Source organism: Anomaloglossus baeobatrachus, chromosome 7 (assembly GCF_048569485.1).
Source record: "Anomaloglossus baeobatrachus isolate aAnoBae1 chromosome 7, aAnoBae1.hap1, whole genome shotgun sequence".
NCBI classification, from domain to species: domain Eukaryota; kingdom Metazoa; phylum Chordata; class Amphibia; order Anura; family Aromobatidae; genus Anomaloglossus; species Anomaloglossus baeobatrachus.
In genome coordinates this window covers 54739148-54883326 of record NC_134359.1, presented here as the reverse complement: position 1 = coordinate 54883326, position 144179 = coordinate 54739148, and the positions used below count along the sequence as shown (strand labels likewise).

Sequence of the window (144179 nt, the reverse complement as noted above, 5' to 3'; positions counted from 1 at the left end):
CCTCTGTCAAGAGTATTAGAGGCACCCTGTGAGGAGGGCTGATGCATATTCATCAAAGTCCTGGACAAAAGTCCCATGGACTCAGCAAATGACTGGGATATGGACCTAGAAAAGGACTCTACCCAGGCCGGGGGTTCAGTCACAGGTGCAGCAGCAGCCTGAGAGACCACTGGGGTGAGACTCCAGGCTGTGGCACCGCCAAGTTAGAGCAACCATCACAGTGTGGATAAATGCTCGGCTCAGGCAGCAGGAGCTTACATGCAGTGCATGCAGAATCAAGCTTTGGAGCCTTGCTCCTTGTGTGAGACATGCTGCTGGAGTGGGGGCTTTGCAGAGAATGAACCCCAGGGAGAATATACAGAGGTCCACAACCGGAGACCGGCTGTGGCTTACCAGACCGCTGAGCGCGGTGCTGTGTGCCCTCCAGATCCCGAAGCCCGGTCCCCCAGTCGCAGCACCTCAGCAGAGATGCAGAATGCAGGATGTCCCAGAGCAGAGTGAACTCTGCCTGAGAAACTAGGGGGCGTTCCTATAAAAGAGCGGGAACTGGAGGGCTATAGAGAAGTGCAGGGAAGGAGGGACGCCCCAGCAGTGGGGAGTGTCCCTCTTCAGTGTAGAACGGCCACCGGGAGGAGCCGAACCTGTCCCTCTGCATGAGTGACATGCGAGGGCAGGAAAATGAAACTAGGCCTCCGGCGAAGCCGGGGCCTAAATTTAAGCGGTGAGGCCGACAAGCAGGCACCATCGGCGCGGTTCTCAGGCAAAAGCTAGAGAACCTGCCGGAAAAGTTAAAACAATCACATACAGCATACTCTCCCCTTACAATAAAGAACCGGGACCCCCAACATAAACGTCTCAGGTACTTAGCTGCTGAGACGCAGGGCCATGTCCCTGGGGATGAGTGCTCCGGTCCAACAGAATCCTCAAGGGGCTGTGGATGGAGACCGGACTCCTGCCAGGCATGGAGACCGTGCTGGCTCCCACTTCAAGCCAGAGCCCAGAAGGGATGGTGAAGGAGCGCGGCATGTAAGGCTGCAGCCTTGTAAATCAACTTTAACAACACCGCCGACACAGTGGGGTGAGAAGGGACATGCCGGGAGTCCAGACATGGACCCGCTTTTCTTCAAACTCTTTCCAAAAGTCAAACAAATCAGATGAGAATGCATGTGTGGATGTATGCCTCCTGACACAAAGCAATAAACTGGCTAGGACTGGCTACCAGGGGGTGTATAAGCTCAGAGGGAGGAGCTACACTTTTAAATGTAGTACTTTGTGTGTCCTCCGGAGGCAGAAGCTAAACACCCATGGTCTGGGTCTCCCAAAGGAACGATAAAGAAAATTAAACCGTTATGGCTCTTAAAAGAGGTGGAAGAAAAAAAAAATGAAAGCGCAAAAATGGGAAATACAGCTTTTGAATGAACTGTCCAAATACATTGACAGTAGCAAGTAATACATACCAAGGTTGACTCTGGGCAGTGCTATTGAATGCCAGATGATTCTCAGATTGGACACTAAAAGTCTCCCTGCAAAAAAAAATCAACAGTTATAACAAGGTTAATGGTGTGTAAATACAACAAAAAAAAATATTTCCTACATTTTAATTATGAATGAAACATACCTCTGTCTCCGTTGTTCCCCTTGGTGTCTTCAATGGAGTCTAAGCAGTCTATCAGCACTTCTCCTGGTCTCATCTTCATCTGTCTAAAATACAAGAACATAAATATTACTATACAAAGATAAAAAGGAAAATAGAACTGAGCAGTAAATGATAATTATAAAATATATATGAAATTAACGTTGTCACTTTCAGTACAGGGAACGCAGTTCTTTGCACTCTTTGGTGGCTGCTCTCAGAGCTGATCTGCAGTATCCTGGACGTCCACAAGGTGGTGCACAGAGCTATGGTGGAGCGAGTAACAGCTGATCGGAGTGGGTACAGGGTGTCAGACCCCACTGATCTTATACTGATGACCTATCCTTGGGATAAACCATCAATATTATTGTTGTAGAAAACCCCTTTAACTAAGGCTCCTTTCACAAATTAACAAAGTTCGTGGAGCCTCTGTTAGGAGTCTCTACACAGAAACTAGCCAGATATACCTCCCGTAAGGACCTAGACAAGGAGTGGCTCCTCCACACTGATGAGGGGCAATACAGCTGTCTGTTGATGGATACCTGGCCTTGGTGATTCCCTTGTCGTATCTTTAAACTTGACAAAGAGTTGGATATTGACTAAAAGGGCCACTTAATATGGTGGTTATGGTGGTCTCCTAAAAAGAGCCACTCCTTGGCTAGGTCCTTCCCGGAGGGATATCTGGCTAGTTTCTGTGTCGAGACTCCTAACAGAGGCTCCACGGACTTTGTTTATTTGCATATTTCCCAGGGGGCAATGCACCTAGGATTTCACTGTGTTGAGCGCCCTCGTTGGCTGCCGGCAGTGTTTTCTCTGGCTGGTCTCCCCGAGATCAGTGATTGTTTTGTCCACTACCGGAGAACGGAGACACCCAGTCGACCAGTCTGCACTTCACCGCCCTTTAGGTGAGTATTATAAAGTGATTTTTATGTCATACACAGCGGCCTGGGCTCTTATATACAGCATGTTAGAATGCTGTATATAAGAACCCACTGGTGGTGGCCACATCTTATAGGCCCCAAACCTGGTGACAGGTTCCCTTTAATCTGCATATAAAGCGAAGCATTTTAATATTTAATTTTGGTGTTTTGATTTAATCAGACTTGGCATACAGAGCCAATAAGAAACACTGTAAAGTTCATACAATAAGGTATGAGTTGGTTTAGGGCCCCAAAACAACCAGACAAGTATTGTTTAACAAACCCCCCATAAACGTCCTGTCTGACACCACACTGCTTGATAAGCTCTTCTAACCATGTCAGGGGATTTCACCGGCTGCTCGAAGCTTCTTATTTTCTAGACATCTAATAAGATTATCTACGAGGACAGAGGCTGCTGGTTTGGAAAAACCGAAGTATTATAATGTAGCAGATATACCATATACGCAGGAATGGTGCGCTTTCTCTTGTGGAAATTATTATTATTCCAACATCTATTGATTACAATCAACTTTAAAGGGTAAGGTCACACAAGCGCATGGCATGCTATGCCAGAGAATCGGAATGCGATATGCTATTGACAGTCGGCTCAGGCTCTGCTGCGAGTGTCAGGCAACTATGATCCGATCTTGCCATCGGATCACAGCTGCGGAGGAGAGGGAGAAAGTAATCTCTCCATCTCCTCCATTGTGTATATATATTTTTATCACTGTGTCCTAGGCCTAAAATTAACTTTGTTTGTGGGAAATCTACTTTAATAGTTATGGGCACACAATGCCTTTTAAAAGCCGGTGTACTGGTATCCTCTTTACTATATGAAGACGCTTCAGGAAACGGCGGGTTTTTCCTTAAGCATCTTTTTTTAACGTCTCTTGAATCATTTTTTCAGCAGTTTTTCTTTTCCCCCATTACAAGCGAATGCAGCCAGAAGAGTGGACCGGTCACTTCTTTTAGCACTTTCACAGCTTTCAAACTACGAAACGGTTAATAGAGGTTGCAACGAATGGAACATGTGCACGGCAAGTGGTTTTGATTTGATTATTTTTTTTATGTTTTTTAGCGCTTTTTTAGCCAAGTTCCAGGCAGAACACCAGAACAACACCTATAACCAAGTGAACAGTGCACAGGTTTTGCGTTTATTTTATTTCTGCTATTCCCTTTAATATTCCACTCTTTGGGTTTGTTATACAGGTTCAGAGACATGGGCCTTTACTTATTAGTAATATCAATTACCAAGGTGGCATGCCTCACAGGGTATTAATGCAGAGCAGCCTAAAGACATGTCCACAATCACTCCTGTGAGCCATGCCCCTTTGTAAAACCCATAAAAAGGCCACTATCTCTGTGACTGTATGGACTATAATATTTGATATACAGGATGTATGGGATATAATAACAAAAAAGCAAAATGAATACTCAGCAGCAGGAATAAAATAAAGAGTAAAAAACATTTCTGACCTAATGACAGGTCGTCTTTAAAGGGAATCTGTCACCAGGTTTTTTCCACCTAATCTGAGAGCAGCATAATGTAGAGACAGAGACCCTGATTCCAGCGATGTGTCACTTAGTTTACTGGGTGCAGTGGTTGTGACCCAATCAGAGTTCTTAGATGTAGAATGAAGCACAGCTGAGAAAGTTTAACTGCCCACATCAGGCTCACCATGTACAAAGTCTATAGACAGTAAGCTGATTATGGTCGGACACAGGCTCCTCCTGCATTGTAGTCCGGGCAATGATAATCACCTGGTGATAAAACCTTCACTGTTAGTAAACAACAGCACACAGTCTGATAAGTGACACATTGCTGAATTCAGAGTGTTAACTCCTACATCAAACTGCCCTCAGTTTAGATAGCAAAAACTTGTTGACATATTCCCTTTAAGCATACAAAAACTTATGAACGAGGGGGGGTATTTACCATGTTTTTTTGGAGTAAGAACTACTGCACCACAATTGTGAAAAAAGTATACAGTTTTTATTATTACAAAAAATACAAAATACTGGAAATCACATATGATTGCAGTTAGTGGTTAGACATACATAGTTAAAATCCAATTAAATGAGACAGAGAAAAGAAGGTCACAGGGAGGGAGACAGGCTACCCCTTAATTTCTGTACGGGGACCAGGATACTTTGATTATATCCCAGATGGCCATATAAATAACCAGAGAAACATAGGTATATCCCCTAAGATAGTAGAGTAATGGAGTGCTTATACATGAAAAGTAACCAACAGGATAAGGTCCAAATCAGGGCCTGAACATAATAGTATGTAACGTCACCAGCGAGTACATAGCATAATCTCAAATAAAAAACAAACAAAAAACAAATCATACAATGGTGGAAATTGGCACCTGAAGGACCTACCTGTGGTATGTATAGCACCCAAGGAGGGGAGTCTGTCAGCCTCACATGTGGGAATTAGCTGTGATAAACACAGCGGTGATTATCACAGCTAATTCCCGCCCCTTATCCCTATTTATATATCGCTGGTACACTGCTGGTCACGGTCTCCCGTTGAAGCACCTGCGAAACACGTGTTGGGACCGGGTCCACATGTGAGGCTGACAGACTCCCCCCTCCTTGGGTGCTATACATACCACAGGTAGGTCCTTCAGGTGCCAATCTCCACTATTGTATGATTTTTTTTTTTATTTGAGATTATGCTATGTACTCGCTGGTGACGTTACATACTATTGTGTTCAGGCCCTGATTTGGACCTTATCCTGTTGGTTACTTTTCATGTATAAGCACTCCATTACTCTACTATCTTAGGGGATATACCTATGTTTCTCTGGTTATTTATATGGCCATCTGGGATATAATCAAAGTATCCTGGTCCCCGTACAGAAATTAAGGGGTAGTCTGTCTCCCTCCCTGTGACCTTCTTTTCTCTGTCTCATTTAATTGGATTTTAACTATGTATGTCTAACCACTAACTGCAATCACATGTGATTTCCAGCATTTTGTATTTTTTGTAGTAATAAAAACTGTATACTTTTTTCACAATTGTGGTGCAGTAATTCTTACTCCAAAAAAACATGGTAAATACCCCTCCTCGTTCACAAGTTTTTGTATGTATTCTATGGGATTCATGTACACTACCATCATTATGAGGTTCACTGTACTTGGTCTTTGTTTTTCTAATATTCCCTTTAAGGCTGCGTGCTCAAGATCACGGTTCACAGCGTGTTGGAGGCAGCATGTTTTTGCTGTGTCCAAATCGCTGCATTGTACAGTACAAGCACAGTGGATGGGATCTAGGCTATGTTCACACACGGCATCTTTTTTGTTAGTGCATCTTGAGTGTATCTAAAAAAAAAAAACAAAAACACACCACGGCAAAAACGCATCAAAAACACAATGCGTTTTTTCCGCGTTTTACCCAATGCGTTTTAAGTTAAAACTATTGACTAGAAGGGCTCAAAAACGCGGTAAAAAGGCAAAAAGAATTGTCTTGCTGCATCTTGAAAAACGCAGCCAAGATGCAGCAAACAAAAGATGCGCAGTGTGTACAGCAAAATCGAAATCTCAGACTTTGCTGGGAGAAGGAAATGCATGCATTTTGGTGCATCTTTGTGACCTCAAAAACACAGCAAAAGATGCCCTGTGTGAACTTAGCCTTACAGAAATCCCATGCCCACTGTGCTTATCTTTCCCACAGTGTAAACTGACCTGCGGTGCGACTTCCCAAGCAAGGAGAACAGAGAGGAAGTCTGTAGCTTCTCGGGCCCTGAATGTGGGCATGGGCAGCTGTGGTCTCCTGCAGAGGAGAATTGCGGCCCCGCAGGGGAGGACATGCTGCGACTTGGATCATGGGCACATACCCTAGCGAGGTGCTGCATGATGGAGGTAAGTATGAACACCCGATCGCTGCAGCACTTGTTCTGCATTGAGGATGCAGTGCCGAAGCCATGGTACTGTATCCTCAATGCAGAATACCGCACCATATCCGCAGGACATTCCGCAGCATGGAAACAGACAAAAGTTGTGGTGCGGTTTCCTGGGAGCTCCTGCGGAATGTCCAGAGGATATATCCGCAGGACACTGTCCCTGTGGGCACATAGCCTAAGAGGCTGGAAATAAGACATTGACGGCATGGATATTGCAGCCCGGACCCTACTACTCCTCTGGAGCCCACTGTGTCTACCATGTTAGTACATATCTGAAGAATATTATATTACAATATTGCAGTGTATTATACAAGCCATTGCAGGTTTAAGTCACATAGGTAAACTAATAAACAATGTAAAAGACACACATATATATATATATATATATATATATATATATATATATATATATATATATATATACACATTTACTTATTTCTATAGCGCCATTAATTCCACAGCACCACTTTACATTATATATATATATATATATATATATATATATATATACACACACACATACATACATACATACACACATATATATATATATATACACACTTCAAAGACATACAGATTCGGGGACTTTAGATTGTGAGCCCAAATGGGGACAGTGTGCCTGATGTATGTAAAGCACTGCGGAATATGTTGGCGCTATGTAAAAATAAAGATTTGATTATATATATATATATATATATATATATATATATATATATATATATATATATATATATATATATATATATATATATATATATCTCTGTTCCAACATATATATGTAAGTTATTAAAATGTAAAAAAAATTGAAAAAAAGTTATTTGATATTGTCGTGTGCATAACTGTCAGAACTATTAAAATGTAATTCTTATCCCATATGATTGATTGCTCTCAGAGAGAAAAACAAAAATAATAAAATTTTGTAGTTCTGATACCTTTTAATGGCTAACTAACTTAGTTAGCCATTAAAAGGTATCAGAACTACAAAATTTTATTATTTTTGTGTCTCTCACTGAGAGCAATCAATCATTTTTCAACTGGCTAACACGGTACCAAAACCTTTTTCTTTTACCTATCCCATATGCGGCATGTGAAAGAAACAAAAGGTAAAAATAGCAGTGTTTTTTGGTCACTTTGCCTTAATAAAAAAAATAAATAAAACAAAAATAAAAATAAATCATAAAGTTGTATAGATCGATAATGTACATGGTGGTAGGTACCAATAAAAACTACTCAACCCACAAATACAGCTGCCCACCTCCCCCCCTCCCCCCATACAGCTTTATGTAGAGAAAAAAAAAAGTAAAAAGAAATGTTATGGTTCCTGGAAGGAAAATAGGAAAAAAAAAAAAAATCAAAGGAGAAAGAGGCCCCAGGAACCTGTGTCTTGTTCAGGTGCAAACAGGAGGACAAAGAAGTTTACATGGGCTCCACAGGAGATACAAGCAGGTCACGTGACCTCAGCCCGAAGGCATGCTGCGACTTCTGGTGCTAACACTACCAATGTTGTCCGTCACTTGGAAGTCTCTGTACTCACTGAGGGGATATATCAAAGCGGACATCCCGGTCCTCCCACAGGGCGTCCAGAACGGACAACATGCTGCGCTCCGGCCTGGACGGACAGTCAGCGAACACAGAGAAGCCAGTTCCGGTTACCAAGACGACCAGACTGACGTGACGGAGCCAGGGAAGACGACTTCCGTACGGCGCATGCGCTGTCTGACGCATGCGGAATAGAAGTTTTCAGGCGCATGCGTAGTCAAACCTAGCTGCTTCAAGAATTATTTTTTTTGTAGCAACTCCAAATTAAGATTTCTTACACAAAAATCCGATGCCAAAGCTAGTCATTGGTGAATGAAGTGTATTATGTATTAATTTGAACGTATTTTGTTAAAATATTGCTGCCAAGTAAAATCCGATGTTTACATATGCAAAAAAGTAACCAAAACTCTGCTTTTGTTGTCAACAGCAACCAATTCAGGGACAAGCTTTTATTTCCCTTTTGCTATGTGCACACAGTGCGTATTTACTTGCGCTTTTAATGCATTTTTTTAGTGCAGTTTTGTCACAAAACTCCATGCAAATCCTGAATCCTGCAAAGTGAATGAGAAAGCTCAAGTTTTGTGCACTTGTTACTTTCTTTCTTTTCTTCTTGCAGATGTAGTACAGAAATAAAATCGGCAGCATGTCCATTCTTACAGCGGATTTCCACCCCAAATTCATAGCAAACGCATTGGAAAGAATGCATGCAAAATACCACGCAAAATCGCAGCAACAATATGCGTTTTTTTTCTGCCTAGAGATGCAGATTTGGCGCAGAAAGAAATTTGTACAGCCAAATACTTATGTGTGCACATAGCCTTATGTCACAGGCGGGAAGGATGCCGCCGCTGCTGCGCTAACGCTCGGGTCCGGCACTGCTGCGGCTGCTGCTGCTCGGTGGCTCGAGCGGTGGGCCGTATCCAGGGACTCGAGCAGCGCTCCTCGCCCGTGAGTGAAAGGGGTGGTTGGTTTGGGGGATTTAGTCCGTGACGCCACCCACGGGTTGTGGTGAACATGGGTGTCGCAGGTGGGGAGGACGCCGCCACTGCTGCGCGCTCGCTAACGCTCGGGTTTGGCGCTGCTGCGGCTGCTGCTGCTCGGTGGCTCGAGCGGTGGGCCGAATCCGGGGACTTGAGCGGCGCTCCTCGCCCATGAGTGAAAGGGGTGGTTGGTTTGGGGGATTTAGTCCGTGACGCCACCCACGGGTTGTGGTGAAGATGGGCACCACCGCTGCTGGTGACGGGGATCCTGGGAGCGATGGTGAGGAGCAGCTGGGATGTTGTTTTCCCCCTCCGTGGGTAGGGGTCGGTGGTCCCGGGGCCCGATGATGTGACGGGGAGGCAGGATGGCTGGGATGTAGGGTTGCAGGGGCAGCGCGGCGCGGTGCCGGATGGCACTGGTGTAACTCACTCAGGCAGTCAATGACAGAGTCTCTGGTAAACCAAACGGCTGGATGGACGGGTCCCGCAGCCGGCTGCAGGGTCTCTCCCCGGACAGGTGATGGCGGCTGTCTTTCCCTGCACCTTGATGTTCTCAGTTGACTACTATGGATCCCCAACGGTAGTCGACTCCCCGATGGATGGATGCCGGAGGAGCCCGTTTGCCCGCAGGCGCTGGCCCTTGGGTCTCTAGCCTTAGGCGGTAGCTGTATACCCTCACGGTGTGGGCGGTTGCCTTCTATCGGGTCTTTGGTTTTTAGGAAACCCCTGGGGTTCCGGTCACATTTGGATTTGACTATTGTCGGCGGCTCCAAGCCTGGTCGGGGTCCGATGGCCCTGCCTGTGTGTGCTGGCTTCACTTCGCTCCCCGGTCGGTACCGGCGGGCCAACGTCCGACCCCGGTCCTACGGTTCTGTGTTGCTTCACCACTCCTGCAGACGGCCACCACCGTCTGCCAACCTTGCTATCAGTGCCTGAGCCACAAACCCAGACACCCAAGTGTTTACTCCTCTCACTTCTACCTCCTGGACTAAACTGAAACTTTTCCCGCCTCCAGGCCTGTGAACTCCTTGGTGGGTGGGGCCAACCGCTTGGCTCCGCCCCACCTGGTGTGGACATCAGACACTGGAGAGAGGCAACAAGGGTTTTATGTTTGGCTGGTGTCCCTGTCTAATGGGGGTGGGGGTGTTTTGTGTGTTATCTGTGACGACCTGGCTAGTCCAGGGCGCCACATTTATACTGTTCTTTAACCCCTTCAGCCCTTTTTTTTGTTTTTAATTTTCATGTTTTCCTCCTCTTCTTTCAAGAGCTATAACTTTTTTATTTTTTCCATCAGTATAGCCATATGAAGGCTTGTTTCTTGTGGGATGAGTTGTACTTTTGAATGACACCATTCATTCTGCCCTTTATGATACTGGACAACAGGAAAAAAATTCCAAGTGCGGTGAAATTGTAAAAAAAGTGTAATTCCACGATTGTTTTCTAAGGCTTTTATTTACAATTTTCACTATATGGTAAAACTGACCTGATATTATGATTCCCCCAGTCAGTACGAGTTCATAGACACCAAACATGTGTAGTTTAGTTTTATTTTAAGGGGTGAAAAAAAGTCAGAAGTTTGTCCAAAATAAGAATAGCGCTTTTGTCACGCTATTCCAAGACCTGTAGTGTTCTCATTTTTCAGGATCAGGGCTCAGTGATGGCTTATATTTTGCATCTTGAGATGACGTTTTTAATTATACCATTATGGCATAGATGTGATGTTTTGATCGCCTACTATTGTATTTTAATGCAATGTTGTGGTGACCAAAAAAAACGTAATTCTACCATTTTGATTTTTTTCTAGCTATGCCGTGTACCGACCACATTCATTGATTTTATATTTTGATAGATCGGGCATTTCTGAAGGCGGTGATACCAAATGTGTGTATATCTTTTATTTTTTTATTGTTTTATTTTCAATGTGGGGAAAAGGGCGAGTGATTTGAACTTTTTTTTTTTATTTTTTCATATGTTTTAAAACTTTTTTTTAACTTTTAGTATTCATTTTACTAGTCCCCCTGGCAGACTTTATCACTGCACACTGCGATCACGTGTGCTCATCAGAGTGATGCTGCACCATGGCTCCCGTGATTGCATCACAGAGCCACCAATGGCGGCAGGGAACAGCGCAATTCCCACCGCGGCCATTTAAATTGTGGTGTCAGATTTTGACAGTATGATCTAAGTGGTTAGCAGGCACGGGTGGATCTCTGATCCACCTGCGCCTGTTAGCGTCAAATCAGACGGATCAGCAGACTGGTGCGAGGATTACAGCAGGCTTGCTGCCAGAGCCCTTGGTAAACAGGGGACACGACCTAAAACATAAATATACGTCCAAGGTCGTGAAGGAGTTAAAGGTTTTTTTATATTTTTACTTTTTATTAATTTTACTAGTGCCCATAGGGAACTTTATTCCTACTCCGTCAGATCACTTTTGCAGAAATACTGATCCCTGTGAGTGCTGGCGCTCTGCTGACATTCACAGGAAGTGAGTCATGACAGCGACAGGGGTCATCATCTGACTCCACGCTGTAATGACAACCTATTGATGCCCCGTGATCACGTTACGGAACCGCTGATGGTGGCTGGAAATGGCATGATCCCTGCTATAGCACCTTAGATTGCGCTGTCAGAGCCCGCATTAAAGGGACAGATACGACCAATGACATATAGGTACGTCCTAGGTCGTAAAGGGGGTGCGTTATTCTGATGGTACTATAAGGCTATGTTCCCACAATTAGAATCAGTTGAGTTTTGATACTGCAGAATTTCTGCACCATTTCCTCACCTTAGTTTACTTGCGGTTTTTCATTGCATTTTTGTGTGTTTAACGTGTTTTTATTGCATTTTTGACAGTTTTTTTCTCTGTTTGGTGTATCATCCTTTAAATAAAGCTGCGCAAATTTTTCGCATCTAATACAAGTCTATGGGGAAAATCTGCACAGAAAACTCAGCATATCCGCAAGAGAAATTGACATGCTGCAGCTTGGAAAACCGCACCACAGGTCAGATTACGCCGCGTAAAAAAGAAGCGCAGTGGGCAGGAGACTTCTATTAATCCAATCCACTGTGCTTGTACTGGAAAATGCAGTGTTTTGGATGCAGCGAAAATGCACTGCATCCAGAATGTGAGTAACCCAGATCATGGGAACGTACCCTAAGGGGTATTTTGGGGCAATAAATAAGTTTGTGTAGCCACTTTCAATGTTTAAAGGGAACACATTTTAGGCTCTGTGCGCACGTTGCGTCCAGAAACTTGCAGAAATGAACGCATCCTCTGGCAGAATTTGTCATTGTCAAATTTGGTTTTGACCGAATAAACGCAGGAAATACGCAAGCATTTTTATAGCGTTTTTGCCGCGTTATGACCGCGTTTTACATGCATTTTCATTGCTTAAATTGAGATGCATTTTCAATACAAATACACAACTAAATAAAGTTTGAACATTCAAACAGTAGGAAAAAAATGAAAAAAAAAAATAATAACCTTTAAATCATACACTATAATGATAATTTACAGAAAATGATTAATGAGATTTAATAATTACGTTCAAAATAACATAAAAGTATAGTTTGACTCATTTTTTAAAGTCGGGCTGGATGTGAGGGCAAATGGAAACCTCTTGACCTCACTATAATGGCAAAAACGCATGCTTTGATTTTGACAAAAAAGCATGCGTTTAGCATCAAAAAAGCATGTAAAACGCCAGAAATTTCTTTTAGGATGCGTTTTGATAATTCTCATTGACTTCAATGTTAGCAAAACGCTGCCAAAATGGCAAAAACAATTGACATGTTGCTTCTTCAAACGCAGAGATTTTGACAAATTTTTTACACCAAAAACGCTGCGTTTTTAAAAGCATCGTGTGCACAAGAAAGCCCTATTTCCCATAGACTTTGCCTGGAAATCAAAACGCATGCAATTTTGCATTAAAACGCTGCAGCTCAAAACGCTGCGGAAACACATGAAAAAACGCAACGTGCGCATACAGCCTTATAATACCTGCGGGCAGTCCAGTCCGATGGGTGTTGCTGCTCTCAGTCCGGCGTCTCCTGCATCTTGTGCGATCATCATCCTCCTGCCCAGCCCCGTGTGGATGACGCAGGATACGTCATCCACACACAGTCCTCTGTTGTGCTTCTGTGCATGCGTACTCTGATCTGCTCTTCTGAGGGAAAGGTCAAAGGCCACCTATGCATGTGAACTACAGCACTTTAATCTGCCCTCAGCTTGAGAGATCAAAGTGTGCATGCGCAGGAGTGCAATGGCCACCTCTGTGTGAATGACGCAGGACATGTCATGGGCTGGGGAGAAGGACGGTGATCGCACAAGATGGAGCAGGTGCCGGACCGAAAGCAGCGACATCCATTAGACCGGACCACCCCTTAGGTGAATATAATAAAGGTGGTTTTTTATGTTCTACACAGCGGCCTGGGCTCTTAGGCCTCCAACACACATCTGTGAAACACGTGCGTGTTTGTTCCGTTTCCGTATATACCGGAGACATGGACAAACGTGCACCAATGTTAATCTATGTTTGAGGTCACACGTTCGTTATTCCATAATGTCCGTGATCCGTATGTGTTTCCATTTTGCACGGAAGTGTAACGCCCCTGTAAACGGGTCGTTACAGGGTATTAAATGTTACCCCATTTTTCCCGGGCAGGAGGAAGAAGGGTCCCCACAACACACACTAACATCACACTGGCAGGAAGGAGTTAACAGCATTTGCAGCATGAAGTTTGTTCTGAGTCCATGACTCATCCTGTCTCCTTAATGAGCAGGTGGCTGGACATAGGCAGGTCCCCATGACAACCAAGGGGAGGGGAGCCTGAAGGAGTGAGTATAGTGCAGAGCACACAGAAGTTTAGGGAGAACGTCAGAGGCTGCAAGGGAGTGCAGACGTCCAGAGAACAGCTCCTGCTGAGGAGATGCCACGAGACCAGGGCTGATAACACCTAGAAGAGGGGAATGGAGCTGAGGACTGGGGTTCCCTGGAGAAAGTTGAACCCGGTGGCGGTTGTGTTAGGTCCACTACCGGGGATGAGAGAGACTGAGAGGCGGCGAGTTCCCAAGATGCTCTATGCCACGGGGACGGCACTAACGCACCGAAAGGGAGAGACCCCCAGAACACCTCACCGGACACCCCTTCTTCCTACCTGCCCGGGACCAACCAAAGGCTACAGGCGGCGAGGACCAGCACCCGGGTGCGATGTGAAACGGACTTTAAGTAAAGAACAACTGGAACCGCACACCGTGACTGCTGTGAGTAATGCCGCCGCCCTGTGCCCCCGGTGTCCCTGAGGACTGTCGCCCTGGGTCTCATTAACCTCCCGGGGCTCCCCCGCTCCACCCGTGGGGAGCGATTCCATCCGGCTGCCCGTAACACCTGCCCCGGAGAGAGACCGCGCAGCGGCGGCTTAACACCTGGCCGCAAACCACGGGTGGCGCTGCAAGCACTTCCCGTCCCCGTCCCGTACCATTTCCTGGGGGAGAGCGATGGCAAGCCCCCCCCCCAGGGACCCCGTTACCCTCCTTCCGTCCCCCTTGTAATACCGGACTGACGGTCGGACTTTCCTTTTATTGAAACCCGCCGGGGGTCACGGAAGCCGGGTCGGGCCACTCACAGCCTGACCCCGAATACCACCGGCCCGGTGACCGTGCGAGCCCTGCAAGCCCCGGCGTGGGCGTTTCAGAAGCATGTCCGTTTTATGCACAGAACACGCACACACGGACCCAATGAAATTCTATGGGTATTTGCGCACACGTTAGTAAACACGTATGTATCTCCGTATGGTCCGTGTCCGTTTGGTGCTTTTTTCTAGCAATGTCGGTCATTCTTTCTTTTTCTGTGTATGTCGGTCAATCTCCCTCAGTCCGTCGGTCGGTCTCTCTCTGTCTGTCTGTCTGTCTCTCTCTGTCTTGTCTGTCCTTCTCTAAGTCTGTCGGTCAATCTCCCCCCTCTCTTATACTTACTAATCCCCGATCACCGGCGCGGCACTGCACAGCTGTTAAAAAAAACTCCGGCGGCTTTTACTATTTTGAAAAAGCCAGCCGCTCATTAATCAATCTCGTATTCCCTGCTTTCCCCGCCCACCGGCGCCTATGATTGGTTGCAGTGAGACACGCCCCCACGCTGAGTGACGGCAGTCTCACTGCAACCAATCACAGCCGCTGGTGGGCGTGTCAATATCGAGCAGTAAAATAAATAAATTAATTTAAAAAAAACGACGTGCGGTTCCCCTCATTTTGATACCAGCCAGGGTAAAGTCAAACGGCTGAAGGCTGGTATTCTCAGGATGGGGAGCCCCACATTATGGGGAGCCCCCCAGCCTAACAATATCAGCCAGTAGCCGCCCAGAATAGCCTCATCCATTAGATGCGACAGTTCTGGGACTCTACCCGGCTCTTCCCGATTTACCCTGGTGCGTTGGCAATTGGGGGTAATAAGGAGTTAATGGCAGCAGCCCATAGCTGCCACTAAGTCCAAGATTAATCATGCCAGGCGTCTCCCCGAGATACCTTCCATTATTAATCTGTAAGTTACAATAAATAAACACACCCAAAGAAATCCTTTATTTGGAATAATAAACACTAACAAATACCCTCGTTCACCACTTTATTAAGCCCGAAAAAGCCATCCATGTCCAGCGTAATCCACGGAGGTCCCGCATCGCTTCCAGCTCTGCTACATGAAGGTGACAAAAGCTGCAGAAGAACACCGCCGCTCCTGTCAGCTCCACACAGCAACTGAGGTGAGCCACGCGATCAGCTGTGCCGTCACTCAGGTTACTCGCGGCCACCGCTGGATCCTCCAACTGTGACAGCAAGTCGCCCGAGTGACAGCGATGAAGTCACAGTTGAGTTGCGGTGACGGGTGGAGGATCCAGCTAGCCGCGGGTAACCTGAGTGACAGCAGCGCTAATCGTGCTGCTCACTTCAGTGACTCAGGGGATTAGCGGTCACCGGTGAGTCCTGCACGGGTGACCGCTAATCAGTACGCGACACAGACAGAGCCGTGGTATGACAATGAAGTCGGGTGAAGTTCACCCGAGTTCATTCTCATAGCGCGTCGCTGTCTGCTGTCAGCCGACATGTATGAATGACATTGTGCATCACACACGGAACATTTCACACGGACAACACACGGACATGTCACTTACGTATCTCACACACACACGGACATTCAACACGCACACACGGCTAGCATACGCAATTCACACGGATGCCAAACGTACCTTAAAAACGGACTTAAAAATGGAAAATGGACCTGAAAAACGGACTGTATGACACGTGCGTGCTTTTCACGGATGTGTGTTGGAGGCCTTATATACAGCATTCTATGCTGTATATAAGAGCTCAGTGGTGATGGCCGCAGCTTATAGTGCCAAATCTGGTGACAGGTCCTCTTTAATTGAGACAAACAGATGAGAATCTAGTCTGTACTAGATCCCACAATATTGATCTTCCTACAGATTGTTCATCCATCAAGTCACTATGGTTCGAGACCAAGCCAAAGACCATTAAAGAAAACAAGACTCCACCTATTCAAATACATGCATTGGTCACACGACTGCCCACCCACACTGGGCATGCAGGGAAATCGTGACAGTGAGCCCATCGCACATGGTGATGATTCAGCAGTCTGCAGTCACATACATACTACATACATACTACAGACTTTTAATTTTAGCATGAACAACTGTGTCGCCCGGGGACCAGGGGGTACTCAGATCCGGGCCACTTCTGTGGGTATCACGGTGGCGTGACCCGGTCTGTGATCCCAGGCTCCACAGTAAAAAGGGGTTAGGTAAGGGAGATTGTCCGTGACGCCACCCACGGTTGTGGTGAGGTTGTGACACCACCGCTGCTCTGGACGGGGATCCCGGGAGCGATGGTATGGAGCAGCTAGGATGTTGTTTCCCCTCCGTGGTTAGGGGGTTGGTGGTCCCGGGGCCCGGTGATGGGGTGGGGATGGATGGCAGGCAGGTTACGGGGCCTAGTGAGGTGCAGGGTCGCAGGGGCAGCGCTGTGCCGCACGGCACGGTGGTACTCACTCAGCCCAATGATGCACACAGAGTCTCTGCTGAAACAAACGGCTGGATGGACGGGTCCCACAGGCGGCTGCGGTGTTTTTCCCCTGACCCCAGGTTGGTAATGTAAGTCCTTTCCTGCACCTTCCGTACGCTCCTCCTGCGCTCCGGTTTCCAGCTGGCTCCCCGATTCAGTACCGGTGGGCCACCGCCCAGCCCCGGCTACCTACGGTTCCACCAACTGTCTGCCCGACTCCCTGCAGACGGCCACTTAGTGATGGGTAGTTCGTGAGTGAGTAGTTCAAAATGAACTAATCTTCAGAGCGAACTAGTTCATCTAGTTCACCATCCTGACAGAGATTAGTTCATTATGAACTAGAGTGGGAGGAGACAGACAGTGATCCTCATACAGCTCCAGGAGGCTCCTGCTCTCACACTTGAAGGTAGTAAAACACTAGCACACATCAAATACAAATATAATAGTAATAATAATATTAATAAAAACTGAAATTGCACAGTAGACAGACACAGCTCATATGTGTGTATGAGAGAGTTTTTCTGTGTGTGGTTTATGCCCCTCACCTGTCTGTATGATAGGATCAGCCTCCTGTAGAGGATCAGCCTCCTGTAGAGGATCAGCCTCCTGTAGTCTAGAAGATCAGTCTTGCTAAAAACGTTACCACTGTCTCCTGTTCTGTTCTCAAAATGGTGAATGCTGAACTGCTCCTCAGCTCCCTCATCCACATTCATTATGGGTCAGTACTCTACACTACCACATGGGGCGCTGCTGGGCTCAGTGAGATGCATCAGATTGAACTAGACTGTCCTGAGTCATTCTCAGTAGAACATTTAGTTCAGCAGCTCATCTAGTTCATCTAGTTCACAGGTCACATGATGCATTTCCTGTCAGCTCATAGGACAGGGTGGAGAGAAATACTGAACTAAACAGCAGTGTGAGGAGACAGAGAGTGATTCCTCTACAGCTCCAGGAGGCTCCTGCCCTCACACTGGCTCTTTATAGCTCCTGATGCTGGAAAAGAAGGGAGTAACACTATACCACACATCAAATATAAATATAATAGTAATAATAATATTAATAAATACTGAAATTGCACAGTAGACAGACACAGCTCATATGTGTGTATGAGAGAGAGTTTTTCTGTGTGTGGTTCATGCCCCTCACCTGTCTGTGTGATAGGATCAGCCTCCTGTAGAGGATCACCCTCCTGTAGCCTAGATCAGTCTTGCTAAAATCTTTACCATTGGCTCCTGTTCTGTTCTCAAAATGGTGGCTGCTGAACTGCTTCTCAGCTCCCTCATACACATTCATTATGGGTCAGTACTCTACACTCTACACAGGGGGCGCTGCTGGGCTGAGTGAGATGCATCAGACTGAACTAGACTGTCCTGATTCATTCTCAGTAGAACATTCAGTTCAGCAGCTCATATAGTTCATTTAGTTCACAGGTCACATGATGCATTTCCTATCAGCTCCTCAGGATAGAGTGGAGAGAAATACTGAACTAGATGAACTAAATGAGCTAATCTTTTGAACTAATCTTTTCAGTGAACTAGTTCATGGTGAACTAATCACCAAAATGAACTAGATTTCCCATCACTACGGCCACTACCGTCTGCCTCACTCTGCACGAGGGCCCTAGGCTCCAACCTAGGCCCCAGTCTGCGTCTGCCTCTCTGCAGACCTCCTCTCTCTTCCTCTCCTAGGACTTGACTGGGCTTGTTTCCTGCCTCAGGCCAGCTAAACTCCTGGGTGGGCGTCTCCATCTCCTGACTCCGCCCACCTGGTGTGTCAGTCTGAGCCCGAAGAAAGGAATCAAGTTTCACTGGGCATGTCTGCTGTGAAACTGCTGGGGGTGGGGGTGTGTTGTTACCTGTGGCCCCTGGCTTGTCCAGGGCACCACACAACCCCTTTAAGGGCTCATACGCACGTAACTGCTGAATATTCTGCAACACTTTGACAGCACATGTGCTCGTCAAATCGCTGCAGAAACACTGCATAATGGATGCAGTTTTTTTGTAGAAAAAAAGTCGTTTTCATGCGCTATGGCTGCTGCCCCCCACCATAGACAGAGTGGGAGCTGCATCCATAGCACACGGAATACTTGACATGCTCATTTTATGAACGCACGGATTTGGGTCAAAATTTTAGCACCCAAATCGCTGCGTTCATAAAAGCAACGTGCACATGTGTCATGCACAATCTTCTTAGATTGTGCAGGGGACGCAGGAGACATGCATTTACATTGCAGTGCAATACAAAGTGTAAATGCATGCAATTATGCAATGTGCGCATGAGCCCTAATTGTAGTATGAGTCTCCTAGTAAGTGTATGTAGGACTTTCTATATTTTTTCCAATCTTGTTCTTTTTTTTATAACACTTTCTTTTGTAGCTGATGTAGGATCGGTGTAGAATGACATGATCAATCATATTTTGTTTTAAACCAACCCAACTGGGATTCTTATTCATGAAGACTCAGTTGACTTTGTCATTTGCCAAGTGAAAAGAGCATGAGAGGCTGCGTATAATGAAATGTGACAGTCTTTATAGCTAATTGTCATATCGTAGGATGGGTCTGATGAGGTTTTGTTTTCTAGAAGACTGGCAAGGATTTGTTGAATCCTCAAAGCTCAACTGTGTTCCCAAAATTCGTATCCGTAAAGCAATGGATCCCTGACGATATCACCAAGCGTATTCATGGATCCTAATTAACAAGTCAGATAGAGGCTGTAAATTGCACAATATGTAAAAAAAAACACAATACAACCACAGACAATTTTATTAATTTATCATTTTAATGGACTTTAAAGGGTGGCACAAAACAAAAACAACATTTCTACGCTATAAAAAAAATAGTCTTGATATGTACAGATATTAAAAGGTTACATTCATGTGTGCAGCAGTGTGGATGTCTGTGGGACAGTCCTATGTGATATGAACTGGGCTCAGTTTTACACAAGCGTAATTACTAGGGATTCTGCTTCGCGAATATTTGCCGAATTGGTCGCCGCTATTCGACTATTCGCGAATATTTGATGCGCTATGTAAGTCTATGGGAAACCCGAATAACAACTATTCGGAACTATTTGGGCTTCCCATGACTTACATTGCGCATCGAATATTCACATAGCGGCGGCCTATTCATCAGATATTCGCGAAGCCGAATATTTGAGGTATTCGATCATCCCTAGTAATTACGTAAATTAAAGGGAACCTGTCAAAACACTATTAACCTGCAGATGTGGGGTTAATCTGCAGGTTAACAGCATTTGAAGCCTGATCGACACCTGCACCTAGAACCTCATTACCGGGAGGAAAGAAATCTTAATCCTCCCAGCAACAGTCCCGTTTCAGTCACGGGGGCAGTGCTGGCGTCTTCAGTCACTGCTCTGTGTATAGTGAGTGGTAGATGTAATCGTGCCCCCTGCACTGACTGACAGCCGTTCAGTATTAGAACAGGCTGTCGGCCAATGTGTGGGCTGCGGTTACAGCTGCCACTCTCTATACACAGAGCAGTGACTGAACCCGCGCCACTGCCGACCCCATGACTGAAACTAGAACGCTGCCAGAAGGATGAAAGTTTATTTCCTCCCGGCAACAGGGTTCAATGTGCAGGCGCCAGTCATGTTTCAAACACTATTAACTTGCAGATTAATCCTGTATTTGCAGGTTTATAGTGAGTGTTTTTTCACTTGACATGTTCCCTTTATTAAAGGTAATCTGTCACCAGGTTTTTGCGCCCCCATCTGAGAGCAGCATAATGTAGAGATAGAGACCCTGATTCCAGTGATGTTTCACTTACTGAGCTGTTTGCTGTCATTTTGATAAAATCAATGTTTTCTCTGTTGCACATCTAGCAGTTAGGCCCCGGTACGTATGACGTCCTTTTTCATACGTACCAGAGACACAGACATACATAGACCCATTAAAATCAATGGGTCTGCGTACACATCAGTGTTTTCACAAGGACCATGTGTCCGTATGGCGCACACGCATGTCTGTGTTCCGCACGGAAGCAAGTCTGTTTTTCTCTGGCAGCACTGATGTCACATGGATTATGAGGTAACGTGATCCATGTGACATCAGTCTGACACGTACCAGAGAAAACCCGTGTCTTTGAAATAAAGTGATTTTCTATTCTCACCTGTATCCAGCCCTGCTGTCTTTGGCACTGCTGTCACTTGATTCTGGGTCCCGTTCATTATGCTCAGTGCATATTCATTGCACCGCGGACCCGGAAGCAGTAGCAGCGCCGAAGACAGCAGCACCATGGCCAGGTAAGTATAGAGGTTCATGCTGTCCGTGTGCTATCTGGATGTCACACGGATAGCACAGCGACAGCACACATGTGCCAAAAAAAACGGCACATGGATGGACCATATGCACCTTCAACACTGCTGTGCAAAACATGGACGTTTTAAGGGGCCCTTATACAGAGCTCATGAATATGTTGGACTACCTGCAGCATGCCAAGTAGTCCTGTAATGATAATTTACTGCTGATTAAACAGTGATTTTATCAAAACTAAACTAAGCAGCCCAGTAAGTGACACAACACTGGAATCAGGATCTCTGCCCCTATATTATGTTGCTCTCAGATTAGGTGGCAAAAACCTGGTGACAGATTCCCTTTTTAAGTTCCCCTCTTAGCAACGGTTCTAATGACTCCAACTGACAGCATCAAATAAATCTATGATGCTGTCATTGGAGCCATGGTTCACCTGGACTTGCAACCATAATATGGTCTTTTTTTTTTGCACAAGTGTGAAACTGACCTAAGAGACAATAAAAATAACTTATGTTTGATAATTAGAAGTATAAAACACATTCAGTGCATCTGTAACAGCCTAGGAAAACTACTATGTATGACTACATTGTGTTGCTACAGTAATAGTGTACAGCTCATTGGAAGAATAATATACATAAGATATTCAGCACCAAAAAAACATAAATTCACAAGACGTCATTAAAGGGAATCTGTCACGTTGTACATCTGTGGACAGCATCGTATAAAGAAGGTGAAGCTGAGCAGAATGATATATTAGCTTGTTGGAAAAGATTCAGTAGAACTTGTATCTTAAGCCTGCTTTACACGCTGCAATGTATCTTACGATGTGTTGGCGGGGTCACGTCGTAAGTGACGCACATCCGGCATCGTAAGGTACATTGCAGTGTGTGACAGCTACGTGCAATTGCGAATGAACGGTAAAACGTTCATCGCACGCACGTCGTACATTCCTCATAAATTTAACGTCAGATTGTTCATCGTACCCGGGGTAGCACACATCGCAGTGTATGACACCCCGGGAACGATGAACAGATCTTACCTGCGTCCTGCGGCTCCCGCCCAGCAATGCGGAAGTAAGGAGGTGGGCGGGATGTTTACGTCCCGCTCAGTTCCGCCCCTCCGCTTCTATTGGCCGGCTGCCGCGTGACGTCGCTGTGACGCCGAACGTCCCTCCCACTCCAGGAAGTGGATGTTCGCCGCCCACATCGAGGTCGTATGGAAGGTAAGTACGTGTGACGGGGGTTAATCGTTTGTGTGACACATTCAACAAAATTGAACGTGCCGCACATACGATGGGGGCGATTACGGTCGCATACGATATCGGATGCGAAATCGTGACATGTAAAGCAGGCTTTATTCATTGAGATCCTTGTTGTTTATATGCATATGAGTCCAGTGGGCGGCCCTACTTGTGATTGACAGCTATCTCTGCATGCACAATCATACAGGGAAGACTGTCAATCACTGAATAGGACCACCCACTGGACTCCTATGCATATCAGGGATTTCAATGAATAAAATGCAAGTTTTACAGATGCTTTTCCTACTAAACTGTATATCGATCTGATCAGCTCCTCCTGCTCTATAACATTCTGCCTGCATGACAAGATGTGTCTCCATATCTTTAGTACACATGGAAAAGGAACCTTGGCACTGAGGTAGGAATGCCCACATGACAAGCTACATGTGTTCTGAAATCTCATGAATTATTGCTGAATAAGGGAGCTCACTAATTTTTGGAACTCCCATAAAAAATGAATGGAGAGAGCCATACACGCTTGTCCACCTCTTCTCGGCAGAGAAGCAACAGAGTAAATAGATTTAAAGAAGACCCTTTACTGGGTTCTTGAAATCTAAACTGATTATCTCATCCAATTGGCACCGCTCCACTGGTTCTGGAACAGTTTTTCTTTTTATTCTGTGCCCATCCGTTCCGAAGTTATGTCCCATGGTAATAATGGTGCAAATTTTGCTTTCACCCAACTGGGCGTTTACCAAAGATCTACTCAGTGGGTATGGCCTTGTTTTGAGTGGCCGGCATTAGAGGAGAGAATGCAAACGCCTGCAAAGAAGTTTTACGGTATACACCCACTTGATTGTTGGGAATATGTGCACCTTTACCACTGGGGGGCACCAATTGGAACAGAGGGGCACAGAATCAGTGGAGAAGAGGCAACTGGAAGAGTTTCATGCTTGAGCATGGCATGTGCGTTCAGACCTATGGGCATCCGACGCACAACAAAAACACAACAAACAAAGGGGACACAGGGGACACGATAACAGTGGAGGTCCCTAGAGCTAGTGAGAGGTGTAGATGGGATTTCTCCTATCCTCACCTGCAGCTGTCTCTTACTCTACTCGCCAGTCCCTATACAGTCTCCACAACTGTCGCCGAGCAGGAACCTGAGACCCTGAGAAGCTCTATACAGTGCTGGCCAAAAGTATTGGCACCCCTGAAATTCTGTCAGAGAATACTCAGTTTCTTCTTGAAAATGATTGCAATCACAAATTCTTTGGTGTTATCATCTTCATTTATTTTGCTTGCAATGAAAAAACACAAAAGAGAATGAAACAAAAATCAAACCATTGATCATTTCACACAAAACTCCAAAAATGGGCCAGACAAAAGTATTGGCACCCTTAGCCTAATACTTGGTTGCACAACCGTTAGCCAAAATAACTGCAAACAACCGCTTCCGGTAACCATCAATGAGTTTCTTACAATGCTCTGCTGGAATTTTAGACCATTCTTCTTTGGCATTTCTGCTCCAGGTCCCTGAGATTTGAAGGTGCCTTCTCCAAACTGTCATTTTGAGATCTCTCCACAGGTGTTCTATGGGATTCAGGTCTGGACTCATTGCTGGCCACTTTAGTAGTCTCCAGTGCTTTCTATCAAACCATTTTCTAGTGCTTTTTGAAGTGAGTTTTGGGTCATTGTCCTGCTGGAAGACCCATAACCTCTGAGAGAGACCCAGCTTTCTCACACTGGGCCCTACATTATGCTGCAAACTTTGTTGGTAGTCGTCAGAGTTCATAATCCCATGCACACGGTCAAGCAGTCCAGTGCCAGAGGCAGAAAATGAACCCCAAAACATCAGGGAACCTCGGCCATGTTTGATTGTAGGGACCGTGTTCTTTTCTTTGAATGCCTCTTTTTTTTTTCCTGTAAACTCTATGTTGATGGCTTTTACCAAAAAGCTCTACTTTTGTCTCATCTGACCAGAGAACATTCTTCCAAAACGTTTTAGGCTTTCTCAGGTAAGTTTTGGCAAACTCCAGCCTGGCTTTTTTATTTCTCGGGGTAAGAAGTGGGGTCTTCCTGGGTATCCTACCATACAGTCCCTTTTCATTCAGACATCGACGGATAGTACGGGTTGACACTGTTGTACCCTCGGACTGCAGGGCAGCTTAAACTTGTTTGTATGTTAGACTAGGTTCTTTATCCACCATCCGCACAATCTTGCGTTGAAATCTCTCGTCAATTTTTCTTTTCTTTCCACATCTAGGGAGGTTACCCACAGTGCCATGGGCTTTAAACTTCTTGAGGACACTGCACACCGTAGACACAGGAACTTTCAGGTCTTTGGAGATGGACTTATAGCCTTGAGATTGCTCATGCTTCCTCACAATTTGGATTCTCAAGTCCTCAGACAGTTCTTTGGTCTTCTTTCTTTTCTCCATGCTCAATGTGGTACACACAAGGACAGAGGACAGAGGTTGAGTCAACTTTAATCCATGTCAACTGGCTGCAAGTGTGATTTATTATTGCCAACACCTGTTAGGTGCCACAGGTAAGTTACAGGTGCTGTTAATTACACAAATTAGAGAAGCATCACATGATTTTTCAAACAGTGCCAATACTTTTGTCCACCCCCTTTTATATGTTTGGTGTGGAATTATATCCAATTTGGCTTTATGACAATTTTTTTTTTTTTTCATTGAAGACAAATTAAATGAAGATAATAATACCAAAGAATTCGTGATTGCAATCATTTTCAGGAAGAAACTGAGTATTATCTGACAGAATTGCAGGGATGCCAATACTTTTGGCCAGCACTGTAGATGCCCTGGCTAGCGAGAGGTAGGTAAAGTTCACTAGACCCATCACTGCACTAATAATACACAAGGGAAGGAAAGACAAAACAGGGAAACAGCAACAAAAAATGATAAAGCCCGAGTTCAGGACAACTCATCAGCAGGATCTGAATAATGAGTTTGTGTCTTCAGCAAGGATTGCAGAAAACACCAACTACTTAATCCTGAAGGGGCGTGGCTGCAAAGCAGCTGCAGATGAAACATTCAGCTAGGAACTGCTGGACAACAAAACTGACATTAACTCATAAGGCACTGAAAGAAATGAAACCACATTTAAATGTAGAGTCCCAGATGGAAATGAGGGATTCGAACCCTGAATCCGTCACTGGTCTCCACAAATAGAGAGACGACTGTGACATTTTTATTTAGGTGCTCAACCTAAATAAAAAAAAAAATATTAAGTGAAAATCTCTTTTTAAGTCCTAGTGGCAGGGCCCGCATCTTTCCAACATTTATGGTTTATCCTTTTGATATGCCATGAATGTAAAAGATGGGAATATGAAAAAAAAATCTATTCTGTGATTTCAGTTGAAGGGAGTAAAATATTTCATAGTGCTGGCCATACACCTTAGATATCTTTCAGCCAACTATTCCTGATGACCCACCATCTTCATGGCTTATCTTTCGGGAGAAAAAAAGGATGGGGCATGTTGACACTCAACATGCCCAATACTTTTTTCCTATGACATTTGCTGTCTTAATATGTCCAGACCAGAGTGTACGTCCAAAATTAGTCAACATTCATCTACTATGTGTGGCCATGTTAAGATCCTGACCCTGAGACATGGAAGTCAACCTAATATTGAGATGAAGGTACAAGTAAAAATAAAAAATTCTTGACATCATAAACAGCACTGATGGTGAATTGGCACATTTGTGGAAATGTTTAATTGAATCCTTCAGTTGCAAGAGTTGCATCATTCACTTTATTCCACGTTATTTTTCTGTGAAAGAAAAAGAAAACGCATCATAACATGAATGAACATAATACTATTCACTTTCTAACATTACTATACAGTTTCTAAATAGATAGCATATACAAGTGCATCTCAATAAATAAGAATATCATCAAAACGTTAATTAATTCAATACAAAAAGGGAAATTAATATATTATATAGAGTCATTACACACAGAGGGATCTATTCCTATATATTATATAGAGTCATTACACACAGAGGGATCTATTCCTATATATTATATAGAGTCATTACACACAGAGGGATCTATTCCTATATATTATATAGTCATTACACACAGAGGGATCTATTCCTATATATTATATAGTCATTACACACAGAGGGATCTATTTCAACTGTTTATTTCTGTTAATGTTGATGATTATGTCTTACAGCCAATGAAAACCCAAAATTCATTATCTCAGAAAATTAGAATAATTACCACAAAACATCTGCAAAGGCTTCCTAAGCGTTTAAAATGGTCCCTTAGTCTGGTTCAGTAGGCTACACAATCATGAGGAAGAATGTTAACTTGACAGATGTCCAGAAGGCAGTCATTGACACACTCCACAAGGAGAATAAGCCACAAAAGTTCATTGCTAAAGAAGCTGGCTGTTCAGAGAGGGCTGTATCCAAGCATAAATAATGGAAAGTTGAGTGGAAGGAAAAAGTGTGGTAGAAAAAGGTGCACAAGCAACCGGGATAACCGCAGCTTTGATAGGATTGTTAAGAAAAGGCCATTCAAAAATTTGGGAGAGATTCACAAGGAGTGGACTGCAGCTGGAGTCAGTGCTTCAAGAGCCACCACACACAGACGTATCCAGGACATGGGCTACAAGTGTCACATTCCTTGTGTCAAACCACTCATGACCAATAGACAACGCCAGAAGCGTCATACCCATATCCTGGATACGGCTGTGTGTAATGGCTCTTGAAGCACTGACTCCAGCAGCAGTGTCCACTCCTTGTGAATTTCCCCCAAATTTTTGAATGGCCTTTTCTTAACAATCCTATCAAGGCTGCGATTATCCTGGTTGCTTGTGCACCTTTTTCTACCTCACTTTTTCCTGGGCCAAGGAGAAAAAGAACTGGACTGTTCTCAGTGGTCAAAGGTGTTGTTTTCAGATGAAAGTAACTTTTGCATTTCATTTGGAAATCGCGATCCCAGAGTCTGAAGGAAGAGTGGAGAGGCCACATTCCAAGCTGCTTGAGGTCTAGTGTGAAGTCTCCACAATCAGTGATGGTTTGGGCAGCCATGTCATCTGCTGGTGTAGCTCCACTGTGTTTTATCAAGACCAAAGTCAGCGCAGCTGTCTACCAGGAAATTTTACAGCACTTCATGCTTCCCTCTGCTGACAAGCTTTTTAGAGATGGAAATGTCATTTTCCAGCAGGACTTGGCACCTGTCCACACTGCCAAAAGTACCAATACCTGGTTTACTAACCACAGTACCACTGGGCTTGATTGGCCGGCAAACTCGCCTGACCTAAACCCCATAGAGAATCTATGGGATATTGTCAAGAGGAAGATGAGACACCAGACCCAACAATGCAGACGAGCTGAAGGCTTCTATCAAAGCAACCTGGGCTTCCATAACACCTCAGCAGTGCCACAGGCTGATCGCCTCCATGCCACACCGCATTGATGCAGTAATTCATGCAAAAGGAGCTGCAACCAAGTATTGAGGGCATTTACTGTGCAGACTTTTCAGTAGGCACCAACATTTCTGAGTGTAAAATCATTTTTTCAGTTGGTCTTATATATTATTCTAATTTTCTGAGATAAGGACTTTTGGGTTTTCATTAGCTGTAAGCCATAATCATCAACATTAACAAATAGATCACTAATGACTCTATATAATATATGTGTTTTCATTTTTGTATTGAATTACTGAAGTAAACATTTTGATGATATTTTAATTTATTGAGATTCACTTGCATATAAAGTTGAGTAATTTTGCATATTCTTTTTTTTTCCTTCCCATTTTCCAAGAGCCATATGTGATGGTGGGATATTGTGGGTCATGTACCATTTTGTGTGGGTTCATGTTTAGGCATGGTTCACTATCCATTATTTGTACTGCTTATGTGTACATTCTATTGTCTGTAGATAATCACCCCCTACAGTGTTTCTGTCCCTAGGTCTGGGGGAGGGGTCCAGTGATTCAACTAAACTATCTGTTTAACTTGGAGATAAGCAGTCTGTTGGAGAACTTCAAGAATGAAGCAAGAAGATTGATCCTCTGGTAGAAGCTGAGACTTCTCAGAGAGAGAGCTGGACATTTATTGCTTACCGGACTATATTTGTGTTACTGGATTAATTTTACCCTCTGTTTTGTGGATTATCTTATGGACCGTTTTGATTTGCTTGGAATAAATGCTCTTTGGATTGTACCGCCATCTCTCGCTCTGTTGATTGTGTGATATGGGAGAAGAACCCCGTGACACATACATTTTTCATTTTTCCATTAAAATAAACACAAGCTTGTTGTTTTATGGGATGAGTTTTATTTTTGAATAACACCTTTCATTTTACCATATAATGTAATGGAATACAGAGGAAAAATATCTGAAGTCATTGAATGTTGAAAAAATGTAATTCCTCAAACTTTTTTTGCATTTTGTTTTTACAGCCTTCATTGTAAAAATTACATGATTCTTTAGGCAATCACAATTCAAGAAATACCAAACTTGTATTATTATTATTATTATTATTATCATTTTAATTAATAGTTAACAAAAATTCTAAACTTTTTATAAAAAAGACCCATAACTGAATGAAGATTTGATTTTTGTATGCCGAGATGTTGTTTTTCTTGGTAACTCTTTGGGGTATATAGGATGATTTTATTGCTTTTGATTCCATTATCTTTTAAATATATCGATATTTTGATAGATTGGACTCTTAAGTAAGCGTCAATATTTTTTTTATTTTTAGCTTAGTTATTTTTAAACTAGGAAAAGGGGATGATTTGAATCTTAAAGTATTTTTTCTATATTTTTTTTAATTTTTTTTTTGTTAGTTGTATTAGGGAAACTGAATGTGCGATCACTTTTTCTATTTATTGCAATATCATAGTATCGCTAACCATAAAAAAAAAACATAGCTCTGCATAGAAGAAGTAGAAACAAAATAAAATAGTTTGATACAACTAATTTTTAGAAAGCTATTTTTTATTTAGATGCCTAAAAAAGCAACTAAAAAGTGGTTTAAAGGGTGGTCTTATATTTCATGTACTGATAGTTACAGACTGTATCTCAATCCAGAGAGTTAATTCTTTTTTTTATCAATAATTTATAAAAGTAGGTTAATGTGGCTAAAGGGGTTTTTCTCTTTAAGAAAAGTGGACCCCAAATGCTATAAAATACTAAAAATAACAAAGACAGCTATAGTTCCATCTCCTCACCGCTGCTCGTATCTCGATTTTTTTGGCTGCATTGTTGGCGTCATGTTTGGCTGCAGTGCTTACGCCATGTTAAAAACAAGCATTGCTGCTGCAATCAATCTCTGAGCTCAACCGAGTGACTGGTTACAACCAGCGTCAGGTTGGAGTACCCTGGGCCCACCAGAGAAAATTGTTCTTGGGGCCCACTATGTAGCTACATAACAATAAATATAACACCACCAATTATGTGTTAAAACATGCTAATATCAGGGTATAATACAAGGTAATACACTTTTTAAAGCACCTCTCTAGGTTTTTTTCCTGGAGTGGGGGTTCTCATCTAAGGTCCCTGACATTACTCTTACTCTTATATGACTCCCAACCCTGTCTTCAGCTCATGGAACTCTTACCTTCCCTGCTGTGTCCTCATCACCTCCGCGGCTATGCGTTGCCTGCAGCAGCGTGATGAGGTTGCAGCTTGATTACCTCATCATGCTGCTGCACGCTGGAACGTGGGAAGCCGCATCTGCTCTGCTCCTCAGACCCTGGTGCCAGCACATGGATAATATCATATGCAAATTAGCCGTATTGGAGTGCGGCTGTGGAGGGGGCCTGGCTGGGGCTTAATAAATCGAAGTACACCAACTGGGCCCAGTCCCTCCTCTTCACTGGGCCCCCCTCTTCACCAAGCCCCATCAGTAAAGGCATTGGCGGCCATGCCAGCAGGTGCCAGTGACTGGGCCCCTGGTTCTCTGGTGGGCCAGTCAGACCCTGGTTACAACAGTGACACATACTGTCAACTTGACATAACCTCTGTAGGCAAAAGTGAGTGCCTGATTTTTAATTTTTTGCTTTAATTTTAGGTCATTTAGACCATTTGGGATTAATTTTCCTGAAAGTGGATAACCCCTTTATTTTGTCATGTTGAAACCTTATGCAAATTTAACCTTTTTTTTTTCAACTACAAATTTACTTCTGGTGCCAACTTTGCTTTCTTTTTTTATTGCACTATTTTTTCTTTTTTATTTTTGTACTAAAACCTCAAACTATCTTGAGCAGGTTTATCTAAAGTCTTCTGGACGTTTTTTGTACAACTTACCTCCCTCACTCAATAGGGTAGACACAGAATTTCTTACATTCATCTTCAGCATCAAAACGATTGCCGTTTCCACTGCAGCCGCCATACCAGAACTGGGCACAAGAGTTGGCTTGTTTATCGTAATACCATTTTATGATATAAGTCCGACACGGACCCTGATCTAATGGCAGCTTGCAACGTGCATCTTGGATGTAGTCTACAAAACAAGAAAAGTGATTTAAGGATATCATTACTGGTTAACTATTATTGCTCCAATTATGACTATTATTTTCATTGGGGCACTGGTGTAGGCCACTTTGTGTGGCAGGAGAAACTGAATACGGTACTTTTCTTACTTTTATTTTAAAGGTGGGAAAATCTAAGTAAATCTTACCTATTTTTGGTATTATTGGTTCAACTTTCTCTGATGAACCTGGCGATAATATGACAGTCCTAGATGAAGATGATGAAGGACCACCGATCTCAGTTGATGACGAAACTATTACCCAAGGCAGAAAACAGGAATTAATATCTTAGCCACACTTTTCTACATACCCAGTGTCATTTTGTTAATTTTTTTCATTCTCCATATTATTATATATCGGAACCTTAAATTATGAACAGAATATATAAGTTAGGATTTAAAGTAAAAACCAAAGCATTAACGACCTCTATTAGATGAAGGTTGTTCTATATCCTCATCCTCTTCATCATAATCTTCTTCTTCATCTTCTTCCTTTACGTTTGGAATCAAGGTAATTTCTTTTTGCTGCGAGAGACAAACAAAAATGTTGAAGAATACAAAAGACCATTTTTGGAACAATCGAGAATGAACTAAAGTTGAATTTTAGATTTGCTAATTTAATTTTCTATCATAATTTATCACTTACGTCTTAGTGAAACCTTCCTGAATCTTTACATGAATCTTTACAATCAGCTATGGAGTCAATTTGCGAGGAAGGGTAAAGACAGGGTGGTCTTCAAGATGGTATAGCAAGACGCAATAAGAATATTTACAGCAAATGTAATAAAGTTACTGTAACGCTGGCGGCCAGTGTAGGGGTAGTGAGTGGGGTTGGTGGACCCACTGGACCACAGGGTGGACCTGGGCTTACCCTTTAGTGGGAGAGGCTTAACTAAGCGCCTATCACGAGGCGAACGCCAAGTGCTACTCCCAGGGCAGTGACCGGGACAGTGACAGCTGACCCCCAAGACAGGAGACGGACTCAGGTATAGATACAGGTGTAGGCAGGTACAGGCGGGATGGCTGGGGCAGACAGGCAGGTGGGTACGGACAGATATGGTGGGCATGATAGGAACAGATAGATATTGGAAGCTATGTACAGAGGACATACACAGGGATAACGGGACAGGAGCACAGGAACCTGACAACTAGCTAGCAGCAGACTGGTATACTAATTAACTAAGGTCATTGCGCAGGTACCTCCCCTAATGGGAGGGTACCTGAAATACATAGTGCTTCTCAGCCATAGGCTGAGAGGCATTTCCTCTTTAACAGGAGGGCCGGTGTGCGCGCGCGTGCCTTAAGAACACTCCTGGGAGACCTAGGCTGTGTGCACAGGGCAATAGCTGTTTTAGAAGACAAAGCCTTAAATGGGTGGTCTGAAGGCAAAAGGAAATTTTAGTTAAATCCCTATCTATTTGCTGCTATAATCTAAGCTACTTTCTAATATACTTGTATTAAAATTTCCCTACAGTTCCCTAACTATACTATCTAACTACTATTTTATTTGTTTCTATTTCCTCTCTGGTGACAATTCATTTGAGAATACCTGTGCATGTGCAAACAAAGTGAAATCAGGGGTCAGAGTCAATGGCACTGAGCATAGCCTCTGCCCCCTCCCTGAAAGAAAGTATCATCATGAAGCTCATTTCAGGGGCTGGTCTGTCTCTCTGTGTCCCTCCCTGCAGTGTCCCTTTCTGCGCTGTGCTATCTGCACAGTGATGCTCTGTTATCTGCTCGGATCTGTAATGATCAGCTGGTAACAGAACGGTGTCTATAACTGGCATGCAGGAGGCTAGTGCAGCCCCCTAGTGACATCACTGGTCTTCTGAATGCCGGGTATAGACACCAGTCTGTTACTGGCTGATCATTACATATCTGAGTCGACAACAGAGGGGGCGCTGTCACTGTGGAGATCACATAGTGCATAGCATAGGGAGGGACAGAGCAGAGAGGAACAGAGCAGGGAGGTATACAGAGGGACAGACCAGCCCCTGAAACTATGTCATGATGATGCTACGTCTCAGGGAGGGGACAGAGGCTGCAGTCACTGATAGAGACCCTTCCCTCTGATTGAACTTTGCTTGAGTATCCAGCATGCACTGCGATTCTGAAATGACTATTAATCAGACAGGAACTATGAAAAAAATAGCAGTTAGATAGTGTAGTTAGGGGATTATAGGGATTTTTTTCTACAACTATATCAGATTACGGTATAGCATCAAATAGATAGGGATTTAAATGGAATAATCTTTTGCCTTTGGACCACCCCTTTAACACATGCTAAATCAGACACCATTTTCAAAGTATGTTTTTTTTGTTAAAACCAGATTGCTTTAACAGATGTTATGCATATTTTGAACCTACCATTTATAATATCCCCTCAGTGAGAAAACCCCCCAAAGCATAATATTTGTAATCAGCTCATTTATGCATCATGATTTGAGAACTTTTATACCGGAACTTGCTCTCGGGAAATAATCAAAGTCTCCTCTTTTCTTCGTCTTTCTTCTTCTTGACGAATCCTTTCCTCTTGCCGAATCCTTTCTTGTCTAAGTCTTTCTTCTTCTTGACGAGTTCTTTCTTGTTGCCTAAGTCTTTCTTCTCGAATCCTTTCTTCTTCTAACCTAATTCTTTCTTCCAATCTACGTTTTTCTTCTAATTTAAGACTTTCTTCTGTGTTGACTTTGTCATTGCTGCCATGAAATGTTGTAAAGGTAGAACTGGAAGACCCTTTCTGTGCGTACATTGTACTGATTTTGTTTCCAACTCGGTTATAGATAAGAGCACCATTTTCATCTTCGCAGAACTGGTTAACCAATTTTGACTCCAAAGCTGAAAAATATTATGTAATATGATTTTAATAGTACTAATAATGTTAGTGGCACTAAAAATAAAGGTAGTACAATTTTTTTATAAAGTTACTTAATTTTATTTTTTTTCCTCTTACCTGGTAAAGTGTTGAAATCATCGATTAAGTACATGTGCTCAGCATCAGGATCAGAAGCAATAAGATTTAGTTCCCTTAGGAATTCTTGTTGAGTTGGATCCGAGGAATTCACAATCCCGATTGCGTACATTTGTATGTTGGCTGCTTGAGCCTCCCGGACAGCTATGTCCAGTTTCACAGCTTCCCTCTTGTCTGCCTGACCATCTGTCAGAACAATAGCTACTTTTCTGACCCCATTCCTTGCTCCATAAAAACCTTCCTGAGTAGCTTTTCGTATGGCAGTTCCAGTGTAGGTACCTTCTCCCATGTACATCATCTTTCTTATGGCTTGCTTTACATCTTGTTGAGTGGTGAACCTGTTCAGGCCAAATTCTAGCCGCACTTCTAAACTATAGAGAACAAGTCCAATGCGAGTGGCGTTTCGTCCTACTGTTACACGGTCAACAAGGGCCGTCACAAAGTCTTTAATAATTTCAAAGTTTTCGGGTCCAACACTCTCAGAGCTGTCAATGACGAAGACAAGTTCCATGGGTATCTCCTTACATTTAACACCACATCCTATGGGGCACAAATAAAAGTTTAGAAGAAGTCACCTAACTCTAGTTCAGTCTTTTATGCAATGCACCAAATTCTTTATATCAAACGTAGACCACAAGTACTAAATTTTGGGTGCCAACATTTATATAGTACTTTAAGTTGGAGTAACATAATGCTATTGACTCGCCCCAGGGCTATGGGGTACTTGGTCCCGGGCCGTATATTTACGGGGACAGTTCACTGGGTGGCCGTTGCCCGGTTCCGTGACTCTGGGGGTCGCTTGAAGGGAGTTATGTACAGGGGAGTATTTATAAAGTTTGTATCGTGACGCCACTTGCGGGTTGTGGCTATGGTGATGGAAATGCCGCTGCACAGTTTCTCACCGCTGGGGCTGATGTTGGTGGCAACCTGGATGTTGGGCCTTCCGCAAGTAGGGCCGGGGCCCCAGGGGGTAGGTGATAGAATTAGCAGCGGAAAGAAGGTAGGCCACACAAGGGATTGCAGTGTAACTGGGTTCTTTACTCATGGCAGCTTGATAACCTGAAGGAAGGCTGGTGTTCACCGCTGGTTCCCTTAGTCCCAGTGCCGGTTTAGTGACCAGGTAGCTTCTTTCCTCTGCACCCTTCTCAAGTTGGTGGGTCCCCGTGGCTTGGAGCGTCTGGGGGGTCCCCTCCTAGTTGTATCTCAGTCTTTTAGTCCGTACAGCGGCAGTTTGAACCCTGTAGGGTCGGTGTTCTGTTCTGGTCCCTGGTTTTCCCGTCACTGCTGGTGCCCCCGGACTTTACGGTCAGTGAGGTCCTGGATGGTCCCCTCACTGTGCAGATTTCATCAGGTCTGCCTACAGCGTTTGCCTGACCTAGGGCTCTTTACCCCATCTGTGCTATGGTTCCGGGAGTACTCTACCGTACTCCACCATCAACCACATGCCTGGGCCATCAGGTCACCATCACACACTCCCGTTAGTGCGGTTACATCCATTTCCTTTATCTCCCACTTACTGACTCCACTCACTCTACTGACTGTCTGCCCCCTCCTACCTGGTTGTCGTCTAGTGGACTGGATCGGCTCCACCCCTGGGTGGCCATCCATTGGGTCCATCTCTAGTCTGTCACCAGTTCTTGGGGATGGGGAAAAACTGGGATTATAGTGTGTTTTGCTGTTACCGGCACTGGTCTTCCAGGTTCCTGGGGGTAGGCCCTGCATCTTTTGACAGGATGTAGTACCTTGTAGCTCCTGATGGGTTCAGGGGCGCTACACTATCATTTAAAGAAATTGAAAGCAGAACAGTTAACTGTATTATAGCTTACCGCAAATCTCTTTAATCATTTTAATGATATCTTCTCTCTGTGAGATTGAAAAATAAAATTTGTTCATATAGAAAGAAAAATACATGAACATGTTATGTAAATTAAATTTAAAATTAAATAATGTAAACAAGTTAAATTGACATACATGATGAATTTGTATGCTTAAGTTACAATGACTATAGGGATAGAAGGAAACCAGGGCTCCTAAGCTGGTCCTCCAGCTAGGGAGACCTATGCTAGTCTCTGGGATACTCCTAAAGGTGGGGATGCCTGAGTCTCCTTCTTTAGCAAAGAGCACATACTTGGCAATCAAATAGTTGAAGAAACTTGTATTTTATTGAGCAAGCTTGACCAGATACACCACAGACGTTTTGGTCTAACATAGACCTTCATCAGTGTGCAGTGTAGATGGTCTGCTCAGCTTTGTAGCTCACGGTCTACTGTTCCTGGGCAGCCCTAACCTGATACCCCTCCCCCAGGGGGGATCGGGACAGGAGTGAGGTTAAACCGACAAAATTAGACAGACAGGGGAAACCAAAACTATGTCACACAGCACGCACTCACAAAAGTATGAGACAATAAAAGATAAGGAAGAAAGCAAGAGCAGGGAGGAAGCAACAAGACGACAAGTAAACTCCACAACCACTCCAGACAAAAAGCAACACTTTCCAGATAGTCTGGGACACCAAAATGCACTGAGCAACACAATATAACCTATAGCTGGTATTGATAGAAGATTTCATCCAGCTTAAGTAACAGAGGAGCAGATGTGATTGACTTTCTCAGAACATGTGATCAAAGGAGTCTAACAAGCAGGCTAGCAGAGGAAAATTCTTGCTAGTCTGACAAAGACTGAACACACAGCAGGTTGACGCCTGAGTCTGCCTGTATCAGAACTAGCATTGTGACTGATGCCACCATGGCAGTCAGCGAACATATCTTTTTTATTATCTATTTTGTGACAATAAAGATAGATGCAGTTAACTTACTGTTAGTCCGGGGTCTCCTTTAGTTCCAGTTCTTCCCTGTGATAAAATAAAAATTAATATTTGTTGACAGCTTTGAGGAGCGATGTTTTTGCTTTTTATAGGCAGTGAAATTAATTACTAATACCCAATGCATAAAATGTGCGAAAATTGAAAGTTATACATAAGTACTTACAGGGCAGATGATATTGAGAGATTGAGTTGGAGACCTTTGAGGGCTATTGTCAATAAGATGTGACAACTAAAGTTGGAAATCACGCATTTCACATATTTCAATGCATGAGGGGTACCCAAGAGAAACCGGAATAGTCTTCTGTAGGGTGTGGTGCTTTTAGTATGGGCTTTTACTGCTAAGTCAATATTCTGAGTCAGTATGCCAAACAACAGTGTTGGGAAAGATTACAGTTGACGCTAGTGATATTTTTTGTAAGAAGTTTTCAATGCTTTTCCTATTTTGTGGTGGTTGATTCACACACAACATGCGGCTATGAAGTTTATTTTCTTTTTGGGAAAAAAACATCAAAAATGGTTGTTGCAAGGGGGTACCAAAAAGAAAAATGGAATTTATTTCTAAAAAAATAAATTGTGTATTTATTTGTACTTTTTAAAACTTCAGTCTTTTTTTAAAGTTCTCTCAATTTTCAGTCTGGTGGCTGGTTATTTTTTCTTTGGTCAAGGGTGAGAAGGCTAGAAATGAATTTTGCTTCAACTGATTTCATACCCAATTCTTCCACTACTGATAGTAAAGCGGGCTTTAAGCGCTACGATATCGTTAATGAATTATCGTCGGGGTCACGGTGTTTGTAACACACATCCGGCGTCATTAACGATATCGCAGCGTGTGACACTTACCAGCGACCTTAAACGATCGCAAAAGTGGTCAAAATCATTTGCCGCGGAGAGGTCGTCCTGAATCAAAAAATCGTTCTCTGCTTATTAACGATGTTGTTCCTCGTTCCTGTGGCATCACACATCGCTATGTGTGATACCACAGGAGAGACGAACATCTCCTTACCTGCCTCCACCGGCAATGAGCAAGGAAGGAGGTGGGCGGGATATTACATCCTGCTCATCTCCGCCCCTCCGCTTCAATTGGACGCCTGCCGCGTGACGTCGCTGTGACGCCGCACGAACCGCCCCCTTAGAAAGGAGGCGGTTCGCCAGCCAGAGCGACGTCGCAGGGCAGGTAAGTCCGTGTGATGGGGCTAAGCGAGGTTGTGCGCCACGGGCAGCGATTTGCCGAGATCGCAGCGTGTAAAGCGCGCTTAACTCCATGAAATCCCAGTCAACTCTACGAGTTCATGAAAGGTCTGACGGTGATCGTCCAGAATAGCTTGATGAATTTTCAGCATATTCTAAAGTGTTTGATTCGGATAACAATTAAAAAATGTCAAAATAGGCAGAATATTGAACAACTAAGAAAAAATTCTGAAACCAAATGCAAATGTGATGTTAGTCACTACTTATGATTAGTATAGACGGAAGGGTAGTCAGACAAGCCGGGGTCAGGAAACAGGAGGACACGACAGGACACAGGGAGTAAGCAGAGATGCAGTCAAGTCACAAGCCAAGGGTCAGAATTCCAGGAGAGTACGTATTAGATTCAGGGAGCAGACAGAGACATGGTCAGGTGGCGGTCCGAGGTCAAAAGCCAGGAGGAAACAACAAGAACATGGAGCAGGCAGAGAGGAGTCAAACAACATTCCGGGAGTCAAGAAACTTAGATCAGAACACGAGCACAAACACGAGCCAAGAGCACAATTGCAGAACCAGAGACTGCGACTGGCGAGGCCTGAGAGCATGCTCAGTAATGAAACAGAGCAATTATCAGGAAGGTGGAACACCTGAGAAAAAGCACCTCCCAGAACCTGCATGGAATCCTGCGCTGTCAAACAACCTGTCAGCTAGTGGTCAAAGAAACACAGCAGAGCATCTCCAAATGCAAAATGCTCTCCACAAAGGAAACAAGTCACTGTAGTCACCGGCTCTGTAGTTCAGGAAGGCATGGCAGAGCATCACCTGTGTGCAAGATGGTCCGCACAGAGGAATCGTAATAGCAACCATCTCCAAAAATATCAGCTGGCATACTGATTCAGAAAGGTTCAGGGACTATTCACTTAGCAGTGTTAGCTGTACTAAAAGTGCCCCACCCCTATAAGATGATCAATGTTTTTTTTCTGGTACATCCTCATATGTTTGTGTACAGAAACGTTTACTTGGTTGAAAGAGCCAATAGCTTATTGGTGACTTTTGGCACTCAAAGCACATGCACCACCAGCCCCTTAGTAATGACAATGTGTCAGGGAAGATTACTGATTGCTTTTTATGTATACACCAGGATTGTCTTAAAATGACCACCTTACCGTATCACCAGGGTTTCCAGCTTCACCACTGTCACCTTTATCCCCCTTTCTTCCTCTTTCACCAACAGAGCCACGATCTCCCTAGAATTTTAAAATGAAATTGATATTAGAGAAGGTCCTCACCCAGAACTTCTTTCTTTTTAAGTACAGTTTACTTTTTTTTGGCCATCAAAATTTATTATCCTTAGTTTCAAGGCATTCTAAATTTTTAAAGATGGATGTCCTAATCTAATTATCACCTATTAATGTGTAAGTTATAGGTAAAGGTCCGCTGGGAAAATATGACGTTGCACATTTTTAGGATTGTTGTGAGTCTCATCTGTCAAACCTGGGCTGACCACTGATTTAAAGACCTATCACCTCGAAGTAAAAATATAAAACCTTTCTCATACATCATAAGGAAAAGTAAAAAGGGACTCTCTAGTCTGGTATTTAATGCTCTCGCTATTTAAGAAAAGCAGGCTGGAGTCAGCTGAAGTCAGGCTCTCCAATGCTTCACTAATTTTACAGCTCTGTGAGACTTCCTGTTTCTGACATACATATACCTTGAGGGGAAACACAGGAGAAATGTGTGACTGTCTTCTTGGTTGATGTATTTACAGAAGCAGCAATATAAAATGTGTTCCTGAAAATTATGATACTGCAAAAGGAGGAGCTAGAAGCAGCCATAGATGTAAATCCTGCAAGTCTTTGTATACTGCAGTTGCTGAGCATGTAGTGGAAGACTCAATCCTTTAGAAGCAGCGTTGTTCTCCTCTAAATTAACCAATTAGAAGAAAATATATCCTTCTTTAGTAGATTAAGCCTTTAGAAGCAGCTATGTCCTCCTCTAGTAGATTAACCCTTTAGAAGCAGCTACGTCTTCCTCTAATATATTAATGGTATGGAAGCAGTTCACTCCTCCTTTCTCTGGGATGTATAATTCACAGGGACATCTTATTACATGATAGTATTATATACTTAGAAAAATTTAAACTACTAGCAAAATATGAGGAAACATTTAGCCTGATTTGTTTTTAATTGTGTTAAGTCACCACCGGAGTCCGCTCCAGCGACTTCTGCTCCGATCGCCAGGCGACGCCGTGTTCCTGCCGTGGATGGTGCTGGTCATGGGAGAGGAGTCGATGCCAGCGGCACCGGTGGGCGCAGGCTCTGATCATCCACTGGGCTGGGTTATCTTGGGATCTGCAGTACCACTGGCTGACTGTGGGTAGCGTGTGTCTTCCAGCTCAAGTTGCCAGCGTTCAGCTACAATCAATGGGAAGACACCACACCCTTCTTAGTTCCCCTCCTGTCTGCTGACCTCTGCCAGAGATAGTTCTGATTTCCTGGCTCCTGGTCCGCCCTATTCTGTTTTGTGATTCCTGTGTGCTGACTTCTGCGTGTTTTCTGATTATCCTTCTGCCTGCTGTTTTTGTACCTCGCTGCCCGATCAGGATTTGACCTCTGCTACGTTTCAGATTCTGTCCCTGTTCTGCTATTCCTGGTTTGACCTTGCCTGACGACTACTCTCATTAGACTGCAGCCTTCCACAGCTAGTGATCTCCAGGGCCCTGTGTAATTCCAAATCCCTGTATAGGGGTTAAAGGGTTTCAGGGTTCTGGGGGTCCTGCTTGGTGAGTGGCTTCCCTCCAGTCTGTTCATTACATCCCACCTGAGTCTGTTGATCCAGGCAGGCGTTACATATTGATTCGCTCTTTGGAATGCAATAACTAATTTACTATGTTTGCACTTTATTTTGCTCAACAATTTGCCAATGACAGAAAATTGGGCTTTTCTATTACATTCTTTGGACCAGCAACAAAACAGCAAAGCAGGGGAATTAATGAGTTCTTCATAAATCCTGACAGATTCAGATGCCATATAGATTCACATCTTCCCCCCTCCTCACAGCTGGTATCTCTCAGAGAAGACAATCGTATCAGATTTACTAATGACATACTCGATATTTGAGAAAAGTCTTATAATTACATCTGTCACTTGTGGTTTTTTTGCTGATGTATGTGGTACATACCGTACACTTTACGTACTGAACAATGTTAATTCAGAAGTTGCTTATTTCAATTTGCGATAACTTTATGATCTCCAATTCCTGACTTGTCATCATATCCACAATTTATTACTGAGATTTTGAATTATTCCATTTTAAATGTGAATTACAATTTGTCCTAACCTTTGGCCCTAGAAGTCCCTCGCCTGGAAGTCCTCGTGATCCAGGCAAACCTGGACCTCCTTGCTCTCCCTAGAAAGAAAATAAAAGCATAGAATAAAAAAAATGAGTGTATATATTTATTTAGGGAGAAAAAAAAGGAAAAGAAACAGGTAGAAAGTTTTTAGAGTTATGTAGCAAAATATAAATCATTAGTGGTTGATAATTGCTTTCAAAGCAGAAACCAAAGACAAAAAGAGAACATTGAATTAAGTTTATTCCTTACCTTTGGACCCTGTATCCCTTCACCTGCGGGACCCTGGGCACCTGGTAATCCTGACTTTCCTATATTACCCTAAAAACAATGAAATATCCAGAAAAGAAATATTAAAAAAACACTGTAGGAAGTTGTTATCATTTTCTGATGATTTGTTGATATTATTTTTAAAATATACATTTGTTTCCTTCCTTAAAGAGGATTCTCCACTAAATAGATTTATTATATTATCACATCAGACCCCCGGAAGAAGGATCAACACGAAACCTATAGGTCGGGGCTCATCCCTCATCCCACACTCAGGTATGCTAGTTTGCTTGGTATTGTGACCTTACAAATCGTTTGTACACTGTTACATGGCTAATTGAACTTACTATATGGTCACGGTGGGACATTGTGTGTTTATCAGCACATTTCTATCTCTGGAACACATCTGTCTTTTCACGGGCAGCTGTCAGCTGGGCTGTCATAGTGTCGGCTTATTTCAGAGCGGACTTACATGCCTATGTGGTATGAGGGCGCCATCTGCTGGTGTTTACCGTTTATTTCACGACTTTTACATTTCTATGTATTTTTTGTATTTGCTATAATGCCTTTATAATATCTAATAAAACTATTTGTACCTTTTGTAATCAAGCTGTTGTACAGAATTTTCTTTTTTTTTCATCTTCATTTCTGTATATGGCTTTTTCCATATTGAAAAAATGACACGGTTATGTCCGTGTCTGTTGGTATCATTCACTTATAAGTGATATATACTGTATACATGATTGTTGGGGTCTGATCACTGGGACCCCCACATTATCTGGGCTTAGAAGTTGAGTCACCTCCATACAATGCAGGTGGCTGTCACAGTCGTCACTCTTTGACAGGCTCAGGCCCAGGCCCCGAGTCTCATATTACCATTTGAGACTCTTCACATTAAATGTATTTTTTCCTTTTGCATGCACGGGGTAATGTCAGTTTTCCTTGCCAGCAGCAAGCTTTTTACCTCTGCTCAGGTGTTTCCGCTGATAACCACTCCCAACTCGGATAACACCCTCTGCTCCCTACAGAGGGCGCCGGTCATTCAGAATTGATTCTGGAGCTAGGCCAGGAGCGTGAGGGTTGTGATTGAGCTGATGTCTGTTGTATTTTGTGTGAAATTTACCTGGTCATTTGTAACTTTCTCCCTTTCTTTATTTACCTCCTGAGTACTGTTTGTATCTTTCCTTGTGTGTTTGGTAGTGGTGTGCTTTGGTTGGATTGCGCCCCCTTTTTGTATGTGTCCGTTGTGGGGTTGTGACAACTGTTCCAGTCCGTCCCTTGGGTGGTGGGTGTGGAGGGAGTTACACCAGGACCTAGACAGAAGACAGGGAGACGCTGGTGGCTCAGACCTCACTACCATCAAATCTACCTCTGGGTTGAGGGTCAGCTCAGGGTGTACCTAGTCTGAGGGCCAGCTTAGGAACCTCTATCCAGTCACTTCCTAGTACCCGGCGTGACAGTAGCACCTGTGTTATAAGTTTAATCTCTTTTTTTTTTTTAATAAGTTTTTTTTTTTTATAAGTTTAATCTCGTTTTGATCTGTTACCGATCATGGTTGTCATATTTGTTCTCCTATGAAGCCCAGGCTGTGATAGTGCTTCATTAGGATTGTCAATTTTACAATGTACTGCAAAAACCACAATTTTGCATTGTTCTGTGGAAGTGGACACTTGGTTGGAAATCCCATTAATTGAGATATTTATGGGTTTCATTGGTGGGATCCGCATCTGCATGGATACATTCTTTGGATATGACATAAATGTACAATATGGGAATACTATATTTTAATGCCCACTCAAATCTGTTTTGAAAATGGTTTTCTAGAGGGTGATCCTCCTTAAGAAGGTGGCCTGCATAGCATAAATGGAATTAAAATCTCTGATAGGCTGAATAAAAATTTAGACTTCTTAAGAAGGTGTTTTTTTAAGGGAATTAATGGGAGTCAGTTTGCACAAAATGACTGTTCAAACCAAGCACATCATCTTCTAGGAAACTCATGTCTTAATTGACTAAGTCAATTGTAGTGTTTTCTAGAAATAGTTTTTTATTGAAATATGGTAATGAGGTGTTTGGTGCACCCATGGAGTGGCCAAGTAGTTCAGTGCGCATTTCCATCAACTTGTTTTTGATGTAACTCAGCCATATCTTCTTCCAATAAATCCAGAGCTGTCAATCAAGGGACAGGGAGCAGAAGCAGATGGAAAACAAATGTTGGGAAGGTGCACTAAACTGCTTGGCCATGTCCAAGGTGCACTGAGCATCTAATTAACATATTTGAATAAAGAAAGACCCTATGTGGATGATTTAATCTTCTTCATTACCAATCAATGCCAAATCTCAGAGCAGAATTCCGCTTATACATTGGACTATCTAACATCAAAATTGACTTTTTCCAAATCAGAAGCCCTGAATATTAACATGCCTCCATCAACCTTAACGTCTTTGAAAGCCAATTTCATCTTCAAATGGGCTAACTCAGCGTTAAAATATCTGGGGATTCTTTTACCGAGAGACGTAAATCTAATATAATCACTCAACTTCCCTAAACTATTCCAATTTGTACAAGAGAACCGCTCAAGATGGACGAGGAATGCTTTTGTATGGTTTGGTAGAAGCACCATTTCTGAAATTAACTTTCTTCCTCGGATCCTATATGTTATATAAGTAATCCCTATTGGGGGTCCCCTTGTCCTTCTTCAGGGGCTTGCATCAGTTCAATCCAAGATTATACGGTCTGAAAATCCTCCTCCCCTATATCAGAAGAGTCATATTGTACTGTTGTAAGTCCTCAGGAGGTATAGCTTTGCCCGATTTCAGGTAATATATAGTTTCCCACATATCTACAGTCTTGGACTGGTGTAGGAATGGTACCGGAAAGGCTTGGGTCGGGATTGAGCAAAATTTTACAAATATTCCTTTCGCTGTGACTCCTTAGTTGGATTCGTCCATAATTAACCCTAGAACGCATACCTGGGGCCCTGAAGGCCTGCTAGCCCAGGTATGTGAAAGTGTGGATTTCTATGGTTGCGCGTTCTAGGGTGTAAACCACTTAAAGCACATGCCACAATTGGAGCTACCCTTGACTGCTGTGCCATTCCTGCAGTAGGTTCACATATTATACCGGAATCTTCCTTTATGTATCCCCATTTGGGTAATCCACTTTTTTCCCTGGGCCTAGATAACAATGTTTTCCGCATCTGGCTAAATAGTGGATGCTTCAGAATATGCCACTTTGGAGATGGACAAACTTGGCCTTCAATGGATTACCTCCTTGGTTTATCATCTCCATCACCTCTAGGGGTTTGGAGAGTTTGCCAGGTGTCTTATTTTTTTCATTCACTCACATCCTGATCTTTTTACAAGGACGACTTTCAAAGTGGCTTGTTCGGGCATGGGACCTCTAAGACACACTCTATCCTTTTCATACTCCTAATTGATTGATCCTCAAGAAAAACTGGCCACCTATTTCCAAACCCAATGGCAGGTTGATTTGGGACTCTCCCTATCAAAAATAGCATCAATTTGCTATAGTTTCCATGTGGACAGTTCTGGATTACTATCTCGGGAGTATAGACTCCTAACTCGCTTACATGCAATTTTTCCTGACGACAATTCCATGTGTTAGAGATGTGGAGATGAGGAAGGTGACCTGTTACATATTTTTTTGGTCCTGCTGACTTCTCACCCCTTTTTGGGAAAAAGTGCAAGAAGTGTTAAGTAATATCACAAATCTCGCATTTGATCTGAATCTTGCATTTGTCCTTCTCCATCACTACGACATTCTGCTAAAACTATACAGGCATTCCCCACTGAGGTATTTGACCACAACTGGTTGGAATTTAGATCTGCTGAATACGGGGCTGTTATATTGTATGTTACTATTCTTCATCCTAAAGGCCCCGTCACACACAGAGATAAATCTTTGGTAGATCTGTGGTTGCAGTGAAATCATGGACATATTGTTCTATTTGTACACAGCCACAAACCTGGCACTGATTGTCCACAATTTCACTGCAACCACAGATCTACCACAGATCTACCACAGATCTACCACAGATCTACCACAGATCTACCACAGATCTACCACAGATCTACCACAGATTTTTCTGTGTGTGTGACAGGGCCTTAAGGCTATGTGCGTTTTTTGCGACGTTTTTGCACGTTTTTTGGGTGCGTTTTTGGGCTCAAACCTGCATGAGTTTGCTTCCCCAGCAAAGTCTATGAGTTTTCATTTTTGTTCTCCGCACACAACTTTTTTTTTAAGCTGCGTTTTTGAGCTTAAAAAAAAAAAAGGACATGTCAATTCTTTCCTGCGTTTTTCTGCGTTCCCCCCATGCAATGCATTGGAAAAATGCAGAGATCAAAAACGCAGCAAAACGCAGCCAAAAACGCACCAAAACGCGCTTTTTTTGCGCGTTTTTGCCGCGGGTGTTTGTATGCTTTTTCATGTGCACAAAAGCGCAGCGTAAAAAAAACCACAGCATGCGCACATAGCCTAAAGGCCACTTTACACACAGCGACATCGCTAGCGATGTCGCTGGTGAAAGCACCCGCCCCCATCGGTTGTGCATCACGGGCAAATCGCTGCCCGTGGCGCACAACATCGCTAACACCCATCACACATACTTACCTGCCTAGCAACGTCGCGTCAAAGATCAACGATAAGGTGAGTAATTCTGATCGTTAACGGTCGTTCCTTTCCCAAATATCATTGCTGTTGCAGGACGCAGGTTGTTCGTTGTTCCTGCGGCAGCACACATCGCTATGTGTGACACCGTAGGAACGAGGAACTACATCGTACCTGCGGCTGCCGGTAATGAGGAAGGAAGGAGGTGGGCGGGATATTCCGCCCCCTCATCTCCGCCCCTCCGCTTCTATTGGACGGCTGCCGTGTGACGTCCCTGTGACGCCGAACGAACTTTCCCCTTAGAAAGGAGGCAGTTCGCCGGCCACAGTGACGTCGCTAGGCAGTTAAGTCCGTGTGACGGGTGTTAGCGATGTTGTGCGCCACGGGCAGCGATTTGCCCGTGACGCACAACCGACTGGGGCGGGTGCTTTCACCAGCGACATCGCTAGCGATGTCGCTGCGTGTAAAGCAGCCTTTAGTCATCTTACAGATAAGTTGTTTGTTTGGTTCCCCTGTTTGTTTTCCCTGTGTGTTCTTTAGGACTTGGTGGGGTTGACTAGTGCTCATCCCGCCGTTCACTAGCTCGGGACCAGTTCAGGGTCAGCAAGGGCCAGTTATCCTGCTCGGCGGACAGGTGGGGAACCTGTCTAGGGAGGTCAGGGGAGCCATGGGCCAGCGATTGGTTTAATCAAGGGTCACCATTTCACCCTCCCCTAGACACAGGGTTTCCCTCTTTCCTCCCCTCCCTTTTCGCCGTTCACTCGGTATTTCCCTATACTTAATGTGACAGGCGTATGCCTCTTCATGAATTAGGAGTGCCAGATAAGTGCTGTGCCCCACTGTGTGCACCTCACCACAAATCCTCCTCCCATCCCTGCTGCTCATCATGAATGTTGTCGCCACGCCCCTGTCCCGCTTCCGCACTGCCACATTCTTAAAGTTGTCCGAAAATGCCATGAAAACAGCAAAGCTTACATAATTTTAGCATAGCCTCCAGTTGGACCAAAATTATGCAACTTTTCAAAGCTTTTTATGCCAGAATATTCTCGCAAAAGCTTACATTAATCGGGCCCCATAGTGCACAGAGAACTTTCTAAAATCTCGTTCATCAGAACATGATGTAAAAGAAATGACTTTAAACACAGTAAATTTTCCAACGTTTTCTTACCTTAGGTCCTTGCAATCCTTCACCAGGGGGACCAGGTAGACCAATTGGACCTCTGAATCCCGGGTCTCCCTGGAAATAGAAAAATTGGTAAAGGTATAAAATAGCATAATTTAAGGGGCGATCCCAAACTTTTGGTAAACTTCCCTCTTTTTGTTTGTTTTCCATAATTGTTCAATCTGATGGTGTGAACCCCCACCTGCCCATTGTTAAGTTTATATATATATATATATATATATATATATATATATATATATATATATATACACACATATATACATGTAATATATATATATACATGAAATATATATATATATTTCATCTTGACACTTGAACATTGATGCACAGTCCGTCCCTTATACTCATGTCAACATGGAATTTTTGTTATTTATATTTGAAAAATATTAATGAAAAAGTTTGTTTAAAGAAAAATGATAGCGTAGTGCTAGGATTTTCCATCTTAATGACTGGTGGGGATCTCAACTGGAATTAGCATTACGGCACCTACCCATTTTTTTCCTACACAATACTGCTCCTAGCTGTGCCGAGGTGGCTGAGAGCAGTTGGGACAATCGGATGCTACTGCATTCCCCTCCCCTCATCATAAATTGATAGCAATTTGCCTTTACTTTATATAATTGTAATACATTTTTAGGTCTTCTAGATATTTTTGATTTATTTTTATTTTGTTCCTGCACATTTCCATTCCTGAGATATGGCTCCATCTTCCTTGTATATAAATCTAGTCTTTTTAGCCAACTGGGTGTGGTCTACAGCTCTTCTCTATGTGATCACATCCAGTTAGTTAACAAGACAAGATCTATATACAGGGAGGAGGGAGCCATATCTCAGGCATAAGAGATGTGCAGGATCAAAAGAAATATAAGGCCAGATTCAGGCAATCCTAACAGGTAAAAAAAAATTACATATTTTTGATAACTGACAGGTCTTCTTTCCATTACAGCGTTGCTGCGTCTCACATTCCCAGGGCTCATGTGACGTTGTGACGTCACATGAGCCCTGTGTCCAATCAGCGTCGGCTTTTGTGTCCTCGCTTACGGACAAAACAAGTTAATCAACAGGAAGTGAGTATTGCGGTCCGTTCACTTCCTGTTGATTGCTCGTTTGGTCCGAAGGTGGGGACACAGAAGCCAGCACTGATTGGATGCTGGGATCATGGGACGTCAGAATGTCAACGTGAGCCCCGGGAATGAAAAAGGTGGCACCGCTGGAACGGTGCCAGGATGGGAGGTGAGTATAGGCTTTATTAGATTATCTGAGGGAAACATGTGGAATCAGAAGGATTGTCCTAGTAGTGGACATCTCCTTTAAAGACATGGTCTTCCTCTAATGAGTAAAGATCTCAACTTTTCAGATGAGAAACCATACTACTGTTTAACAAGCAATATTATTCTGGGTAATATTTAAAACCCCACTTCACTTCACAGTAGTTTTACATTTGGCAACACTCTGTTTAGTTGATGTGGACATACCTCTATCCCTAGGGTAATTTATATTCTTAGTTAATAGTCATCTCCTGGGAAATGGAGGTGTTTTTGGAACCTAACCAACTACTTTACATTACTTTTACAGTATATCTAACTGAGATTCTACCTTTGGTCCTGGAAGTCCAAAGCCTTCAGATCCTGGTTCACCTGGAAGTCCTGGAAGTCCTGGCATACCCTGATTTCAAATAGAATCATTTCTTAGTAAGTAGCCTTCAGATTTGGAAAGGCTTCACATGGCAATTTAAGTACTAAAAAGCAGTAAAATGCATTATTTTACTCACTTGAGGTCCCGCAAATCCATCTCCTTTAGGCCCATATGGCCCTGGTGGTCCTGGATTGCCTCTGTCACCCTATAGCAGAATATAGTAGTAAAAATTATACATCATTCATCCTGATTAAATTATTATATAACCTATAAAATATCATGAAAATATTGTGAATTAAAATTGTCTTTTTCTCAATTTATCAGTGTAACACGGGACGGTAGCCTCATACACCCATGCTTGCCTGTCGGCGGTCGTTCAATAACCTGTTTACACAGGTCGACCCGGCCTTGGATGTGCACTAAATGATCTCTAATTGATTCAGTGTGCATAGGCTGCCATTTTTCTCGACAGCACTTTTTATATAAAAAGATGAGCTCCTAAGAATGATGATCTTCTATGTAGCACAAAGGATCATGCCACATGACGAACAAGCGTTTCATGCCTCTTTAGACTGCAGGATTATTGGAAACTTACCTATGACTAAGGACTGTTTTTAATATTTTGTCTGTGGTCTGAAACGCGTTAGATACCCTAATGCACACGATTTAAATATTTTTTTGTAATTTCTCTTTTAATATAGTTCAATAAATACTTAATTTTTTACTATTTTGTTGGTGCTGTATCCAACCCAACCCGTTTTCCTTCCTACGCCTGCACGATTATCGGAAAACGGGCATTACTAAGAAAACTGAATCACAAAATTGTGCAGAATAAATGGACCTTAAGGAATTCTATATTCTTCGCCCTTATCCATCGAGAAGTAAGCCGGCATAATGTTTTAAACAGAAAGGATATAAAGTGTATAGCATACTTCTTTAATTTCAAGTACCCAATATACATGCTAATCAAGGCTGATAATTAGAGATGAGGGAACCCGTAGCAATTCGGGAGCTTCAGCCGGACTTTAAAGTTTGGTTTGGGACCCGGACTTGACCTGAATCCCAATGGAAGTCACTAATGGGGCAGTTCGGATCTCCGCCTATACACAGCCAACCATAAACAGATCACGTCCGAGGGCAGATGAGCGAGGTTTTTCCTTTTTTTTGGTGCACACTACATCCGATCACGTTGTTGTTACCCCCAGTGTGAGCCAATCAAACAGTGCAAGCGGCTCACAATGGGCTGAAAACCCGTGCGTACCCGAGCACAGCGATGCTCGCATGAGTGATGTTCATACGTAAAGTACCCGAACTCCGAATCCAAACTATTTTTTTTGTAAAGTGTTGGTTTGGTATGAACACCAAATCTCAAGTTTGCTCATCTCTACTGATAATTGCAACATTACCTTTGGACCGGCAATGCCAACTCCTGGTTCTCCTATAAGACCTTGTGGACCTAGTGGGCCAATGTCTCCCTGAAATAAAATATAAAAAAATTATATTATGTAAAATAAGCATAGAGAAAAAAACTTTATTAGAAATTCTCTATCTCAGCTTTAGTTATACATTACGGAACCATTAATGGCTGGAACCACAATAACATCTAAGAAAGTCTTTGGATTTGGAATCTACTAGACAACAATAATGAAACAATATTTTTCAGGTATTTAAGCACAGTTGCCAATGCAAAAGGGCATTATTATTTGTGTGTCACACTTAAGTGGCTGAATTAACTCTAACAACAAAGCTTACCTTAGGACCCACTATTGCCCTACCAGGAGGTCCTGGCAAGCCTATCCGTCCTGCAGCACCAGGTTCTCCCTGAAAAACAAGAAGAAATTTGCTTTGTAAAAAGGAGTGCATTACAAATTTGCTTATACGCTGCCATATGAAGGAATGAAACTGTATCCTAGAAAGTGATATTATTCAACGCGTTTCGGAGTGAAACTCCTTCATCAGGACAATCACATTGTATTGTATGATGAAATAGTTTCACACCGAAACGCGTTCAATAAAATAATTTTTTAGGATACGGTTTCATACTGTCTCCCGGCGGTGGGGATGTTTAACACCTATCGTCCATTGTTAGCTATTGAATTCTAGGGTCTGTACCAGCCGTGTCCACGCTCTTCAACCCCACCATGTGAGCAACTCCCTGTGTGTATTACCACTATCACACAGTTAAGACCCTATTGCCTTATTCTCTTTCTCACATTCAGTTTTTATTAACAATGGCTTTTGATTACTTTTGGTCCTGATGGTCCTGCTGGTCCTGGGGGGCCTGTTAACCCACGGATGCCACGTTGTCCTTGGTCGCCCTAAAAAAAAACACAACTTGTGATCATGCTACAACAGTATTTTTAACAAGGCAATCATTTTTATATAGTTTTATCTTCTTTCCTCTTTCCCTTTTATTTAGCATTTAACTCAAAAAGACAATAAACCAACAAAACAACACAATTTGCACAAAGAGACCAATTAATGTATTACTACTAAGTAATAATATTTAATTAGACCCATCCCTATCAGTTTAATTCCAGCAGATAATTAAACCATCTATCTATAAATTGAAATGTTTGGGACTTACTTTTTCTCCTTGTATGCCAATACCAGGAGACCCTTCTGGCCCCCTGAGACCTGGAAGTCCTGGCTCACCCTAAAATAAAAAAAGAAATAAAGAAAAATAGAAAAAAATAAAATTGTGTATATATATAATATATATATATATCTACAATATACAATATGTATATATATATATATATATATATATATACACAATATGCAATATATATATTGCTGAAAAAAATAAGGGGGAAAACTAAAATAACGTTGTGTTGGTTAAGTGTTCCCTTTATTTTTTTGAGCAGTTTAGATTATAAATATATATATATATATATATATATATATATATATATATATATATATATATATATATATATATACCGTGTATATATATATATATATATATCTATATATATATATCTGTCTGTCTATCTATATATATCTATATCTATATCTATGTTTTTGCGGCCTATAGTAATAAGAACAATTTTTCACTAAATGCAAAATTATTTTATAGCATTGTAATATTAGTTAAGCAACCAGCATCATCATTAGACATTTACAGTTTATTTTCTGTTTATTAATTATAAAAATATAAGCTAAAAATCTAACATTTCAAACAGAAATATGCTCAAATTAGCATTAAAATGTATGCAGAAATATATTATTTCTAGGCATTTAAACCTTTTGTCCGGGGGCACCATCTTCTCCTGGCAAACCAGGTAATCCGGCTAATCCTGAAGACCCAGGTTCCCCCTAAAATATAAAGAGACAGTGTACAACTGCACATTAGCATATATCAATACACTTAACTGTTAACTAATTTTACTGCTAGATTAGATGTATTTTAACTCTGGTCTTCTTTTAATTAAAGATGTGTATATTTTAATACTTTCCATATTTTAATAGTTTATTTATAAATGCTGCTTTATTATGAGCTTGTTTGTGTTATGAGTCCTGATTAGTGATGAGCGAGCATGCTTGTAACTACTCGGTACTCGCACGAGTATCGCTGTACTCGGGCTGCTCGGCGGGGACCGAGTAATCTCGCGATACTCGTGCTGTACTCGTGGTCTTCATTTCTGCATGTTGGCGCTCTTTTGAGAGCCAGCCCTCATGCAGGGATTGGCTGGCAGACCACTGCAATGCCACAGCCCTGTTAGTTGTGGAATTGCAGTGATTGGCCGGCCTGCACAGCGTGACCGAGCCTTTATATCGGCCGGCGCGCTGTGCTCTGCTCACAGCTATCCAGACAGTCAGTGCAGGGAGAGTGTCGCTGATTCAGGGAAAGCTTTGCGGCCCTTTATAGCTTTTTCAGTTGCAGGGCTGCAAACAGTGTGACCAAAAGTCCTTCTCAGGACTATTCTAGTTGTATACAGGCAGGCAGGGTATAGCCAGGTCGGAGTACAGTAGCAGAGTCCTTCTCAGGACTATTGTTGCTATATACAGGCAGGGTATAGCGAGGTCTGAATACAGGCTAGTGACCAAAAGAGTCCTTGTCAGGACTATTGTACCAGTATACAGGCAGGCAGGCAGGCAGGGTAGTGGTGACCGTATACCAGCCTTCATCATATCTGGGGCTGGTGTACACAGTGTAAAACAGTCCAGATAGTGTCTGACTTGTCTGTAATTGTCGCTCCCCAAAAAAACCTGTTAGGTTCTTATTGCGTCCGTGCTTGGTTTTTAAAACCGCACGTGTGTGCCTGTTGGTGGCAGCGTACAGGTGCACTTGTGTGCAATTTCCAGAAACTTTGATATAACGCACAAGTAGTGAATATACACGTCAGCAGTGCACAGCATTGCAAAATGCGCAAGGGCATTGGCAAGGAACAAGGAAGTGGACGTGATGGTGGTGCAGGCAGAGGCCGAGGTCGTGGGCAAGCTCTAATTTCGCCACAACAAAGGGCCACATCTAGTCGCTCGCACGTCCTGTCCCAAATTCTTGGGGACCGCAGCAGTACACCGCTCTTGAACCAAGACCAGTGTCAACAGGTTGTTAGTTGGATAGCAGATAATGCTTCCAGTCAGATTGGCACCACCACAAACACTCTGTCTTCCACACGGTCAAGTGTCAGTAGCCGTGATACTGCACCGCACATTTCTGAACCTGATCCTCCTTCCTACCACCAGGCTGAGTACACGTCCTCCTCGGACATTAATGATCCCACACTTGGACACTCGGAAGAGCTGTTCACGTTTCCATTCACACATTCTGGCCTCTCGCCAGCTCATATTGAAGTGGGTCATGAGGAAATCGTCTGTACAGATGGCCAAATATTTGAGCAGCCACGTTCTCACGAAGTTGGCAACGTGTCTCAACAAGTGGTGGACGATGATGAGACACAATTGTCAGGAAGTCAGGAGGAGGAGCAGGGTGCGGAAGAGGAAGACGACGTGGTGGATGATCCAGTAACTGACCCAACCTGGCAGGAGGATATGCAGAGCGAGGACAGCAGTGCACAGGGGGAGGGAGGCGTAGCATCACAACAGGCAGTAAGAAGCAGGGTGGTGGCCCCAGGCAGAAGTCAGGCAACCGTTCCCCGGAACAACACGACGACACAAGGTGCCTGTACAAATGTTAGGTCTTCCCGAGTCTGGCAGTTTTTTAAGTTGGATCCAGATGATTCAAAAAAGGCCATTTGCAACACCTGCCGTGCCAGCATCAGCAGGGGTACCAAAACTAGCAGCCTGACCACCACCAGCATGATCAGGCACATGTCAGCCAAGCACCTGACTTTGTGGGAAGTACAACAGAGTCGAGGAGCAGTGCTTGCTGATGTCACTGCTACGTCTTCGCTGGTTGTGCATGCGAGCCAATCCCCTGTCCATGCTGCCTGCGAACAAGCCTCCTCCACTCCTGCACCTGCAGTTGCCTACGCAGAAAGAACACCATCATCAAGCACGTCCTTGTCCCAGCGCAGCGTTCAGTTATCCATTCAGCAAACCTTTGAACGCAGGCGCAAATACACTGCCAACACCCCACATGCCACAGTTCTAAATGCTAACATTTCGCGACTGCTTGCGCTGGAAATGTTGCCTTTTAGGCTGGTGGAGACAGAAGCATTCCGTGACCTGATGGCGGCAGCTGTCCCACGTTACTCGGTCCCCAGCCGCCACTATTTCTCCCGGTGTGCCGTCCCCGCGTTGCATAACCACGTGTCACAAAACATCACACGTGCCCTGAACAACGCTGTTTCACCCAAGGTCCACCTAACCACAGACACGTGGACAAGTGCTTGTGGGCAAGGCCGCTACATCTCGTTGACGGCACACTGGGTTAATATTGTGGAAGCTGGGACCCAGTCTGAGCGAGGGACGGAACACGTCCTTCCCACACCAAGGTTTGCAGGCCCTACCTCAGTCAGTGTTTCACCCACACTCTACAGCTCTGGAATGTCATGCTCTTCAGCCTCCTCCTCCTCCTGCGCATCCTCATCCACTGTACCCTCCACACCAGTCACAAGCTGGAAGCACTGCAGCACTGCCTCGGCGAAGCGGCAACAGGCTGTGCTGAAGCTAATCTGCATAGGTGACAAACCCCACAATGCAGAAGAGCTGTGGACAGCTCTGAAACAGCAGGCAGATCACTGGCTCACACCTCTGAACCTAAAGCCAGGAAAGGTCGTGTGTGACAATGGCCGGAACCTGGTGGCGGCTTTGAGGCGAGGCCAGCTGACACATGTTCCATGCGTGGCCCATGTGCTCAACCTCGTGGTTCAGCGGTTTCTAAAGTCATACCCAGAGCTGTCTGATCTGCTGGTAAAAGTTCGCCGCCTGTCTGCACATTTTCGAAAGTCACCTACTGCTTCAGCCGGCCTTGCCGGCTTTCAGCGCCGTTTGCATCTTCCGGCTCACAGACTGGTGTGTGATGTCCCCACGCGTTGCAATTCAACTCTGCACATGTTGGTCAGGATATGTGAGCAGAAGAGGGCAGTTGTTGAGTACCTGCATCACCTAAGCCGTCGGGAAATGGGTCAAACTCCACACATAACACCTGAGGAGTGGAGATGGATGTCAGACCTATGTACCATCCTCCAAAACTTTGAGGACTCCACCAAGATGGTGAGTGGTGATGACGCCATTATTAGCGTCACCATACCGCTACTCTGCCTTCTAAAACGGTCTCTGCTGAAAAACAAACATGATGCATTGCAGGCGGAGCGCGATGAGTTGCAGCAAGAAACAGTAGTGGGTGTGGGTGATAACACACAGCCCAGCCTCGTCTCATCACAACGTGCAGTGGAGGACTATGACGAGGAGGAGGATGAAGACATGGAGCAACTCTCCGGCCAAATTGAGGATATGACATGCACACCAGTCATATCCTCGGTTCAGCGTGGCTGGCCAGAGGACAGGGTAGATGAGGAGGAGGAGGAGGAGGAGGAGGAGGAGGAGGACAGCATGTTCAGTCATCTTGTTGGTCAGGCTACTGAAGTCCTGGCTGTTAAGAGTCTGGCGCACATGGCTGACTTTATGGTAAGCTGCCTGTCTCGTGACCCTCGCGTTAAGAACATCTTGGCCGACAATCATTACTGGTTGGTAACACTGTTAGACCCACGCTACAAGGAGAACTTTTTGTCTCTTATTCCCGTGGAGGAGAGGTCAACCAAAATGCAGCAGTTCCGGAAGGCCATAGTCACGGAAGTAGGCAAAGCATTCCCCTCACAAAACGCTAGCGGCATAGGTCAGGAATCAGTGGACAACCGAGGCGTACAGCCGAGAGAGGCACAAGTCCAATCCGCCAGAGGTAGGGGAACAGTCTTTAAGATGTGGGACAGTTTTCTCAGCCCCTCACGTACCACAGCCCCTGAGGTGCGGGGTAGTGCCACAAGAAATCCTAAGTTTGCCCAGATGCTGAAGGAGTACCTTGCAGATCGAACAACTGTACTCCGACATTCCTCTGTGCCTTACAATTATTGGGTATCCAAGCTGGACACGTGGCATGAATTGGCTCTCTACGCCTTGGAAGTCCTGGCCTGCCCTGCTGCTAGCGTTTTGTCAGAGCGTGTTTTTAGTGCCGCAGGTGGAATCATTACAGATAAACGCACCCGCCTGTCAACTGAAAATGCTGACAGGCTGACTCTGATCAAGATGAACAAGGGTTGGATTGGGCCAGACTTCACCACACCATCAGCAAATGAGAGCGGAATTTAAAGTTTGCCATGTACCTCCACTCACCCATGGGTACACACTTCTGGACTTTGGATAATCGCTGGACTGCTCCTCCTTCTCCTCATGCGCCACCATGATGATGACCGTTACAAATTGCAATACTTAGGCCTTTGTTTCAGGTATACCCCCAGTGGTAAATTTTTTCGCCCATTCTTTGCAGAATGGACATTACAACGACAGGAGACCCGCTCCTTTGCAATGGGAACAATGTTTTGAGGCCCTCATGCACGTCTCTACCCAGGGACAACGTGGAGCCTCCCAATTTTTGGCTGCCCTGCCTAAGGGCTATACTATAATACACCCACTTCCTGACAATGGACACTTAATGTTTTGAGGCCCTCATGCACGTCTCTACCCAGGGACAATGTGGAGCCTCCCAATTTTTGGCTGCCCTGCCTAAGGGCTATACTATAATACACCCACTTCCTGACAATGGACACTTAATGTTTTGAGGCCCTCATGCACGTCTCTACCCAGGGACAACGTGGAGCCTCCCAATTTTTGGCTGCCCTGCCTAAGGGCTATACTATAATACACCCACTTCCTGACAATGGACACTTAATGTTTTGAGGCCCTCATGCACGTCTCTACCCAGGGACAATGTGGAGCCTCCCAATTTTTGGCTGCCCTGCCTAAGGGCTATACTATAATACACCCACTTCCTGACAATGGACACTTAATGTTTTGAGGCCCTCATGCACGTCTCTACCCAGGGACAACATGGAGCCTCCCAATTTTTGGCTGCCCTGCCTAAGGGCTATACTATAATACACCCACTTCCTGACAATGGACACTTAATGTTTTGAGGCCCTCATGCACGTCTCTACCCAGGGACAATGTGGAGCCTCCCAATTTTTGGCTGCCCTGCCTAAGGGCTATACTATAATACACCCACTTCCTGACAATGGACACTTAATGTTTTGAGGCCCTCATGCACGTCTCTACCCAGGGACAACGTGGAGCCTCCCAATTTTTGGCTGCCCTGCCTAAGGGCTATACTACAATAGACCCACTTCCTTACAATGGGCACTTCAGGTTTACAGGCCATCATGCACGTCTCTATCCAGGGACAATGTGGAGCCTCCAAATTTTTGGCTGCCCTGCCTAAGGGCTATACTACAATAGACCCACTTCCTTACAATGGGCACTTCAGGTTTACAGGCCATCATGCACGTCTCTATCCAGGGACAACGTGGAGCCTCCCAATTTTTGGCTGCCCTGGCAAAGGGCTATACTAAAATAGACCCACTTCCTTACAATGGGCACTTCAGGTTTACAGGCCATCATGCACGTCTCTATCCAGGGACAACGTGGAGCCTCCCAATTTTTGGCTGCCCTGGCAAAGGGCTATACTAAAATAGACCCACTTCCTTACAATGGGCACTTCAGGTTTACAGGCCATCATGCACGTCTCTATCCAGGGACAACGTGGAGCCTCCCAATTTTTGGCTGCCCTGCCTAAGGGCTATACTACAATAGACCCACTTCCTTACAATGGGCACTTCAGGTTTACAGGCCATCATGCACGTCTCTATCCAGGGACAACGTGGAGCCTCCCAATTTTTGGCTGCCCTGGCAAAGGGCTATACTAAAATAAACCCACTTCCTTACAATGGGCACTTCAGGTTTACAGGCCATCATGCACGTCTCTATCCAGGGACAACGTGGAGCCTCCCAATTTTTGGCTGCCCTGCCTAAGGGCTATACTACAATAGACCCACTTCCTTACAATGGGCACTTCAGGTTTACAGGCCATCATGCACGTCTCTATCCAGGGACAACGTGGAGCCTCCTAATTTTTGGCTGCCCTGGCAAAGGGCTATACTAAAATAGACCCACTTCCTTACAATGGGCACTTCAGGTTTACAGGCCATCATGCACGTCTCTATCCAGGGACAACGTGGAGCCTCCCAATTTTTGGCTGCCCTGCCTAAGGGCTATACTACAATAGACCCACTTCCTTACAATGGGCACTTCAGGTTTACAGGCCATCATGCACGTCTCTATCCAGGGACAACGTGGAGCCTCCCAATTTTTGGCTGCCCTGGCAAAGGGCTATACTAAAATAGACCCACTTCCTTACAATGGGCACTTCAGGTTTACAGGCCATCATGCACGTCTCTATCCAGGGACAACGTGGAGCCTCCCAATTTTTGGCTGCCCTGCCTAAGGGCTATACTACAATAGACCCACTTCCTTACAATGGGCACTTCAGGTTTACAGGCCATCATGCACGTCTCTATCCAGGGACAACGTGGAGCCTCCCAATTTTTGGCTGCCCTGGCAAAGGGCTATACTAAAATAGACCCACTTCCTTACAATGGGCACTTCAGGTTTACAGGCCATCATGCACGTCTCTATCCAGGGACAATGTGGAGCCTCCCAATTTTTGGCTGCCCTGCCTAAGGGCTATACTACAATAGACCCACTTCCTTACAATGGGCACTTCAGGTTTACAGGCCATCATGCACGTCTCTATCCAGGGACAACGTGGAGCCTCCCAATTTTTGGGTGCCCTGGCAAAGGGCTATACTACAATAGACCCACTTCCTTACAATGGGCACTTCAGGTTTACAGGCCATCATGCACGTCTCTATCCAGGGACAACGTGGAGCCTCCCAATTTTTGGCTGCCCTGCCTAAGGGCTATACTAAAATAGACCCACTTCCTTACAATGGGCACTTCAGGTTTACAGGCCATCATGCACGTCTCTACCCAGGGACAACGTGGAGCCTCCCAATTTTTGGCTGCCCTGCCTAAGGGCTATACTACAATAGACCCACTTCCTTACAATGGGCACTTCAGGTTTACAGGCCATCATGCACGTCTCTATCCAGGGACAACGTGGAGCCTCCCAATTTTTGGCTGCCCTGGCAAAGGGCTATACTAAAATAGACCCACTTCCTTACAATGGGCACTTCAGGTTTACAGGCCATCATGCACGTCTCTATCCAGGGACAATGTGGAGCCTCCCAATTTTTGGCTGCCCTGCCTAAGGGCTATACTACAATAGACCCACTTCCTTACAATGGGCACTTCAGGTTTACAGGCCCTCATGCACGTCTGTATGCAGGGGCATTGGTGAACCTCACAATTTTGGACTGCCCTGGCAAAGGAAAATACTACAAAGACTCACTTCCTCAAAATGGGCACATTAGACTCAAGAGGCCTTCATGTACGTCTCTTCTCAGGGACATCGGAGTGCCACACAATGTTTTCACGTAAAATCTTTCATGTATTAATCTCAAAAAGTAACATACACCAGCTCTGTCTCACTATTGGGTATGTGCCCTTAACATTTCTGCCATGAAAAATCATTTTGGGGTCATTTTGGAAGGTTTTCTGGTGAGTCCGTAAAAATGGCGTGAAACGCGGACAAAATTGTTCACAGCTGTGACTTTTGAGTGATAAATGCTTCAAGGGGTCTTCCCCATGCTGTTGCCATGTCATTTGAGCACTCTTCTGAGACTTTTGTGACATTTTTAGGGTTTCTACATGCTGCCGGGGGGTCATTTCACAAAAATACTCGGGTCTCCCATAGGATAACATTGGGCTCGTTGCTCGGCCCGAGTACACGAGTATCTTGGGAGGCTCGGCCCGAGCTTAGAGCACCCGAGCTTTTTAGTACTCGCTCATCACTAGTCCTGATAAATTTAGGGTGCGTGCTTGAATGCTCCTCTATATACAAATATTAGCTGAAGATCTTTCAATTGTAACGTACTGTATGTATATAGCATTTACGTTAGCATTAAAGCAGCTGTACAAATTCTCAGTTTAGTGGTTTAGTAACTCTACTTTATGTTAGTTCTGTCTTTGCACTGACTTCCTGGTGTTTATACACAGCGGCCAATCCGAGAAGGCAGAGCTACATTTGAACCAATAATGATGCAGTGGGCGTGTCTCAGGCTCCCTGTAGGCAATGTAGCTAAACTGTGGTCTCAAATCATAAATGTGCCTTAATGTAGCTGAAACACAGCCAAAAACCAACACCTGAGGATAATAAATTGCAGCTAATCGGTAATCATTCCCCCAAGGCCCTGATGTAGACATCACTTTCGAGTTATTGACTCCTTAAAATGTACTTGTCATTTTAGGTAACTTGAAGATTATCACTATTATTGGCCATTATATGCCTTGTGTCCTGTATTTTCCCCCAAATTTCTCCTATGCAGACTTTTTAGTTTTCAATATATATATATATATATACAGTGCCTACAAGTAGTATTCAACCCCCTGCAGATTTAGCAGGTTTACACATTCGGAATTAACTTGGCATTGTGACATTTGGACTGTAGATCAGCCTGGAAGTGTGAAATGCACTGCAGCAAAAAAGAATGTTATTTCTTCTTTTTTAAATTGTGAAAAGTTTATTCAGAGGGTCATTTATTATTCAACCCCTCAAACCACAAGAATTCTGTTTGGTTCCCCTAAAGTATTAAGAAGTATTTCAGGCACAAAGAACAATGAGCTTCACATGTTTGGATTAATTATCTCTTTTTCCAGCCTTTTCTGACTAATTAAGACCCTCCCCAAACTTGTGAACAGCACTCATACATGGTCAACATGGGAAAGACAAAGGAGCATTCCAAGGCCATCAGAGACAAGATCGTGGAGGGTCACAAGGCTGGCAAGGGGTACAAAACCCTTTCCAAGGAGTTGGGCCTACCTGTCTCCACTGTTGGGAGAATCATCCGGAACTGGAAGGCTTATGGAACTACTGTTAGCCTTCCACGGCCTGGACAGCCTTTGAAAGTTTCCTCCCGTGCCAAGGCCAGTTTTGTCCGAAGAGTCAAGGCTAACCCAAGGACAACAAGGAAGGAGCTCCGGGAAGATCTCATGGCAGTGGGGACATTGGTTTCAGTCAATACCATAAGTAACGTACTCCACCGCAATGGTCTCCGTTCCAGACGAGCCCGTAAGGTACCTTTACTTTCAAAGCATCATGTCAAGGCTCGTCTACAGTTTGCTCATGATCACTTGGAGAACTCTGAGACAGACTGGTTCAAGGTTCTTTGGTCTGATGAAACCAAGATCGAGATCTTTGGTGCCAACCACACACGTGACGTTTGGAGACTGGATGGCACTGCATACGACCCCAAGAATACCATCCCTACAGTCAAGCATGGTGGTGGCAGCATCATGCTGTGGGGCTGTTTCTCAGCCAAGGGGCCTGGCAATCTGGTCCGCATCCTTGGGAAGATGGATAGCACGGCCTACCTGGAGATTTTGGCCAAGAACCTCCGCTCCTCCATCAAGAATCTTAAGATGGGTCGTCATTTCATCTTCCAACAAGACAACGACCCAAAGCACACAGCCAAGAAAACCAAGGCCTGGTTCAAGAGGGAAAAAATCAAGGTGTTGCAGTGGCCTAGTCAGTCTCCTGACCTTAACCCAATTGAAAACTTGTGGAAGGAGCTCAAGATTAAAGTCCATATGAGACACCCAAAGAACCTAGATAACTTGGAGAAGATCTGCATGGAGGAGTGGGCCAAGATAACTCCAGAGACCTGTGCCGGCCTGATCAGGTCTTATAAAAGACGATTATTAGCTGTAATTGCAAACAAGGGTTATTCCACAAAATATTAAACCTAGGGGTTGAATAATAATTGACCCACACTTTTATGTTGAAAATTTATTAAAATTTAACTGAGCAACATAACTTATTGGTTTGTAAGATTTATGCATCTGTTAATAAATCCTGCTCTTGTTTGAAGTTTGTAGGCTCTAACTTATTTGCATCTTATCAAACCTGCTAAATCTGCAGGGGGTTGAATACTACTTGTAGGCACTGTATATATATATACAATTAAAATTCCTTCCTCACCCCCTGTGGGTGGTTATTTTGTCCTTTCTCATTCTGGGGTCCTCTACCAGAGGCCTGGGAGTTTGAGGGTTCTGCGCAGGATCTTAGTTGTTCGTAGCTGTTATTATTGTAGCTGTTTTATTGTTGTTTTATTGTAGTATAATTGCTACTACACTACAACATGTATGTATATATCACACAAACACAAGGAACAACAGCGGCATAAAAGGTATGTTCCCGAAATACTGAGCTGTGTGGCTGTGAATCCAGCACTCGATTGGGGAAACATTTGCTAAAGGCTGCAGCACAGTCTACCCACTTGTGTCTACCAGGTCTCTCATTATGCTGAGTGCTCCTCATTCCTCCCCCCCTTTTTTCAGTATAACAGGAGGTGTAACCTGACAACTCAGTGTGCTAAAAAGTGGGGAGACAAAGAGCGCAATAGGGTCTTACCCGATATAACAAGTGATGATAGGAAAGGAACAGTAACACTCACCTGATAGGGTTGTGCCAGTCACAACTCCTTCAAAAGCATGTGAGTGTCCGTGTGATTCAAGCAGCGGCCCCGTATAACAATATAGAATGTTAATTATATATAGAGAGGGAACCACGGGTATACGCCGCGTTTAAAAACCACTGAAGTGGAAATGATGTGAAAATTTCTCTTTTATTTACAGCATTCCTACGCGTTTCAGAGACAAAGACCGTCTCCTTCTTCAGGGAAAAAAGAAATCATCAAATTTCTTTGAATTGATTGATTTCTTTTTTCCCTGAAGAAGGAGACGGTCTTTGTCTCTGAAACGCGTAGGAATGCTGTAAATAAAAGAGAAATTTTCACATCATTTCCACTTCGTGGTTTTTAAGCGCGGCATATACCCGTGGTTCCCTCTCTATATATAATTAACTCAGTGTGCTGGCAGTCTGTGTTATTTTTATCAAGATGGATTTGAGCTGTTTTCCATAATGGATGGTGAGTTCAGAAGGTAGGTAAGAAGTGTTTTATAAGTGGGGAGAGAAGCAGAATTCTCTGATAAGATACTTTACAGAGTTGCTTATATGCATGTGTACTATTGATGTATGTAAAGTTTGTTGAAATGAGAGTGATCATTTGTCACGGCCAGGGATAGATGCTATGCCAGCCGTATAGGACAACACAAAGGGAATGGGAAAGGAATTCCCTATAGCTAGTGAATGGGCGAAAGTGGTGACCCCTGATACCAACCTGCAGCTCACCCATCTCTGCCCTCACCAGCCCTATACAGGTTCCGCACCTGTCGCTGAGCAGGAATACCTCAACCCTAGGCAAATCCTGATCTGTGACCTAAGTAAGGATGGAAGGTATGAATTCTTCATCAACACCACTAAAGGAAGAAACTAGGTGAAGAATACAGGGGAAACAGAACTACAATCACCTGAGCCCTGGTAGATATTAAAAGACAACACTTATCTGAGCTGCAGCAACCACAGAATTCTGGAGCAACAGAAGATGACCTTTCCAGAGCTCAGTAACAAAGAAACTGAAAACCGCACCCAAATTACTCCAGGGTGAGGCTTATAAAGGAAGTCAGAGGCTGGTAACTGAAAAGAAATACGACAGTCTCCCAGGGTCCTAGAGTCCGCTGCTGGAGTAACAGGGAACTGTCAGATAACAGCAGATGCTGCTAAACTCTGGGATTTTCTAGAACTCGCTGCCACTGGATTGTCAGCCAGCCGTGACACATCCATGACAGCATTTCTGCCTAGTAATGCAGAGAAGGAATCTTCTATTTGGTGATTGTTTTCTGATTTGTTTTACATGTTACTTTTATTAATAATGTCCAAGAACAAGTGGATAGAATCTCAGCAGATTAGATGAAACTCTGAGGTCACCATTGCCGGTTGTCAGTCTCATATACGACAATGTTCTAATTTAGGCACATTTTGGAAGCAATGAGAATGGATAAATATGCAGATTTAGATAAAATTTTTTAAAAAGCAAACTTTAACAATACTATTAAGCACCTTTGCTCCAGGTTCACCGACTCCTCTTTCTCCAGGTAGTCCAGATTCTCCTGGCAAACCTTGGTCCCCCTAAATAGACAGAGATTATAAGTGAGAAAGAGTTTTACGAACCGTGTGCTTATATGGACTGCATTTTCTATTTTCCCCCCTATGGATGACTTTTCTTTTTTACTGCACATACCTATAGAATAATATCTATAAATGTAGTGGGATCTGCACTTAAGATTCCAATTGATGTGGTATTTTTTAGTCCTTATTTTGAAGTATATTTTACCTTAGGCCCCATCAGTCCTTCTCCTGGTGGTCCCCTCATACCTGGTGGCCCGACAGGACCCTGAACTCCCTGTAAAAAGTAAAGAATATTTTGTTTTACATTCAAGGTCAGTATCTTTTCTCCAATACTTTATAATCTTAGGTTATTTTTGTCTTACTTTTTCTCCTTGTATTCCTATACCAGGTAAACCGATTGGTCCAGGCAGACCAGGAGGACCAAAATCTCCCTAGAAAATAAGATACTCATAAGAAAAAAAGAAACCAAGGGAAGAAATCAAGCCTACAAGTCCAATAATAAGATTAAAAAAAACTCCATGTATTGGGTATGCTTTAAAAATAGATCAGTCGGTTAAAAACAAGAATACATGGTGGTAAATAGGACGCGTTTCAGACGCATTGTCCTTATTGTTTGTCTAACAAAGTCTAATAAGAAAACAACCCTGATCAAGCGTAAATGGAAGAATTACAAATCCAGAAAATGAGTAAAAATATTGATAGTTTAATACATGGTTCAGTTAAGTAAAAAGTTTGTCTAAACAAATCCTACCTTTTCACCCTGAAGGCTAGGACCTGGTGGGCCGCGAGATCCTCTAGGTCCTTCAAATCCTCGGTCTCCCTATACAAGAAAACAATGGATTATTTTTACATTATACTTGGTAAATATTTACCAATTGGCAGTAGTTTTGTGTTCCATTCTTAGTTCTGAGGTTCCTTTGTGCAGCTGTGTATGTGTCGCCCAGGAATATGGGGTACTCAGTCCCGGGCGATGTATATCTGGGAAATGTCACTTTGGTGGGCGTTGCCCCGTTCCGTGCCCTGGGCCCTTTTTGTAAAGGGGAATATTTACAGGGGATAAGAATAATGTTCACACGTGATGCCACTTACGGTGTGCGGCTATGTAGATGGAGACGCCGCTGCACAATATCCACTGCTGTGGCTGGTGTTAATGGCAGCCTGGATGGTAGGCCCTCCGCAAGTAGGGCCGGGACCCAGAGAGTAGGTGATAGAAGAAGAGAGTCCACACAATATACTCACTTTTGCTGGTGGTAGCTGGTTACCCAAGGCCGGCTGGTTTCACCTACAAGTTCCCGATTTCCCAGTGTCAGTTTAGTAATCTGGTGCCTTCTTCCCCTGCACCTGTCTCTGGTTGGTGGGTCCCCGTGGCGTAGAGCAACTGGGGGTCCCCGTCTGGTGGTTGTTCCACTGCTGTCTGCCTGACAGTAGCGTGAACCCTGTGGGGTTGGAGTCTCTGGTCCGGTCCCCAGTTCTCCCTTTGCTACTGAGTCTTCGGATTTTTAGGGTCAGAGAGGTCCTTGATGGTCCCCTCACTGTTAACAAGCCTGCCTGGAGCTTCTGCTTGTCCTAGGGTCCTGTACCCCGTTGGTGTGTAGTTCCGAGAGTACTCCACCGTACTCCACCGGCAACTACCCTCCTAAGCACCAGGTTACTGCTCACTTCAGGACAGTCCGTCTCCTCACGTCCACCTTCACTCCTTACTGTCTACTACACTATTCTCCTCTCCTCAGTCCGCCCCTCCCACCTGGTCAACTAGTGGAGTGGACTGGCTGCACCTCTAGGCGGCAATCCATTGGTCCAACCCTAGCTGGGTACCATTATATGGGGGATTTGTTTGGGTGAAACACTCGGATTATAAGTAATGTTTGTGTCTTACCGGCACTGGGTCACCGGGTCCCTAGGGGGTAGGCCCCGCATCCTGATGAGGATGCAGAACCTTGTAGTTCCCTGATGGCTTCAGGGGCGCTACATGTATATAATGTGATCCTCTGAGGTTGCCCTTGTCGGCTACATACCAATGTGCTCGCCTATTTCCACTAGTGGCTTTATTGAAGACTCGGTAACCATTCAGGTACGCTCCTGCAGGTCAGTGATCGTTGTCTTGGTCCAGTCGATCCACTCACCCCTTGCTCGCCTTGCAAACATTACAGCGACTGATTTTTTATCCACTCATTTGACCCCAGACTTAGATCATTTTTTGCGTCATAGTTTTTTTTGCACAATTGCATATGCTATCCCACAACTCTCCCAGCCAAACCATGGTCCCCTCACAGAGCATGGTGCAAAAAAGTGTATAAAGTGCACATCAACTAACTCATTTACTGTACATATTATATTAATGAATAACACAAATAACAAGTCCATAATATAATTTTCATTCTTTTTTTGTCTTCAGATTTTCCCTTCACGTCATATATCGGTGTTACCTTAGGTCCAGGTAAGCCTTCTCCCTGTGGTCCCCTTTCTCCTGGAAGCCCCTGCGATCCCTGAGGTCCCTGTTACAATGAAATCATGAACAATATATCATTCTTCACTTGTAATACCTGCTGAGTTGGCACTACAAGGCTTGAACACTCTTTTCTTTACTGGCCGTCCTGTTGTAACTTGTTTTACAATGATACTGTCATGTTGCTCCTAATAAGACGACTTACAAAAGCAGTATGGCTGGAAGCTATATTGCCAATTGTTTACCTGATTGTGTCCAACATATAAAGCCAATACTGTACGTTAGGCTGTTCATTCAGCGTTCGTCGTAATGTCTACATCTTATATCTTAGATATGTATATTATGAGATGAGCACATGATAATTATTTGCTTGTGGGTATTTTATAAAACGACATAAATTCAACTACAAAAGATTTTGAAGATCTGTCAGAATCTGGATAGATTATAGAAACCTGTCCCGGCATGAAACGTACGTAGGGAAAACACTGGGTTATTGCTTTTTCTAATTAACTGGTTTGTTATGAAGGACAGATAATCAAATTTACCTTGATGCAATAGAAATTAGATGTATATTACTTTTTTACTTTTATCATGTCCTCAAAAAATGTAATATGCAAAACCTTCTCTAAACTTCAGTACCAATTATCATACTATGTAATTCTATTGATGTTATTAGGAGGAAAAATGTATCATAGGGAACCTCTCATCAAGAAAAGGAAAATAATTTACCTGCAGTTGTATTAGTAATATGCAGGTAAATATCATTTTAAACATATGTGGCAGCCTAATTGGAAGTGCAGCTTCTGGGAGAAAAAGAAGTTATATTTTCCCTGCAGCCACTTTCTTCCAATCATCGGTGTGGAGCCGGGGGCTGTGATCTGTCACAGTTCACACAGTGAGCGCATGGTGATCACTCCCTTTGCTCCATGACCGACATCCTGCTCTGTGCACACATGCTGCACAGCAGGGAAATATGTTATTTTCAACCTGAAACCTCACTGTTATGCTCGCCGCTGTTGATGAGCAGGAGTGGATCCACTAGACCACATGGGAGATCCGGTCTTACTCAGACATGGGAGGGGCTTGACTAAGTGCAGACGCCAGGTGCCACTCCCAGGGCAGTGACTGGAACTGTGGAAGCTGACCCCCAGGTCAGGAATGGGCTCAGGTACAGACAGGCTCACATACAGGCTGGTAGAGTCGCTAGTGCTAACAGGTGCAGCAGGAATGGCTGAGGTAGACAGGTACAGAGGGTATGGATGGGATTGGCAGAGTGTGTGGAACTGACATGTGCTGCCAGGATGCCAGACACAGACAGGACTGCTAGGCGGACAGGCGAGTCCAGAGGGCACGGCCGGTACAGGGTGGCATGTACTGATGGGTGGACAGAGGTACCGGTAACGGACAGTATGCTACGGGACCTGATAACTAGCTAGCTAGACAGACATGCACTAACTAACTGACCATCTTTCTCAGGCACCTGCCCTAATTGGAGGATGCCTTAAGTATCTCATGCTTCTCAGCGATAGGCTGAGAGGCACTTCAGGGAAATAGCGCCAGCCCTTTAAGAGAAGGGCAGGCAGACACGCGCATGCACTATGCGCAATCCTGGAAGACCTGTGTGGCATTCACAGACACTGGGAGCAGGAGGCAGGAGACTCACACGTGGAGGACCATGGGAAGCAAGGCAGGGCAGTGCAATCTAACCGTGGCGACAAGTGAGTTGGCGTCCCTGCTGGGTAGAGGCAGAGCAAAGCAGTGACGTTGGCACTACAATAACTTTCAGTTAGACTGCCACATGTAGTTAAATTTGTATTGACCTGCAGATTACTATATTGTTTTGTTTTTTACTAATAGGTTCTTTTTAAAGTCTATACCTCAATATCTCCATTCAATATGAACCATTGGTAATGTGAAGAGATACTTACCGCTGGTCCTGGTTCTCCAATTCCTGGTGGCCCATTTGGTCCTGGTCTTCCTTGTAGACCCATGTCTCCCTAAAGTCAATAAATTATATCAATTGATTTACTATTAATAAAGATCAATTAAAATGAGTTCTCCAAGACAGCTCTCCCAACGGTGAGCTAAATGTTGGGGGTCTGCATGTTTAGACCCCTAGGTTAGCTCTGACCTGTCCATATTCTTCATTGCAGAAGAAATCTAAGAAGAAAATCGCACTATATACCGTACTTGACTGCTGTTAGGAAGCAGAACTTTATAGTTATTTTACCTTGGCTCCAGGCAGTCCTATTCCTGTTTCACCTTGAACTCCTGGTGGTCCAGCAACACCTCTATCACCCTGTGCAAATTAATAAAATTGCATTTAATTATTTAATTTATGATAAGACATTTTTTTTTAAAGTTTAATAGGAGATAAATAGCACCCTGCGTCATGAGTGCTGCTTGATACATTAAGGCTTTGCTTTCTGAATACATGCTAGAATCAAAAAATAGGAGTAAATAAGAATCTATGGATATGTTTTTGGATGAAAGCTCCTTCAGACATCCATGGAACTTGGTATATAAACTCCAGCAGGCAGTCTGTAGCTGCCAGTTATTTAAGTTGTTCACCTAGACTTGGTTTCTCTGATACTTTGCTCCTGTGTGCTATTTTAGATATCCTGTTGTCTGACCTCTGCATGTATTTTGGCCATCCGCTTGCCTCCTGACCGGTCGGTATTGACCCTGCGTGATGATTCCTCTTGCCTCTGGTTCACTCATCTGGCCAGCGGACTCTTTGTAAGACTAGATCCGTTGACAGGGGTTAAATCAGTGTTCCTCAACTCCAATCCTCAAGCCCCATCAACAGAGTGTATTATTGTGATATTGCAAAGGTGATTGTGGCGCCCTGGACAACAGGTAACAACACACACACACCCCCACCCTCAGCAGTTCACAGCAGTCATCCCCAGTGAGACCTGATTTCTTCCTCGGGTTCAGACAGACACACCAGGTGGGTGGAGTCAGGCAGATGGGCACGCTTACCGAGGAGATTAGCTGGCCTGAGGCAGGAAACAAGCCGAGACAAGTCCAGGCAGAGGAAGAGAGAAGAGGTCTGCAGAGAGGCAGACGCAGACTGGGGCCTAGGTTGGAGCCTAGGGCCCTCGTGTAGCAGTCAGGCAGATGGTAGTGGCCGTCTGCGAGAGCCGGGAAGACAGTCTGGTGGAACCGTAGGTAGCCGGGGCTGGGCGGTGGCCCACCGGTACTCAACCGGGGAGCCAGCTGGAAACCGGAGCGCAGGAGGAGCGTACGGAAGGTGCAGGAAAGGACTTACATTAACAACCTGGGGTCAGGGGAAAAACACCGCAGCCGTCTGTGGGACCCGTCCATCCAGCCATTTGTTTCATCAGAGAATCCGTGTGTGTTACTGGCTGAGTGAGTACCACCGTGCCGTGTGGCACAGCGCTGCCCTCGCGACCCTGCACCTCGCCAGGCCCCGTAACCCGCCTGCCATCCATCCCTACCCCATCACCGGGCCCCGGGACAACCAACCCCCTACTCACGGAGGGGAGAACTAACATCCAGGCTGCTCCCTGCCCTCGCTCCTGGGATCCCCGTCCAGAGCAGCGGTGGTGTCACCAACCTCACCACAACGGTGGGTGGCGTCACGGACAATATCAAATCCCCACAATCAAACCCCCCTTTCACTCACAGGCGAGGAACGCCGCTCGAGTCCCCGGGATTTGGCCCACCGCTCGAGCCACCACCGAGCAGCAGCAGCAGCCGGACCCGAGCAGTGGGAGAGCGCAGCGTCCCCTCTTCCGCCCGCGACATGATCATTTAGTTACCTGCACAGGCGATGGTTCCAACACTTGTGCAATGCTAAGGAAATACTGAAAACACGCACTGTTGGTGGCTCTTGAGGACTGGAGTTGAGGAACACTGGGATAAAGGATCAAGGTTGGGATTCCTCTGTAATTTGCCAGATGGAGTGGCTTGTGCCAAATCTGTCCAAGGTTGCCTTTTTGAGGCTGTGGCCTCTGACTGGTGTAACACAGGGTTTCCCCACATACAGAAAGAGAGGCCAGGCAGGAGAATGGTATTAATCTCCAATTTGCTGTAACAATTATAGGTGGAAAGCCAAAAATTATGGTTTTTTTTGCCAATGCTTCTCACTGAAAGTGTTAAGGTAGTACTGTTCCTTTCAGTGAGTACCTGCATTCCTACACCTCATTGCTGCCATCCTTGCACTTATACTGTATATACTAGCTGTAGTACCCAGCGTTGAACGGGATAGTAACTAAGTGTCTCTCTGTATCTCTCCCACTCCCTCTCTATCTGTCCCTCTCTATTAGCCCATCTCTATCCGCCCACCTCTCTATCTCTGTCCGTCTCTCTCTCCGTGTTGGTCTCTCTCTCTCTCCCTGTCCATCTCTCTCACTGTCCACCCCTCTTTGTCTGTCTCTCTATCTTTTTCTATCCGTCTCTATCTTTATCCGTCTCTCTCTCTCTATGTTCATCTCTCTCTCTCTCTCTCCCTGTCTGCCTCTCTCCCTCTGTCCACAGCTCTCTATCACTATCTCTCTCTCTTTTTCTCTTTCTCTCTCTGTCTCTCACTCTCTGTCTGTCTCTGTCTCTCTGTCTGTCTCTCTATCTCTCTCTGTCAGTATCTCTGTCTCTGTCTGTCACTATCTCTGTCTCTCTCTCACTCTCTGTCTGTCTCTCGGTTTGTCTGTCTATCTCTGTCTCTCTGTCTCTATGTCTCTCTGTTTCTCTCTGTTAGTCTGTCTCTCTCTGTCTCTGTCTGTCTCTATGTGTCTCTCTGTCTCTCCATCGATATCATATTACCTCACACATAAGCTTCCTATACTAAGAATGTCCTTCGTTGCTTATAGCAATTAATCACAGCTCCTATTAATGATCTGTAGCTCCCAGCTCCATTCACTTTAATGTAAGCAGGTTTTTGGCAAATAACTGTAAAGCACGGGGATACATTTTTCCCTCAAAAAATAGTCTGTGATGTTCCCTGAGCCACATGAGGCATCTGTTCAAAATGTTGTGATTCTAAATGTGACGGTGTGGATTCCTTTAGTGGACATACACACATACACATACACACACACACATACATACATATACACATATATACACATATATACACACACACATAGATACACACATACACTCAGCTGTATATATTAGATGTTTCCTGTTTCAGCACTTCTTCAGAGTGCACACTTTCTCTACTAACATTTATTCAGGGCCAAGCGCATCTGTGTGACCAGCATTTAGTAGAGGACTACATACAGTAGCTGTGTTGTCATGTGTGTCCTACCGAGACCCCTGATTGTCAAATGGCATCATCACCATCAGTTTTAAGGTCACAATGGGGCATCCCAGGCCAGGCATAAGGCTATGTTCGCACGTTGCGTTTTTTACCGCGTTTCTGCAGCGTTTTTGGCAGCAGCGTTTTTGGGCAAAAACGCATGCGTTTTTGATTTCCAGCAGTCTATTGGAAAAGCAGAAATCCTGTCTGCACTTTGCTTTTTTTTCTGCAGCGTTTAATTTGCATATTTGTGGTCAAAAACCATGCTGAAAAAGAAGCAGCATGTCAGTTGTTTTTGCCATTTCTGCAGCGTTTCCTTAACATTGGAGTCAATGAGAAATGGCAAAAAGCAACCAAAATCACAATTCCTGCGTTTTTCATGCTTTTTACCTGCTTTTCAACTGCGTTTTTGGCTCCAAAAACGCATGCTTTTCTGGGCAAAAATAATGGGTTCTAATGTTCCTTTACACACACACAATAACCGAAAATTTAAATGTAAAAAATTAATAAACTTTAGCTATTTTTCTGTTAAAATGTGCATAACCACTATTATTACATTAAAAATGATAATTTCCCATATAATTTTATTAAAAGTTAATTTTATACTTTTTTTCTCTTTTTTCATTCTTTTTGACTAATTCAACTTTATTTCTCAGTGTCTTGATCTCAAAAACGCATCTTCAGAAACGCAGGTGAAAACGCAGGTAAAAAGCGCTAAAAACGCACTAAAAACGCGGTAAAAACGCATGCGTTTTTAGCGCTAAAAATTGTCAAAAGCCATTTGGTCAAAAACCAAGGGAAGGAAAACGTGCAGAATAAACTGCAGGTACACCGACGCAACGTGCGGACATAGCCTAAGACTTTTGTGGATATGCTATTAATGTTTTGTAGACTTTTGATAATTTTCAAAAACTTGCTTAAAGTGGTGATGCTATCACTGTAGCAACCTATTAATCTGTCCACTAAGAGTAAAATTCACTGGCTGTGTGGACAGTAATATAAATTTATATTACTGTCCACACAGCCAGTGAATTTTAACCCCTTAACAACCCATGACGTACTGGGTACATCATGGATCGTGTGCCGGTAAGCCCCGCCCCCTGCCGCCGGCAGGCGGCGGCGATCCGCGCACATATCAGCTGTTATCAAATTTTGCGCAAAATGCAATAACAGGCGATCAAAACGTAGCATCTGCGCAAAAATGGTACTGTTAAAAACGTCAGGTCGAGACGCAAAAAATAAGCCATCACTGAGCCTCAGATCCCGAAAAATGAGAACGCTACGGGTTTTGGAAAATGGCGCAAAACGTGCGCCACTTTTTTTGGACAAGCTTGTGATTTTTTTTGAACCCCTTAGATACAAGTAAACCTATACATGTTTGGTGTCTACAAACTCGCACTGACCTGAGGCATCACATAGATACCTCAGTTTTACCATATAGGGAACACAGTGAATAAAATATCCCAAAAACTATTGTACGATCACACTTTTTTTTGCAATTTTTCTGCACTTGGAATTTATTTGCTGTTTTTCAGTACACTGTATGGTAAAACTTATGGTTTCATTTAAAAGTACAACTCGTCCTGCAAAAAACAAGCCCTCATATGGCAAGATTGATGGAAAAATAAAAAAGTTACGCCTCTCGGAAGAAGGGGAGCAAAAAACAAAAACACAAAAACGAAAAGTGCCTGGGGGCTGAAGGGGTTAAGGTGATGATAAGAATAAGAAAAATATTCTTAAAATTCCAAAGGAACTACATTCATAACTTGATATGGCTTTTTACTCCTTATTCTTAAAAGAATGAGAAGGCCACAAATTCTCCAAGGACAAGATATCCTGTTGGGTGAGTAGCTAATGGAGGCATTAGTGTAGATGTAGCAGATGCACTTGACTGGAGAAAAGGGCCCGAGCTACGTAAGAAAAGATCATTATTAAATAGGCCCAGTAGGTGAAAATCCTCCTACAGACTTTGCATTGAAGTCTAGGTGCTTCAGATTTTGCCTTAAAGGGGACCTGTCATGTGTAAAAACCCTATTAACCTGCAGATGTGGGCTTAATCTGCAAGTTAATAGGGTTTTTAACCTGCCCAATGCCTGCACATCAGACCCCAATGACAGGAGGAAATGAAGTTTAATCCTTCTGGCAGCGTTTGAGTTTCCGTCATGGTGGCGGCGCAGGTGTAAATTCAGTCACTGCTTTGTGTATAGAAAGCGGCAGCTGTAACCATGGCCACTGCTCTGACTGACAACCGTTCAACTGCATTAAAGGATACTGTCAGTCAGTGGAGGGGCGTGGATACAGTTATATTTATACATAGAGTGGTGACTGAACCTACACTGGCGCTACCGCCATGATTGAGACAGGAGCACTGCCCGGAGGAATAAAGTCAATTTCCTCCTGGCAGCGGGATTTGATGTGCAGGCAACGGGCAAGTTCCAAGCGCTATTAACCTGCAGATTAGCCCCATGTCTACAAGTTAATAGTGTTTTATAGACAGGTTCCCTTTAACATCCAAAAATTAGGCTTCTGAACTGTTGGCAACCCAACTATGTCCCTACCTCATATTGTACTGTTTAGCACCAAACAAACCATCACAGATCCACTACATTATGTATGTATGATATTCTCACATTGTATGGTAACCTTCCATATCATTTTCATTATTACTACTAACATGCACAGTATGTGTCTTGTTTATGTTTTTTATGCTTTTTTTAACTTACTTTTGGTCCTTGAAATCCCTCAGGTCCTTGATCTCCTGGAGGTCCTTGAGTACCCTGAATAAAAATAATAAAGCTTATTCCTGCAAGATAAATCACATCATGTGCCTGTATCCAGAAGTTATTGGATGTATTTTATTAAAAAACGATAAGCTAAATTGAGTTTTAATATTTTATCAGTTAAAGGTTATTGTTTGTAAAATAAGAAATTTTTACATTCTAACTTGATTGCTTGTGGTCTTAATCTCTGCTTGTAGTCATTTAAAAGGAACATTCAGGCCCCTATTCATCATTTGCATTTTTTTAAGTCACTTTCCTTTTTTGTCTTGTGGTATTATTTTTGTGTGGTTTTTTTTTTTGTGCCAAATGCTTCAAGATTGCACACTTAATTTTTGATTTTGGTGGAAAGTAAAAAAAAAAAAAAAGTATTTTTTCCTGTTTTGAACTGTTTTTGTGACCTTTTTAGTGCAAAAAAGTTGCAAATTCCAGGAAATGGAACAAAAACGGCAAAGTGGACTGGGGTGGAATTGTGACAAATTTTGCTAACTTTTACAAAGTTGCAATTGACGAATCAGGTGAAATATCTGGAATCACTAAACTCCCCCACATAGCGGAAAAAAATAAAAAATAAAATATATACTGTATATATATATATATATATATATATATATATATATGAAAACCCAAGTGAGTGTATATAAAACTGAATGTGAAAAAGGTGAAAATAAAATTATGAATTGGGTGCAAACAAACAAATTGTGCAAAACACAAAACTAGACAGAAAGACAGGTGCAAAGACAATGATAAATCAAGTTCTGAATGTTCACAACTGGATAAAAATCTGTCCTGGTTGTGTGATTTCATATATCATTGGTTCAAATGTGCAGATTTTGGGTTCCCTGTCGTTGTTTCCTTACCTGCACTCCTCTCAGTCCTCTTGGACCAGTTGGACCTTCAGGACCCTAAATAATCAAAAGAAAAATTGAGTGAATCCAAACAGATGATAAAGCGCAAAATTCATCATGAAAATTTGTGGATTTGCCAATAATAGCTGATGTTTAAAATTTCCAGAAAAATAATCTGTTGCGTGTGAACGCATTATGTATAAAAGTCTTTTCACAAGTATTGTACTGTAAATTTGCCATGTCTAAACCTAGCCTTAGTGAAAAGAAAAAAATTGAAAAATTATATTATAACTTACTCCTTTTCTCTTAAAAACAAAAATAGTATTGTATGGCCTTATCACATACCCGATCTCCCTTGACACCAGGAATACCACATTCTCCTCTTTCTCCCTAAAATGAAACATTTTTTTTAGGCAGGGTTAATATTATTTTATTTTTTTTTTATTGTAGCTTTGACTTTAAGGTGTAATAAAGTAAAAAGAGAAGAAAGAAAAACACCCCCCCCCAAAAAAAAAAATAACAAACAAATGAAAACAATACAAAAAAGCACAAAAGAAACAAAATAAAAACAAGCAAATAGAAAAAAAACAAACAACAAAAAAATGCAAAAAAACACAAAAGAGACAAGATAAAAAGAAGCAAACAAGAAAAAAACAAAAAATGCAAACAAAACAAAAAAACACAAAAGAAAAAAAATAAAAACAAGCAGGCAAAACAACAAAAGTTGCAAACAAAACAAAAATACACAAAAGAAAAAATAAAAACAAGCAAAGAAAAGCAAAAAAACAAACAACAAAAAGCCCAATCAAAACAAAAAAAAACCAAAAGAAACAAAATACTAACAAGCAAACAAGAAAAAAGCAACAAAAAATGCAAACAAAACAAAAAACACAAAAGCAACAAAACAAAAACAAGCAAACAAAAAACAAACAACAAAAACAAAAAAAACAAACAAAAAACACAAAAGAAACAAAATAAAAACAAGCAAACAAGAAAAAAAGCAAAAAATGCAAATAAAACAAACACAAAAGAAACAAAATAAAACCAAGCAAACAAGAAAAAACAACAAAAATGCAAAAAAACACAAAAGAAACAAAACAAAAACAAGCAAATAAAAACAAACAAAATCCCAAACAAAACAAAAAAACCCAAAAAAACAAAATAAAAACAAGCAAACAATGAAAAAAAACATCAAATAATGCAAACAAAACAAACACAAAAGTAACAAAATAAAACCAAGCAAAAAAGAAAAAAAACAACAAAAAAATGCAAAAAAACCCCCACAAAAGAAACAAGAGAAAAACAAGCAGACAGGAAAAAAAACCCAACAACAAATGAACAAAAAACCCCAAAAGAAGCAAAATAAAAACAAGCAAACAAGAAAAAACAACAATATATGCAAACAAAACAAAAAACACAAAATAATCAAAATAAAAATAAGCAAACAAAAGAAAAAAATACAAATAACAAACAACAAAAAATAAAAAAATAAAAAACAAAATAAAAACAATCAAACAAAGAAAAAAAAAAACAAAAACAAAAAAAAAACAAAAAACAAACAGTTGGATAAGTTTTACTAATATTTTCTGAAATAATGCCTCCCTTATTATGCTTGTCTGGAGTTGCAGCTCAGCCCCAATCAAGTAATTTAAAGAAAATGTAATTTATTGCAGTATTTTTTTGGCATGGCTATGGATGATGTAAAATGTTGAAACAGAATTGTGACTGTATAAAAATATATACTATACTAATGTTGCATATGTCTTCATATGCAACCAAAAACATTACCTGCTCTCCTTTATATCCAGGTTTTCCCTATAAAAAAAAATAATCACCAGCGTTATGAAGAACAGCAAATAATTACAATTAATTAATTCAGGAATTATATCATATATTCTGTATATATTAATCATATAACTGAACCTTAACTGTATAATTCAAGTGTTAAAGTGTTAAATTGTTAAGTGTTAAGTGGAAAGTGTTAAATTCATGGTTTCTCATTGTATATATTAACCAGATTACAGGATCTATGCACAGACGGATATTTAAGCTCCGTCGTGGAACGTCCCAAAATGAGATCTGAATATCTCTTTTTATGTAAATTTCTGGGGTTTATTTCACGGAAAGCAATATGTTGCATTATTTATGCAATTTTTTCTCCCTGTGGAAAAACTCTAGTGCACATGTAATTGAATAAGGAGATACTAAATAGATAACCAGATTATTAGTTGTTTATGTCCACAAATGTGTGGCAAGGCTCTTTAAAGGGTTGTCGATATTGATTTTTAGGATTGCTACTACCAATAGGTGGCATGGGTGACCGTTCTCTTCCTTAGTGATCAGGCTATTTGCATATTTTATTTCACAGGGAGCAAAACATCGCCTTAAAGGGTTTGTCCAATTATTTTTTTATTAAGTGTATGTATTTAGGGCTAAAAATTATTTTTGCAATTGGGCTTCATTAGTTTTCCCATCATTTTGGATTTTACAAACTCTTTGTTTTGCTGCAAACTCAACTACGAAGTGGCCTGTGGATGTAAATTACCCGAGCAGAGCTCAGAAGAAGACAGATAGGGGAGTTATAAACTCTCTTGTTAGGCCCTTAGAACAAACTCACTGACAGATTCTCAGTTCACTCATTCTGCAGCCAGCAATAGACACTGTAACACAGAAGGCAAACAATCCCAAATTTTTATTGACATACAATAGCAAAAATGATTTTGAGCCCCAAATATATGCATTTGGGCAAAGAAAAAAAATGATTGCAAATGTGGACAACCCCTTTAAATCTATATATGCTTTCAAGATGGTTTCCTTAGGGGAAATGTTACCCTTAGATATCTAACAGTAGACAAATACTGATTGGTTCACCTAATCCTCCAACACTTATATTAGTAATACACCATTTCAATAAGTAAAAGGTCCACGGCTTTGGGGTTGCACAATGTTTGCAGAGAATTGTGGCGAACATTGACACCGAGCCGAGAGCGTTTGCCATATTATCTGAGATCCGTGCCGGGGACACGCTCCCACTACACTGCTATCTTACAGTGACGTCTGTCCCCACGAGCCTCCACCTCTACCTGTAATCTAGCTTGTTACCCCCTATGCCCAATCCTAATTTCATTGTAATAATATTTTCTTTTTGTGTAATTTTCCAATTTTACCTCTAAACCATCTCTTCCAGGAATACCATTAAGGCCGGATTCCCCCTACGGAGAGAGAAAAGAAGAACAGACACATCAATTATACCCTGTTAATAAGAAAAACTTTAGGTAACTAATATAACCCTAAAGAAATGGTACAACAAAATGTGATAACACAATGTAACTAGTGATGAGCACTACCATACTCAGGTGCTTGGTACTCATAACTAGTGATGAGCGAGCACTACCATACTCAGGTGCTTGGTACTCATAACTAGTGATGAGCGAGCACTACCATGCTCGGGTGCTTGGTACTCATAACTAGTGATGAGTGAGCACTACCATGCTCAGGTGCTCGGTACTCGTAACTAGTGATGACCGAGCACTACCATGCTCGGGTGCTCAGTACTCGTAACTAGTGATGACCGAGCACTACCATGCTCAGGTGCTCAGTACTCGTAACTAGTGATGAGCGAGCACTACCATGCTCAGGTGCTTGGTACTCATAACTAGTGATGAGTGAGCACTACCATGCTCAGGTGCTCAGTACTCGTAACTAGTGATGAGCGAGCACTACTATGCTCGGGTGCTCAGTACTCGTAACTAGTGATGAGTGAGCACTACCATGCTCAGGTGCTCAGTACTCGTAACTAGTGATGAGCGAGCACTACCATGCTCAGGTGCTTGGTACTCATAACTAGTGATGAGCGGGCACTACCATGTTCAGGTGCTTGGTACTCATAACTAGTGATGAGCGAGCACTACCATGCTCGGGTGCTCAGTACTCGTAACTAGTGATGAGCGAGTACTACCATGCTCGGGTGCTCAGTACTCGTAACTAGTGATGAGCGGGCACTCCCATGCTCGGGTGCTTGGTACTCATAACTAGTGATGAGCGAGCTTTACCATGCTCGGGTGCTCAGTACTCGTATCTAGTGATGAGTGAGCACTACCATGCTCGGGTGCTTGGTACTCATAACTAGTGATGAGCGGGCACTACCATGTTCAGGTGCTCAGTACTCGTAACTAGTGATGAGCGAGCACTACCATGCTCGGGTGCTCAGTACTCGTAACTAGTGATGAGCGGGCACTCCCATGCTCGGGTGCTTGGTACTCATAACTAGTGATGAGCGAGCTTTACCATGCTCGGGTGCTCAGTACTTGTAACTAGTGATGAGTGAGCACTACCATGCACTGTACTCGTAACTAGTGATGAGCGAGCACTACCATGCTCAGAGGCTCTGTACTCGTAACTAGTGATGAGTGACCACTACCATGCTCGGGGGCTCTGTACTCCTAACTAGTGATGAGTGATCACTACCATGCTCGGTACTCGTAACTAGTGATGAGCGAGCACTACTATGCTCGGGTGCTCAGTACTCGTATCTAGTGATGAGTGAGCACTACCATGCACTGTACTCGTAACTAGTGATGAGCGAGCACTACCATGCTCGGGGGCTCTGTACTCGTAACTAGTGATGAGTGATCACTACCATGCTCGGGGGCTCTGTACTCGTAACTAGTGATGAGTGAGCACTACCATGCTCGGGTGCTCAGTACTTGTAACTAGTGATGAGCGAGCACTACCATGCTCGGAGGCTCTGTACTCGTAACTAGTGATGAGTGATCACTACCATGTTCGGGGGAAGGGGCCCAGGATAAGGATATTAATACCAGAAAAGGGCCCAGGATAAGGACATATATACCAAGATTGGCCCAGGATGGGGGACATATATACCAGATAGGGAACATATATACCTGTAAGGGGCCCAGGATAAGAACATATATACCAGGAAGAGACCCAGGGTAAGACATATATACCAGTAATGGGCCCAGGATAAGGACATATACCAGTAAGAGACCCAGGATAAGGACTTATATACCAGGAAGCGGCCCAGGATGGGGGACATTTATACTTGAAAGGGACCCAGGTTGGGGGATATTAGTACAGGATGGAGGGCATTGCTACATAATGTGGAGAAGGGCAAAACATATGTCTTTATAAGATTTAGAAAGCTACAAGTGACAATACATCTGACCAATATGCATGGGAGTTCCAGGTCCAAAACTTGCACTGGGGCCTACTGGACTCTGGTTACACCACTGCTAGGGGCCTAGTGCATTTTCATTGTACAGAGTATTTCAGAAATAACATTTAATTACATTTCTATCTCTTAATATTTTAGATAGGGCTTAGATGATCTCAAATCGGAAGGAATACTCACCTTACCCCCTTTCTGTCCAGGAATACCATCATCACCGGGCCGACCTTTCTTACCCTATGAAATAGAAGGATCTGCATTATGGTACAATAATAATAATAATAATAATAATAATAATAATAATAATAATTAACTTTTCTACCCTAATAGAAGCAGAGAATAAATTTATTCCCCCTGCGATTAGTGTAACGTTTTTTCAGTTTTCTGTTGGTGGATTTATATGAGGGCTTGTTCTTTTTCTTGCCGAATTTAAGTTTGTATTGATACTTTTTTTTTTAGGTACATATGAATTTTTGATCTCTTTTTATTGAAGTTTTAGAGGGGATGTGAGATGACAGAAAAACTGCCATTCTGGTGGGTTCATTTTTATTTGCAGTATTTATTATATGGCTTATATTTTTTAAAACAATTTTTAAACTATTTTTACATAGTTTTTTTTAGTTGTTTGTAGTATACAAGGCTTAAAAAGTGGAACATTTGCTCAATACAAAAGTTTTACATCTAAAGATATGGCTAATTAGGGTACAAATAAAATCTGCCACAAGTAAAAATGACTTAATAAATAACCCCCATGATAAATTTACCCCTTTGTTTGGTGCAACTCAAGACAGCGCTAAAACTGTGCGACTTTTGGTTTTCTTACGCCATTTTTGCCCAGCTCAGTAAAAGTCAGCGGAACTGGGACGAGATGGAGGTGTGGCAACTGCAATTTATCAATTTCATAACAAGTGGCGACGTTTGCTTTGCCACAAATCTTAATCCAGCAGGGACTGGAGTAGGATTAGTGCCGAAGCACACACAGAGGTGTCCGCCATTCATCTGATGCTCCTAATTCATGAAAAGGCGTAGCCTCCAGCACATCTCCTCGTCAAGACTGGCGTGAACACAACCAGTCTTGTTGAATCGGGCCCTATCTGCTTCAGGATCATTCAGACTAACATTCAAAAAAATCATCACTAAAAGACACTATGAAAACAATATACATTTCCCACTTTTAGACATCCATATGTTAAAGGACGTCATGCTGCCTGGACCATAAACAACATGAGTCAGAGTCTGCCTCCAGCTGGCCGATTCATGGTGCCCGAGTGCAGGGCCTAAAGGGGGCTTTACACGCAGCGATATCGCTAGTGAAAGCACTCGCCCCTGTCGTTTGTGCGTCACGGGCAAATCGCTGCCCGAGGCGCACAATATCGTTAGGAGCTGTCACACGGACTTACCTGCCTAGCGACGTCGCTGTGGCCGGTGAACCGCCTCCTTTCTAAGGGAGCGATTTGTCCAGCATCACAGCGGCGTCACTAAGCTGCCGCCCAATAGAAGCGGAGGGGGCGGAGATGAGCGGCCGTAACATCCCGCCCACCCCCTTCCTTTCGCATTGTCGGTGGCCGCAGGTAAGCTGTCTCGGGAACGACGAACAACCTGCGTCCTCAACAATCAACGATTTTTAGAAAATGAACAACGTGTCAATGATGGACAAGTGAGTATTTTCCATCGTTAGTGGTCGCTCGTACGTGTCACACGCAACGACGTCGCTAACGATGCCGGATGTGCGTCACGAATTCCGTGACCCCGGCGATATATCGTTAGATATGTCGCTGCGTGTAACGGGGCCTTAACAGATAACTAATCTGATGCAGGTTCCTGGTGGCTTCTCCCTGCTCCCCAAGACTTATAGATCTCTCTTTATGATCACACACAGAGAGAAATCTGCCAGTTTAATGGGGCAGGAGAAGCCACCAAGGATCTGCCTGAGACTTGTCGTCTGAGGTGCATGGTCCATGGCCGACTTTTCAAAGTATGTTCTCTCTGATATATCACAGGGTTTCAGAGTATGGAAAACAATTCTGCAGCCAATGTCTGATTCATGTTGCCCTTGATTCAGGCAGTATGACTAACAATAGGTCAGTTTTAATATAATACATGGAAAATAATGGCCTTCATTAGACAGGGTCTTTAAAGGGAATCTGTCACCAGGTTTTTTCCTTATAAGCTGCGGCCACCACCAGTGAGCCCTTATATGTAGCATTCCAGTATACTTTATAGAAGAGCCCAGGCCGCTCTGTATAACGTAAAAAACACCTTTATTATACTCACCTAGGGGGCAATCCGGTCCGATGGGTGTCGCTGCTTTCAGTCTGGTGCCTCTTCCATTTTGTGGGACCGCCATCCTACTTCCCAGCTCCGTGTGGATGACGCGACCTGTGTCATTGCCAGAGAGGCCTCCAATGCACTCCTGCGCATGTGCACTTTGATCTGCCCGGCTGAGGGCAGATCAATATACTGTAGTGTGAATGCGCGGGTGGTCTTTGACCTTTCCTCGTTTCCTCGCGCCAGCGCATTATAACACTTTGCTCTGCCCTCAGCTGGGCAGATCAAAGTGCGCCTGCACCATAGCGCAATGGAGACCTCTGTGTGAATGGCATTGGACTCATCATGCACATGGGGCTTGGCAAGATGACGATGATCCAACAAGATGGAGCTTGCGCCGGACCGAGAGCATCGACACCCATCAGACCGGACCGCCCCTTAGGTGAGTATTATAAAAGTGTTTTTTACATTATACAGAGCGGCCTGGGCTCTTATATACAGTATTCTGGAATGCTGTATATAAGGGCTCACAGGTGGTGGCCGCAGGTTATAAAGGAAAAACTTGGTGACAGGTTCCTTTAACTATATGATGCACAGTGGTCGCAGTCATGCATCTTGGTCTGTGGGGGCACAAAACAGCCTTTCTTCAAAACATGCAGACACCATTAATCAACATAGCACAAGCATGAGGGATTGCGATATAACTAATTTTGGACTGCAGCTAAAGATGTCCAAATTTTGTAAGAAAACATAGCATGCATTGTATATCATCTCCTCAGAGGAGTGCATTATGTTACAGCCTTTAATCTTATTTACAAATCGTGGACTGTCAAAAACAATGTCCTCATATTGATGGGCGCAAGTAGAGAAGCAACTTTTATTGACGCAGACTGTTCCTTCAGCTTTATCATCTGCAGCAGATAACATGGCAGATCGTCATTTCATATTCCCTGCATTATTGATTGCAGTCAGTGTCTATTCTGTACTTACAGCAGCTCCGGGAATTCCCTTTTCTCCCTTTTCACAGGTACAAATGGGTGATTGCCGGCACTGTTAATAAAGAGAAGTCAGTAAGACATGTCACTTGGTAGGTACAAAGGCAAATGGATCATGGAATTTAAAACTATTTTCATAAACTTACTATATTAAAGACCTATTCACGGGATGGGTCATAAACAGTAGTTCGCACAATACTCTTGTTTCACGATATACAGACAAAGGAAGCATTCCTTTTACAAACAACCCAGTATATTGTTATATGGAAGCATAGGTAAATTTGTGAATGTAATATTTCCATGTAGCTGATCATTGGACCCTCAGGGTGTCACGTCTCCAGGGCCTGCTCCGGTGACGTCTGCCTCAGTCACCAGGCGCCGCTCTACTGTCACCTCTCCACCAGGTCCTGCTCCGGTGACGTCTGCCCCAGTCACCAGGCGCCGCTCTACTGTAACGTCTCCACCAGTGCCTGCTCCGGTGACATCTGCCCTCGGTCACCAGGCGCCGCTCTACTGTCACGTCTCCACCTGTGCCTGCTCCGGTGACATCTGCCCCAGTCACCAGGCGCCGCTCTACTGTCACCTCTCCACCAGGGCCTGCTCTGGTGATGTCTGCCCTGGTCACCAGGCGCCGCTCTACTGTCACGTCTCCACCAGGGTCCGCTCCGATGACGTCTGCCCTGGTCACCAGGCGCTGCTCTACTCACACTGCAGCCAGTGCTGGAAATGGGAGAGAGGTCAATTCCAGTGACTCTGGTAGGCGGAGTCGCCACACATTCACCAAGCTTGGTCTGGCTGGAACTTGCAGTACTGCTGACTGACTGTAGGGGTGTGTGCCTTTCGGCTAGTATCAGCTCCTACTTCAGCCTATGGGAAGGCACCACACTCTTTTTACATCCTTCAGTGTTCTTGGACCTTTGCCAGATATAGTCTTGTGTTGCTTTGAGCCACATCCTTCCTGGTACTGTGCACCTTGTTTTATGTCTCATATGAACTTGGCTTTGTTTATTGACATTCCTCCTTCCTGCTGTTTTGTACCTCGCCTGACATCTCAGTTTGACCTCGGCCTGTCGACTATCCCCATCTCTGGACTGCAGCCTACCATCGGCAGTAAACCCCTGGAGCCTGCAGTGATTCCAGATCCCTGTATAGGGGTTAAAAGGTTTCGTGGTACCTCAGGGTCCTGCTTAGTGGGTGGCTTGCCGTTACACAGAGTCAATGTTACTGGTGGACCCCTGCTGCCTCACTCTGACACTGGTCATAAATACCAGATCGATGGGAGTCAAAATGGGGCAACCTCACCAATCAGCTTCTCAGCTCAAGCAGTGATCAAATATAAGCAATAAATTGAGCTGAACAAATCGGGTACCTGAATCTAAGCTACTGGGGTTCATCTCCTATTAAAGTTAACAGGATCTGAGCTCCAGCACCTAGGGAGGGCAAATACACAGTGAACAGAGCTGTGTTGTTCACTTCCTTTACCTGTTTATATTCAGCCGCTACTGAAACTGAGAACAGCTTATCGGTGCCAGGTGTCAGAGCCCACTAAACTTCTATTGATATCTGTCCAAGGACTCCTTTAAAAAGTACATGTAGAGCTACAAGGAAGCAATGTATATATTTCCGAGCCCTGCAATGTGCCCAATCATTCGTTTTTCACTATGTATGGGGTATCGCTGTGTTTGGGAGAAATTGCATAACAAATTATCTGGTCCGTTTTCTCCATTTATCTATTTGTCAAAATTACAAATTTGGGCTGAGATAACATTTTAGTACGAAAAAAAACCGTTTACTATATTTTCACATCCACATTTTAAAAAGTTCTGTGACGCAAATATGGTTTCAAAATGTTCAAAAGACCCCCTACATACATTCTTTTATGGTCTAGTTTCCAAAATGGGGTCACTTATGGGGGATTTCTGCTGTTTAGGTACCTTAGGGGTCCTGCAAATGCAACATGGTGGTCGCAATCTATTTCACCCAAATTTGTATTCCAAAATTAAAATATTGCTCCTTCCGTTTCGAGCCCGGCCATGTGTCCAAACAGAGGTTTCTGACCACATGTTGGAACTGGGTAACAAATTTCGGAGTTATTTTTTTTTTATGCTATCCCTTGAAAGAGTGAAAACTTTAGAGTAGAAATTACAATCTATTTATTTTTTCATTCCACCTTGCATGAATTCCTGTGTAGCACCTGAAGGGTTAAACATTTTCCTGACAGACGTTTTGAAGTATTTGAGGGGGTGCTGTCTTTATAATGGTGTCCCTTTTGGGGAGTTTCATATATATATATATATATATATATATATATATATATATATATATATATATATATATATATATATATATATATATATATATATATATAATATATAGGCCAATCAAAAGCCATTTAAATATGAGTAGGTCCCTAAAGAAATATGTTTTGTAAATTTTTTGAAAAAAATTAAAAATTGCTGCTAACCTCTTAACCCTTTTACCATCCTAACAAAATAAAATGAAGTTTGAAAAATGAGGCAGATGTGAAGTAGACATAAGGGAAATGTTATTAATTGATGTACAGCGTGATTAAGTGGTTTACGGATATAAAAATTGAAAGATTGAAAATTACTAACTTTTCTCCAAAACTCCGATGTTTTTACAAATAAAGGAAAAAAATATCGACCTTAATTTACATAAATTAATTGTAACATAAAGTACAACGTGTCATGAAAAAACCCCCACTCAGAATCACTAAGATCTGTTTATTATTAACTCGGAATTTAATTTTTCTTTGTCTGCTCATTAAGGTCAAAACTGGCTCCATCACTCAGGGGTTAAATGTGCACCAGACTTATCATACATTTTAAGGCAATGGACACAGGAGATTCATGCAAATCTATATATTTTTTATTACGATATTCAATAGAGTAAAATACATTAACACAGAGAAATTCCTATGAGGAACGTAAGCATGCCAAAAATAGATATAGGGTAGAAGAGTAAAAGATTCCTCCTATGGTAAGTATACTTGTATATTATATAAATTTGACAACAAATGTCATCTTATGATATACTAAAAAACACCATAAAAAAGTAGAAACTAATCACAAAGCATAAATACTAATCGATGGTATCAAAATTTGTATATAACCATTAATATCAAGAAATAAATACAAAAATCAATAACACGAGCCAATAAAGGGCTAAAAAATGTAAAATTTCTACAGATATTAATTAAAGTGCAAATAAATATACTGGTGTAAGGGCTATATACAAATAGTATATTCTCAGCATTTGTACATTATTAGTGCAATATATATTTATTGTTGTACAATTGGGGTGCTATTTACATATTTTTCTCTGGTACAATACAACCCACATGTACACCAGTATATTTATTTGCATTTTAATTATTATCTGTAGAAATTTTACATTTTTTAGCCCTTTATTGGCTCGTGTTATTGATTTTTGTATTTGTTTCTTGATATTAATGGTTATATACAAACTTTGATACCATTGATTAGTATTTATGCTTTGTGATTAGTTTCTACTTTTTTATGGTGTTTTTTAGTATATCATGAGATGACATTTGTTGTCAAATTTATTTAATAAAGAAATATACTTACTATAAGAGGAATCTTTTACTCTTCTACCCTATATCTATTTTTGGCATGCTTATGTTCCTCATAGGAATTTCTCTGTTTTAATGTATTTTACTCTATTGAATATCCTAATAAAAAATATATAGATTTGCATGAATCTCTTGTGTCCATTGCCTTACTTGGTTAAATGGAATTGTTGTATAACTAATTGGTGAAGTGTCATGCAACATATGCTGTCTTGGACTGATTTTGGTACTATTATCAAACATCGTGCGACAATTATATACAAATGATTAAGTTAAAATAAACTTCCCTTCATAATAATCCCCCCTCACTGAGTGAGAATTGTAACTGTCTGCCTATCTATCTATCTATCTATCTATCTATCTATCTATCTATCTATCCCTCTATCTATCTATCCATTATCTATCTATCTATCTATCCTTCTATCCTCCTATCTATCTATCTGCAGTATCTCTCTATCTATCTATCCATTATCTATCTATCTATCTATCCATTATCTATCTATCCATTATCTATCTATGCATTATCTATCTATCCATTATCTATCTATCTATCTATCTATCTATCCATTATCTATCTATCCATTATCTATCTATTTATAAGATTTATCTATCTATCCATTATCTATCTATGCATTATCTATCTATCTATCTATCTATCCATTATCTATCTATCTATCTATCTATCCATTATCTATCTATCTATCCATTACCTATCTATGCATTATCTATCTCTCTATAGATCTATCAATTCCTCTATCTATCTCTCTATCTATCCATTATCTATCTATCTATCTATCTATCTATCCTTCTATCCTCCTATCTATCTATCTACAGTATCTATCTATCTATCCATTATCTATCTATCTATCTATCTATCTATCTATCTATCTATCTATCTATCTATCTATCCTCCTATCTATCTATCTACAGTATCTCTCTATTTATCTATCCATTATCTATCTATTTATAAGATTTATCTATCTATCCATTATCTATCTATGCATTATCTATCTATCTATCCATTATCTATCTATCCATTATCTATCTATCTATCCATTATCCATCTATTTATAAGATTTATCTATCTATCCATTATCTATCTATGCATTATCTATCTATCTATCTATCTATCTATCCATTATCTATCTATCCATTACCTATCTATGCATTATCTATATCTCTATCTATCAATTCCTCTATCTATCTCTCTAGCTATCCATTATCTATCTAACTATCCATTATCTATCTATTATCTATCTATGCATTATCTATCTATCTATCTATCCATCTATCCATTATCTATCTATCCATCTATCCATTATCTATCTATCTATCTATCTATCTATCCATTATCTATCTATCTATCTATCCATTATCTATCTATCCATTATCTATCTATGCATTATCTATCTCTCTATCTATCTATCTATCTATCAATTCCTCTATCTATCTCTCTATCTATCCATTATCTATCTAACTATCCATTATCTATCTATTATCTATCTATGCATTATCTATCTATCTATCTATCTATCCATTATCTATCTATCCATCTATCCATTATCTATCTATCTATCTATCTATCCATTATCTATCTATCCATTATCTATCTATGCAGTATCTATCTCTCTATCTATCTATCTATCTATCTATCTATCTATCAATTCCTCTATCTATCTCTCTATCTATCCATTATCTATCTAACTATCCATTATCTATCTATCCATTATCTATCTATGCATTATCTATCTCTCTATCTATCTATCTATCTATCAATTCCTCTATCAAATCAAATCAAATCAAATAAGCTTTATTGGCAGGACCAAATACAAATTAGTTTTGCCAAAGCAAGTGTACATTAGGGCCTGGGGCTGTGGGGATGGTGGGTGGGGATTGTAGGAAGGATGGATGGGGCACATCCAGGGTGGGGACTGTGGGGGCACTTCTAGGATGGGGGCTATGGAAGTCCATGGCTTATGATGGGGCATATCCACGGTGGGGACTGTGGTAACGGTGGATGGGGCATATCCAGGGTGGGGATTGGGGGGCCACATCTGGGATGGGGGGCTATGGAAGTCCATGGCTTATCATAGTTCTCTTTCTCGAAGTCTATGACATTCGCTCACATACCGCGCTGCTATCTCCACTGCGCTCTCTTCTTCCCCCAGCAGGATATATATTTTCTCTTCCTCCTTCATGGAGCTGAAATCCGGGAAGAGATGGGAGAGTCTCCTGAAGTGAGTGTCCCTCACTGCTGAGTACTTGGTGCAGTGTAGCAGGAAGTGGGTTTCATCCTCCAGGGCCTCCAGGTCACAGTGTTGGCACAGTCTGTCCTCCCTTGGCTTGTAGCTCTGCTTGTGTCGACCGGATTCGATGGCTAGACTGTGGGCACTGAGTCTATATCGGCTCAGGGTCCTGCGGTCTCTGGGGTCCGGGATTTTCTCCAGATACGGGGCCAGTCTGTAGTCTCTCTGTAGACTCTGGTACGTGGTCAGTTTCTGTGAGGTGTTGATGTCGGTCCTCCAGTCACTGACATACCTCTCCTGGCCCTCGTCTACCATCTTCCTGATTCTGGTTCTTGTCAGGCTGCTGTGATTGGTTATTTTGTCCAGTTGGGTTTGGGAGGGCTGTGCCCGTGGTCCTGGTTCATCTGGCCCACGTATATGTATCAGAGCTTTGTGGTGATGGGAGCTTGGATTGCTACTCTGTAGGTGAGCCTGAAATGATAGTGACCTCTTCAGAGCTGCTAGGTGTAGAGGGAATCTGCCCAGCTCAGCTCGACAGGCGCTGTTGGAGGTGCTTCGATGGACCTGGAGAAGGTGCTTACAGAATTCCAGGTGGAATATTTCTGTTGGGCTGGAATCCCACCTTGACCAATCTGGGTAAGTGTGAGGGCCCCAGACTTCGCTGCCATACAGGAGGATTGGGGCAATGATGGAATCGAAGATTTTTAGCCAGACCCTCACTGGTGGCTTCAGATGATACAATTTCCTTCGGATGGCATAAAAGGTTTTGCAGGCCTTGTTTTTCAGGGTCTCTATGGCTTGTTTAAAGCTCCCTGACTGGTGAATTTCCAGGCCCAAGTAGGTGTATTTGTCTGTTCCTGTTAGAGTGCAGCCGTTTACGACAAATGAAGGATGCTGGTCAAATCTTCTTTTTCTCTTCTGGAACACCATGATGTTGGTTTTCTTTAGATTGATCGGTAGTGCCCATGTGGAGCTGAATTTCTCCAAAATTTGTAGGTTGTCTTGGAGACCTTTCTCGGTTGGTGACACCAGCAGTAGGTCATCTGCATAGAGCAAGAATTTCACCTGGGCGTCATGGAGTGTGAGACCTGGAGCAGGTGAAGATTCCAGAGCAGCAGCCAGCTCATTGATGTAAATATTGAAGAGCGTTGGACTATGGCTATCTATCTCTCTATCTATCCATTATCTATCTAACTATCCATTATCTATCTATTATCTATCTATGCATTATCTATCTATCTATCCATTATCTATCTATCTATCCATTATCTATCTATTATCTATCTATGCATTATCTATCTATCTATCTATCTATCCATTATCTATCTATCTCTCTATCCATTATCTATCTATCTATCTATCTATCTATCTATGCATTATCTATCTATCTATCCATTATCTATCTATCTATCTATCTATCTATCTATCTATCTATCTATCCATTATCTATCTATCTATCTATCCATTATCTATCTCTCTATCCATTATCTATCTATCCATTATCTATCTATCTCTCTATCTATCCATTATCTATCTATCTATTGTATCTATCTATCTATCCATTATCTATATATCTATCTATCTATCCATTATCTATCTATCTCTCTATCTATCTATCAATTCCTCTATCTCTCTATCCATTATCTATCTATCTATCTATCTATCTATCCATTATCTATCTATCTAACTATCCATTATCTATCCATCTATTATCTATCTATGCATTATCTATCTATCTATCCATCTATCCATTATCTATCTATCTATCTATCTATGCATTATCTATCTATCTATCCATCTATCCATTATCTATCTATCTATCTATCTATCCATTATCTATCTATCTATCTATCTATCTATCAATTCCTCTATCTCTCTATCCATTATCTATCTATCTATCTATCTATCTATCCATTATCTATCTATCTATTATCTATCTATGCATTATCTATCTATCTATCTATCCATCTATCCATTATCAATGGTTGCTGTCTGGCACTGGGAGGGTCAGTTCTGATATAGCCCTGGTATGTGTAGAGCTTGCTCCACATGCTGGGACCTGGGCTGGCCTCTATCCACAATTGCCTCTTTTGCAACATGGAAGCGGCTATATACAGGTTACAGGTATGTGTGCTCCATTATGGTTCTGCTTTTAACTTTATCTAGGATTCCGCATGGCACATGAAATACAGAATATAGAGTAGGACCCCCCTATTGAGATTTGCCGTGACGTTGGCAGGGGTGGCTCAAAGAATTGATCAATTATTTGCTAAAAATCTCATTTATATTACAGTACAGTTGGAATAAATCTGTGAATTTGCACTTTTTATATGATGCATGCCATTTTCAGATCGTGCTGACTCCCCTCTCTCTCTATTATCTATCTATGCATTATCTATCTATCTATCTATCTATCCATTATCTATCTATCCATCTATCCATTATCTATATATCTATCTATCTATCTATCCATTATCTATCTATCTATCTATCCATTATCTATCTATCTATCCATTATCTATCTATCTATATCTATCTATCTATCTATCTATCCATTATCTATCTATCCATTATCTATCTATCTATCTATCTATCTATCCATTATCTATCTATCCATTATCTATCTATCCATTATCTATATATCTATCTATCTATCCATTATCTATCTATCCATTATCTATATATCTATATATCTATCCATTATCTATCTATCTATCTATCTATCTATTATCTATCTATCCATCATCTATCTATCTATCTATCTATCTATCTATCTATCTATCAATTCCTCTATCTATCTCTCTATCTATCCATTATCTATCTATTATCTATCTATCTATCCATTATCTATCTATCTATCTATCTATGCATTATCTATCTATCTATCCATTATCTATCTATCTATCCATTATCTATCTGTCTATCCATTATCTATATATCTATCTATCCATTATCTATCTCTCTATCCATTATCTATCTATCTATTGTATCTATCTATCTATCTATCCATTATCTATATATCTATCTATCTATCCATTATCTATCTATCTATTGTATCTATCTATCTATCCATTATCTATCTATCTCTCTATCTATCCATTATCTATCTATCTATGCATTATCTATCTCTCTATCTATCTATCTATCCATTATCTATCTATCCATTATCTATCTATCTATCCATCTATCTATCCATTATCTATCCATCTATCCATTATCTATCTCTCTATCCATTATCTATCTATCTATTGTATCTATCTATCTATCCATTATCTATATATCTATCTATCTATCCATTATCTATCTATCTATTGTATCTATCTATCTATCCATTATCTATCTATCTCTCTATCTATCCATTATCTATCTATCTATGCATTATCTATCTCTCTATCTATCTATCTATCCATTATCTATCTATCCATTATCTATCTATCTATCCATCTATCTATCCATTATCTATCCATCTATCCATTATCTATCTCTCTATCTATCCATTATCTATCTATCCATTATCTATCTATCTATCTATCTATCTATCTATCTATCTATCTATCTATCCATTATCTATCTGTCTATCCATTATCTATATATCTATCTATCCATTATCTATCTCTATCCATTATCTATCTATCTATTGTATCTATCTATCTATCTATCTATCCATTATCTATCTATCTATCTATCTATCCATTATCTATCTATCCCTCAATCTATCCATTATCTATCTATCTATGCATTATCTATCTCTCTATCTATCTATCAATTACTTTATCTATCTATCCATTATCTATCTATCTATCTATCTATCTATCCATTATCTAACTATCCATTATCTAGCTATCTATTATCTATCTATGCATTATCTATCTATCTATCTATCTATCTATCTATCCATCTATCCATTATCTATCTATCTATCTATCTATCTATCCACTATCTATCTATCTATCTATCCATTATCTATCTATCTATCCATTATCTATCTATCTATTATCTATCTATGCATTATCTATCTATCTATCTATCTATCTATCTATCCATCTATCCATTATCTATCTATCCATCTATCCATTATCTATCTATCTATCTATCCATTATCTATCTATCCATCTCTCTATCTATCCATTATCTATCTATCAATCTCTCTATTTATCTATCTATCCATTATCTATCTATTGTATCTATCTATCTATTATCTATCTATCTATCTATCTATGTATCTATCTATCTATCTATCTATCTATCTATCTATCTATCTATCTATCTATCTATCTATAAGATTTATCTATCTATCTATAAGATTTATCTATCTATCTATCATCTCTACTTTATCCATCCAGTCTTTTCTAATGTTACCTGTTTGTGTTTAGAAATTTTTATACTAGACTCCAATAATATTACATTTTTTTTTTCATTAAAAAGTTTTCAAATTGTTGAATCATCAGCTGAAATCCTTACCCCTTCCTCTGCAAGTTCTTTCTGTAAAAGAAAAAAAACAAATATAAGGGGAGAATAAAACTTTGGCAAAGTACAAACTTTTTTTACTACATATACATTGTACAATTTAGACATGTTTTTAATGGAAACTCAGAAATGAAATTATACCAATAAAAAAAACAAACAAATATAATGATCATGTAAAATTACATCTAATATAATTAATATATGGTAAGGTGGGGCCCTGGGTTCAAATCTAGAGATGAGCGGACCCGTGGAAGTTCGGTTCGGTGGGTGGAGCCGGATTTTAGATAAAGTTTGATTTGGGATCCGGACTTGACCTGAACCCCAATGGAATTCACTAATAGTCAGTTTGGGTCTCCATCCACATGCAGCCAGCCATAAATAGATCACGTCCGGGGGAGGGTAGATGGGAGTTTTCCTTTTTTTTGTTTGGTGCACACTACATCCGATCACGCTGTTGTTACCCCCATTGCGAGCCGATCAAACACTGCAAGCGGCTCACACTGGGCCAAGCACCGAGAGTACCCGAGCACAGCGATGCTCGTCTAAGTGGTTTGCATACTCTGTTTTGGTATTAACACTTAACCTCAGGTTCGTTCATCTCTACTAAGGACTTCTGGTGGATTACAGCTCTGAAACCACATACATTGTGAATGTGTGACGCCATGGACTAGCCAGGTTGTCACGAGTAGTCCCATACACACACACGCGCCCCCCTTAGAAAGGTGACAGCAGCCACACTACAAAACCTTGTCACCACCCTCTGGGTTTGATGTTCACACCGGGGGGGCGGAGCCAGACAGTTTGCTCTGCCCACCGAGAAGTTCACAGGCCCTGAGGCGGGAAAAACTAGAGTAGAGTTGAGCTTTGACAGTGAAGTGAAGTGGAGTGAAGTTCAGGGGCAGACCTGTGCCGAGGTCTGCCATAGTCTACACCAGGTGTCTGGGTTGGAGCCCAGTCACCTCTGGCAAGGAGGCAGACGGTGGTGGCCGCCTGCAGGAGCTGGGATTACAGCCGGTGGAACCGTAGGGACCGGGGAAGGAGGCTGTGGCCCACCGGTACCGAACCGGGGAACCAATTGGAAACCGGAGCACCAGGAGGGGTACTCAGACCCAGTACGAGGCCCAGAAACAACCGGGCTGAGTCAAATCAACTGATTGAGGACTGGACTTAAGGACCTATCCCACCTAAGACCCGACTGAAGACAACAGCCCAACCATTAGGGTAACGCCACCACCCAGGCATAGAGACCCGAGGGGCCAGCGTCTGCGGGCAAAGAGGGCTCTCCCGGCACATACCAAGCCGGGAAGCAGACTACCATTGCTTAGGCATAGGAGTCGACGTTTTCTACATAAGTAAGGTGCAGGAGAAAGGCGGAAACCACCAACCTGATAAGGGGAAAACTGCAACCGGCTGCGGGCACCGTTCACCATCTCGTTTGGTTTACCAGTGACTCCAGCGTGTTTGTAATAGTGAGTACAACAGTGCCTTCGGGCCGCGAACCGCGCAGCACCGCACTGACACCCCAGCACACATCCATTTCCCCCGCCTCAGCACCTCCCTCGGGCCCCCGGGACCATCATCCCCTCTACCCACGGAGGGGGTCAACACCAAGCTGCGCAACACCATCCCCGGGAGCCTAGTCAACGGCAGTGGGTGGCGTCACGAACTCAAATCCCCTACAATAACCGCGGCCCCAGCCTTGGACCTCCCCACCGAAGTCCCTACGTGTAGCACCAAACCCCCCTTTCAGAGCGACGTGACCCCCGGGTCCGTGAGGAGCTCGAGCCACCCACCGACGAGCATGGATCCGAGCGGCTCGGCAGCCGGCCGAGCCCTGGGGCGGTACAAATGCACCCACAGAAGTTTACCATATAATAAGGGTAAGGTCTAAGACACACGGCATGAAAATTGGACCGAGTGGAATGCGATAAAACATCGCATTCCACTCGGACCAATCTTAACCTATGTCCCAGCACCCATGAGCGATTATTTTCTCGGCCCCAATCAGACCGAGAAAATAATTGCAGCATGCTGCGACTGTAATGCGAGTCTCTTTCTCTCGCACCCATTCAAGTCTATGGGGCGAGAGAAAGATCGCACTGCACTCGCTGTACACCGGTGTACCACAAGTGCAGGGCGAGAATGACAATAGCCGGCTATGGAGGGGAGAGGGAGATAAATCCCGCCCTCCCCTCTGCAGCGCCGGCCCGCCACTCCTCAGAGCCCGTCTGCCCCCCGCAGCTGAGGTCCGATTGCATGATTGGACCTCAGTCGCAGTGACACGAGCATGACACTCAGCTCCCACTGTGCTGCCAGCCTGAGCCGAGTATCATGCGAGGATCGCACTAGTCCCCGTGTGGCCCCGGCCTACGGTTTACACTGGCAATATGCCATTACTTTATGGAGTGGGAATACTCATTTAAAACTCTGCTAAAGGTGCCCCTTAGTCATGCTTAATTGATCCTCCCACCACAAATCACCCTACTGTCAGAATATAAGTGCCAGTAAGAAGATGTCAGTAAGAAGCTAAACCATCATGGCAAGAACAGGCTACAAAAAAGCTTTTCTTTCGCTGATGCACACAGCTTGCCCATTCATTAAACTTACAGCCCTTCTTTGGATGATCACAGTGTAATACTCCATTTAGCCTGCGGAGGTGCTGCAGGGATATTGAACAATTGTTGTCTACTACCCTGCACATTAGAGATGGTCAGTGAGAGTCCCAGCTGCAAAGCAATATGAAATCAGAATATTTTGTACACTGCTTCTCAAATTGAGCTTGTATGTATGTGTTTGTACATAATCTTAAAGGAATTGTCCACAACTTTGATACTTATCTATTGTTAGGAATAGATATGGTGTGAATCGATTAGCAGGATGCGGTCCAGTGGTCACATCAATAATCTGTGGCTGCTGGATGAAAGCCATATGAACTTCCTTTTATCTGACCACATCTTGAGCCCATATTTTCAATAGCTGGCTTAGCCCAATGTCAAAGTTGCGGCATGATGCACATAACTGTGGTAAGTTGGTTAATCAAAAGAAGACCTGGGAATGTTGGTAGGTTGGAATCGGTGGGCTCAGATTACAGTCGTGGTAGGTGGACCGGTTTCTGCTAATCGATTAACACCATTTCTACTTAGGATACATTAGATTGTGGGGGACTGACATCCGGCACATTCACTGATCAGCTGTGTGCCGTGCTGGTATCGGTCAGATATACAGAGTAAACAGAGCCGAAACAGCACAGCTCCACTCACTGTGTAGTCACCATTTACAGGTGCTGTAGCTTTAATGTGCTGGCTGCGTCCAAAGTCTATAGTCGGTCTTCACCAGGGGTCTAAATAACTGATAGGAGGGTGTGCTGGGTGTCGAATGCCCAATGATCTGATAATAATGACCTATCCAAAGGATATGACATGAAAAATTAGGTGGTGCACCACCCCTTTAAATTGCCCAAAAATGGCTGTCAGCCAATTTGTTCAGCCCTCACCGATTCCTTTTAACCCTATGATACACAAGCATACCTATGTCTGATGGCGGCTTATGTTCCCTGAAAACAAAAGGATGCAGGTTGAAATTTGAAACACTTCATCACTATCATAAACATAATGCATGTGGATGATCTTGCCAAAATTATTGTTATATAGTTGAGCCTTATATTGAAATTGATACAATCAAGATAATGACAGAGAAGACCCTGGCACACCTCTGTAGGTGGAAAAGACCCTGGTGGACCTATCAAGGCTAATGGATCTTCTTACAGATCGTTCATCCATCAAGACGTCATGGCTCGAGATCGAACTGAGATCGAAGGCCGTTAATTAAATAGTAAATATAATTAAATTGGTTATACTACTGCCATATTCAACTCAAGGATAAAATAAATGATCATATGCCCAAATAATGCAAAATATAAATTTTATTTACTAGCCAGCAGGCTTAGTTTTGCAGAATAAGTGGCCTCTTTAGCTTCGGATGTCATTCCAACAGTGAAAAGAGCAGGTCCAATAGCCCAGCACCCGACGCATGTTTCGACAATGTAGATTGCCTTTATCTACATTCTACGTTTGTATACATCTGTGTACTGTTCTGTAGTCTCCATCCTATGGTAGCTAACAATGTTAGCCTTAACTTACTAGTCCTGACTCTTGCAGCATTATGGTTATTTCAATGGAACACTAGTGACCCCAATGGGGGTTTTGAATAATACATCTAGAATTTTTCTAGTTATATATCAATACTAATTTTGGTAAATGGGTCCTGGTCCTTTCTTTTAATTAACTGCTATATGTATGCACATTCACCCAGTCCTTGTCCATCATATATCATATTTTTTTAATTAAAATTTATAGTTTGCATTATTTGGACATATGATTGTTTCCTTTTTCTTTGAGTTGCACTTGTTGGTCTGTGATTAGCCCACTAGATAGGCCCGTCCTCTATATGCTATATATTATATATATATATATATTTATCCACTGCGTGTGGTCGTCACTTTCAATGTATACAGGTATGAATTGCATTTTTGCTTTACATTAAAACATGATAATGAGGTCGTTACTTACCACTTCCTTGAGGATTTTATCCACCATTTCAGTTTCTTGTAAATGAAAGACAAATCTGGTGGCGGGCACACTAGCCAGGAGTCGTAGTTTTGCAGCATTAGTGGCCTCTTTGGCTACAGATGTCATTCCAACAGTGAAAAGTTTAATATCATGGTTTTTGGCATTAGCAGTAGCAGCAAATATATCAGGATTTCTAGGATGGTCTACCCCATCGGTTAGAAGTATGGCCACCTTCATACTTTTGTGTGTGCCTTCATTCATATACAGCTGGGTTAAGTTTGTGATGGCATAGGAGGTGAATGTGCCTTGGCCGATATATGCAATGGGTGCAATGCGAGCTTTAAAATTGTCCGGTCCTTTCCAGTCTCTGAATGTTTGCTCTATGAGTACCGTGCTGCTGTACTGTAATAATGCCATCCTCCAGCTGAACGGCTTCTTGGAATCCAGCTGAATGCCCCTTAGCTTGTCCACCATTTGTAAAACAAATCTTTTCTCCTGGTTGTGATTATATTCCTTAGCGCTTTCTGAACTGTCCAAAAGGAAAGCCATTTCCAAAAGGCAGTCTTCATCTGAAACAAGATTACAAGGCATGTACTTGAGTACTAATAGGGTAGAACACAGAAATACTTTCTCCACAATTTTCAAGGAAAGTGAACGGAGAGACACATGCATGTAGAGATACCTCTCCATTCCTTGCCATGTGATATATAGTTCTATTCTCAAGATAATTTGATGTTCAGAGAGTTAGATTTGCATCTATCAAAGATTTATGACTGTTACTTACCGGTCCCGACTCTACTACTGGGCCTTACTCTCTTCTGCTATGGTCGGCTCCTTCTGTGCTAGTCCAGGTTTTTTTTGGGCAACTCTTCAAGCATCTCTAAAGGGTACTTTACACACAACAATATTGCTAACGATATATCGTCGGGGTCACTGTGTTTGTGACGCACATCCGGCGCCGTTAGCGATATCGTTGTGTGTGAGTAAAAGGAGCGACGATCAACGATCGCAAAAATGTCAAAAATCGTTGATCGTTGACACGTCGCTCCTTATCATAATATTGATGGTGGTGTATGCCGCTGGTTGTTCGTCGTTCCTGCGGCATCACACATCGCTGTGTGTGACACCGCAGGAACGACGAAAATCTCCTTACCTGCGTCCACTGGCAATGAGGAAGGAAGGAGGTGGGCAGCATGTTCCGGCCGCTCATCTCCGCCCCTCCTCTGCTATTGGGCAGCCGTTTAGTGACGCCGCTGTGACGCCGAACGAACCGAACGAACCGCCCCCTTAAAGGAGAGATTGTTCGGTGTCTACAGCGACGTAGCTAAGCAAGTATGTGCGTGTGACGCTACCATAGCGATATTGTTCGCTACGGCAGCGATCACCCCCATGATGAAACAGCGACGTGGGCCGGTGCTATCGCGCACGACATCTCTAGCTATCGCTAGCGATGTCGCAGCGTGTAAAGCACCCTTAAGGCCATCACGCAAGTTTTTTTTTAAGGCCAACTTAGACACCCATGTCTGCCTGTGTATAGTATTCAGGAAGCATTGCTTCTAGCTACCACATTTATTACAATACGAACAAACTTCCTGATAACCATAAAATTCATGTTAGGTTATGGATGGCCAAATCATGGGTCTATCCATGACCAGCACCTACTCCAATAAACATGAAAAACCAGAGTATTTGAAGTACAAAAACAATTACAAATTTTATTGCTAAATTACAATATTAGTGGATCAAAAGGATAGCCTAAAAAAGGACATAAAAACAGCACGGAGAGGACAAAGCTGAGAGCGGATCACATAAATTTAAAAAGCACAACAGTAATCACCAATTACAATGTGGTCACACAATGAGAGGCTGAATGAGGTTCTTAAATATCAGAGAGAATGCACAATCAGTTCATAATGTACATATGTTATTGCCCAAAAATGGGACACGATTAATAACAACCCAAATGGGAAAGAAAGAGTTATAAGTTGTGCAAATGCTCACATGTTAACAACAAGAAATCTGGCATGATGGTGATCCAGCTTATAAAGATGTAATGTATGAACCTCCTTGATGTTATCCAACAGTGTGGTAAAAGGATGAAGTCAAGATAAAGTGCTTGTGTGCAAGATAAATAATGCTTCAAAAATGATCCCCAATCAGAATATCCCCATGGGAAACAGCCCCTGAGCCTACCAACGTGCGTTTCGCCGTTGTAAAAAGCTGTTTAGTCCGAGGGCTTCTTTAGGGAGGAGTGGCGGCCACCTCTCTTGGGTTGTTATTAATTGTGTCCCACTTTTGGGCAATAACATATGTATATAATGAATTGATTGTGCATTCTCTCTGATATATTTAAGAACCTCATTCAGCCTTTCATTGTGTGACCACATTGTAACTGGTGATTACTGTTGTGCTTTTTACATTTTTGTGATCCGCTCTCAGCTTTGTCCTCTCCATGCTATTTTTATGTCCTTTTTTAGGCTATCCTTTTGATCCACTAATATTGTAATTTGTCAATAAAATTTGTGATTGTTTTTGCATGTCAAATACTCCGGTTCTCCTTGTTTTCCATAATTATTACAAGAGTCTGCCTCATCATCCACTTCTCTTAGCTCCAGCATGGTGTCTAACCATTTCTCCAGCAAACTCCTGCAATCTGTAACTACTTTCCATCTCAGCTTTGTGAATCCTGCTGCTATTGCACTCTGACCTGGTGTTAAAAGCTTTAAGATAATGAAATCATCTCTACTAATACTAGTGGCTTTCATATCTTGGTCTCTGCAAATAAGGTACCTGATTCCTGTGTGTAACTGCATCTCTGCAAGCAAGTTATCAGATTGCCTATACATGTAATACTTCTGCGTGTAACCACATGTTGTCAAGCAAGTTATCAGATTGCTTATACATGTTCTGTTGCTATGTATATCCTCACATTTATCACTCCTTCATTTGGTGCTTCCTGCTCTCCTTGTCTGCCAGCCATCCTGCACGACCCACTGTCCTGGTTCTTGCTGATACATTTGTTTTTCAGTGAGACACCCGTGCCTCTGACTGTACTGCTCACCCTGACTTACAACTTAGAACAATATTTCCCAACTCCAGTCTTCAACAGCCACGAAAAGTGCATGTTTTCAGGATTTCCTTAACATTGCACAGGTGTTGGAAGCATCTACTGCGCAAGTGATTAAATTATCACCTGTGCAATCATAAGTGTTGGGAATGTCAGTTATGCTTTGGCTGCTGGGAGGCTCCCTCTTGTGGCCAGGAATGGTTTGGACATAGACCAGGTGTGTTGAGCAATGGGCGTTTCCATTGCTAACTCTCTGCTTATTTAAATCCTGGTTTGATAGCAGGCTATGCCGGATGTCAGTTGTTCTTTGTTCACCAGCCTGCTTCATTCTGCTCCACTCCACATCTACCCCAGATAAGTGCTTTGCTCTTTATTTGTTGTTTGGTTCTTTTACTCTTATCTGAGTTTGTCATTTGCTGTGGTTGTTTTCAGTTTATTTGCTTGCAGGGATCTTCCCTCTGAGTTGCTCAGCTGGGAAACTCCCTGCAGTTATGTTTGGAGTATAGCTCCTATAAGTCCATGTGTTTGTGGCTTTTTGAATTTGTAATGATTCTTGTTTTCTTTTCATTGGTATGACAAGAGCGCCTGGTATAGGACGGAGTGCAGATCGTGTGATCTGAGGGCCTTTTTGTACTATCAGGAATTTGGAATTTTGCAGGGTTTTTCTCTGGCCACCATCAGCCCCTTTCCTGTCCTTTCCTATTTTAGTCAGTGGGGGCCTCACCTTTTGCTAATCCTATCATCTATCTGTGTATTGTGTTTTCCTATATCACCGCAGTTTTTGAATGTGGGGGGCTTGCTATTCTTTATCTATTTTCTGAGGCAGAGAGTTATTCATCTTTCCTTCCTTTAGGATAGCTAGTTCTCCGGCTGGGTTTGCGGTGCACAGGATGTTAGTTCACCCCTCGGCTACTTCTAGTGTTGATGGTTAGTAAGGGGATGGCGGCCAGATTAGTTGCCAATGCTCTTGTCACCTTTTACCAATGATATATGGTAGTCTTCCATGGTTCCGGATCATAACACATAAGGCAATCTTGAAAACATTCACTGTTGGTGGCCCTTGAGGACTGGAGTTGGGAAATATTGTCCTAAGTCATGGGGAGCAGCACGGTCAGAGGTACTGGTGCCCCAGAGCGATCTTGCTGGAAATCAAATGGATCAGTGAGAACCAGGCCAGTGGGGCATGTAGGATGGCAGGCAGACAAGGAGAGCAGGAAGCACCAAATGTAGGAGAGACAGATGTGAGTCTATACATAGCAACATAACTTATATAGGCAATCTGATAACTTTCTTGCTGAGATGTGGTTACACACAGTAGTAATACATGTATAGGCAATATGATAACTTGCTTGCAGAAATGCGGTTGCACACAGAAATCAGGTATCTTTTTGAGGACTGGAGTTGGGGAACACGGGCTTAAAAAATAACACTTACCAAGTGAGCCCATAACTATGATAAATCCTGTGGATATTCCATTAAAGTCCCAAAAGTAACAATTATTAGTTATTCCCATAGATAACCACTACGCCTTTCAATCTTTATTGGACTTTCAGAAATTGCCACATACACAGCACAGTTTTTCTATCCATCCATCAATCCATCCATCTATCTGTATCTAACTTTTTATCCTTTGATTTTTACCTTGTTCACTGAGGTTGGGCACCTTATCCACTGGGCCTGATACTAGTGCTTTAGGCTTAAATCTTCCAATTCTCCTCTCTTCAAAATAATTTTGGGCCACAAACGTCTGGGCATGTAATAGGAACAAGAACCACCACAGTTGAGGAAACATGACTGTTCTGAGAAGAAAAAGGATTGATTAATTAATTCACAAACAATACATAAAGAATTTAATAACCTGTAAAAAATAATTTCTGAAATACTATTAATTACACAGGGAAATGAAACATTTATCATTTCCTTTTTTGTGAAGTTTTAGTATCTCACTATTCCATTTTTTTTTTTAAAATTAGCTTATTTTAGAAATAATTAATGATGTAACATCTATATGCATGATTTGCTGTAATGACATTACATTGCCAAAAGCAAAAAAAAAATGTATTGACTAGATACGCACTTCTGTGCATTTCAGCCATTAGGTGGCGCTGATGCATTGAGAATGTTCTGACACTTTTTTAGTGTACAATGCCCACACCATTACAAAGTTCATGTCATTTGGTTTTATACATGTTATTCGTCAGCATATTTTGCAGCATGGTACACATATTGTAACTTATCTCAGTTAATACTATTGCACCCTGGATCAAGATCAATAATACATTTTGTACAGTATATGTTGTAGCTTTTTATTTCGGAATTCAGATCTCAGGGATATCATATGCTGAAGGTGATATGAATGTATGTATATACTATATGTATGAAATGTATTCTTAGATTTTCATATGTTGAGAAACAGCCCTCTAAGGCTACATTCACACTTGTGTTATTTTGCATCAGTCACAATCTGTTTTGTGACTGATGTGACGGATGCGTTGGAGATTGTGGTACAACTGATGGGATGGATCTGTTAAAAAAATTGATCCGTTGTAGCAGTTTGTACCAGAATCCAGCTGTGGTCGCGGGTAACCTGAGTGACGTCACCACTGACAGCGCGACTCACTTCAGTTGCTGCGTGGATTGTGTTTATTTACTTTCACTACAGATTAATCATGGGGTGTGTCTCATAGACGCCTGCCATGATTAACCTAGGACTTAGTGGCAGCTATGGGCTGCCATTAACTCCTTATTACCCCGATTGCCACCGCACCATGGCAATTCGGGATGAGCCAGGTAGAGTCCTGGGACTGTTGCAACTAATGGATACGGCAATTCCGGGCAGCTGCTGGTTGATATTTTTAAGCTGAGGGGCTCCCCATAACATGGGGCTCCTGATCCTGAGAATACCAGTCTTCAGCCGAGTGGCTTTTCTTTGGCTGGTATCAAAATTGGGGGGACTGCACACTGTTTTTTTTTAATTATTTATTTATATATTGTACTGCACGATATAGACCCGCCCACCGGCGGCTGTGATTGGTTGCAGTGAGACAACTGTCACTCAGCGTAGGGGCGCATCTGACTGCAGCCAATTAAAGGAGCCGGTGGGCGGGGGAAGCAGTGAATACGAGATGGATTAATAAGCGGCCAGCATTTTCAAAAGCAGGAGAAGCTGCCAGAGCAGTGTGACAGCCGTGCAGCGCCAAGCCGATGATCAGTGAGTATGAGAGATGGGGTGAGAGGGAGAGACTGACAGAAAGAGAGAGATAGAGACTAAGAGAGAGACCGACATCGACAGAGAGAGAGAGACAGACCGACAGAGAGAGAGATATTTTCTAAACAGAAAGGAAACATCTGAGCATGCTCTGTTGCCAAAAGACGGAACCGTCGCCGGACTCCGTCATTTGATGGATTGGACGGATTCAGGCGCCCATAGGTTTCCATTATAACCAACGACGGATGCCGACGGAAACCTGCGCATTGCGTTTTTTCGCCGCTACAAAAAGCGTTACATTCTGCGTTGCTTCCACCTGGCGGTCACTCATTCCATGACTGATCAGTCACATAGGGGATGCAACGCAGGGCCATCAGTCGCAATCCCTCATTAATACAAGTCTATGGGGAAAAAACGGAATCCTACAAAATATTTTGCAGTATACCATATTTCCTCAAGGCGACGGATTGTTACTGAGGCAAAACAACTGAAGTGTGAATGTAGCCTTAATCACAAGTGAGGTCCCATTTAAACAAATATGACCTTGTAGGTGAAATACATTTCCCTGAACATAAGACCTACCCCGAAAATAAGCCCTAGTTACAGTTCATAAAAAAAAGTCAATAGAAATAGTGTCCAGGCAGCTATACATGTAAAAAAAGTAAAATCAATTGGCAATAGAATGCACTAAGACAGATAGACCCTTCACCAAGGAAAGCAGACACCTGAAAAATGACTCCTCAAGACCCAAAACGATAAGGGTTGGCAAATGCCAGGCTATCACACACAGATTGGGTAGTCCTGCTACAGTCATTACACTCATGACCCCATCATATTAGAGCGTTGTGGTTGCTTCTGTTCATCAGGGGGGAGCCAACTGCTATTCTTGGCTGCAGTGGAACGCGGAAGAGCACAGCTGGAACGCCAAGAGACCTGACAGCACATAATGCACCTAGGACACGAGTGATGCCAGAAGGACTATCCGATGTGTGTGTCAAAGACCAGCACGTTACAACCCTTATTGTTTTGGGTGTTGTGTGATCTTTTGAGTGGGATTCTTTTGGGGGTGTCTTCTTTTCTTGGTGAAAGCTCTATTCACTATTTACTACTGTAAAGTACCGTATGTAAACAGATGAACAAGAAATATACCCTATTAGTATTTTGACCCCCAGAAAAGATGAGTCCAAAAAGGAAGAACTATTCCTTCAAGTACAATAAAGGAGTTGTGGAGGATTTCTGCAAAGCGATGTTGGATATTCGAATGGTCCAAAAATGGTACCTTCAGTCAACAGCTTACAAGGGAAATGCTAAGAAGGCCAAGTGTGGATCACGTCAGCAACACTTATTTCCTGAGCTGGAAGACTTGATCTGTGAATGGGTTTCAGGCAGGAGCGCAAAAGCTTTGTGGCTTTGGACATTACTATATTTGAATAATTGTTGATTTTTTTTTTGTTCAAGAATATATGTAGATTGCTGTTCATGGAAAAAAATAAGACATCCTGTGAAAATAAGCCCCAACGCACCTTTTGGAGCAAAAATTAATATAAGTCCCTGTCTTAGTTTGGGGAAACACGGTACATACAGGTGGGAGTGACAGTTGTGGAGCAACAATAAAGAATATCTGGTTATTAAGGCTGCTTTCACACTTGCGTTGTTTTGCATTCGTTGCAATCCGCCACCTTGAGTAATTACAGTAACCATTGCAGCAATCTATTTATTCCTCATAGACTTCTATTAAGGGCGGATTGCAACTGATGGTCTTGCGGCGCATTAGTCGTTTAGTGACTGACCGTCGGGCAGGAGGAACGCGCAATGTAGCGTTTTTTGTTGCTGTGAAAAAACGCACACCACAGGATTCCATCGGGATCCGTTAAGAGGCATAATGAATATCTATGGTGCTGGATTCCGTCGTCATGCGTCTAGCGACGGATTCCAGTGCAGGATTCCGTAACGATCTACTGAGCATGCCCAGCATAACGTTCTAAATCATGTAAAAGCACTCCTGGTGTCTTTTCCGGCTATAGAAAGCAAAAAAAAAAAAATCACAAATGAAAAATGTTATTTCACAGGAATCCGTTGCCTTTCTTATCACACTATTTACAACGCATCAGTCACATGCGTCACACAACGCATTGTGACTGATGCCAAACAATGTAAGCGTAAAAGTAGCATAATACAAGCTTTGTAAGAAACTGTGGAATCCTGAAGTCTTGATGTTAGTGCATCCACACTGGGATCATGAACATCCTCCGCAAAAAGTCGTCTATGCCTGGAAGAAGGAATTACGGTACATCCCCTCGTCAATGATATGTATAACTCAGGGACTGACATAAAGTACTGTGCAAAAGTTTTAGGCAGGGGTGGAAAAAAAATGCTAAAAAATAAGAATGCTTTAAAATATAGAAATGTTAATACTTTATTTTTTATCAATTAACAATGCAAAGGGATTAAAAAAAAAAAATCTAAATCACATCAATATTGATGAGACCGCTCTTCGACTTCATCAGTTCTTCTAGATATACAGTACTTACACATAGTTTTTGAAGTAACTCGGCAGGGAGATTGTTCCAAATATCTTGGAGAACTAACCCCAGATCTACTGTATATGAGGCTTGTACAAATCCTACCTTATCGTCATGTAATATCGTACAGACTCAATGATGTTGAGATCAGGGCTCTGTGGGGGCCGGGTCATCACTTCCAAGACTCCTTGTTCTTCTTTATTCTGAAGATAAACTTGCAATGAACTTCTACTGTACTTCTCTGTTGCCCGCAGACACTTATTGTACCACTCGACACCACAAACTGTCTTCTGTTACAGCCAAATATTTGACATTTTTACTCATCACTCCAGAGCACCTACTGCCATTTTTCTGTACCCCAGTTCTTATGTTTTTGCACATAGTTGAGTCACTTGGCTTTATTTCCATGTCATAGGTATGGGTTTTTGGCTACAATGCTCCCATGAAGGTTTTTAGTGACAGATTATACCTATTTCTAAAATCACACTTTATTAGAATAACTTCTTTAAAATCACAAACTCAACAAAAACTACATATAAATACCTAAACACCATGTACTGGCTGTCAAGTGTCAATAATTTTTCTGATTTTTTTGATTTTTTTGACAATATCTTCTGGGAATATTGACACTTGACAGCCACTACATGGTGTTTAGGTATTTATATGTAGTTTTTGTTGAGTTTGTGATTTTAAAGAAGTTATTCTAATAAAGTGTGATTTTAGAAATAGGTATAATCTGTCACTAAAAAAGTTTTTCCATATACCTGTGGCCTGAAACACACATCCGTGAAACACGTGCGTGTTTGGTCCGTTTCCGTATATACCGGAGACATGGCCAAACGTGCACCAATGTTATTTAATGTTTGAGGACACACGTGCGTTTTTCATTAAGGTCCGTGGGTCCGTGTGCGTGCTACGTTTGTGTCTCCATTTTGCACGGAAGCATGTCCGTTTTTAGCACGCAACACGCAGCATGGACCCAATGAAAGTCAATGGGTCTGTGCACATGTCCGAGTGACACGGACGCATCTCTGTTTGCTCCCTGTACGTTTTGTGCTTTTTTCATGTGATGTCGGTCTTTTTTCTTTTTCTGTTTCGTTCTCTCCCTCAGTCCGTCGGTCGGTCGGTCTCTCTCTATGTCTGTCGGTCGGTCTCTCTGTCTTATCTGTCCCTCTCGCTGTCTATCGGTCAGTTCCCCCCCTCTCTCATACTTACCGTTCCCCGATCTCCGGCGCGGCGCTGCACGGCTGTTCTCTAAACTCCGGCGGCTTTTCCGCTTTTGAAAAAGCCGGCCACTCATTAATCAATCTCGTATTCCCTGCTTTCCCCGCCCACTGGCGCCTATGATTGGTTGCAGTCAGACATGCCCACACGCTGAGTGACAGGTGTCTCACTGCACCCAATCACAGCAGCCGGTGGGCGTGTCACTATGGAGTATAGAAATAAATAAATAAATAATTAAAAAAAACAGCGTGCGGTTCACCTCAAATTTAATACCAGCCAGATAAAGCCATACGGCTGAAGGCTGGTATTCTCAGGATGGGGAGCTCCACGTTATGGGGAGCCCCCCAGCCTAACAATATCAGTCAGCAGCCGCCCAGAATGGCCGCATACATTATATGCGACAGTTCTGGGACTGTACCCGGCTCTTCCCGATTTGCCCTGGTGCGTTGGCAAATCAGGGTAATAAGGAGTTAATGGCAGCCCATAGCTGCCACTAAATCCTAGATTAATCATGTCAGGCGTCTCCCCGAGACACCTTCCATGATTGATCTATAAATTACAGTAAATAAACACACACAACTGAAAAATCCTTTATTAGAAATAATAAACACAAACACATTTCCTTGTTCAACAATTTAATCAGCCCCAAAAAGCCCTCCATGTCCGGCGTAATCCAGGATGGTCCAGCGTCGCTTCCAGCTCTGCTGCATGAAGGTGACCGGAGCAGCAGAAGAAACCGCTGCTCCTGTCACCTCCTCGCAGCAAATAAAGAGAGCCGGGTGATCAGCTGTGCTGTCACTGAGGTTACCTGGATCCAGCGGTGGATGCAGCGGTGGCCGCGGGTAACCTCAGTGACAGCTCAGCTGATCGCGATACTAACCTCTGTTGCTGCGTGGAGCTGACCGGAGCGGCGGTGAGTAGCGCCAGTGGGCGGGGAAAGCAGGGAATAGGAGATTGTTTAATGAGCGGCCGGCTTTTTCAAATTAGAAAAAGCCGCCGGAGCAGTGTGAACGCCGTGCAGCGCCGGTGATCAGGGATCGGTGAGTATGAGAGAGGGGGGGACACCTCAGTCACTCGGGGGATTAGCGGTCACCGGTGAATCCTTCACAGGTGACCGCTTATCAGCACACGGCACACAGACAGAGCCGCGGCATGACAATGAAGTCGGGTGAAGTTCACCCGAGTTCATTCTCATCGCGCTACTCTGTCTGCTGTCTGCCGACATGTAGTAAACGACATTTTGCATCACACACGGACATTCCACACGGACAACACAAACACATGTCAGTTAAGTTTCACACGCACACACGGACATTTCACACGCACATACGGCTAGCATACGGGATACATACGCAGGCCATACATACCATAAAAACGGACCTAAAAAACGGAAAACGGACCCGAAAAACAGCCCGTTTTACACGGACGTGGTTTTAACGGATGTGTGTTTTCGGCCTGTAAAAAACATTTAATCCTTCTGAATACAATGCTCCCATGAAGACCACTTCTAGCCAGACATCTCATAGTAGATGTGTGTACATGGATATAACTGTTTGCTGCCAGTTCTGAGTTTCCTTGACCAACCACTGAATTTGTGGTCCTAAATATTGCCCATTTCTTGGTGTCCTCATTCTTGAGAAATACAGGTAGATGCTTATCCATCATGCAATATCATCCGAGGCCGTCTTGACTGTCTATAATGTGTTACAGAATGACAAGATGGTGGCTCAGTTGTTATCAGTGTTTCTTTGCAGCACTGGGGTTCTGGGTTCAAACCCCATCAAGAATAACATCTGCAAGGAGTTTGTATATTCTACCTGTGTACGTGTGGGTTTCCTCTGGATTTTCCGGTTTCTTACAACAGCTCAAAGATATACTGATAGGGAAATTAGTATTGTGATCCCTAATAGAGATAATGATGATAATGTCTGTAAAGTCCTGTTGAATTAATAGAGTTATATAAGCGAATAAAATAAATAGCCAACAAGAAGAAGAACAAGAAGTCTTGGAAGTGATGATCTGGCCCCCACAGAACCCTGATCTCAACATCAAGTCTGTCGGGGATCACACGAAGAGATAGAAGGATTTTCCTACATGACATCCACAGAAGATGTGTAGTTAGTTCTCAAAGATGTTTGGAACAACCTCCCTGCTGAGTTCCTTCAAAATTTGTACGCAAGTGACCTAGAGCAATTGATGAAGGTTAAGGGCGGTCACAGCAGATATTGATTTGATTTAAACTTCTCTTTTGTTCATTCAGTTTGCTGTTTGTTAATTAATAAAAATAAACTATTAGCACTTTTATTTTTAAAGGCTTCTTACATTTTTCTCCACACCTGTCTAAAGTGTTTGCAGAGTACTGCACAAGCAAGACTTAAGCTGGCTTTACACGCTACGATTTCGCTACAGCGATCTCGTTGGGGTCACGGAATTTGTGACGCACATCCGGCCGCTTTAGCGATCTCGTTGTGTGTGACACCTATGAGCGATTTTGAATCGCCGCAAAAACGTGCAAAATCGCTCATCGGTGACGTGCCCCTATCCTCCTAATTATCGTTGCTGATGTTTGGGCGATGTAGTTCGTCGTTCCTGCGGCAGCACACATCACTACGTGTGACCCCGCAGGAACGAGGAACCTCTCCTTACCTGCGTCCCGCCCGCAATGAGGAAGGAAGGAGGTGGGCGGGATGTTCGTCCCGCTCATCTCCGCCCCTCCACTTTGATTGGGCGGCCGCTTAGTGATGTTGCTGTGACGCTAAAGGACCTCCCCCTTAGAAAGGAGGCGGTTAGCCGGTCACAGCGACGTCGCTATGCAGGTAAGTATGTGTGACGGGGGTGCGCGATTTTGTGCGCGATGGGCAGCGATATGCCCATTTCGCACAAACGATGGGGGCGGGTCGCACGCTAGCGATATTGATACTGATATCGCAGCATGTAAAGCCCGCTTTATGGTTGATTCAAGTGTATTTTAATAAATCTGAGAAGTGATTCAACAGATACTATGCATTCAACATCCCAACCAATACGGCCTTTCCCAAGACTTTATGTAGAGAATATGATAGGAAAAAAAAAATTATATATATATATACAATTTGTTCTGTAACAAAAAGTTTAATGGATCCATTTCCAAACAAATTTTGGGGTTCAATTAGAATTGATACTAAACAGTCCTCCTCATCATGCTGTTCATATTTTGACATCATGAGACCAATTTGACACCTAACAATTGATCAGCAGTACAGCGCCATTGTGAGGCTTCAAACAGGATGTTCTCAGATGGCAGTGACCACTGAGCTTAGAGTGTCACAGAGTATCATCAGGAGGTTGCAACAGAGATACAGAGAGACTGGGAGAGTCACAGAAAGGCAGAGATGTGGACATCCTTCAGCCACATCTCACGCTAATAACCACTTAATTGTGTACAATGAACCTTTGGAACTGGATGATCAATGCCACACAACTCTAGGCACATTTAACTAAGGTGAGAGGCACTCAAGTGCCCCCTCAAACCATTCAAAACCATTTACAGCAGCGTGGACTGCCTGCTAGGTTACCTGCAAGGTACCTGACCACACCACCAGGTATGATCAAAAAACTTAGCATGCTAGATATTGGCTGTATAATGTAAATTAATTGTTCCCTCCAGCCTATTATTCCATAGGATTTTTATTTCTATGGATCATACATCTTTTCCTTTTTCCTCATCCTCATTATATATTTGCAGTTTTTAAAGGATTTTTTTTCCAACAACTTATATATTTATCCATTTATCTTTAGGCTAGAAGTAATAAATAATAAGATCAAGAGCTATAAGCGTATCATGCCAAATACAATTTTATGTGGTTTGCATTGTTGCTTTGCAGTGCTGGGGTCCTAGGTCCACATCCCTCCAAGAACAACATATGCAAGGAGTTTGTATGTTCTCCTTGTGTTTGCTTGGGTTTCCCCCGGGTTCTCCGGTTTCCTCCCACACACTAAAGACCATACTGATAGGCAACTTAGATTGTGGGCCCCAATGGTGACAGTGATGAGAATGTCTGTAATGCGCTATGGAATATGATGGCGCTATATAAACAATAAATATTAGTAGTATTAAATACAAAAACTAACCAAAGGGATAAAAAGTAAAAACTCTTAAAATAAAACACCAATGTACTGTACAAAACAATTATAGCTGCTCACAATAAGTGGCCAGAACTACCCCCACCTCCTATATCAAGTACAAAAAATACCCCCTATGCAGAGGCTCAACTAGTGGCAGGGTGCGACTGTGACTGGATCCAGATAGTTTGTGGACCCTCGCAGAAGTAGCAGGCATCTTTCAGATCAGTTCAGACCTGTCAGTCATTGTCAGGGGGCAGGAAGAAGCCGCTGGGGTCCCACCTATATGAGTAGTGTGCAGTGCAACTCAGTCCTGCTATTAATAGTGTGTTTTTCCTCTGAAATTTTACAGTGGTTCAAAGTAAAAAATACATGGCTGTGATCTTACACCCAGTGCTCATACTTTCTGTCCACAGCTTGGGCAACATGTATCTGTAGGAGATAATTGGGTTGCCCCCACTCCTACTGAGCTTTATATTATTTTATGTGTATTATGTCAAGTGTGTTTTATATGGACTGTGCTGCTGTGGGAGGATGCGGTTCCCCAATGTAGCAGAACCGAGACTGTGTAGCGGCCAGCACCACCTAGCGCAGATGTTGCGCCCCTGAGGCTTCCGTCGCCACAGAGACATTGCACCTCAGCCAGAGGTGTGATGTCCCATCCTGGGTAAGGAAGGGGGTAAACGCCGGTCCACAGGCAAATTTACACTACACCCATTGTTAGGCACACACAGGGACCAGGGACAGTGGCAGCAACCCCGCCAGGCTGCATGCTGGTGGGGCCGTAAGACCCATCCCTGCTCCCATAGGGTAGGGCTTAGCAACTGGGTAGGTGGGAGGAGCCAGAAGAGAGTAGAGTAGAGACAGGAAGGTCAAGTTTAGTCAGTGAGAGTTTGGAGTTGAAGAGAGTGAGAGGTCTGCGGGAGGCAGAGGAGGCAGATAGTCTGAAAGAGGAGAGGAGTGAAACAGCAAGAGAAAGTGACGCTTCCTGGTAGAGACCCTGGGGCCCGGCTAGGCCCAGGTGACACCACAGCAGAAAACCACAGAAAGGATTCCAGGGCCACTGCAAAGCTTTCAAGCTTGTGGCCTGTTCCACCAAGTCATCGGGTGGAGGGATCAAGCTGCATGCGGGGAACGTTCCCTAAAAACTGGAGGAAGAGAAGTCATTTCCAAAGGTGAACACCGAGGCCCAGGGTGGTTGCAAGCGCCCAGGGCCACATCCCACTGTAGAACCCCTGGGAAGAGGGCACAGTACCAGCTAGGAAAGCCCTCTTGTCCAGAACCTATAGTGGAGGCCAAGACAGGTTTATCCAGCAAAGGCAAGGCTTTGAAGACAGCTGAAGAGAGGGACACAATAGAAGGGTGCACCGGCTTTTATTCCCAGATCTACCCGGGATCGGCGGAGGTCCCTGACAGTGGGTCCCAGCAGTCCAAAGGCACCAGTGTGCTACAACCCAGGAACAGTGAGTAAACATCTTGAAACTGCACCCCCCTGGTGTTGTCTCTGTTATTTCGCCTGCACTGCACCACCTACAACACCCTCATAGACTCTTACAAGCACTAACCGTTGCCCGGGGTACCGCTCCACCTGTGGGGAGCAGGACCATCCAAGCTGCCATTCCACCAGCCCCAGAGGCCCCATACAGCAGCAGCGGCTTAATAGCCGCAAACCACAGGTGGCGTCACGAATACTAACTTTAATAATCACCACCCCCACTGAAGCCATGTCGGGCCCCGCCACCACTGACTACCCCCGGACTAGTCCGGCCCGGCACCGGGTGTCCCATAGCCCTTGGGGTGGGCGAGTCACAGAGGCCTGGTAAAGTCACTTGTAAGTGTATTGTGCTGTAATATGTAATAACTATGAATGTGGTACTGTAAAGTGTAATCTGTTATGTGTCATAAATTTGTTAGCAATACGTGGTAAAGTGTATTAGCCAGATAAACTTTAGGGTAGAACATAGGTTGTAATAGAAGTAGCAGCATGGAGAATGTTAAGTAGGATGTAGTGTAAAGTATAGGAATGTTATATAGATAGACTTTGTTGGTAATAGATATAGCAGTATTAGATACCTCCTGGTTACATAGGGAGCTGAGAGCAAAGGTAGGAGGAGTAACCGATGGCCAAAGGGTTGGTTGTACAGACAGGCCTCTAAAGCAACAGTTCTGCAGTGTGGCCATGTCTGTCGTGAACGTGGAAGAATTAATAAACTGTTTACATTTATTTTGCCAAGAGTTCTCCAGTGTCCTGTGTCTAATACATTGAAGATGGTGATCGGCTGCAGGGTGATGGATGGTGCCCTGAAGAGTATAGTAAGTGTCACACACCCTGCCCAAAGTGGTCTTCAAGCACTGGCCGTCTCTGGCGAAGGAAAGGCCCGGCGTCTGCACATTCCTTCATTTCAGGTGACAGGTTCCCTTTAAACAGAACTTGACAGCTGATCCATGCTGACCAAACCATGAGTGGCATGTGCCAGCCACTGGCTCCATCATTTTAGACAGATATACATTACACAGTGACATTACCTATATACAGCAAGACAAAACAATCACTGCTTTCAGGGAGACCAGCCAGAGAAATCACTGTGTTGAGCGCCTTCAATGGCTGCCGGCAGTGTTTTCTCTGGCTGGTCTCCCTGAGAGCAGTGATTGTTTTGTCTTGTTGGTCTACCCACCTAGCCAGAATCCTACTCCACACTGATGAGGGGCAATACCCCGAAACAGTTGTCTGTGGATGGATACCTGGCCTTGGTATTTCCCTTGTCATATCTTTAAACTTGTCCAAGAGTTGGATATTGACTAAAAGGGCCACTTAATATGGTGGTTATGGTGGTCTCCTAAAAAGAGCCACTCCTTGGCTAGGTCCTTCCTGGAGAGATATCTGGATATCTTCTGTGTCGAGACTCCTAACAGAGGCTCCATGGACCTTTTTGATTACCTATAAATACACATTGGGAGAGACTTGTCACTCAAAGGGAGTAGGGTGGCGAGAAGCCTCCACAGATTGACCTCCCAGACGGATTTAATTGCATCATTCCTTTGAAACCCCACAGCATTCCACAATAACACATACTTGTGTGAAATGATGGAGCCAGTATCTCATTTATTTTGCCCATCGTTTTGGCAACATGAAAACAAATTACTTGTTTATTAAACCATAAAGCCATTACAGGTATTCTGGACTTCCATATAGGAATGCCTCTAGATATCAGACCATGCTTGTCTCTGGAATCTGCCACATAGCTGATTAGTAATGCAGCGACACACATATTTTAAAATCCAGCATGTGATAAAAAGAAATGTATTCCCCGATTAATCTTCATATATCAGCCCTAGAGCTAGAGCTTCAGTTCTCGTGTCTTGGGGGCAAGTCCGTGGTTTCGCTAAGAATGTCTCTAAGCTGGAAGTCAAAAATATTAGAAAAATGTTCGAAAAGGCTTCAATCGTCGTGTTTAAACCTGCGTTACCTCCAATTTTATGAGATATCAGATTTTGTGATATCATCATGATTATATAGTGTCATATTAAATTATGTCTAGTGATAAAATATAGTGATTGATGTTTATAAACAAACATGTATAGTAATTATCAAAAGCATAATAAAAAAGGTGAGTTATAGAAATAGATGTGAGTCTTGGTAACTGTATTGCTACTCGGGTTTTTGAAGAGTTTTTATTCCCTAAAATAAATTGATCCTTGTGCTATCAATTATGGTATTTCTTAGTTTGTTATCCTATTTTATATGTGCCACATTGTGACTACCGGGGTTCTGCCAGGTACACGGGAATCCCCAACAAGCGCGACAACACACAGGGTACACGTTATAATGGTGGGCTCTGGCACTCCGGAAAGGGGAGTAGGGTCAGCTCCTAAATTGACCTGAGGCTGGTCCCATCACTCCCTAACATCCCTATATAGATTCTTTCACCCTGTTGCTGATCAGATGCCTATCTGTCTTTCCCTGGACTCAGCCCTGTATAGTGCGCAGGGCAGTGGGATCGCTAGTCCAGCTCTAGACTAAAGATACAAAGAGGATTGGACAGTCAAGGGTAAAATATACAGCAATCATACAAAGCACTCCAAGCAACAAGAGGTTAAAATGAGGAACGGACTAGAGGGGAAAACCCAAAAGGACTAAAGAAGAGAAAAATTCAACACAAAACACAAAGCAAATGTTCTCTGAATGGCTTCCTGGTCTACTGCTCACAGGTTCCCTCTAGAGGCAAGCTAAGCAGAAACTATCACCAGCAATTACCTGGACTAGGAGTGAAGACTTTATAGCAGAGCTAATTAGCAATAGAGAACAGCTGCCCAAACCTTTCATTCAGGAACCAGAGGATCTGCTTAACCCTGGCAATGTTGTATAAAGGAGAATCTGCACAGCCAGTAGTAGTAAACTGAGCAAGTGTGTATGAAGCCCTGCGCTGTGATCTCCTAACACCAGAAATCGGAGGGACCACTCTCCATCGTGGTATCCTCGTGACAATAAGATGTCAAAACTATTCTTTCTTCATCCTGGGGCAAAAATTCAGTTCTCTATCCTTTGGCTTGCATCTTAATACCCTGATGTAGGAAAAGTCCCCTGGACACAAGCCCTGCCAGCTATTCCATTGGCTATGCCACTGGTGTGAATGGTAAATCTGAATGGCTACATTGTAATAAATCAGCAAAAAAGGTACCAATGTATATAACTAGATAGATTTTAAAAGCCAGTGTTCCCTCTACCCTTGGTTCTCTGTAAAGAAAAAAATTAAACCAATATAATAATGAGAATAAGGGTCCATTACAGTTTTACGTCTTTGAAACATGTCCCATTTTTACTTCTACCTTGTCATTTTTTAAAGAGGACCTGACACAAGGTCAAGATTAGCCACATTTTTATTTTATTTTACTATAACAATAATACAATTTTTTTTTATATAGTGACAAAAATATTCTGCACCACTTTTAAATTCAGAGGGGAACTGTACAGATAATATGAGACATTACAGAATAACAAAATTCAACAGAAACCAAGAGGTGTGAGGGCCCCGCATGCAAGCTTACAGTCTATGGGGAAATAGGGGAGGCACAAAAGGTAAATGGGGAAAATAAATGCTTGTCATATTTGGTCAAGCCTCAATATAGTAAATAGGGGATTCAAATAAAACTACATGAACCGGTCTCCAGCCAGAATTTATACAAGTACGAAGTGTAAAAAAAAACATGGAGGGTATGCAACCAGAAGATACAGGGGACCAAAATTGGATGAAAATTTTGTAAAGGGCAGAATGGGAATCGTTATATGAGTGAGGTGATAGGCTAGTTTAAAGAAATGTGTTTTTAGGTCTCGCTTAAAAGTATGGATGTTGGGAATTAAATCAAATTGTTCCTGGTATTACGTTCCAGAGAATTGGAGCAGCTCGTGAGAAATCTTGGAGATGGGAGTGGGAGGTTCGAATTATTGATGATGTCAGTCTTAGGTCATTAGCAGAACGGAGGGCACGCATATGTCGCGGGCGGAGGAGGGGAAGCCGCGCTCTCCCACTGCTGCTCGGGTCCGGCTGCCGCGGCTGCTGCGGCCTGCTGCTGCTCGGTGGCTCGAGCGGTGGGCCGGATCCCGGGGACTCTAGCGGCGCTCCTCGCCCGTGAGTGAAAGGGGGTTGTTGGGTGTGGGGATGGTTTATTGTCCGTGACGCCACTCACGGTTGTGGTGATTTGTAGCACCACCGCTGCTCAATATGGGGATCCCGGGAGTGGTGATGCGGAGCAGCCAGGTGTTGTGTTGCCCCTCCGTGGGTAGGGGTTGGTGATCCCGGGGCCCAGTGATGGGGTGGAAGGTGCAGGGCCTGGTGGGCGCAGGGACGCGGGGGCAGCGCTGTGCCTTGCGGCACTGTGGTGCTCACTCAGCCTGAGACGTTGACACAGTTTTACGGTAAACCACACGGCTGGAAAGACGGTTCCCACGGACGGCTGCACTTGCTCTCCCAGTAGGTAACGGTGATGTCCCTTTGACCTGCACCTAGTGTTTCTATGTTGGTAGCGATGGGTTCCCACCGGTAACCCGCTCCCCGGCTTGGATATGGGCCAGAGGAGCCCTACTTTGCCCGCAGACGCTGGCCCTGAGGAACTGGTGCCCTGGCGGTGGCGGTGTTCCTCCTTAATGGTTGGACTTTTGCCTTCAGTCGGGACTTGGTTGTTGGGGGATCGACGTCCCCTTCACTGACGGATTCGGCAAATTATGGCGACTCCTAGCCTTGCCGGGGTCCGAGAGACCCCTGCCCTGGTGCTGACTGTCCTTCGTATACTGCTCCAGACCGCCGGGCCACTACCCGTCCGCGGTCCTTCCAGAAACCTCCGAGCAGTCCCCCTCCAGACGATCACCGCTGTTGCTGACCTTGCTGACTCTGTCCTGCACTTAGCTGGATTAACTTCAGGTCTTTCTACGCTCACTTTTACTTCTTTCTTCTTTGCTCCACTACCACTTCACTTTCACTTAGCTCCTCTACCACTTCCTTCTACTTTCACTTCCTAGCTTAACTGACTGGTTCTTCCCGCCTCCAGGGCTGTGTACTCCTCGCCTGGCCCATCCCCTGGTGTGAACATCAGCCCCTGGAGGAAGGCAACAAGGATTTGAGTAGCTTTGGTGTTCCTAACTGGGATGTAGGGTGTGGTGGTGTGATGACCTGTGACCCCTGGCTTGCCCAGGGCGTCACATTCCCCCTTAGCAAAATGCAGACCGTCCGCGGGCTGCCCGTCCAACACCGGTTTTTATTTTCTGTAAAAGTATAAAAAGTAAACATATAAAGCCTAACATCATCCCAAAACGGGAGGCACATTTCTTAAATGTTACTAAACGGTTTTACGGGTATGGTTTCCGCTCTCTCCCACCCAAGCAACCTGGCCCTGATGCTGCCCCTAAAGCCCAGGCAGCACCCCTTGACCCAAGTCCAGCACAAGTTACCCTAGCGGGATCTGTCCTTTCCCTCCAGAGGGTAGCCACCGGTTCCTGTGGTGGCTGGGCCCCAGCCTGCTCTGCTGAGGTCCCTCCCTCCAACCTGCCTCTCCAGAGGCAGCAACTGTGGAAAACGGTACGGTAAAACAACATATTTACAAGCCACTTAACGTTTGTGGTTGCCCTGCAAGTTCACGGGCTTGTCCATGGATAGTTCCCATGCTAACTTTTTAAACGGTCCCCACGGGGACAACGGTGCCGGCTCCGGCCGGTTCAATCACTGTCAATCTGGTGAAGTACACGGTAATCATCATTTTTCTTATCATTCTCTGTAAACTTTTCAACAAACTTTCAAACTTTTTCAACATGAACGCACACAGACTTCCTGACCCCCCCTCTTTAAAGGACAGTCTCCCTGTACCTAAGTGGGGGTCTACCTAGGTTGGGACGGGTGGACCTTCGGAGTCCGGTGTCAATGGGGCTATGGAGTGGGGCAGAGGGAACAACCGGTTCCTCCTCCCTTCTATTGTGTGGGGCAGGCGGAGGCATAGGGGAGCTGGGTACAGGTTCATCCCTGGGCACTGGCACCGGTTCTGGCTCACGGTCGACCGCTTCCACCACTTCTTCATCCACAGGTTGTGGGAACAGTATCACTGGAAGAATCACCGCGCCGTTCTGTGTAGGCCAGTCTGCTGGGAAGTCACCCATCACAGTGTGGATCACCTCTTTTGCCTTCTCCGCTGGTGGAGGAATTGGTATGTCAGCCGTCGCCCTCAATGCTGGTGGACACCTTTTCAGATGGTCCCGGGAAACCGTGGCCAAAGTGCCCCCTTGGTCACGACTGATCCGGTAGGCCTTCCCATCTTCCCACCCTGTGGGTTGTATGACGTATGGGGTTGGTTCCCATTGATCATCCAGCTTGTGGGTCTTCCTCTTCCGTTTTAACACCACATCTCCTGGCTGGAAAGGGCCCTCAGACGCTTTCTGGTTGAATCGCTGCTCTTGTTGTTCTCGGCTTCGACTTAGGTTCTTCTCCACATACTCCTGAATCTGCCGGTATTGTGTTCTCTGCCGAGTTTCCCATTCAGCTGTCGAAGGGAGTGCTTCCGGGGATTCCAACCCTATTTCCAGGTCCACCGGCAGGCGGCCGGGACGAGCCCTCATTAGGTATGCTGGGGTGCACTTTGTAGAGCTGGACGGGATATTGTTGTACATATCGACCAAGTCGGGTAGCTTCTCCGGCCACAGGTTCCGCTCTTCCAGCGGCAACGTCTTGATGAGTCCCAGGACCAAGTGGTTCATCTTCTCACACATGCCGTTGGTCTGGGCATGGTAAGGGGTGGTCCGGATTTTCTTACAGCCGTACAACTGGCAAAACTTGTGGAACACCTCCGCTTCAAAAGCCGGGCCTTTGTCAGTAAGCACTTTTTCTGGATATCCATGTGGGCGGCAGAAATAAGCCTGGAACGCTCGAGCAGCAGTTCGACCAGTTAGGTCCTTGACGGGGACAACCACCATGAATCTTGAATAGTGGTCTCCGATGGTCAATGCGTAGGCGTACCCACTTCGGCTGGGGGTGAGCTTGACATGGTCTAGGGCGACCAGTTCCAGCGGCTGATGTGTGATGATTGGGTGCAGGGGTGCCCTCTGGCTGGTCTCGTCCTTCCTTCTCAGCGTGCAAGGGCCACACTCCCGGCACCAGGCTTCTACCGACTCCCGCATCCCACTCCAGTAGAACCGCTCTCTCAACAGCATCTCCAGCTTTTTCCACCCGAAGTGCCCAGCACCATCGTGGTATGCCCGCAAAACAGTAGCCACATCAGCTTGGGGAATAACCAACTGGCAGATTTTCTCATGAGTCTTCGGGTTGATCAGCTCACGGTACAGCTTCCCTTGGTGTAGATACAGCCGCTTCCGTTCTTTCCACAAGCGCTGGGCTTCAGCTGCGGCGGCAGGGTCTATCCCAACAGCACCTTGTTCCACCAGGGTCTTGACGAGGCGGACAGCCGGCGCCTGGTTTTGAGCTTCCTGCCACTCTTGGCTGGGCCGTGGGTCCAAGTCCACCCGTTGTTGGTGTACCTGTATCCTCTCAGTTGAGGGCTGGTGAAATGCAGGCAACTCGATCTCCTCGAGGTCATCATCCTCGCACCCTTCTTCTGACAAATGGGGCATTTGGGAGAGTGCATCAGCATTAATGTTGACACGACCAGCACGGTACTTGATGGTGAAGTCATAGTTGGCTAGCCGGGCCACCCACCGCTGCTCCAACGCGCCCAACTTGGCCGTATCCAGGTGAGTCAACGGATTGTTGTCCGTGAAAGCGGTGAATTTTGCTGCGGCCAAGTAGTGACGGAATCTCTCTGTGATATCCCATACCAATGCCAGAAGCTCGAGCTTGAAGGAGCTGTAGTTCTCCGGATTCCTTTCAGTTGGCTGAAGCTTCCGGCTAGCATAAGCAATCACTTTCTCTTTCCCATCCTGGACCTGGGACAGGACTGCTCCTAGCCCCACATTGCTGGCGTCTGTGTAGAGGATGAACGGGCAGCCATAGTCGGGATACGCCAGGACCTCTTCTCCGGTCAAGGCCGCTTTCAGCTGGCAGAAGGATTCCTCATGCTTTTCTTCCCACACCAGTGGGGCTCCGATGGGTCTACCACCTTTGGTCTGTCCCACGAGGAGATCTTGCAGGGGGGCAGCCATCTTCGTGTACCCTTTGATAAAGCGCCGGTAGTACCCCACCAGACCCAGAAACTGCCTTACTTCCCTCACGGTGGTTGGTCTTGGCCAGCCCTGGATGGCAGTGATCTTCTCAGGGTCAGGGCAACACCTTCTGCACTCACCACGTGCCCCAGGTACTGCACTCTGGGTTTCAGCAGGTGGCACTTAGAGGGCTTCAACTTCATCCCGTATTTGGCAAGGGACGCAAACACTTCGGCCAGGTGCTCCAGATGGGCTTCATACGTCTGGGAGTAAACAATCACATCATCCAAGTACAATAGGACAGTCTCGAAGTTTAGGTGTCCCAGACAGCACTCCATCAGCCGTTGGAAGGTTCCTGGTGCATTGCACAGCCCGAACGGCATACTATTAAATTCACAGAGCCCCATCGGGGTGGTGAAGGCAGTTTTCTCCCGATCTTCCGGGGCCACGGCCACTTGCCAGTACCCACTGGTGAGGTCAAGGGTAGAGAAGTAGTTTGCAGTTCTCAGCGCGGCCAAAGACTCTTCAATCTGGGGCAATGGATAGGCATCTTCATGGGTTATCTGATTAATCTTCCGGTAGTCCACACACATCCGCATGGTACCATCCTTCTTCTTGACCAGTACCAACGGAGCGGCCCAGGGACTACAGCTGTCCCGAATAACCCCTGCCTCCTTCATATTCCTCAACATATCCTTGGCACACTGATAATGTGCAGGGGGAATAGGCCTGTACCTCTCTTTGATAGGGGGGTGTTCTCCGGTGGGGATATGGTGTTGAACCCCCTTGATCTGCCCAAAGTCTAGTGGGTGTTTGCTGAAAACCTGTTCGTACTCCCGCACCACCCTGTATACCCCTGCTTTGTGATGTGTAGGGGTATCATCAGTGCCCACGTGTAGCTGTTGGTGCCACTCACTTACCTCCCCTTGCAGCGGGGAAGTGCTGGTAGTAGGTGGGGAGAGTGAGGGACTGGCTTCGTGGATGGTGTGGGGATCTAGGGTGAGTAGCTTGGCAATGGTGGCATACCGGGGAAGCCTGACTTCTCCCTCCCCACAGTTCAGCACCCTCACGGGCACTCTCCCCTTCTTCACGTCTACCACCCCTCGGGCGGCCATTACCGTGTGCCAGTGCTCGGAGGGTATGGGCTCCATCATGGCAGGGTAGTCACGCCCCTGAGGCCCTACCGCTGCTCTACACCAAATCATCATCTCACTCCTAGGGGGCACAAGCAACGGGGCCACATCCATCACTCTCACTCCACCAATCTCTCCTCCTGTTGAGTTTACATGCTGGCGGTACATCAAGGCTCGGATCTCTCGCTGCACAGCCCTCTGTCGGCTCCCCGCCGCCGTGGCGGGCAGCTGCTGCAGTAGGGCCAACACATCACCCATACAGTGCTCCATCACATTGGTTCCTAGCACTATCTTCGGGTTATGATCACTGGGTTCATTCATGATCACAATCATACCCTGGTGTTGCAGTTCAGCTTGCCCTACTGTCATAGCCACCTGTTTATACCCCACTTGGGTCAATGGGAGTCCATTGGCAGCAATTAGCGTTATACTAGTATCTGGGGGTGCCAGCTCGTCTATCCCCCAATACCGCTGGTACAACGTATATGGTATGGTAGTTACCTGAGATCCAGTGTCCAAGAGAGCCATCACCGGTATGCCGTCCACAACCACGGGAATAATGGGTCGGGCCCCAATATACCGGTCCCGCCAGTCCGAGGGGCCACGGGGTTCTACTCCTGAGGGTTGGCCCGGGGCCCCAGGGGTTGCTCGTTTAACGGGCACTCTCGGATGTAGTGCCCAGGCTTACGGCACTTGTAGCAGATGGGAGGCCTGCTCCTCGGGTTGTTATTACTTCTCCGCTGCATCCAGGGGACATCTTCAGGGCTGTCAGCAAGCTGGATCGGTGCTGAAGGCTGAGACCTGGTCAACGGTTGGAGTGCAGCAAGAATCTTGGCGAGGTCTCCGTCCATGCGACGGACTTGGGCTGCCAGTTCCTCCATAGTGCTGCTTGGGGCTGCAGGCGTTGGAGAGGTTGGTAGAGCAGGGGCCACGACCACGGGAGCTGTCTCGATGGGCCACGGGGCTGGCTCCAGGGCTTCGGAGGCTGGGGGCTGTAGTGCTTTAATGGCCCGTTCCTTTAACACAGCAAAGTCCACATCAGGGTGTTCCAGGGCCCACAGCCGGAGTTGTTTACGATCCTCAGGGGACCTCATCCCCTGCGCAAATTGCTCTACTAACATCTTGTTGCTATCCGCCTCATTAACAGGATTCACCCGCTTCAGCGTGCGGAGGGCGGTTTGCAGACGTAAAGCATAGTCCCGAATGCTATCCACAGCCCGTTGCCGGCACTGGTAAAACTGCATCCTCAGCTCAGCTTCAGTCCGGGTCTCGAAGGCAGTCTGTAGCTTCTCAAAGATGGTGGCTACAGAGAGCCGGTCCCCCTCGGCCCAGGTCTCCGCTTCCTGCTCAGCCGCACCGGTTAACTGGCCTAGCACTATCGCTGCACGTTGCTTATCAGTCAGGGGGTACAGCTCTAGCAACGGGTTAAGCTTTTTCCGGAAGGCCTGTAAGGCATCCGGTTTCCCGTCATACTGCGGTAGCCAGGCAGCTCCGGGCGCATAGGGCAAGGAGAACGGCATGACCTGAGCGAGCGCGGGGGCCGCGGCACCTCCTGCCAGTGCGGCCGGGACCTGGGCAGGCCCATTCCCATCCGCGGGTGCCACTGCGGCTGCGACCACTGCTCCTCCGGCGGCTCCGTCGGGCGCAGACATCTTGTTTCTGTCCCCCTTAGCTTCTTTCCGGCCACTCCTCTATTGGGGCGGAGTTTTGGCCTTCGCGCCTCTGCTACTCGAGAAGACGCTCGAGCGGGAACTTTTCGCGCCAAAGATGGCGACTTCTGGAAATTTTCAGCCGGATACCTCCGGCGGTCACAAGGCGCACCTCTACCCAACGGCAGAGCGGTAATATCCTGTTCGTGACGCCAAGTTGTTGCGGGCGGAGGAGGGGACGCCGCGCTCTCCCACTGCTGCTCGGGTCCGGCTGCCGCGGCTGCTGCGGCCTGCTGCTGCTCGGTGGCTCGAGCGGTGGGCCGGATCCCGGGGACTCTAGCGGCGCTCCTCGCCCGTGAGTGAAAGGGGGTTGTTGGGCGTGGGGATGGTTTATTGTCCGTGACGCCACCCACGGTTGTGGTGATTTGTAGCACCACCGCTGCTCAATATGGGGATCCCGGGAGTGGTGATGCGGAGCAGGCAGGTGTTGTGTTGCCCCTCCGTGGGTAGGGGTTGGTGATCCCGGGGCCCAGTGATGGGGTGGAAGGTGCAGGGCCTGGTGGGCGCAGGGACGCGGGGGCAGCGCTGTGCCTTGCGGCACTGTGGTACTCACTCAGCCTGAGATGTTGACACAGTTTTACGGTAAACCACACGGCTGGAAAGACAGTTCCCACGGACGGCTGCACTTGCTCTCCCAGTAGGTAACGGTGATGTCCCTTTGACCTGCACCTAGTGTTTCTATGTTGGTAGTGATGGGTTCCCACCGGTAACCCGCTCCCCGGCTTGGATATGGGCCGGAGGAGCCCTACTTTGCCCGCAGACGCTGGCCCTGAGGAACTGGTGCCCTGGCGGTGGCGGTGTTCCTCCTTAATGGTTGGACTTTTGCCTTCAGTCGGGACTTGGTTGTAGGGGGATCGACGTCCCCTTCACTGACGGATTCGGCAAATTATGGCGACTCCTAGCCTTGCCGGGGTCCGAGAGGCCCCTGCCCTGGTGCTGACTGTCCTTCGTATACTGCTCCAGACCGCCGGGCCACTACCCGTCCACGGTCCTTCCAGCAACCTCCGAGCAGTCCCCCTCCAGACGATCATCGCTGTTGCTGACCTTGCTGACTCTGTCCTGCACTTAGCTGGACTAACTTCAGGTCTTTCTATGCTCACTTTTACTTCTTTCTTCTTTGCTCCACTACCACTTCACTTTCACTTAGCTCCTCTACCACTTCCTTCTACTTTCACTTCCTAGCTTAACTGACTGGTTCTTCCTGCCTCCAGGGCTGTGTACTTCTCGGTGGGCGAAGCCAACCGCCTGGCCCATCCCCTGGTGTGAACATCAGCCCCTGGAGGAAGGCAACAAGGATTTGAGTAGCTTTGGTGTTCCTAACTGGGATGTAGGGTGTGGTGGTGTGATGACCTGTGACCCCTGGCTTGCCCAGGGCGTCACACATAGGGTGATAGACAGAAATGAGGGAGGAGATGGAAGGGCGGTGAAGATCTGTGGAGAGCTTCGAGTGATAAGTTTATATTGCACTCTGTAGCAAATGGATAACCAGTGCAATGGCTGGCACAGGGTAGAGGCATTGGTGAAGCGGCTGGAGAGGAAAATGATACTGGCTGCAGCATTCAGAATGGATTGGAGAGGGGAGAGTTTAGTAATAGGGAGACCAATTAGCAAAGGATTACAATAATCCAGGCGAGAATGAATAAGAGTGACAGTAGGAGTTTTTGCAGAGTCAACGGTAAGAAAAGGTTAAATTCGAAAAAAAATGCAAGCTAAATGGGAAATAAAATAAATAATATACTGTATGTATCAGAAATTATTTTTTTAATTAGCCTTTAAATGAGCACCAAAGGTATTTAGAATAAGGAAATGACTAAACTAATTAATACTGAGGCTGAGTTCACACATCCTGTAATCATCTGTTAGAACCGATCCTGCAGAGATCTGTTGGCAAAAAAGTTCTGCAAACACAACTTTTTTGTCCATTGATAAATAACTGAGATCAGTTTTTTTTCACATTGTAGGCTATGGAGAACGGATCCATTAACGAATTGCTTTTTATCTTCCATTTGTATTGGATCCTGTAAGAAAAAAACTGATCCATTGCAAATTCAAAAATAATGAATGGCTAAATAGCAATCTGTTACCGGATCCATTCGCCATAGACGCCAATGTTAAAAAATCGGATCTGGTAGAAATCAGTTATTTAACAATGGACAAAAAAGTTGTGTTTGTAAAACTTTTTTAGCCAAGGGATCTCTGAAGAATCTGTTCTAACAGATGATTACAGGATATGTGACCTCTGCATTAGGCCGCTCTCTTGAGGACTTTGTATCTTGTAATTTGGAGAAGCAAAAAGAATGAAATATGATAATCTGGAGAGAGGATGAGCCCTGGATCAATTATGGGGTATAAAAATGTGTCTGCCAAAGTAATAACTATCATTAGCACTCAACTCCGCATTTCTTTCGAGCGGTCGGTTCCTGGTTCCTGCTTCTTATTTTGCTTGTTATGATTCTCAATTATTATTATTTTTTTATTTTGTTAAATTAGGAATATTGCTGTGTAAGTTCTTTTACGTTATCTATATATCTTGTATTTGTGAGATTCTGAGGCCCTGATCTGTACATAAAAATCACAACATCACATGTGATGCTAAAAGTGGTGTTATTCAATGTCCTTAGGACCAAATGTAAAATCTCTCCTGTTATTACATTGAGGATATAGTCATGGCAGATTTTTTCCAGAAATTTCTGCAACAGATTTTGGTGTGTGAATGTATCCTAACAAGATAATCCACAGGGAAATCCTCACTAGCGGAATCTGCAAAAAATCAGGCAAAACAAGTTGCAGATTTCATTGTGGAAAAGCAGCAAATTTATGATGGAAAATTTGAAATCCTCATTTAAAATTTGCAGAATAAATCATCATGCTGCAAATCTGCAAAACTGGTAAATCTCCACTGGCTATTTTTTTTTTTTACAAAGTATATTGATGATATTTGTTGTAGTTTTGTATGAAATGCTGCATCTATAATGTGGGGCAGATTTTTTTGTCTTCAAATCCATTGTGGAAGATTTGCAGTTTATTCACTACGTGGCAATGTATTCTTTTAATGTTGATGCTCAGTTATGTGAAACACAAGGCCTGAGGGTCTCATTCAAATACTTGGGCCTGGAAACTTTTGCACCCCCTATAGTATTAGTTTTGCTTCCAGGACTCCTAACCATGTAAATTATCAGAGTCAAAAATGACATAATATGGCATATACTAGGGCTGTGGAGTCGGTAAGCCAAACCTGCGACTCCGACTCCTCAATTTCCCTTGCACCGACTCCGACTCCAACTCCACAGCCCTGGTATATACACTATACAGTAATAACAACTGGACTTTTGCTCTTTCTGTAGCCGTGTACCTCCACCAGATTATCTCCTTTTGGAATTGTAACTGTACAGCCCAAAGAGGAGACATAGCATAGAACTGCTGGACTGCGTTCTTTGATGATGATGATGATGATGATGATGATGATGATGGTGAAGATGATGGTGGTTTTTAGGTTACATATCTATCTATCTATCAATTATCTATCCATCCATTATCTATCTATCTATCTATCAATTATCTATCCATCCATTATCTATCTATCTATCTATCAATTATCTATCCATCCATTATCTATCTATCTATCTATCTATCTCTATCTAAAACAATATTGATTTAGTTTGTCAAATCAGGCAAAATGTAATACATTTTCTTATGGAATTATTTAAAAAAATGCTTTTATATAAAGCTATTGTTTATATCTACGCATTATGGCACCCCCTGGTGTTCTCTTGCTTCCCACTCACAACTTCCACTTAATGTGTCCAGGGCTGGTGGTCACACATGCTCAGTAGCTCAGTTAGACCACCCAGATCTTCTTGTACAAGGACTTTTGGAGTGATTTTTGATATTGTGCAGACCAGCCAAAAATAGATGACACATTAGAGGTGGCATATGATGCCATAGTAAGCATGTAACTGCAATATTTTAGGTACAGGAACATTAAAAAAAAACAAAAAAAAACAACTAAAAAATGATTGCAATGGAAAATTGATATTTTTGCTATAGCTAACAGTGTTAATCTATATCTAATCATTGGATAAGCTCTTTAGCAAGCAATGATGGCTGTAATAATAATAATAATAATAATAATAATAATAATAATAATAAAAAACATATCATGCAGAATATAAAATAATAGTCATAATTATTATTCTTATTCTTATTACTACTAATAATCTTAATAATAATAACATATTGCCCAACATATAATAATAATAATAATAATAATAGTATTCTTATTATTGTTAAAAATAATGATAATAATGATAAAAACTATATTGTCTAACATATAACAATAATAATAGTTATAAGTATAGTTTTATTATTATTATTATTATTAATAATAATAATAATAATAATAATAATAATAATAATAATAATAATAATAAGTTATGTTTTATTAAATAATAATAATATATATAATATTTAATTTATACAAAACAAACCATATCCTGCCTGACAAAATATTATTATTATTATTACTGTTATTCTTATTCTTATTATTATTACTAATAATATTAATAATAATAACATATTGACTAACATATAACAATAATAATAGTATTATTATTATTGTTAAAAATAATGATAATACTGATAAAAACTATATTGTCTAACATATAACAATAATAATAGTTATAAGTATAGATTATTATTATTATGATTAATAATAATAATAATAAAAAATAAGTTCTGTTTTTATTAAATAATAATATATATAATATTTAATTTATAGAAAACAAACCATATCCTGCCTGACAAAATATTATTATTATTATTATTACTGTTATTGTTATTATTATTTTTTTTCCTTTGAACTATAGATACATAATGATTTACATATGCATTCCCAAAACTGTACAGTATTTATGCAAGTTAAAGAATCTATAAATTATTATTTTTTAAATTTTAATATTGTTGTTTGGGGCAAATTGTAAAAACAAAGTAAAGCAATCCCCCCAAAATAACAACTAAAATAAACCTAAAACATCACTATTTCACCACATGAATATAGCTAAAGAGCATCCATAATGCAGAAAATGGCATGGCGCCATGATATCCATGTACAGCGTTTCTGGTAATAGGATGAAAGGTTTTACCTGTGAATTGAGCGATGTAGAGTAACGAGATCAGGGGTTGTAGGGAGGGAGAGCCGGCTGCAGATGTTAATAGCCACAGGGTTTCTTCCCCATGTTATTGCTAATCCTCCTTTCTTAGGTCTGCGCTGAAAACTTCTCTTAATTTAGTCTTATAGATGTGGGCTGGACGGCTCCTGTACTTGTCAGAAAAAGCTGAAATATTGCTAACATGGGGGGGCTATGCAAATACATGTATGAGGAGGGTCTGTGCATTTTAAGGTGTGACACAACTTTTCTTCAAAAGTTTTGGAACTATGAAATGCCTAAAGCCGTCTTCAGGAATATTTCACAAATTACCTGTATGGAAAATCTTCAGCGATCTGTTCATCAAAGATCTTTGGATTTTCCATTCAGTAGTAAATTGTAAAGTTGTCACTTTTTATTTTTTTAGGTTCCTTTTTTATTATATATGTCAGTGGGAGTCACCAATCATAGAATATTTATGGCTGTCAGACAAGGTAGAGATGTATCTTATAGATCAATGAGGGAAACGTTTAATTGGGCATCTATCATCAGGACATACTCCCGAGCCATTACCTGAAGCTCCTAGGCCCGGTCGTGCAGCCAAGGTCTGCTTCATGCTGCCTGCGGTTTGGGCTGCATGTACCAGGTGACAGGTAACCTTTAAGGGTTTTTTTATGTGCTTTTACATCTTCATGGACAACATATGTATGTTAGACTATTATATTTATGGTCATCAGATGGGTTGTCCACCCCTGAGGAAAGTTTTGGCAAACCCTGCAACTTGCCGAATCTTATGCGGGCGTCACACGGTACGATATATCTGGCGATATGTCGTCGGGGTCATGTCGTTAGTGACGCACATCCAGCATCGTCAGAGATATCGTACCGTGTGACACCTAAGAACGAGCAGAAATACTCACCTTCTCGTTCATCATTGACACGTCGTTCATTTTCTTAATCTCGCTCCTCCTTCTGTGCTCCGGTTGTTCGTCGCTCCCGTGGCAGCACACATCACTCCATGTGACACCCCGGGAGCAACGAACACAGCTTACTTGCGTCCCGCCGGCAATGCTGAAGGAAGGAGGTGGGCGGGATGTTTACATTCCGCTCATCTCCACCCCTCCGCTTCTATTGGCCGGCTGCCATGTGACGCCGCTGTGACGCCGAACGTCCCTCCCCCTTCAGGAAGAGGATGTTCGCCGCCCACAGCGACGTCGCCCGGGAGGTAAGTCCATGTGACGGGGGGTAACGACTTTGTGCGCCACGGGCAACTAATTGCCCGTGACGCACAAATGACGGGGGCGCATGTGATCGCACGATTTATCGTCCCATGTGACGCCCGCATTAGCAGTGTGGAATGTAGAAACAGTTAGGATCCAAGCATGCTTGGCATATCCAGTTGTTATCATCTGTGTATGCGATTGACATAATAGTCATCACGTGCCACTTGAGTCTTTGCTGCATGTCTCAAGAAAACATTTGAATAGTTGCCTTACGTGGCTATTACAGACTTTGTTATTTTGCTCAATAGAACATTGGGAGAAGCAGCTGAGATTCTAAAGGGCATGGAACGTGAGCACAACTATGGACGGCACGGAACGTGACCACAACTATGCACGCCGCAGAACGTGACCACAACTATGCACGGCACGGAACATGACCACAACTATGAATGGCACGGAACGTGACCACAGCTATGCACAGCACGAAAACGTGACCACAGCTATGGACTGCATGGAACGTAAGCACAACTATGCATGGCACAGAATGTAAGTGACTCGCCCACCCCAGGGCTATGGGACACCCGGTGCCGGGCCGGACTAGTCCGGTGGTAGTCAGTGGTGGCTTGGCCCGGCTCCGTGGCCCTGGTGGGTGTCAGTAGAGTATGTGGCTTGATGAATACAGTTTGTGTTCGTGACGCCACCTGTGGTCTGCGGCTATTAAGCCGCCGCTGCTGTGGGAGACCTCCGGGGTGATGATATAGCAGCAATGGTGGTACTGCTCCCCACAGGTGGAGCGGAGCCCCGGGGACACTGTTAGTGCTCGTGAAAGTCTATGGTGTTGTGTGGCTAACACGGTGCAGGGCCGACAGGCAATGAAAGAGCCAGGCACAAACAACAGTCTCTTTACCTTTTCCTCTTTTACTTTGGGAACAGTCCAGTCCTGGGAGACCGTTACAGGTGGTGATGGGGACCCGGTCGGCCTGGAAGTACTTGGGGGGATCTTTCTGGCCAGCTGAGTATGAGGCCTACTCCTGTGCTTTTCTTTGTTATGATAGGACCCTGCTTCTCTGAATCCAGCAATGGCCCTCTTTGCTGCGGGGGACCGATGGTACGTCCCTTTCCCTCTGTAGCAGGCTGCGCAGGCCCTCTCTGGTGCTTCTCTGCTGGAGTCCACACCGGGCCCTGATGCTGCAGCTGTACCTTTGGGCTGTTTATGGGCCAGGTGCTTGCAGCTCTCCTGCCCTTCGGATTCGGCTACCAGGGAGTATGTTAAGCCCTGGTGGCCACAGACTCCGATGTCCGAGTCTCTTCTCTGCCTCTCTGCTACTCCTGCTTCTCTGGGCCAAGCTACTCTAGCTCTAGGCCCCAGATCCACAGGACAGCACACTCTACGTCTGTTCACTGTCACTTCTCTCTACAGACTGAACACTACTTCCTCCCTCAGGTCAGACTTGAGGAAGGCTCCCTGGAATTCCAGGTTCAGAGCTCCCCCTGCTGGCCGGAGGGAGAACTGCGGTGGATGTTAAACTTGCTGGCCAATGGACCTCCCCATTACCTCCAGGCTCAGCATTAACCCTTTGGAAGGGCAATGCTGTTGTGGCGACCAGGTCCTGGGGCGCCACATAAGCATAACTATTCACAGCACGGAACGTGAGCACAACTATGCTTTGCAAGGAACATGAGCACAACTATGCACAGCACAGAACGGGACCACAGTTATGGACTGCACGGAACGTGACCACAACTTTGCATGGTACAGAACGTAACCACAACTATGCATGGCACGGAACATGACCACAACTGTGCATGGCGCAGAATGTGACCACAACTATGCATGGCTTGGAACGTGGGCACAAATATGCACAGCACGGATCTTGAGCACAAGTATGCATGGCACCGAATGTGAGCACAACTATGCACAGGTCTTCTAAACTACGCATGAAAGCTAGAGCCAGCTGTTCTGTGTGGCTAATAATGTCTCCTATAAAGACTCTTCTACCAGACCAGGTAAATACCAGTAATAGCTTCTGGTTAGCTTGCTTCTGGAGGGAACCTGTAAGTTGTGGACCTGGAACTCATTCTGAGATCAATTGCTGTGTGAAAGCTGTGCTGTGTTTTTCCCTTTTTTATTTCTTTTTGGTTTTGGCCCTCTGGTCCATTCCTCATTACAGTGCCTACAAGTAGTATTCAACCCCCTGCAGATTTAGCAGGTTTACACATTCGGAATTAACTTGGCATTGTGACATTTGGACTGTAGATCAGCCTGGAAGTGTGAAATGCACTGCAGCAAAAAAGAATGTTATTTCTTTTTTTATTTTTTTTTTAAATTGTGAAAAGTTTATTCAGAGGGTCATTTATTATTCAACCCCTCAAACCACCAGAATTCTGTTTGGTTCCCCTAAAGTATTAAGAAGTATTTTAGGCACAAAGAACAACGAGCTTCACATGTTTGGATTAATTATCTCTTTTTCCAGCCTTTTCTGACTAATTAAGACCCTCCCCAAACTTGTGAACAGCACTCATACTTGGTCAACATGGGAAAGACAAAGGAGCATTCCAAGGCCATCAGAGACAAGATCGTGGAGGGTCACAAGGCTGGCAAGGGGTACAAAACCCTTTCCAAAGAGTTGGGCCTACCTGTCTCCACTGTTGGGAGCATCATCCGGAAGTGGAAGGCTTATGGAACTACTGTTAGCCTTCCACGGCCTGGGCAGCCTTTGAAAATTTCCTCCCGTGCCGAGGCCAGGCTTGTCCAAAGAGTCAAGGCTAACCCAAAGACAACAAGGAAGGAGCTCCGGGAAGATCTCATGGCAGTGGGGACATTGGTTTCAGTCAATACCATAAGTAACGTACTCCACCGCAATGGTCTCCGTTCCAGACAAGCCCGTAAGGTACCTTTACTTTCAAAGCGTCATGTCAAGGCTCATCTACAGTTTGCTCATGATCACTTGGAGGACTCTGAGACAGACTGGTTCAAGGTTCTCTGGTCTGATGAGACCAAGATCGAGATCTTTGGTGCCAACCACACACGTGACGTTTGGAGACTGGATGGCACTGCATACGACCCCAAGAATACCATCCCTACAGTCAAGCATGGTGGTGGCAGCATCATGCTGTGGGGCTGTTTCTCAGCCAAGGGGCCTGGGCATCTGGTTCGCATCCATGGGAAGATGGATAGCACGGCCTACCTGGAGATTTTGGCCAAGAACCTCTGCTCCTCCATCAAGGATCTTAAGATGGGTCATCATTTCATCTTCCAACAAGACAACGACCCAAAGCACACAGCCAAGAAAACCAAGGCCTGGTTCAAGCACAAAAAAATCAAGGTGTTGCAGTGGCCTAGTCAGTCTCCTGACCTTAACCCAATTGAAAACTTGTGGAAGGAGCTCAAGATTAAAGTCCACATGAGACACCCAAAGAACCTAGATAACTTGGAGAAGGTCTGCATGGAGGAGTGGGCAAAGATAACTCCAGAGACCTGTGCCGGCCTGATCAGGTCTTATAAAAGACGATTATTAGCTGTAATTGCAAACAAGGGTTATTCCACAAAATATTAAACCTAGGGGTTGAATAATAATTGACCCACACTTTTATGTTGAAAATTAATTAAAATTTAACTGAGCAACATAACTTGTTGGTTTGTAAGATTTATGCATCTGTTAATAAATCCTGCTCTTGTTTGAAGTTTGCAGGCTCTAACTTATTTGCATCTTGTCAAACCTGCTAAATCTGCAGGGGGTTGAATACTACTTGTAGGCACTGTACTTCCTCCTGTCATTTGGAGTGCTTTGCATGATTTCTGTTTTTTTACCCATGTCTGTCTAATCCTCCCTGTGTTTTTAACCTAAAGCTTGACTAGTGTTCCTGCTGCCCTGCTCACTAGACAGGGCTGAGTCCAGGGAAAGACAAGGATAGGCATGTAATAAGCGAAGGGATAAAATAACCTATATAGGGATGTTAGGGAGTGCAGGGATCAGTCTCAGGTGAGTTTAGCAGGTGACCCTGCTCCCCTTTCCTTAGCGCCAGGGCCCACCATTGTATCGTGTTCCTGGTGTACCCTGTGTGTTGCAGCACTCACTGGGGGTTCCCGTGTAATGGTGGAACCCCAGTAATCACTGCATGACAGCTGCTTAAACAAACATAACAAATAAACAACAGATTGGACCTTGACAAGACAGACAGCCCTGTATTCTCAGTGTTAACCTTGCAGCATGCTGTCTTCAGCTTGCATAGAAAAAAACCTGCTGACAGATTCCCTTTAAGGTTAAGACCCAACCTCTAGGATTTAAGTCAAGAAGAAGGGAGATGTTCCTTGGTTCTTTTTTAGGCAGAGGTGTTCTCAGCTGTGCCCATTGTATGACAAAGATCAACAGTTACATTCAAGACGATGAGGCTGTGCTGCAGTTCCCTGCACAACGGATACCTTGGAACATGTCTCTACAGGAAAAACTTTGATTGCGCCATTGCACTAAATTAGCTGTGTAGCTGCTATCATGGGGTTTCGGCAGTCATATGTGATATGCCAGCACTTGGAACTGTCGGAAAACTGCTTCAATGTGAGTGAAAATATGTTTGCTCTAGGCTAGGACATAGTTGCTCAGCGTATTGTATGTGTATTTTAGGGTGCACACTCTACTGGTATAGGGATACGTAGTGTGCGCTTGGCAATTTTTTGGTTAGGAATTTTTCTTTCATACTGGCTCTTCTATGGGCTTGGCAATATCATGGAACTAGACAAATGTGCTAAAGTGTATATATTCCAGAAATCCATCCACAACATCTAATGTGAATCCTCTGCCCCATAGAATACATAAGCAAACACAACGGTGCTAGTAGAAATCGCATGGCACTAATTGGTGCAGTATACCATAATACAATGATAGTTACTTGGGGGCACACAATAAAACTTTTTGATTTAAGAGTAATAGGTTTTAAAAACTTCAAGAAAATTGCTGGAAGTCTAGTTTCAAAAATAATGTATTGGAAGTCAAATAGCGGACGCATGTAAGGTTACAGCGAAGGGAGGGAATTGCTAATACCGTAGGCGCTGCCTGGAAGGAAACCCAACTGCAGTGCCAAGGAATACAACGATCAACACAACCAAAATTATATGAGCTGTGTAGCCATAGGCATATAGTTCTGAGATTAGACTTGGCTAGAGTTCATAATTTTACCTGTCTATCATTTTTCTTATCACTTTTATCTCAGTCTTGACCCTTCACATTGAACAGCTGAAGGGTGCATCTAATTAGGTACCTGACATTTTTGGGAGTTAGACTAAATTTCATCACATTCCAAACTTTACTTTGCATTATGGTTGTAATTCTTTACTGTGAACTAGAGATAAGCGAACCTGAAGTTCGGGTTCGATGTTTGGTACAAACTCAGACTTTTCAGAAAAAACAAACTTTGGGTTAGGAGTTCTAGTACTTTACGATTGCAAACTACTCACGCGAGCATCGCTCAGCCCAGTGCGAGCTGCTTACAGTGTTTGAGTGGCTCACACTGGGGGTAACAACAGCTGATCAGATAAGCAAACAAGAAGATTGGAAGGGCACCACCCGTCGGGATCTCCTGGTATATGGAAGATCAGAAAAAAAAAGAGAGAAAAGATATACCAAAAAATGGGATCACCGAATCCAATGTTGTGATTATGAAAAAATATATTTTATTATACAAACAAAGTGGAAGGAGCAAGGTAACAAGGGCACATACACAATTGATTAAAAACAATTAAAAAGCCAAAATTGGCATGATTCCCCACCACGCCAGCCTCCAATATATAAATATATAAATATAATAGAGGGTACCCCTTACAAATACAGTAAATTTCCAAACAATGAATGGTAACTGCCCGGTACAGGTATAGAGCCACCGATGTATAGAGCAATGGTTTCACACATACATGAGTATAATAATGGAGAAAATCTCTAGCATATATATATAAAAACACAGATAGTAGAAGGTGATGACTTAGCATGGGTAAAAACCACTGATATACGAATGACCGACTTCAACATATGGGGTAGTGAGGGGTATACATAAGTTCAGGTCAAAATGCAAAGATACAAAAATAGTGAGTAGACCTTACACAATACCCCTGTCAAATACCCAGATAGTTAGATCACAGTGAAATAGGCATCCACAGTCTATATACCACACATACAGTACCCTGCGGGCACCGTCAAAGGAAATCAGATTGGCAACATATGCCTGTGTTCACCAGAATAGGTGTAAGGATAAATAATGTGTACCTATGTTATTTAGGGTAAGTATAGATTATACAGGACATGGTCATCCAGTCCAGAGCATCGGCCTACCCATGGTCATGCCCTGGAAAAACGTAAGGCTGGAATAATCAACCCCAGGCACAAGAAGCAGGATAATTCCAACACCAAGCCAGTGGGTATATACCTAGACTAGAATTTGCTGAGTCTGCAAGATAGCATACTCACACCTGATGGCACAGTGGGTACCAGGGGGGGAGGAGAAGGGGTACAACAGGGGGAGGCAGGAGGCGTGTGACCCCACGCGTATCGCCACCCGTCGTGTGGCTTCCTCAGGGGAGAAGAGTGTGCAAAGACAATCAAAGTGTGCCCTATATAAAAGCAGAAAAAATCATTAGGAAGTGATGACTCACCAGTCTCTTTGGTGTGGGACGCTAGCGATGGCGGCCGCCATATTGGAATAGTCACATGATTAAAGATCCGCCCTAACAGCGTACTGCGCATGCGCGGGTATACCCAGCGCTACTCAAATTGAGTAGCTCTTTACAAGAATTAGAGTAAATCCAACATAGAGCAGACGCGAACTACTGCGCAGGCGCTGGATGTTTACAATGCAGTAGGGAAAGTATCACACGTTTTGAGAATACATTGATATCTATGCAGACGCTTGTATGTGAAGGTATTCAATTAATCCCTGCACACACCAAAAACTACATCTTCGCGCCGACATATGTATAAGTATAGAAAAAGGGCCAAAGCATATTTTAACCCCTTAGATCCCGGAGGAGCATCAGGACTCAGGCATATATATTGGGGGTAATTCAGGCATAGGAGCTGCCAGGGCTAAAAGGGCGGCATATGTACCGATAAAAAAGCCCAATATTTATACAGGAGTTTAATGTGTGCATCACAATACACCCCATAAAGGAGGCAAGTTTTAATACAAAGATGACACCTAGTGGATCATACATGAGACCCCAAGAACCCACTCGGATCGAAACAAATAGGAAACCAGAGGGACCCCTATGTTATATAGGTAGATGTGAGCAGTCCATGGAGATAAAGTAAGTCCACTGATTTGGATTACGGAAAATATCCGACAGCGTGATTCCTTGTAGTCAGAATATGGACCAGATCTTATCCACCTATTGAAGTCCAAAGGGTCTGGATATGTAGTTGGTACAGAACATCATAGATCCTGGAGGTGAGCTTGTGTAAAATCCTCGGGCAAAGGTTCCCCCCTTTTTTTTTTTTTTTTTTTTTTTTTTTTTTTCCTTTTTCTCTCTCCAAATGTAGGGGTAGACTATCCTCCCATGTGTTGATATTGTTCTGATCTGCGATGTGGAGTCCGGAAACTTTTCCAATTGTCCAGGTGTGTGATCTACGTTCGAATGAAAGACCAAAAATAAAGGTAATGAGTACAAAAGGCAAAAGAAACAGCATGACAACCTAGAGAGTCTTATAGAATCCCGTATATAGTAGATCTTCATTTAGACCATGTGGGGCCACACTTTTTAGGTTATAGATCCATCTTGACTCCTTTCTTAGAAGCTCCTTCGTGCAACTCCCTCCCCTGATATTCTGGGTTACAGAATCTATAACAAAGACCCTCAAATTTACATGGCGTCCTCCATGTTTTAGTAGGAAATGAGAGGCCACAGATGTAAGAGTTTTGCCCTTAACATGATCCGCACCCGCTGTATTAATTGTTGACAAATGTTGCTGGACCCTCCTCCTTACCTCCTGTGTTGTCTGTCCAACATAGATTTTCGGACAGTCGCAAATCAGAAGATAGATCACATTTCTTGAGCGACAATTGTAATATTTGTTGCTGGTGATCTGTCCGGGAAAGATAGAAAGAGATATATTGTCATCAGCCACCATGTAAGGGCAAACTGTACAGGCTCCACATGGGAATGTCCCCTTCAGTCTAGTGCCAGTACCCAAGGTATGCGTAGGTTTCTGGAAATGGCTCCTTGATAGAACACCCCTCAGATTTTGCGCCTTTCTGGCCACCAGTCTTGGTTTCTCATCAATGAAGGAATGTAGCTTCTTATCACTTCTAAGGATCTCCCAGTTGTCCCTAAGGAGCCCGAAGAGATCTTGCCACTGGTTATTATACGAAGTGATTATACTCACTGGTGACTTGCTGTTCCGATTTTTTGGACAGAGGAGGGTTTCACGCGGAGTAGATCTACATTCTTGCAGCGCAGTAGAGATCACTTTCCTCGGATAACCTCTTTTTCGAAGCCTATTGGATAAATCAGAGGCATGACATTCAAAGTCGGCATTATCACTGCAATTCCTCTTGAGCCTTATAAATTGTCCCTTAGGGATGCCGTTCTTTACGTGTGCAGGATGGAAGCTCTTATAGTGAAGTAAACTATTGGTGGCTGTCGGTTTACGGAAGAGTGATGTACTGACTGAGTTATGGTCCAGAGAGATTTTCAGGTCCAGGAATTCGACCGTCCCGGGGGCGATTGTGGAGGTGAGTTTGATATTCAGGGCATTGTCATTAAGGGTCGTGATGAACTGTTCACACTCATCTACTGTGCCAGACCAAAAAAATAGAATATCATCAATGTATCTATACCACTGGATCACAGAGGTTTTATATTGATCCAGGGTATAGACAAAAGTTTCCTCCCACCACCCTAAAAAGATATTTGCATAGGGTGGTGCACAACACGCCCCCATTGCGGTCCCGGACGTCTGTCGGTAATACACTCGATCGAAGACAAAATAATTTTTATCTAATACCATGTGTAGTAAATCCAGGATGAATGAGTCGTGCTTCCTGTTCCCCGTAGTTCTTCGATCAAGACACTCCGACACTGCACGTAACCCCAAGTCATGGTGTATGGAAGTATAGAGGGATTCTACATCTAATGTCACGGCTAAGGTATTAGGTGGAATTACCAAGGTAGCCAGCTGTTCTATCAGATGTGAGGAGTCACGCACATATGAGGGAGAGGATTGTGCCAGCGGTTGGAGGTAAAAATCCAAATAGATGCAAGGTCTCTCAAATAGACCCCCAATTCCCGACACAATCGGTCTGCCTGGGGGTTCCGGCCGTTCCTTGTGAATTTTTGGGAGCATGTAAAAGGTAGGTGTAATAGGATCCTTGGTAATCAAAAAGTTCTTCTCCTTAAGGGTGATAATCTCCTGCATGTGGGCCGTGGATAAGAGTCTATCTAAGTTCCTTTTAAAGGTCAGGGTAGGATCAGAAGGCAATGTGACATAACAATCACGATTAAGCAATTGTCTCTTAGCCTCCTTGACATACATATCCACCGGCCACAGGACCACATTACCTCCCTTGTCGGCTTCCTTTATAAGGAAGTCTTTGTTGTTCTTGAGCCTGGATAAGGTTCGTCTCTCCTCTGTGGTTAAGTTGTTATTTCTATTGTTATCTAATTTTAGTTTCTCCAGATCCTTACAAACTTTGTTAAAAAAAATTTGTATGGCTGGGCAAAGGCTAAGAGAGGGAGTAGCTTGTGATAGGAGACGTCCCGTAAAGGGTATTTTCTTACCGTCATCCAATGAGTTTTCCTCTAACAGTTCCAGGAGGTCACTGAAGGCCTGTTTCTCCTCCAGTGGCAAGGTGTCCACGAGCTCCGGACGGCTATACAGATACTTAAAAGTAAGCTGTCTACAGAACAAATAAAGATCCTTTGTTACAACAAATTTATCCAGTCTATTCATTGGTGAAAAAGATAGACCCTTAGACAGCAATGCTGATTCGATTTCAGTAAGAGTATAGCTGGACAGATTAACAATTTGTAGCTTACCCTCAGAGTCTGTTAACGATTCCGTCTCCTGCTCTGTCTCGTTACCCTTGGAGCAGTCGGTGACCATAGTTGGTTCCTCCCTCCTCTCCTCCTGGTATTTAGGCTTACGGCGACCCCTCCTGGTACGTCTTCCTGGTCGCTCGTGTCCGTAGATAAAAAATCACTAGATGTGGGCTCTGAAGTTGTACGACTGGCACTCGGGTCCTTATTGTTAACCCTACGCCTGTTACCCTGATGCGTCCACTTATAGACTTTATTGTTGGAATAGTCTATTTTGTCACGTTGAAATTTGTGTTTCTTCCCCTTAATGATGTCTTTCTCAAATATGTCTAAGATCTTTTTGAGTCTGTCCTGGAAGGGGACCACGACTAGCTGTTTGTCTAGTTGGTGTAAGATGTGCTCTTTATTTTTTATCTCCTCCCTCAGTTGAATCAGTAGGGCCCGGTCATGTTCTAAGAGCATATCCAAAAGGATAAGCGAGCAATTTAGCAGGCCTTGCTCCCAGGTCACTCTGAATTGTGTGTCTATTTCCCAAGCTGGGAAGATTTGGACACGAAGTCCACGCGGGATAATTCTTAGTTTCTTATATTCCTCTAAGGTCCGAATGTTCCACCAGACCTTCACAACTTTTTTATGTAAATTGATTAAGTCCTGCACAAGTTGCTCATTTTCGTCTTGTAAATTAGTGGAGACTGAATGAGCCCCAATATCAGATGTAGGACCAAAGATGTCTAGAGACTGGTGAGACCATGCTGCCTCCCTTTCTGCCAGCTCCATAAATCCACAAGCAATACTACACACTTAAATACTAAGGAAATTTAAACCAGTACGGTTAAGGGTGTGCCTCCTTCCTAGAAATAGTAACAGTGTACCAGACTCATGAAGCAAACAAGAAGATTGGAAGGGCACCACCCGTCGGGATCTCCTGGTATATGGAAGATCAGAAAAAAAAAGAGAGAAAAGATATACCAAAAAATGGGATCACCGAATCCAATGTTGTGATTATGAAAAAATATATTTTATTATACAAACAAAGTGGAAGGAGCAAGGTAACAAGGGCACATACACAATTGATTAAAAACAATTAAAAAGCCAAAATTGGCATGATTCCCCACCACGCCAGCCTCCAATATATAAATATATAAATATAATAGAGGGTACCCCTTACAAATACAGTAAATTTCCAAACAATGAATGGTAACTGCCCGGTACAGGTATAGAGCCACCGATGTATAGAGCAATGGTTTCACACATACATGAGTATAATAATGGAGAAAATCTCTAGCATATATATATAAAAACACAGATAGTAGAAGGTGATGACTTAGCATGGGTAAAAACCACTGATATACGAATGACCGACTTCAACATATGGGGTAGTGAGGGGTATACATAAGTTCAGGTCAAAATGCAAAGATACAAAAATAGTGAGTAGACCTTACACAATACCCCTGTCAAATACCCAGATAGTTAGATCACAGTGAAATAGGCATCCACAGTCTATATACCACACATACAGTACCCTGCGGGCACCGTCAAAGGAAATCAGATTGGCAACATATGCCTGTGTTCACCAGAATAGGTGTAAGGATAAATAATGTGTACCTATGTTATTTAGGGTAAGTATAGATTATACAGGACATGGTCATCCAGTCCAGAGCATCGGCCTACCCATGGTCATGCCCTGGAAAAACGTAAGGCTGGAATAATCAACCCCAGGCACAAGAAGCAGGATAATTCCAACACCAAGCCAGTGGGTATATACCTAGACTAGAATTTGCTGAGT

General features: G+C 43.6%; 2 protein-coding genes across 2 annotated transcripts in view; both read right to left on the bottom strand.

Moving 5' to 3' along the window:
- BBS5 (Bardet-Biedl syndrome 5) overlaps nt 1-8176 on the bottom strand; it is a 64617-nt gene extending 56441 nt beyond the window's left edge. The window contains exons 1-3 of the mRNA XM_075318858.1: nt 7999-8176; nt 1619-1701; nt 1458-1523 (exon numbers count right to left, since the gene is read on the bottom strand). Of these exons, the coding sequence (XP_075174973.1) occupies nt 1458-1523; nt 1619-1701; nt 7999-8060 (211 nt within the window). The 5' untranslated portion in view covers nt 8061-8176. The remainder of the gene's footprint in view (nt 1-1457; nt 1524-1618; nt 1702-7998) is intronic.
- A 22689-nt stretch (nt 8177-30865) lies between these two features.
- COL28A1 (collagen type XXVIII alpha 1 chain) lies at nt 30866-104269 on the bottom strand. The gene is made up of 35 exons (XM_075319685.1): nt 104119-104269; nt 99411-99979; nt 94837-94857; nt 84515-84574; nt 81440-81493; nt 79236-79280; nt 77857-77883; nt 76414-76458; nt 76081-76125; nt 75167-75220; nt 69408-69476; nt 69106-69174; nt 67158-67226; nt 65483-65551; nt 65094-65162; nt 64937-65005; nt 64663-64731; nt 52371-52442; nt 51712-51780; nt 51371-51442; nt 50877-50945; nt 50531-50599; nt 49261-49329; nt 49086-49154; nt 47475-47543; nt 41662-41730; nt 41400-41468; nt 39227-39307; nt 36867-36902; nt 35878-35914; nt 34034-34591; nt 33542-33918; nt 31509-31608; nt 31234-31371; nt 30866-31056 (listed from the first exon to the last, which is right to left on the bottom strand). Exons 1-35 carry the CDS (start codon nt 104267-104269, stop codon nt 30866-30868), a joined length of 3768 nt encoding a protein of 1255 aa, XP_075175800.1.
- Nucleotides 104270-144179: the final 39910 nt, after the last annotated feature.

Excerpts from the sequence above, each read along its gene's own strand:
- COL28A1 (XM_075319685.1), bottom strand. The coding sequence starts at position 104,269 with ATGTTTCCTCAACTGTGGTGGTTCTTGTTCCTATTACATGCCCAGACG. Across the intron at positions 49,330-50,530 it reads TTGGCATTGCCGGTCCAAAG|GGTGACAGAGGCAATCCAGG; the intron begins GTAATGTTGCAA and ends ATTCTGCTATAG. Across the intron at positions 49,155-49,260 it reads ATGGATTTGCGGGACCTCAA|GGTATGCCAGGACTTCCAGG; the intron begins GTGAGTAAAATA and ends ATTTGAAATCAG.